The following is a 106,778-nucleotide window of genomic DNA, read 5'->3' as shown; positions in this document are numbered from 1 at the left end:
AAATTTTGAAGGGGAAGGGAGCTGAAGCATCCTGGCATCTGGCACACTAATTTTCAAATGCAAGGGCATAGGATCCACCCAAGTTCAAGGAGAGAGGGAAAAGACCCACAACTCAAAAGGAAGATGGTCAAGGTCACTTTTAAAGAAGAGCTTGTTGGATGAAAGCAATTATTGTGGCCATCTTTGGAAAATACTATCTGCCACTGAGTGATTCTGTCTAGAAAAGCTCTGGGGTATTGCCACTGGAAAAATACTTGATGAGCTAAACTTTGGGATTAGTAGATGATAAGGTGCACAGTTACTCCCTTCCACATATAATTGGATTTATTTTCCTGGGGCCTCACTCAACTCTTGATAATAGAAAGGAAGGAGGCATTGAGTAAACAGGGGTAGGTTTTGAAGTATTTTCCAGAATGGCTTCGATCATTCCACCCAGGATGTTAATCGGGTCCAAGGATCTTCCCTCTTCACCTCAATTCCTGTGCAGTCACTTCACCTGGGACACCTGGTCAGTGCAACTGGCCTCCAGACTCATCTTGCCACTCCTCCATGTAACTAGTCCTGGAGTTTCCCTGCCTGCTAGCTCCGCTCAGAGGTGCCCTGCTGGTCAGCTGGCTTCACCTAGTCTTCATGCCTTCCCTGTACCCACTTCTCTCCCATCACCCCCAAGTCCACCTGAGCATGCACAGGGCCACCCAACCTGGCAGCTTGTGTTGCCCCACCTGCCAGCTAGTGAATCATGCAAAACTGGCCTCAGTTCCTAAAATTATGTGAAAGAGAAAGCCCAAGATCTAGCAAGGGCCATGGTGGTTGTATGAAGGGAGCACACACACACACACACACACACACACACACCACGCCCCACCTTACTTTCCTTCATCCCCAGAGTCCCATCTCAGATCAGAGCAGCTGTGGATGGGGCGGGGCCCGCAGTTCTCCCTTCACAGGGTAACTCTTAGTGACCTCACTTAGACAGTGTTTTGTAGGGCGGCACAGCAGGACCTTTTTGAACAGATCTATTCTGTTCAAATAAATTGATGTTCCCATCCCCAATGACTCACTTGTCAACTAGTGGACTAATTAACCTCCTTTGAGAAAAACTCAAAGTGCTTCTGTGAGAACAATATGTGTGTTAATGGGCATATGGATTGATGCTTTAAAAGTCACACAAGAACAAGTATTGATTGAGGATCAAGTGTGTGCTGGATGCCCTTCAAGACACTAGGAAATCAGCAGTGGACAAAGTAGATGCCCTTCCTTTACAGAGTTTATATTCTAGACAATAAATAAGCAAGTAAGTATAGGCCAGGTGTTTGTAGATTCTATTAAGAAAGATCAGCCGAGTGAAAGACTAGCGAATGCTATGTTGAGGAGAAGGGGTCCATCTTTGGATACGGCGATTAGAGAACACCTTCTGATGAGGTGATCTTGGAACAGAAACCCAATGAAGTAGAGTGAGCCATGCAGTGTCTGGGAAAAGAGCATTCCAGAGACCAGGCGATGGAAAGGCCCTGAAGTGAGAGCATGGCTGGTGTTTATGAGAACTAGAATGGAGGCCAAGGCAGCTGGGTCAAAACAAGAGAGTGAGTTTTGTTTTGTTTGTTTGTTTCTTTCTTTCTTGTTGTATTCCACATATGAGTGACATCATATGCCTTTTGTCCTTTTCTGTCTAACTTATTTTACTTAGCATAACACCCACAAGATCCATCCATGTTATTGCAAATGGCAATTTTTATCATTTTTTATGGCTGAGTAATCTTCCATTGAATATATATACCCCATCTTCTTTGTGCTTTTGTCTATCGATGGACACAGGTTGTTTCCATATCTTGCCTATTGTCAATAATGCTGCGATGAACATAGGAGTTTATATATATCTTTTCAAGTTAGTGTTCTCATATTTTTCAGATAAATACCCAGAAGTGAAATTGCTGAGTCATATGAGAGTTATATTCTTAATTTTTTTTAGGAACCTCCAAATTGTTTCCACAGTGGCTGCACCAATTTGCAATCCCACCAACAATGCACAGGCTTCCCTTTTCTCCACATCCTCGCCAACACTTGTTATTTCTTGTCCTATTGATAATAGCCATTCTAACAGGTGTGAGGTGGTATCCTATTGTGGTTTTGATTTACATTTTCCTAATAATTAGTGATGTTGAGCATCTTTTTACATGCCCGTTGACCATCTGTATGTCTTCCTTGGAAAAATGTCTGTTCAGATTCTCTGCCCATTTTTTTAATTGAGTTGTTTGGGTTTATTTTTTGTTGAGTTATATAAGTTTTTTATATATTTTGGATATTAACTCCTGGACATAAATATTATTTGTAAGTATTTTTTCCATTCAATTGGTTGCCTTTCTGTTTAAAATGAAAATGCAATAGCCCTAACCGCTTTAGTTCAATGGATAGAGCGTCAGCCTGTGGACTGAGGGGTCCCAGGTTTGATTCCAGTCAAGGGCATGTACCTTGGTTGCAGGCACATCACCAGTGGGAGGTGTGCAGGAGGCAGTTGATTGATGTTTCTAACTCTCTATCCCTCTTTCTTCCTCTCTGTAAAAAATCAATAAAATATATTTTAAAAAAATGAAAATGTAACAAACAAAACAACACAAAAACAAACTCATGGATACAGACCACAGAGTGGTGGTTACGAGAAGGGAAGGGGGGAAGGGAAGGGTGAAATGGGTAAAGGTGAAGAATTATAACATTGTACACCTGAAGTTATTTAATGTTATTAGCCAACTAGAGGCCAGATGCATGAAATTCATGCAAGGGGCTCGGCCCTCGCAGCCCTGGCTTCATTCAGAAGGTCGTCCAGAAGGTCATTCGGCTGTCTGGTTTAATTAGCGTATTACGCTTTTATTATTATAGATGTTACCTCAGTTAAAATAAATAAATTAAAAAACAGCCTCAACCAGTTTGGCTCAGTGGATAGAGCGTCGGCCTGCAGACTGAAAGGTCCCAGGTTCGATTCCGGTCAAGGGCATGTACCTTGGTTGCGGGTACATCCCCAGTAGGAGGTGTGTAGGAGGCAGCTGATTGATGTTTCTCTCTCATTGATGTTTCTAATTCTCCTTCGACCTTCCAGTCTATAAAAAAAATCAATAAAATATATTTTAAAAAAAAACAACAAGGGGCTGAGAGTGGAAGGGGAGTATCAGAGTAATGGTGTTGGGTCACAGCACATGGGACCTTGCAGTCTTCAGAATTCCCCTTCCCTAGGGTGAGCATGGCCAGGAGAGCCCTATGGCAACTTTTGTACTATTATTTCCAGTAGGCTCAAGACCAGTCCTCTCCAAATCTGTTTTTGCTTTTACTTGTCTTTGTTATATTTTCCTTGAGCAAGACCCTCTGTATCTGTCCTTCTGTGCAAAGGACAAATACAAGAGCTGCTGGGGCAAAGGTGTCATGTGACATGATGTCAGAGAGAATGGAGAGATGGTTAGAGAAAAGGAAAGGGTTAGAGAGACATTATTTTAATCAATGGAGACAGGAGTACCCAGTGCCTTGTTTAAAAACAATGGCTGCAAACATTCATGACATCTCGCAGATCTTCCTTCCACCATTATTAGAAGTAGCACCTGTTCGGTTCATCAGCACTTGGTAACTTACTGGTCTGCAGAGAAACACCATCTCTCTCCAGCTCTGACTCAGTGGCTCCCTGCATCTGTTCTGCATGCAGCCTGAAAGAGGGCCTCTAACACAGCACATCCCCAGATCCGGCACAGTCTCAGCCGGTGCCTCCCCTCGGATTGTGCACGGCTCACGTGGGTCCCATCTGCCAGGAGGGCCAGACCGAGCACATGAGTGAGTAGTGGGGACACTCCCACTGCACAACTGGCCGTCCAGTTCTGGAAGGCACACTTCACTTCCAGGGAGACACTGGAAAACTTCAATGTCCAGAAGAGAATGACCAAGGTGGTGAAGAGTCTAGAAACCTTATCATTCGAGAAATGATTAAAGAAACCGGTCATGTTTCACCTTGAACAAACAGCTTCAACGGCCACAAGTCCCCAGATAGTTGACAGGCTCTCCTGCAAGCCAGGTTGTGTGGCTGAAGCCAGTGGAACGTGACACTGAAAGGCAGATATTGACTTATGAATAATAGTCTTAAAGCTGGAAGGAGACTTTGTGGTTACTCACTTCATTTTTCATTTCTCAGTGGAAAACTGAAGTCCAAATAGAGTGTTACTCCCTAGGGTTACATAATTAGTCGGTGGCAGAGTCAGAATTAACTTTCTAAATCAGTCCAACCCCTTACCAGGGAAGGACTTAATAACAAATGTAGAAATCCAAATAGCAAGTGAGCTGTTTCAATGAATGTGCTTAAGCAGAAATCACCTCAGAACAATGCTATGTAGACTAGAGACATTTCACAAGTTAGGTGGGAAGTTGTATCCAATAAAGAACCTGCCTTCAAAGGCCATGTTGAACGTAGATAATTAATTGTGGCACACTCTTCCCACTGAGTCCACATGCAGTACATCAAGTAACCCCAACAATTCATTGAAGTGGGGAGCCAAAATGAAACCAATTTTCCATTCCTGCCCTAGACACCCCACCAGATCCTTCTGACATTGAGAATGAATTATAAATTAAAGAATGAATGCATAGACAGTGGAACAAAAGAGGCCAATGAAGGGATCTGGCCCAGGTGTCAGACACAATCTGTGCTTCCTATAAAGTAGAGTTATTCTAGCTTCCTTTGTTCTGCCATTCTCCTCAATATATCATTCAGGAAATAGGTCAGAACTGGGTACACAGGAGAGATTGATGGGGAGTAGTAGTACGAAAGCACAATAGCATAAAAGCAGTCAAATAAATGAATACGATCACAGGGCCATTTAAGAAAGCATGTTCTTTAGAACATTTCAGAATAACGGGACAACACTTGTATCAGAGTTCTTTGGATGCAAGCAAAGAAGACAACTCTGGTTTTAACTAAAGCAAAAGAAGGAATTATTAGAAAGGTGTGGGTAGAGAAGTGTCTTAGTCAGTTTAGGCTGCTGTAAGAGAATACCATAGTCTAGGAGGCTTATAATCAACAGATATTTATTTCTCCCAGTTCTGGAAGCTGGAAGTCCAAGATCAAGGACCAGCAGATTTAGTGTCTGGTGAGAGCCCACTTTTTGGTTCATAGAGAGCCATCTTCTTGCTGTGTCCTCACACGGTACAGGGGGTGAGGGAAGGCTCTTGGGTTTCTCTTCTACGGGCACTAATCCCACTCATGAAGGCTTCACCCTCAAGACCTAGCCCCCCTCCCCCAAAGAGCTCACCTTCAAACACCATCATACCAGGGAGTAGGTTTCAGCATATACATTTTGGGAGCACACAAAAATTCAGCCTATAGCACTCAGAGACCAAAGAAAACTCTGACCAACCAGGCCTCAGAAAGGACACGCCAGGTGGCCTCAGCGATGCAGGCCTCAGGACAACCTCCTCAAGGGCCCCCGTGGAATATTTTCTGTTCCCGTGTTGCTCACTGAAGATTAAAATTCCCAACAAACAGATTGAGCTTGACTGGCCTAGCTGGGGTCAAGAGTTCCCCCCTTAGGGGCATAGGGAGGAGTTGCAAGATAGCTTATCACAAGTGGCAGTTGGTCTAACAAAATAAAATACAAAAAGAAGTTCGCACAGGAATCTGTAGAGCAGGAAATGCATGTGTCTGTTCATTCAGGGAGCATTTACTCATCACCTACTGGCCACCAGTACCAACTTGGGTACAGAGATGTCTAAATAGTGGCATCACCATCCCTGCCCTCAAAGAGGTTACATGCTAATGGAGAAGTGTGTCAATAAGTGATTCCAAGGAGTAAACCATGTCACAGCCCCCGGCCTGTGCTCAGAGCTGTCTCCTGACCTGTGAGACCTCCGGCCCTAAGGAGCACCAGCAGGTCCACAGGGAAGTGGTGAAAGGGACAGAGGCGCTGGCTGGGAGTATAGCTTCAGTTGGCAGGAAGTGAAGAAAGTGTGGCATGGTAGTTCCCTGGGGACATCTTCCCATCAGGGGCTTCTTTGTTGACTGAGTTCCCAAAATACCAAGACATCCCAGGCAGATAGGTTGTCTTCAGAGTTCCCTCTAGGTGGCAGTAAAGAGGGGCAGCAGTCTGCTCAAGGTGGGGCTGGCACCACCCTCCTGGATGCCTGGAGTGAGATTTTTGAAATGCTCAATCCTGCCCTCTGGCCCAGCCTCTTGGCCTCAGGACTGCACCCCTCCCTGGGGCTGTTCAGACCCTCAGGAGTCTTCCAAACTCTTGTTCAGAAATACACTGGGATCCCTCTTGCCCAAACCTGATAATAACCTTCCGGCTCAACTCTCCCAGAAAATCCCTAACAGTTCCCACTCACACTGGGGGCTGTGAACTCCTCCTGAGCATGGAGCCCAGAGCCCAGAGCCCCATGCATGGTGGTGGCTCAGTATGAGTGTTGGGGTCCAGCCCCAGCAGGTCCAGGGGTTCCCAAAGGTGTGGACGGAGTTGGCAAAGAAGGAATGCCATGGAGGCAGTGTTCAGTTGATCAGCAGCCTAGCCAGGTTCTCTAGCCAGGATCTCTAGCCAAGTTCTGTCCAGGATCTCCAGCAAGTTCTGTTTTATTGTCTTGTTACATCTGTATTTATACAAGTTGATCTTAATCCTATCAATTTCTATTCCAAAGGTTAGGGCGTTTCTTATCTCCATTCCAGGGAGTAAAGATTATGTAGCTTAAGGGTGAGTGTTCATAGTTAAAGTGATTAACTACCCGCCTGGCACTTAGTTAAGGGGTTTTATCCCCTCCCTAACTTCAGGGAAAAATCCCTACCTGGGGAAACAACCTTTCTCAGAGAGGTGACCTTGGTTAAAACACATAGCGCCAAGAAGGGGAGCAAACATATTAAGAACAGTATGCCATATACGCCAGGTCCCTTGGAACATAAGCTGTGCAGATGTCTCTTCCCTGCAGCGACTGTGTCAAGCAGCAAGGATGGACCAGCTTCCAGCACATGAGAATGTGAGAGACAAAGATGATAGCAAGCCTGACAGCAGGTCTGGCCACTCCAGGAAGAGGGACAGGAGTGCAGGGATGAGGCTGAGCTCCCGGCTTGCCTGGTACCCTGAGGCCTGAGCACCCAGGAAAAGGAGAAGGTGCGGAGCTGTCTCCCATGCACTCCTGAGGGGGGCTGGGTGCACACCGGAGCCCAGAGGTGCCAGCCAGAGCCTCAGCGAACTCCAGGCAGCAGGTAGTAGAGAGTTTATTCCTCTGGAGACTATGTCCAGAAAGGATGAGTACACAGGATGTCTGTCAGTCCATCCCCTGGCCAGTTACTCCCAGGAGGCCAAAGACAGTACCAGGCTTCCACCAAGGCAAGAGGGCCTCTGCCCCGGGCCTGTAACGCACTAAGAATCCAGAATCATGGAATTCCCTGTCCACACGGGAATCTGGAACAAGCCCCTTTCCAAACTACCTATATGGGCACCCCTAGGTCTGAGCGCAGCTAAAGGGCAGCTTTGGGGGTCTGCATGGAGCGCAAATATGAAGGCCCTTCACAGTACGGGAGAGATTTGTGGGTGAAAGAGAAGGGGTCTGGCCTCAGTCCTGGGGCTGGGGGACAGTTCTTCCTATGCTACCAAGCTCTGGTGTGAAATCCAAAGAGTCCAAGATCTCTGAGTGTAATCTGGCCTTCCGGGCCATTGTGAAGGTATATTCGTCAATGTCAGAGGCCAGGACATGTTTATGTAGCAAACTGTTAGTTTGAGTTATCAGTACCAATGTTAAGGGCAGGGCTGACTATGGGGTCCTCTCCCCTGGCCTTTTTTCTATCATGATTCCCATCTACCTGCTAAACCTGAGATCTTCCCCATTCCCTACAACGCAGAGCAAGCTCCCAGGACCAACAGCCCCTGGTTTCCTGGAGGACTGAGCATCCCCAGCGTTCATCACTCAGCACATCTCTCCCATGTAGCCGATGTGTGCCAGACACACTAGAGCTGCAGCTGTGAGCCACACACGGCACCTAGGAAGCTGGCTGTCTCATTTGGAGAGACTGACAGTAGACAAATACACACAAATGTTTAATTAAAAGTGTGCTAAGCTCTGTAGAGGAAAAGAACTGAAGGTTGTGAGCAAGGATGACCAGGGAGTAAAACACAGCCGGTGCAGGAGCAACACGGGAACCTCTCTGAGAAGGGGCCAGCAGGGCCTGCCATGCTGAGGGTGAGCCCTTCTGGAATGATCCTGGCAAACATGAGCTTCTAAAGGAAGATCCCATGGCCCGAGGGTAGTGAGCAAGGGAGACTCTGGGAAGAGAGAACAGCGGTCAGATCCTGCAGAGTCCAGTAGGATTTAAAGTGGTAAGTTTTAAAATTTATTTACTTATATGTTTTGTTAATCCTCACCCAAGGATATTTTTCCATTGATTTTTAGAGAGAGGGGAAGGGAGGAGGAATGACAGAGAGAGAGAAACATCGATGTGAGAGACACATTGATTCATTGCCTCCCACAGGGCTGGAGATGGGGCCTGCAACCCAGGTACATGCCCTTGACCGGAATTGAACCTGGGACCCTTCAGTCTGCGGGCCAATAATCTATCCACTGAGCAAACCAGCGAGTGCTAACATTTAATTCTAAATGTAAAAGAAGGCCAGTGACGAGTGTTAGGAAGGCAAATGAGCCCTAGCTGGTTTGGCTCAGTGGATAGAGCGTCAGCCTGAGGACTGAAAGATTCTGTGTTTTATTCCTGTCAAGGGCACATGCCTGGATTGTGGGTTTGATCCCCAGTGTGGGGCATGCAGGAGGCAGCTGATCAATGCTTCTCTCTCATCACTGATGTTTCTATCTGTTGCTCCCTCTCCCTTCCTCTCTGAAATTAATAAAAATATATTATAAAAAAAAGAAACATGTACTAATTGATTAACATGTTCAACTTTTTAAAAAGAAGGCGAATGACATGATCCTCCTTGCATTTATAAATGTTCACTCTGGTGGCTGGCTGTGTGGAGAATGGACTGAAGGGGGAGCGAGGGAAAGCAGGAAGATGAAGAAGCAACTGCAGGATCCTAGCCAGATGCGAGGACAGCTTGGAACAGTGAGGATGGGGTGAGAAGTGGGTCCATTCACGAAATATTTAGGAGCTAGAGTAGACAGGTTGTGAGGAGGGGCAGGGGATCATACAGGGCTGTCTGACCTGAGTAACTAGGCAGATGGAGGCGCTGTTTATCAAACTAGAAATACAGAAGGAAGAGCGCGTTTAGGGTGAAGTCAGGAATTGCCTGGCCCTTCGTTATCAGGGAACTGGGCCTTAAAGGAACAAAACATGTTGAGGCTGAACAATGTGTGGGGTTGAATCATATGAAAATGGCTCTTTTTAGAAATAAAAAATGGTCAGAATAAGTAATTTTATATGATGCAACCCAATCATTTAAATCAGTGGTTCTCAATCTTGGCTGCACATTAGAATCACCTGGGAATCTTTTTAAAATCCTGATTTCTGGGCCTCATCCTCCGGAAATTCTGTTTCTTTGTTATGGGGTGGGGCCACAACATTAGTCACAAAGAAACAGAATTTCTGGAGGAGGAGGCCCAGAAATCAGGATTTTAAAAAGATTCCCAGGTGATTCTAATGTGCAGTCAAGGTTGAGAACCACTGATTTAAATAAACTGATTTGAGGAAGAAAACCAGTTTCCTCTGCCCCACTCCACCCTCAGGTCAGCCGGTCCACAGCTGTAACCCGATTCAGAATTACATTCCAGGTCCTTCCATCTGCACCTGAGGGTGGGAGGCTTCAGCCCTCCTCCGCCTGGGAGCCCCCCTGCCTGCAGGCACTGGTCTCCATCCCGGAAACCTGAGTCGGGGCTGCAGGTCCTCCACCGCACCCTCGGCCCAAGCTGCTGCTGCCCATCCTGGCCTGGTGCACTTTTCCCCCGCTGGCCTGACTCCTGTCTGCCCAGCTCCATACAGGGCTCGAGTCTAATGATGGAGCAGAGCGCTGGGGCTGCCTCGGTGGCCATGGGGGCGTGTGTTTGGCCCCAACAGCCTCTGAATGCACCCCACCACATGCCCACTCCGGCAGCATTCAGAGTCCCAGAGTTTGTCTGGGTGGAGCTCTCGATGATGTCTCAGGAGAGACTTTCCAAGCAAAGGAACAGTTTGTGGTCAGACACAGAAGGCCAGCACATCGGCCACTCACAGAGTGATCGTCCCGGAGAGGTAAGTCACAGGAGCCAGGGCAGAGGCCACGGAATCTCTCTAGGGGGCATCCTTTCGTGGTGAGGACCTCAAGAGGAGTTGCTGGAGGGCTGCGTCAGCCGGTCCTTCTGTCCCTTACGCTGACAAGAAGAAAAGTGTTCCCTCACTGCCTGGGTCAAGGTCAGGGTCAAGGGAGGGTGAAGAGAAAGGTAGGGAATGAGGCCTCGCTGGACATTCTTTAGCAGAAGAAATAGGGCCCTCAGCCTGGAACGTGGAGGAAGGAACACCCCCTACACTCTCACCCACACCCCTCACTGGGGACCATTCCAGCCAACACACACACACCTTCACTCCCTTCTCCCCCAGCCCCACCCTCGGGAAGCCTGGTGATGGAGATGACTCGGCAGTTAGCAGCCTATTGTAGCTTTTGTCTGTCCCCTGCACCTGACAAACTCATGCCCTTTGTCCCTTTGTCCAGGCTCTTTCCCTACTTCCCAGCCTAGAACACAGCCCTTTATCCATCTGTTCTCCAGGCCAAGCTTCAAAGCCCAGCCCTAGGGACTCCTCCCGGAAACCTTCCCCTGGGTGATCACAGCATCAGCGCTCCTGCTCGCATGAAGCTGAATCAGCAGTCGCCTGCATCATCCTTTAATTTTTCCAAATGAGGCTAATAGTGTCCTTAGTGCGGCTGGGAGCTCCCGGGCGGGCCAGATTTCATACCCCAGTCTTCCCGCTGGCACACAGGAAGCACCTCTGCAAACAGTGGGCAATGCCCAGGGCCGGGGAGGCACGCAGGTGGACAATAAGCAACCATTCAGATAGCCCTCCCACCGAAGAAGCCAAGAGTCTCAGGCTGGGAGGCTCTATTACCTGGAGACCCCCCACCCCCCCCCCACCCCCCCACACACACACATCTTCCAGCAAAATCAGTTGACTGGGCTTCGACAACCTCCTGGGCCCCGTAGGGACCTCTTGGACACCCACAAGGAAACAGGCCACTCCTCACTAACTTCCTACCGCCTCAGGGGCCCTGGGGAGGAGGTAACTGCTCCTGCTACACTTTGTCTCTTCCCATCGTCTTTCATTCTTTGAGGCAATTTTATTGAGCACCTCCTGTGTGCCTGGTCTGTTTTGGAGCTTAGGTACACGAATGAGTAAAACCAGTTCCCTGCTCTTATAGAGCTCACAGCGCAAGGGTCAGAGGGATAGTTGAGCAAAGACTTGAAAGGGGTAAAGAGCTAAGCCATTTGGAAATCCGAAAGAAAGCTATTCTGGGCAAAGAAAAGAGCCACAGCAAATGTCCGATGAGGTTGAAGAAACAGTGAGGAGCCAGTGTGGCTCAAGTGGGAAGAGCCAGGGGAAGAAGGGCCGTAGCTTAGGTCCCTAAGGTGACATGGAAGGCCTGGAGGGCCAGTGTAAGGACCATGGCCTGGCTCTGAGTACAATGGGAAGCCACTTCAGGGGTTTGAACAGAAGAATGACTTAAGTATCTGGCTTCTCCTTGGATGATAAAGGGTAATGGGGGAAGGAGGGAGGGACAGGAAGATCAGCTGAGACCCCGTTGCTAGAACCCAGGCAAGAGATGATGGTGGCTGGGAGCCGGGAAATAATCATGGGGAAGAGAGGAGAGCCGAACTGCGGTCTTCTCTGAAGGCAGAACCAACAGAACTTGCTGGAGGCTGGAGGTGGTGGGGGACCGGAGAGGAAGAAGGGAACTCAGGAAGAACAGAGTTGCCATCAGCTGAAATGGGGGAGGCGGCGGTCGGAGCAGGTTGAGGGAGGACCAGGGGCCGTGTGCGGGGCTTGCTAAGCCTGAGGTGTCTGTTAATCATAATACGTGACTGCGGGATGTAGGAGCGAGGTCTGGCCTGGGTGCATGAATGTGGGTGTTGTAGACATGCTGATTATAGATTATTAGAGAGGCGAGGGGGGGCGGTGTGTGTGGGGGCGGGGGCGGGCCGGGGGAGGTTAGGGTCAGCTCTCTTCTTCACTTTCTCTGACCCTGTGCTCCCTTCCGGGAAAGGCTGGTGGTGCCGAAGGGAAAAGTCCGGTTTCCCCACAGCAACAATGTTATAATAGCAGCGGAGGCTCCTGACCGAGAACCTGTGGCTCAGTTTTTAGTGGTGGTGACCCCAAAGATGGCGTTCTCTCGTGTCCGTAACAAACTGAATGAGAACCTGCGTGCTGGGCAGAGAAGAGCTCCCAAAGGGCCTGGGGTCAAAGGAACAGGCACGGTGAGCTGTGGAGCAGAGCCCTGCCTGCCGTGGCCATGGCCGTGGCCTTCCTCCCGGGCCAGGGGGCCCAGGGCACTGCCCGACCTTCCCCCGTCCGGCCTGCCTCAGCTCCTCGGCGGGGGGCCCTCGGAGAGGGCAGTTTTCACCAGACTTTTGAGAAGGGGGTGGTGGTCTGTGTGCCTTTTTCATCACGTGCTCCGTAGTAACCACAAGCTTTGGTGATTGTCAGCACCCCGGTTTGGGGAGGAGTCTTACGTACAATCTCTATCTGTCACACTCATGGGAGGGAAAGTCAGCACTGTCTAAGGGAGCGGCTGTTGAGGAAGAAGGTGACCCAGCCCTGCCCACCGTGGGAGTCTAGTCTGCTGGAGGCGGGAGCTCACAGGACATTCCCGGGGCAGGGAAAGGTAACAGTAGCCACCATTCCTCCTTATCCAGGAGCAGGTGGGCACCGGACAGTACACAGGATGTACATGCAAGGCTGCCTTTGTGAAGAACCTGTGCAGCCTGAGGAGGAGGGTGACAGTGGACGAGGGACAGAGACAGAGTTACAGGCAAGGCCAACAGCCTTAGCAAAGGGGCTGGGGCTGGGGCTGGGGCTGGAGCCGGGACTGGAGCTGAACTCCAGCATTTGAAAAGCCATGGAGCCAATCCCGGAGAGTCACTGGCAGGAAGGGCCACCAAGCTTAGGGTAGCATCCAGGCAAGAGAAGGGGAGGGCACAGACCCAGGGTGTCTGTGGGGACTGACAGGAGGAGAAAGGGAGAAGGTGGGGGGTGTATTGAGCTAAAGGAGATCAGTTCCACGACTAGATCATTCTCCCAACGTGTATGTGCCCCCTGCTGGGAGGGGCCCTCCTCAGCGTTGGGAGAGCCGTGTGGAGACCCTTCAGGAGGGACCGTACCCCTGGGAGGTGCTGTCAAGGTCAGGAGCCAGGGGACGCCACAGCGGGCACCGGGCCCAGAGAGAGCCTTGGTGCCAGGAGCTGAGAGCAGGTAGCTGAGAAGGCACGGGAGGCCAAGCCCTGGCTCAGGGAGGTGGCCCTTAGAATTCTGGCAGCCTGTCCCCAGCCAACCCTGATTCAGGGGCCCTGCCAAACTCGTGTTTCAGGTGCGTCCGGTCCTCAATAATATCACTATTAGCAATGAGGATTACTTGGATATAACACATGCGTGCGGAGCCCGGGACTCCACGGCAAGGCCCGGTGCTCCTCCTGCTTCTCCACTTGCTGCTTCCTGGGCTCCGTGTCTCTTCCCCCAGACAGGGAGCCAGCTCCAAGTTCAATCCCAAGGCTTGACTGCTCTTGCTCCATCCCCCTCTCTGTGGACCTCAGTTACCTCAGCCTCCACCCCAGCCTTTGTGCACTAGGTCTTTGCCTCTATGCCTGCCATTCTGTGGGAGATAAAGCTACATTTTTGAGGACTGGAGACTTGGGGATCAAGTATTTATGGAGTCCCTGCCAGGTACCACACTCTATAACAAGCACGTCACAAAAAAACAGTCCTGTTACTATGCCATTTTTCAGATGAAAAAAACTGCGGCTTTGGAGCTTCTGAAATAACTGCAGACTCAGGTCTTTCTGACTCCCAAACTGAGGTCTTTTCCTTTGCGTACGTGATCATGATTAACTCACAAATATTTATTACAAGTCTTCTTCCTCCCTCCTTTCCTCACTTCTCCCCAAGACGCCCGCATGAGCCCACCGTCACCCCAAACTCAGCCTCTGTGAAATGAGCTGGGCAGTTTTGCTCCATCCTCTTGGCTCCGTGGCCTGCCCTGTCAAGGGTTTTGGTCTCTCCCTTGCGCACTCAGTATCCCATCCTTCCCGTCCTTCCAAAATGCACCCAACAAGGTTGCTGAGGCAACGGCTGCAGAGGGGTGGCAGGAGGCCATCTTGTCCACTGCCCCTGGCAGGCCCAGTGGCCACACCCAAGCTCTTCCAGATTTCCCAAAGCAGCCGCTCGCCCACCTTGCCTGCCTGGGGCCTGCCTCTCTCATCGCTCTCTCCCTTCACACTTTCTTCCTAATCTAACTGCAAGGAACCAAATGGAATCAGCTTGGTTTCCATACACCAGGAACCGATGAGATGATTGCTCCTGGTAGGCTGGCTGGATGCAGGGCAAACCCCAGAGCAAGGGTGTCCCAGGCTCTCACCAGGAAAGAAAGCGCAGAGGACAGGGCTGAAGTTCAGAGCCTGCTCCCTGCCCCACACACGCCCTGCCTCCACAGTGACTGGGTAACGCTCAGAACTCCTTTGTTTCCAGCGAGGCAAGAAAAAATAGTCATCCCTCCCCGACTCCTCCCAGCCCGACTGAGCCTAGAGCAGTGATGGCCAACCTATGACACACGTGTCAGAGGTGACACGCGAACTCATTTTTTGGGTTGATTTTTCTTTTGTTAAATGGCATTTAAATATATAAAATAAATATCAAAAATATAAGTCTTTGTTTTACTATGGTTGCAAATATCAAAAATTGCTATATGTGACACGGCACCAGAGTTAAGTTAGGGTTTTTCAAAATGCTGACACGCCGCGCTCAAAAGGTTCGCCATCACTGGCCTAGAGTAACTGCAATGTAATTGGGCAGCGTGCGTGCGTGCCAGTAGTTACTCTAACAGGAGCACAGAGAAGGAAATTCACTGTGACTCCATCCCCGTCATGGTCCTGAGAATTTGGGGCCTAAGAGAAGATGACCGGAGGATGGCTTCCTAAAACCGGGGGAAGAGATCGGGGAAGGAACCGGGTCAGGAAGGACTCGGAACGTCTCTTGAATAGACTTCCCAGGCTGGATGCGAAGCTGGGTTTCCGGTAGCTACCAAGGACACAGACGTTGCCTAAATAACGTTTCAGTGACCAGAGCAACTAGAATTCCGCTCCAGCAAGGCTGAAGAGAGACGCCAAAGGCCACACTGGGAGGCAGAATGGACACAGCTGACTGTGCTGTGTGTGTCTCTGCGGAAAAACAGGAGAATCGGGACCGTGCTGGCGGCCCCCTTCTGAGGCCGCGCGTGTGCAGTCTTCTAGCCTGGTGACAGGATCCACCTAAGTTTTGCAAGCCAGTTGTTAAATGCGGCCATTATTAAAAATCAAATTATAGCCCTGACTGGTTTGGCTCAGTGGATAGAGCGTCGGCCTGCGGACTGAAGGGTCCCAGGTTCGACTCCCGTCAAGGGCATGTGCCTTCGTTGTGGGTACATCCCCAGTGGGGAGTGTGCAGGAGGCAGCTGATCGATGTTCCTCTCTCATTGATGTTTCTGGCTCTCTATCCCTCTCCCTTCCTCTCTGTAAAAAGTCAATAGAATATATTTTTTTAAAAAATCAAAGTATGTAAACTTACAATTAAATCAGTTATATAAAGCAAAGGAGATCGGTACTCACAATGTATCACTTCCTAATTCTTTGACTATGGTTCCCTCCTGTCTCACTGCCTGAGGTTATTGACGCCTATGGTATCTGGACGGTGGAAATACTCTACCGTGGGTGCTACTGCTCATCTTCCCGACTCCACGCCAGGCACATCACGTTGGTAGCCTGAAGTCAGCGGTGGTGGGAGAACTTACACCTCAGAAACGGCAAAAGCTATAAACCAAGGCTTCCCTGCCTCCTGTGCACCCCCACCTGCTCCCAACGTCGCTGTTAAACGTTTTCCACCACAAGTGTTTCTCTCCAGCTCTAATGAGGAGAAACAGCAAACGACCGAGGGGTCCCTGGAGCAATATCCTAGGAGGAGGCTCTTCCTTCGCGGCTCCCAGCAGCAGCGATCCAGTAATAACTGCCCTCCAGCCGGGATGGGGGACCTCCCCTGGCTCCCCTGGTGAGTCACCCTGGCAGGAAGCTGTTTCCAGAGTCTCTACAATCTCTCTTACTGCTCATTAGTGAGCTTTTCTTACCAGAGCCTTGCTGTCCTCACCCTTTAAGTGAAGGCTAAGTCTGAGCATGACTCCCTGGTTCCAGGAACGGGGAAGGTGATGTCATTCGACACAGCCTGTACCTACAGCCAGCTGGCTGCTTCCTTCCCTCACCACCCTGCATGAGGCTGAGCAGGAGGCTCCTCAAAGCCATCCGGAGGGCCCTCCCCAAGCCATCCTGGTCAGTCCTCTGGCTTAGGGGACCAGTGTGCCAAGCCCAGGGCCCTGCCAAAGACCTAACCATCTAACACAGTGGTCAGCAAACTCATTAGTCAAAAGAGCCAAATATCAACGGTACAATGATTGAAATTTCTTTTGAGAGCCACAGTTTTTAAACTTAAACTATATAGGTCAGTACATTGTTATTAACTTAATTAGGGTACTCCTAAGGCTTAGGAAGAGCCACACTCAAGGGGCCAAAGAGTCGCATGTGGCTCTCGAGCCGCAGTTTGCCGACCACGGGTCTAACAAGTCATCTTCTGGGCACTCACAAGTGTGTGCAAATAAACGAAGGGATGGAAGGTTCCTGCAGGTCTCTGTTCCCCTGCTGTTTAACCCCCTCACCCCCTGTACCCCCACCCCTCCCCAAGAACCTCCCACTTCGCACCGCCACCTCAAGACTTTGTCGCTGGCTCCCTCTGTGCCACCCCTGCCTCTCTTTTTTCCTCCACAGGTTTGTCAAGGCCGTGCCAGCTATGCTATCACCCTTTGCAAACACCCAAGCCAACCAGCAGGGCCTCCTCGTTATATATAACTAAGCAGCGCTTCTGGGCTTCCTCAGTTAAGAAATGTGAAGCCCACCTGCCTGGTTTGGCTCAGGGGAGAGAGCATCGGCCTGCGGAATGAAGGGTCCTGGGTTCGATTCCTGTCAAGGACACATGGCTGGGGTTGCAGGCTCAATCCCCAGTAGGGGGCGTGCAGGAGGCAGGCGATCATTGATTCTCTCTCATCATTGATGTTTCTATCTCTCTCTCCCTCTCCCTTCTGCTCTGAAATCAATAAAAATATTTATTATAAAAAACAACCTTGAAACCCAGATATTCTGAGGTCCATCATACCCATACCTCATGGGGCCCCAGGGTAGGAGAAGGAAGAATTAGGAAGCCCAGTTTTGCCTCAAGAGAAAAAGAGGCAAAGAGAGAAGGAAGTGCCAGGGCTCTCAGCAGGCAGGTGGCTGGGCAAAGGCAGGTAGAACTGAGTGACTATGAAACACCATGCTCTTCCAAAGACCCTCAATCCCTAGACCAGACACAGGTGCTGTTGTGGGCGTGGTGCCGCCACCTTGTATGGAGTTCAACCACTGTTCCACTAGAGGCGGTGGAATTGGAGGTGTGATGTTGAGGGCTCCCTAAGCGTAGAACTTGGACCAAGGGATAAAAGCTCTACAGGGACCAAAACTGTGCTCAGTAGCCCTAACTGGTTTGGCTCAGTGGATAGAGCGTCAGCCTGCAGACTGAAAGGTCCCAGGTTCGATTCCAGTCAAGGGCATGTACCTTGGTTGCGGGTACATCCCCAGTGGCGGGGCTGTGCAGGAGGCTGCTGATCGATGTTTCTAACTCTCTATCCCTCTCCCTTCCTCTCTGTAAAAAATCAATAAAATATATTTTTAAAAAACTGTGCTCAGTAGAAGAAACATATCTCTGATAGTCAGAGGCTGAATGGACTGCATTGGGAGACAGTGTGATGACATTAAGCGTATTTAAGAAACGGTTGGAATGGCCTTTGTTAGGAATGCTGTCGAAAGAATTCCAATATGAGAGAAACAGCCTGAGGTCTTGGAGTCAAACATTCCTGAATTATTACCTGTGTGGCCTTGATCTCTCTCAGGGGGTCAATGCCTAATCCCTCTGAGCTCAGTTTCCTCATCTGTGTAATGGGATAATGCACAACCTCGGGACTGAAGTAAGGATTCGATAAGACAAAACATCAGAAAACAACTGGCACATAATGAGTGCCCAGTAAATGTCAGTCCCCTTTCCCTTAAGGGGGTTTGGGGGGGGGGGGCGTTAGGTTAGATGACCTCCAGGGTCGTTCTACCCAGAGTATGAGTGGAACCCTTCCTAGTTGCTGGGAGGGAAAGCTACATCTGGGAGAGATGGGAAAGTCAGGATTGGGCGCATGAGGGCAGGAGGAAGAATGATGCTGATAGAATGAATGGTCTGGGAGCATTCACAGAGGTCATCCCTGCAAGCTCCGCGTCCTCCCGCCCCCTCCTGACCTTCTAGAAAGAAAGAGAAAAGTGGGATTCTGGATTTCAATCCAGCCGCAGGGGTCTCAGTTCCCCATCTGCGCAGTGAAGGAGGAAACGGTGCGGGGACGAAGCAGGACCACACACCGAAGCCAGCCTCCGCCAAGGCCCGGCCCAGCCCTCCGCGAACCACAGCCGCCCGTCGTCCTCGGGTCTTTATTGCGCTAACACTGCCGCTCAGAGCTTGGATCTCACACGGAACAATTCGGGCCAGAACCTACCCGCCCGGCCCGGGGACCTGGGCTTTGGCTGGGGACACCGACCTCTCGGGCACGCCCCCTCCTCCTCCCGGAGCCCCGGGGCCAGGGATGTGAGAGCGTCCGGGGAGCCTTTCCCCCGTCCCCCCTCCCGCTTTGGGGAGCAGGCTCTGCTCCCCACGCATGTCCCGAGAAAAGTGCCTTCGGTCCGCAGCCCCCGGGCGGCTTGGGCGGGCGGGGTCCGCGCAGCCGGTGCGCGCCCGGAGCCGCGGGCGGGGAGCCGGGGCCCCCTCTTCGGCGGAGCGCGGCGCAGCGGGCGGGCGCTCACACCACCAGGCCGTCCTTGCCCAGCCGCGACCCCCGGGCGCCGTCCTCGGACTCGGCGCAGGTGACCTTGACGTAGACCGGGGCGGGGCCCGCCTCGCAGGCGGCGGTGCGGGGCGCCAGGGCCACGTCCTCGGGGCCGCCGCAGGGCGGGGACGCGCACTCGCGGCGCGGGGAGCAGCGGGCGGTCTGCGGCGGGTACCCCAGCAGGTGGGAGACGCGGCTGCCGCGCCCGCGGGCCTTGCACCCGGGCGCCACGGCGTCCTCTCTGTGGAGACAAGGGGGGGCGGTGAGCGGGCTCCGAAGCCTCGTGGGCTGGCCTGGCGGGGCCCGGGCCGGCGCACCTGGGCCCCCGCGCCCCCTCCCGGCGCCTCCCGCGCCCCGTCCCGGCGCCTCCCGGCCCCTGGCTCGCTGGCCCTCCGCCTGCGCTCCCCGCTGCGGGTCCCAGCCCGTCCTCGCCTCCAGCAGGGCTTGTCCACCAGGTCGGGACAGCCCAGGGCAAGCGGCCCATCTGGGCGTTCTCAGTCCCTTTCTGATGTTCCCCCAACCACCGCCTGGAATAGGTGGGAACCGCGGAGACCCAGGAGATGCCGTTCTGGTCCTTCCTCCCTGACGCCCCTGCCCTGCCCTCTCGCCCCCTCTTCTCACCTCCCGCCCACAACCTTCACCTGTCCCTCCCTCCCGTCAGGCACTGCAATCATGAGCACCGCAAGTCTTGTTCTATTTTTATTTCTAGTTTGTTTCAAATATAAGTTAGTAGCACTAGTCTTAAGAACTCTTTTTAAATACACACGACCAGAGTTCTCACCACTCAATAGAGGGCAAACGTGGAAAAACACAGGCCCTGCCCTCCAGGAGCTTACAGTCTAGGCCAGACAGAGGGGCGCACGGAGGGCCCTGGGGGCGGGGGGCGGAGCTGAAGGCGGGCAGGAGGCCAGTGGCTGGGCCTGCCGCGGTCCCAGCGCTCCATGGCAATGGCGGGCCAGGTGGAGCGGCGGGCGGGGGTGAGGAAGGGCGGGGCGCCGTCCCGGTCCACAGCAGCATGCAGCATGCATCAGGTTTTACCTGATCTCATTAGACAGGTCTCCGCAGGCCCCTCCGCGGACCCTGCTGCCGTTGCCATAGCCGAAGGCCCCGCGGGACCCGCCAGCTCCCCCACAGCAGCAGCAGGTGAGCGCCCAGATGGCCAGCAGCAGGCACCCCAACAGGAGCAGAGAGCCCAGCACTGCACCCACGATCACGCCTGCACGCCGGGAGTCTGTGGAGAGAAGGAGAGGCCGGTCAGGTTCTCCCAGGGCCGAGCTCCGTGGGAGAGGGGCTCAGGGCCCTGGGACACTCCGTGAGGAAGATGGGGGGGTGGGGGGATGCCAGTTAACCCCTTAGGTTTGCATATTTCTCCCAGGGCTTCCCACCTGCCCTAGGCAGAGACCTACACAGGATGCAATGGGCAAGCAGAGCCCGCTCAGGCTCCAGCCCAGGTTCCTCCAAGGCCAGGGCACCTACCTGAGACCTTCATCTCCACCACACACACACTGTAGCCCACGTGGTTGGCCACCGTGCACTGGTACAGCCCATTGTCCTCATAGGAGATGTCCTTCAACACCAGATCGCCATTAAACACGCCTGAAACTGAAGTTACGGCAGAGCTACAGTGAGGCGGAGGGGCCTGGTGTCTGAGAGCCTCGCCCCAGCCCTGGCACTGTGGGGTGGAAGGAAGGACAGTATGGGCACACACTCAGGTCCACTCCACACCCCAGGTGAGTTGCCCTCCCCCTGCTGAAACAGAGAAGTTAGGAAGAACCCCTCCACCCTGGCTGGTTTGGCTCAGTGGATGGAGCTTGCGGGCGGAAGGGTCCAGGGTTGGATTCCACATGCCCAGATTGTGGGCTTGATCCCCAGTAGGGGGCATGCAGGAGGCAGCCAATCAAAGATTCTCTTCATCATTAATGTTTCTATCCCTCTCTCCCTCTCTCTTCCTCTCTGAAATCAATAAAAATATATTTAAATTAAAAAAAGAACCCTTCCACCAGCAACAGGACCGAGACATCACTAATTCACTCTGTGGCCTTAGAGACACATGCCCCTTCTCCGAGCCTCAGCCTCCTCCTTTGTGCGGGGAAGCTGGGGTTACAGCAGAGGAATTCTAAGGCTCCCTCCAGCTCTGATGGTCTTGGTTGGATTTGGGGTACTAGCCGGTTTCCCTGTGTGCCGGCAGCTTTGCACACTTCGCCCCATTCAATCCTCACAGGCCCCTGGAAGAAAGATGTTCTTACTCCCTTTTCAGACAGGATGAACCAAGGCACAGAGAGGTTAAGCCACTTGCCTGATTCTTGTAGTCAGCGGTCCAGCCAGCACTCAAGCCCAGCGCGGCTGTCTATCTCAGACTGTGCTCTTGCCAAATTAACCACGCCGCCATGGACTGACCCTTCCCCACCCCTTTGCCTCCTCTTCTCTCAGTAGCAACTTCTGAAACAGGCTCAGAGGAGGCGTCTCCCACAGGGGTTCTAGGTAGGACTTGGTGCCGCTGATGGCTCAGGGAGGCTCCAGCGGGTCCCAGAGTCCTGATCTTCCACTCCTCCCGCCCACCTCCTCCCCGTCCCCCTCACCTTGATTGATGGAGCTGTGGAAGGACTCCTGATAGGACAGCTCAGACTGGAAACTGTGCTGCGAGTGATAGGATCCTGCCCGGTAGGGGTGGGTGTGTCCACTGATCTTGGCCCAATTGTAGGAGAGAGGCGGGGTGCCCCCACTGGCAAAGCATTTCAGCACCACATCGTTGCCATACGCCATGTGGCCCTCAGACCAGCACAGGGGCACTGCGGGCCGAGCTGCAGGAAAGCAGGCCATTGTGAGACAGGTTCAGCCAAGAGGCACAGTTGGGCTCAGAGTGGCCATGCTAGCCTTGGCTCTGAAGTCTAGGGAAGGGGAGCCCAGAGGAGAACGGCCGTACCTTGGACAGTGACGATGACCTTCCGGGTAGCCATCGTGGTCTTCTTCACCCGGCACTCATAGGTGGCTGTGTCGGAGACCTGCAGGTTCATGAGGTTGATGGAGGCATCGTACTGGCTGGGGTCTGAGGCTGCAAAGCGGACCCTCTGCTGCAGGTGGGGGAGGTTGCCATGGTTGATTCTCTTGTCCTGGTAACTAAGGAACTGCGAGGAAGAGAAGAAAACAGGGTGGTGAGACAGGCAGGGCCAAGGAGGGCCTGGTGGGCAAGTCACTCCGCTTTTCTGAGACTCACTTTTCTCAGCTGAAAAGTGGGAGTGATGATGCCTGGTCCACTGACCCCTTACAAAATGGGTGGGACCAAGTAAGAGCAAGTACTTTGGAACGCATAAGGGCGAGTTGGGAACTTCATTTTTTTTCTCACCTAAGGATATGTTTATTGATTTTAAAAAGAGAGGAAGGGAGGGAGGGAGGGAGGGAGGGAGGGAGGGAGAGAGAGAGAGAGAGAGAGAGAGAGAGAGAGAGAGAGAGAGAGAAACATTGATGTGAGAGAGAAATATTGATCCATTGCCTCCTGTACATGCCCCGACTGGGGATGGAACCCACAACCTAGGTATGTGCCCTGAGCAGAATCAAGTCCACAACCTTTTGGTATACAGGACGATGCACCAACCAACTGAGCCACCTGGCCAGGGCATGGGAACTCCTTGAAGGCAGGCACCATGCCTTTGGAGTGGTTGCAGAGCTCTCATCCCTGTTGCCCCATTCCACAAGAGGCCATGGGGGAAGTTCAAGGTCTTGGTTTGCTTATCTGCCCTCCTCTCCCCTCAGAGTGTTGGCTGCCCATCAGGTAGACCATGGAGTGTAGGGTAAGGGGAACCATGTGCCCAGAACTTACCACGTTCTCCCGATGTGAAGGTTCTGAATTGACCTGCATCCACTCGATGTCCAGCCCACTGGGACCATAATCCTCAGGGTCCAGGATGTAGGGGCAGCCCAGTCTTACATTGTCACCTTCTGCCAGGTACAGGATCTCCTGGCCATCCCCGTTGATCCGCACAGCAGACAGAAGTGCTAGTAGAAGAGGAGAACGGGTCAGGTGAGGGGAACTGAACCAGAACTTGGGTGGTCGGCTTCAGCCTCTCCCCCATTCTATCAGCAGCCACCCAGACTCAGTGGGGGTTCCACAGGAAGGAGGGGCTGCTCCGAATGTGTGTCTCTGTGTGTGCATGAAGCAGTATATGCAGGCCTGTGCACACGTGTGTATGCATCATATTCTATGATGTGTAGGACTGCATCTGAATCCTGTTTGTATATACAGTATATATAGCTGTTAGATATGCTTGTATGTATGCATGATTGTGTATGCATGTAAGAGCATGTATACAAGTGTACATGTGTGCTTATGAGTATTTATAGCTGCTTATGTTTACTGTAAGGATACTCATGCCATGGCCAGGTAGGTTGTCTGCTTTTATATTTACACGAGTGACCCGGTGCACAGATTCGTGCACATTGAAAGGAAATTAATTAGAAGGTGGCTGGCGGGGCGGGACTGGGTGAGATGGGCTGGACACGCCCTGGAGCCAACCTCTCATGGTCCCTCCCCGGCCGGCTGCACTTCGGGGACACCGTGGCAGAGTGAGCGGGGTCCCTCTAGCAGGTGGAGTACCTTGGCCTGCGAAGGGATCAGGCCGAAACTAGCTCTCTGACATCCCCTGAGGAGTCCTGGAGTGCGAGAGGGCACCCTGCAAAGTTGCTGTCGTACAGGGTGTGGAACACAAACACAAGTGAGCAGTAAACCAGATTCGGGGCCGACAGTGCCCCAGCAACAACATAACTCACGGCCAAAGGTGGAATCTCACAGCCCCATGAGAAATCGGGCTCTCTCCTCTCTGGTTTTAGGGTGCGTCACCCAAGAACCACCACTGCCAAGTCACTGCAGCTTGGCAGCTCCTGCATTAAGCATCTGCCCCCTGGTGGTCAGTGCGCATCATAACGACTGGTCAGACAGTTGGACACTTAGCATACTAGCCTTTTATATATATACATGAGTGTGTGTGTGTGTGTGTGTGTGTACAGTGTGCACGTGGAGCACACAGAGCTGTAAAATGCTCTGATAGAGGAGCCTGGTCTGGTTAAAAGCTACCTCCGTCTGTGCCACATGAAGTGCTCCTACCTGGAGGCAGGAGGACTGGATAGTATCACCTCTTCCCAACCCAAAGAGAGGAAGACTGGAAATGTCCGTGGGTGTGTCTTGCGTGTGACGGTGCACGTCTGGGGCTGTGTGCCTGTGCGTGACAGCAGGTGCCTGGTTGTGTCAGTGCTCTGAGTGATGGTGCATGCCTGTGCATGACAGTGGGTGGCCATGACTGAGCTGAATTCGTGTGTGACAGTGAATAATGGTGTGTGCCTGGGATTGAGGCCACATGCATCTGTAGGACAGTGAGCCTGGTGTGATGACGTGTAGCAGCGTGGACTGTGTGTCCTGCCCTCTTGTGATTGTGAGGCTCAGGTACAGCTGCCCCCGTATGCTCACTCACTCGGGTCCCCTCCCACTGCTGCCAGCCTGCCCCACTGAGTCCACCTGGGTGGGAACCTGGGGTCTGGAAACCCAGCACTGAGCTCCTCCCCTTTTTATTCTGAAGCCCCAGGCAAGCGCTCGCCCCAACCAGCTGGACCCAGAGAGGAATAGAAGGGGGTGTGCCCAGGGCCCCAACCTCGGCAGGTAGGGTAAGTTGGCTCTGCCTCCCAATCTCCTGCGCCCCTTGCTCCCCAGGTCCCTGGGCCCAGCCTGGATCACCCCCCTTCATTCTTTGTTGAGAGGCAACAAGTCCTTTGGAGTCTCAGCCCCTAGCCTCAGCTACTCACTCTGCTCTGCCCTCCTCTGGCTCTCTCCTGAGACCCACCTCACAGCTAGAAAGCATCGCAGACACACAATTACACTGTCGCAGCCAAACCCATAGACACACTCTGAAAGCCTTCTAAATGCAGGAACACACTTATGGGGTTCCACCTTCCTACACATGAATGCTATCAGATTCATATAGAGACACATCTGCACACCGACAAAGGTCCAGATTAATCCAGAAGACACGCCCACTGCACATGGCATAGTCCACGTGTGCTCATTCAAGACCAAGCCTACCTGCAGAAGCTCACCCAGTTCTCAAGAGCCAGCACACACTCTTGCGACACCCAACAGCTCAGGCATCCCTGAACTTGCCCCTCAGAACCCTGGCTAGACCGTCAGCCCCACTCTAACCCCGCTAGGCTCTAGGGGCACCCAGAGCGGCCAGGCTCCCGGCTGGGCCTCTAACGGGACCTGGTGATGCCTCCTCCAGCCCCAGAAGGAGAACGTCAGCTCATTTCTGAGATAAGGATCCAGATGCCATCTCCCAGGTCCTGGGGCGGCACCAGGCAAGCCAGGGATGAGCCAGAACTCCGCAGAGAGCAGAGCCGCCGCCCTCAGGGCTCCTGGAAGCTACCCACAAAGAGAGGACTCTTCCTTGCACCTGGGGGCCAGCCCACGGGAGGGTAAGTATTCAGGGAAGGGGCCTGGAAGGAGGGCCAAGCTGGAAGAGTGCCTGCGCCCCGCACTAGGCTCCGGCTCCGTGTCTTCCTTTGTTCCAGGCCAGGGAGCCTCACCCTAGCCGTTCCATCTCCCTCAAAGCTTCCTCAATCTCTTCCTAAGGGCTCCGACCTTTCTGCTCGCCTTTACTCTCCTGGGGAAGTTCTTTCTGGTGTCTCACCCTGGTTTCTCTTGCTGTGACACTGGAGGAGTAGGAGAGAAGAGAGAGGCAGGAGAGAGGAAAGAAAGCCAGAGAGGAAGAGAGCCCTGGGCAGGGAGATTCGGGGAGAGGGGAGGAAATTGCAGCGGGCTGCAAGGAAGAGGGCAGTGGTGGCTACTCGTCCCCAGGGGCTGCACACGTCACCTCAACAGTAGTGTCTATTCTCAACTTGAAATCCTTTGTGAATTTCCAAGCTGCTTCCAGAGCTCCTAACCCTCCCGCTGGAGGTGAGGAAGGAGAGGGGAGGGAGGGGAGGAAAGGAGGCCCCACAAGAGGATATCTGTGCATAAATACACGCAGCACACGCCCAGGACATGTGCCACCCACACGGAGATGCCCCAGGTCCCCACAGCACAGCCAGAGCCTCGCTCTCACCAAACGGGGGGAGTTGTAGACGCTCTGCCAGAAACTCATCACACACACACACACACACACACACACACACACACACACACAGGCTGAAAATACTTCCCCCTTCATAAGCTCCTTCTCCCACACTCCCTCGCCCCCAGCCCAGACCCCGGGGTGGGTCTCCGAGCCATTTCCAGCAGCGCCCACACAGAGTGGTCCGTGCTGAGACTTGCCCCAAGCTGGGCAGGGAGCCAGGACATCCAACCTGAGCCCTGTCCTCAACGGGAGCCCCAGTGGAGTTGCTGTCCGCACCCTCCTCCAGCCCCTCCTGGAGGGGAGCACTACCCTGGAACTCTCACAACACAAGGCCCGGAGTGGAGGCCTCCGGTCAGGGCTGTAGCTGGCAGTGCTGGGAGCAGCCACTCAGGCCACATTCGCTGAGGCTCTGCCCTCTGCAGGCAGCTCTCTGCCCTGGCTCTGGCCTGGGGCGGGGGCCCTCCTACTGGATACACACACACACACACACACACACACACACACACACACACACGGGTGAAAAGGCTCCTTCCCAGCTCCTCCTCAGCCCCCACCCAGCTTTGCTGCTCACCTGCCCATCCACCGCACTCCCAGTTTCCACGGCCCCGTGCTCAGCCACAGCAGGTGCGCGCATGTGTGAGCCCCACCGTGAGGGGCCATGAGGGGCCACCCGAGACCTCTGCCCCAAACTCCAGGCCTGCGGCTCTCCTGGGGAGAGGCCCCTGGGCAAGACCCAAACCTGGTGGCAGCAGGGCAAGGGTGGGCCACTTCCTGCCAGGGCATCCCAGAAACTGCCAGGCTCCTCCACACGCCCTTCGGTGCCCCTTTCTCTGCCATCTAGCGTGCGGGCATCCCTGCCTGCTGCCCAGCCCCATACCTGGGCTCAGGCACATGAGCAGAAGGTGGAAGGCTCCTCGAACTCCCATGTCTTAAGGCTCGGTGTCTCCTCCGCCTGGGCTGCGTATCCCTGGGCCGGCGGCAGTGGGGCCGGTGGTAGTGCGTGTGTAGGGATGGGTGGAGGGAGGGGGGGATGAGGGCCCAGACACTGCCCCGGGGTGGTAGGAAGGTGCACTGAGGGCCTGGCTGGGGAGCAGCCGGAGTTATTTCTATGAAGGGAGGGGGCCAGGTCCCCGCCTTGGGGAGGAGTCCCCAAAACCCTAATTATCGGGGTGACAGAGTGGCCTATCCAGGCATTACCCAGCCATCACCCAAGCTCTTCCCTATCCAGAGAGTGGGGCAGGGCTGCCAGTGGGACTTGTAATTAGGCACCTGTTAAACTTCCACTTCCTCCTGGCCCCGTCCTCAGTGGCAATAGTCACCCCCTTTTATGGCATCCGTGGAGCTCCCCTCACCACTCGGGTTTGTTACCTTCTTCCCCAGGGGACAATGGAAGAGGAAGGAAAAGCCAGGCTTGGGGAGGAGGGTGTCCGGGCTTGAAGGATTAGCACTGACCTCAGGGCACTGGGGTCTGACACACCTTCCAAATCCTGCCCCTTCCTATCCCTGATCCTCTGAAGGGGTCTGTGGGGAGGGGCACCGGGGCAGGGGCCACTAGGGCTGGAGGGAAGGCCCAGGCAGGTGAAAGGGACCCAGGGATGTCCAGGCCACCTCCCACCTGAGGCCTCTGGCCCCTCAAAGAAAGTCAGCCCTACTGAGCTCAACGAGAGAGGGAAGAGGTGAGTTTGGGATCAGGGTCTTCCCCTGGCTGCCCCCTCTGTGCCCCCAAACAATACCTGAATGCAAGGTCATCCTCGAATGAAGGGGATCCCTAGAAGCTGGGGGTGTTATAGGGATCCAGCCCAAACTCCCACACAGAACTAAAACCAGTTCGGTGAGGCCCGAGGGGAGAAGGGCCAGGGTGTGTGGAGGGAGCCCAGCAAGAGAACGGGTTAGTGGGGGGACGCTGGGGAGAACAGCACCAAGAGCGCCAGGGAAGGGGCGTGCCTGTGTGTACACTCACCCGCATGTGCCACGTCTCTACTGAGGTCGGCGAAGTCCCCGTGTGCACTTCCTTGGGGGACTGTTTGGTGTTCTTGCTTCTGTGCACAGGGAGGGAGACCAAGGACCCTCATAACCTGGCCTGCTCACCAGGCGACTGAGATGACAAGGTGGACAAGTTAGAGCTGGATGGGAGGGTCCTGGTGGGCTGAGGAAGGGGAGGGGCCACCCTTGCTGGTTGGTCCATGGGAGTCCCAGAACAGGCCTTGGCCTCCCATGGGCGTCAGGAGAGGTGGGTCAGGTCATGAGTGTGCCCATTCAACAGCCCACCCCCATCCCTGCCAGGGCACAAGAAGGAGGGGAGAAGAGTCATGGGGAGAGTGATGAGACAGAGGTACTGCCAGGGCCGACCCCTTCAGGAAAAATGAGACAGAACAATAAGAAAGCACAAGATCTCATACGCTGCTGTGCTCCAAACCCCTCCACCCACACCCCCAACAATAACAGGGTGCTCTGAGACCCACCAGGTATACACAATGAATATCCTCATTTCCTTATTTATTTTGAGGTTTATAGGATTGCCCTGCACACTCTGCAAAGCAGGGATCATTATCCCACTTTAAAAATGTGGAACAGAGGCCTGGAGACACATGAAGATTCAGCCCAGTTGATGCTGCTGGGGCCTGACCAGGTCAGGGACACCCAGGCATCACAATTCTCGATCCAGAGTGGTCCAAGAAGGGGCTTGGTGGCCCCATGGGTTACTAGACTGACCCCTGGAGACAAAGCATGGAAGGTCAGTGATGGGGAGAGGGGAGAGCAGGTGGGGCCAGGAAGAGGGAGGCTGAAAAGAAAGGAGTAAGGCTGTCATTCCATTAAACTGAAGTGCAGGTTTGGAGTTTAATTGGGTTCTGATTTCAGCTAATGTTAGAGTTGGAATGAAGGTTGGATGAAGGTTGGGGTGAAGGTTGGGGTTAATTGGAATTATGAGGCTGAGGTCAGATTTGAGGTTGAGATGGTAATTAAGATTGAGATTAGGGTTAGCATAACAGCCAGAGCGGAGGCTAGGGTTGATGGCTGGGATCCATGTTATGATACAGAACAGGGTTTTCGTTTCATTTACAGCTATGCTTGAAATGCAATCAAAGGGTGGGTGGAGATTGATGTAGAATTGGGATTACAGCTGGATTAGAATTGAGTTTTGAATTTGAATGAGAATAGACTGTGGTTAGGGTTAGAACATGGGTTAAAGTTATATGGGCAGGAAGATGCATTAGGTTTTATTTATAACACAGAAAGACCTCAGCCTCCACCTGCTAAAGCCAAGTTGGGCTACAATTTTTATCCCTGTGCTCTGGGAGAATGCCGATGGCACATGTTGACTGGGGACCAGCGATTTGGGGGAGAATTACAAACATACATGAGCCCATCTGATGGGTATGAAGCAACTTAATCCAATGATTTGTAACCTCTGAAGTCCTGCTCGGCGACCTCAGCTCACCACCTATAAAGCTCCCAGCAGTCATCTGGGGAGGGGATACAGGATGCCATTCTCAATGAGGGGGGCTCTCACGCCACACTGAACCAGCAGATGGGGTCTATCAGAAGTAGGTTTTCTGGGGGGGGGAGGGGGGGCGGGGTCCTGGTTTTGGAGTCTAAGAGACAGGAGTTGGGGAAGACTGAGGGCTGAGGTGCTCCTAGGAGAACTGGCACTTTTGAGGGTACCGTGCAGGGGCCCCTCCAAGCCTCAAAGGGCAAGGCACATTTTTGCTCTCCTCTGACCCACTGAGGGCTAATTGCCACCTCCTTGCAATTTGGGGCCCATCAAAGAAGCTGTCAGCCTTCCTGCCTTGTGCCCTGAGCCCTGCTTGGCTGGGGGCAGGGGGAGGGGGGGAAGTGGTGAAGTGAGGGCACTGGGTATCAGTTTAATTTAGGTCTAGCCCCGTGGTTAGCAAACTGCGGCTCGCGAGCCACATGCGGCTCTTTGGCCCCTTGAGTGCGGCTCTTCCTAAGCCTTAGGAGTGCCCTAATTAAGTTCATAACAATGTACCTACCTATATCGTTTAAGTTTAAAAAATTTGGCTCAAAAGAAATTTCAATCGTTGTACTGTTGATATTTGGCTCTGTTGACTAGAGTTTGCCGACCACTGGTCTAGCCCATGGCCCCCTCCCTCTGGAACCATCCCACAGCCCAGGTTTGTCTCTGAGCTTCGTCTTCAGTAGAGGAAGAGGGCCCGCTCCTGGGAGGACCCCCTACCCCAAGTCCTCTCTCTCCTTTTCCCCAACCTGGTCTCCACCCAAACATCCTATTTCCCCATCACTTCCTTTTCAGGTCCCATAAAGGTCTGAACAGAATCTGGAGACTCCTGGGGGGTTCCCTCTGTGCCCCCAGGAGAGACAGTGATTACTAAGAAGCAGAGGAACACCGGTGGCACCCAATGACTCATCTAGGGTCCTGAGAGAAAGGCAGGAGGCAGAAGGCCAGGCTGTGACCTAGGGCCCAACACACAAATTTCCAAAAAGGGTCCCTTGCTTTTCCCTGAGAAATTTAGAGCTGTCCAGAGGAGAATGGCCCCTCTCTTTTGCATACCCCACGGTTTGGGTGGTATTTGCTTCTATTCTAAGACAGGAACAGAAACTCAAGGACAGAGACTTAGAAAGCAATGAACAGAGACAGAGGAGAAGGGAAGAGGCCGGTAAAGGACCCAGAGAAGCCCAGAGACTGTTTCTGAAATGAGGCACGGCCTGACCGCAGAACATCTGGGGGAAGGACAGGAGGAAGGCTTGGTCCACCTACTCTTCCTCCAAAGTGCCCTTCACAGCAACTTGGCACAACCCCTGTAGGCCCCGCCCCCACCTGCCCAGACTGTCCCTCCAACTCCTCTCCCAGACCCCCTGAGTTTAGGCTCAAGTTCCCATCTCCTCTCTAGCCCTCCTCCCCTCCCTCTGCAATTTGACCCTTTTTTTTTCTTTTCCACATATATTTTCATTGATTTCAGAGAGGAAGGGGGAGAGAGAGAGAGATAGAAACACCAATGATGAGAGAGAATCATTGATCAGCTGCCTCCTGCACGCCCTATGCTGAGTATTGAACCCACAACCCAGGCATGTACCTTTGACCGGAATCGAACCCAGGACCCTTCAGTCCACTGGCCAACACTCTATCCACTGAACCAAACCAGGCAGGGTAATTTGACCCTTTCTAAAGTGCACACACACACACACACACAGTCAGCAGGCTCCCTTGCACCTCTCCCGAGTCCTCATGTAGACCAGGCTCACCCCACAACCCCAAGGAGTGACAGCAGAATCCTGGAATGGCCACACAGAGAAGGCCACTGAGGAAAGGTCTGGGGGCAGGAGTCATGAGAGGTGCAGGATGGATAACATGCTAAGCCTCAGAGAGAGCAGACAAGGCACCTTGTGGGCACAGTCACAGAGAAGCCAGGGAGCTGCTCCAGCTACTTACTGCCCTTTCCCCCCCGCTCCTGGTGAAGGGTTGGGGCTGGAGAACTACCAGTTGAGGCCATGTTGGATGAGAAGAGTGGGGGCTTAGAGGTGGTATAGGTGGTGTGATGGGAGAATGTCAAGTTCAGTTGAAGACGGGTTAGAGCTAATTAGAAATAAAAGTCATGTGTGGGGTTCTGTTTCAGAATTTGGGTTAGGGTTAGGGTCTGAGGTCCAGATGAGGACCAATAGGCAAGAGTTTTGGACACATGTGACCTTGGGAGTCCCTGAGCCCCTCCTCAGGCTTCCCAAGCCTCGGCAGCTCCTGCTGGTCCACCCCAGAATGGGGGATGCCAGGAGGGAGCCTGCTGGATATGCCCACGTCTCCCCCATCGAGTGATATCCTGGAGCTGGCCCAGACTCGTAAGAGCAAACAGTCTGAAATAAACTCTTTATTGCACTAAAAATAAAAATGAAACAGTGAATGGCACTGCAATGGGCCCCATTACTGAAAGGAGTGGCTGTCAGCACTGTGACAAAGGGTGGCTGATTAGATGCTATGAGCTGAACTGTTATCAAGGGAATCGTGGAAGAAAGAAGAATTCGCTTGTGAGGAGTTTGTGAATTCCTGATGACAGACCTGAAGAAGAATTAAGAGACCCTAAAGATAAAAGATTTCCACCTCACCAGGATCAACCATACACTGCCGAACCTTTATCTACTCAGCAAATGGGCTGGGCCTTGCCCTAGGCCCCGGGAGCAGCAATTAATGGAATGCAGCGTCTGTCCTAGAGCATCCAGTCTGTTGAGGGAGACAGACAAGGGTGGGGTGCCAACCCCTTGTCCCAACATGATGAGCTATGGTGACCACAGCAAGGCCCGGGCCTGGTGGGAAGGATGTCTGGTGTGTATCTGATGATGTGCGGGAGGACTGAGAGTGGAGACAGGTGGCTGGAAGAGTACTTGGGTCCTTGGAAACTAAACTCGAACCCTACCAGAGACCACAGAGAAGAGAGTGTGTCAAGAGAGACAGCCCTTGGTGGTTGTATTTGGACTGAGGAGGAAAGATCCTTGAGGACTGAATCCCTGGGGGCCTTCTGCCCAATCTACCAGAGACCTCACTGGGATCAGAGCCAGGTTGGGGGGGGGGGGGGGGCGGGGGGAGAGAGACCTTGCTTGGATGGACTAATCCATATGCCCACTGGGACTCTGACCCCTGAATGTGTAGAAATAAAGTTTGCCTTTGATTCTCTAGTCTGGGTTCCCCCAATAGATATCCGCAGAGGGGAACTGTGGTTCCCTCAGTCCCTAGCAGTCCCAGGCCTGCCTTGCTTTCCCGGCAGGCGACAGAGCTAAGCTGGGTGTGTGCCTACTAAGCCTGTCCTGACCAGCCCTCCCTCCGCTCTCCATGTTTGTTTCCTGTTGCCTGGACACTCACTAGGAAAGGGGAAGGAGTGTGGGGAAGGTGGTGCCAGTGGGGGCAGGGCTCAGAGCACCACACATCACCCAGGGCAGGAGAGCTACATGCCCAGCCAATGGATAAAGTGGAAGGTTCCTGGCTTTCCCTATCTTCCTCCCTCTAACAACCCACTCACCCCCAGCCCCCGCAAAAAAAAAAAAAAAAAAAAGGATTCAGAAAAGCCATGTGTTTCCAGAACTTTGGACACAGGGTCAGGCTGTATAGGACCTGGGACAGGAGATATCGGAAGGGGCATCATGTAAAAAAAATCCTGAACTTGTTTAGTGTGGTCCCAAAGCACTGGGGGTGCACAGGGAGACATATACTGACTCAGTATTAAGAACTTTCTGAGCACCGGGGCTGATCTGAGACGGTTTGGGTTGTTTTATGACTCTTAGGAAGTGCAAACAAGCTCAGACTCTCTGACCGTTTGATTTAGAGATTACAAGGGCGATTCAAGAAGCAGTGGGTCCTTGAGGTCCTTTCCAGCCTTGAGATTCTATGATCTGGTGCTCACACCCATTAGCCCAGGGACAAACAGTTTTCCCCTGGGGCTGTGGGAAAGCTCCTCAGCTCTGGGCAGTTTCTCCTCCCCCCACTCACTCCCACCCCCTTGACTTCTATTTCAAAGAGAAGGGGACTTCTAAAGAAGCCACCCAAAACCTCAACCTTATTCCTGTCCCAGCCAAGTCATCAAAGGGCATTGAGATAATGGTGAGCCCTCTCCCAAGAGGACATGGAGAATGCAAGGAGGAATGCAGAGCTTGCACTGCCAGAACATCCCAGCTGGGAGAGTGGGAGCTAAGACAGAGGAAAGGTCTAAGCCAGCAGTTCTCAACCTGTGGGTCGCGACCCCTTTGGGGTCGAACGACCCTTTCTTTTTATACATATATATATAATTCTTTCGAATGACCCTTTCACAGGGGTCGCCTAAGACCATCATAAAACACATATATAATTACATATTCTTTTTGTGATTAATCACTATGCTTTAATTATGTTCAATTTGTAACAATGAAATTGGGGGTCACCACAAAATGAGGAACTGTATTAAAGGGTCGCGGCATTAGGAAGGTTGAGAACCACTGGTCTAAGCTATTGAAAGCCAGTCAAATCAAGAATAATTTAGCCTTTTCTGGGACTCGAGATTTCTGTGATGTTGGGAATGACCTTCTTCCAGGTAATGTTGGTGTGATTTGCCAGTGTAGATCTCAGAGTATGGAAGGGAGAGAGAATGGGGAGCAGGTCACCTTGACAGCAGCCTAGGCTAAGGGCGAGACCTCTGGTCTGGATGAACCCTCCCCTCCCCCATCTCTCCCCCAGGCTCCTGCTCTGGAGGACAAATCGGGATGGATGTGAGTGAGGAACTCTATGGGCTCCACTCTCAGACTTCTTGTCTGAGACTCCAGCGTCTTCCCTCCACTGTCACCAAAACAGCTGCCACGCTTCTTCACCCCAAAAGCCCTGTCCGGCTTTGAACTCTCTGAGCCCCTTTCATCCTGGCCTAATCAAAGTGCTTTTACTGAGACCAATGAATGCCTGGACCCAAGTCACAGATGTGGATGCTGAGGCTCTCAGAGGTGCTGGAGGACATCCCAGCCCCCTCCTGAGTCAGGGACAGCCTGGCTGGGCCACCAGGGCAGACTGCTGAGTCATGACCAACTGGAGCTGCTGCTTCGGCAGGTGCCAAGGCTCTGAGACAGCCTCCAAGTCACAGCAGAGCATGACACACGCAACAGGCACATGCGGGCAGGTGGGACATGCGGTCCAGCCAGGAGCTGGAGGACCTGTGATCAGGCGGTCATTGCATGAAGACCTGATTCCGTGCTGCATGGCGGGGCCCAGCCACTGGATTTTCCAGGCCATACCATTCCAGGCTGACACTGCAGGGACAGGAATTGTCAGGAGGGGAGGCAGAAGAAAGGGAGCTGAGAAGCAATCGGGGATCCATACAATAAAGTCAGTAGTGTAGACACTTTATTTTCCCCGCAAGCTTCTCACACCTTTATATCAACCAAGGGAACGCACCCAACAGCACTTCCTACTCATCCGTAGATTTCCCCAGCACCCCTCTTCCCTTTTCAATTTCCCAGACACCCCTGAGCCGATTCAGTGGCTTGGAGGGGCATGCAGAGCTCATTTAGTCCCCTGAGAATTAGGACTACAGTTTCCAACCTCCAGCAATGAGACTGAGGCTAGTTGTTCCTGAGCTGGCAGGCCCAGTACCATGCCTGACCCCACCAGCCCCCAGTTAACACCAGGGATCTTTACCCTGTAATTATTCCCACTGCCATTCATGAGTGAGGGCAGTGGAGAGTTTATAAAAGATGCCCGATGTGGCCGGCTGGCCCCAGATGCCAGCTGCTGGCCCAGCTGTCGGGAGTGTCCTACTTTTAGGAACAAGGTTGTGATAAGTCGGGCCAGTCCTGAAGCCCAAGGAAGCCTGTGCAGAGCTTCTCAGGAATCCAGAGGGAAGAAACTGAACCTCTCTGCCACACCACGAGTCAATTCCAGGAATTCCTTGATGGAGAGAAACCCTGAGGGCTGGACTCTGAGCTTCTCTCCCAAACCAGTTCACCCGCTCCGAGGTGACTACCCGCCTCCATCTGAAGCCAGACCTTGATTCATGTAACCCCTGCCGCGTCCAAGCCATGTTTGAGACAGTCTCACTATCAGCCCTTGGGATCTGCCAGGCCCTGCAGACCTGCATTTACACCAGCAGCAGCAGTTCCGGTGAAATGCTAGCCTTGCTTTCAACCTATGAACTTGGCTCTTTTTCTTTTTTTCTCCATGGGCTCAGAAGTTAGCAGTGCGCATGCACCCTCTTTTCTCCTTGCCCTGTACTCCAAGGAGCCCCTCCCTCCCAGCCCTGAGATGGATGGCTTATGTGAGGAGCTGAGCAAACCCCAGGCACCCAAGGCCATGTCTGGCTTTCCTGGCAAGAGGGTCCCCTGAAATGGGTAGAAGCTCACTCCTTGGTCTCTGCGGGTACTAACCGTACAATAGTGACGCTCAGAGAGAGCGTAGGCAAGTAAGCCAGACGCAGGAGGGCCACAATCCTCAGGGTCACGGCCAGGTCCTCTCTCCCACCCGAGGCTGGGTACCACACTTTCCAAGGCCCCTGGGGAGGAAGATGGCAGCTTCCTTAGGGAGGGGGCATGCACTTAGGGGTACTGAGCAGGGAAGGTGAAAGGCCTCTTCCCCAAGCAGCCGGTGGGGCTGCCCCCCTTGCTGGGCAAGGCGACAGTCTTCCCGGGTGAGAAAGGTGGGGAAGGCGCTGGGGGACGCTGCAGCCTCAGAGGAAGAGGAAGCACAGGAAGCAGCTTGCCGGCTCTCCCTGGGCCCCATGAAAAGAGGACTCTTGCCCGAGGCCCTTGTAACCTGGCATTGTAAACACAACTGCCTTCTGCCAGCCACTGTCTCCGCCTCCTCCAGTGCAGGCCCCACAGAGGGAGACAAGACTGGGCTCTGGGTTTGAGACATGAAACACAAGGGCAGAGGGGAGGGGCGCCATTCAGGATGGGAGCTGGGTGGAAGCACTTTCCCCCAAGGCATGCACAAATGGGGCAAGGTGCCACGCCCAGAAGCTAGAACCTCAGCCCCGTGGGAGCCAGATAATCAGGGTCTTCCCCAAAAGCTGGGGCTATTCTAAAGGTACAAGAAATCTGCTGGGAGCAGCTGGGTGGGGGAGGGGGGGAGGGGGGAGGGACACAAATCAAGAACAGACAGGAACAATGAGAAGTTTCTGTGAGGGTGGAGCTAGGTCTGCTGAGCTCACTGAGTGCCTGGACCATCCCTAGCACATCCTTGGGACTCGGGAAGTATGGAATGAGCGAATGAATGGATAGAGCAGTGGTCGGCAAACCACATGCGGCTCTTTGGCCCCTTGAGTGTGGCTCTTCCACAAAATACCACATGCGGGCGCACACGTACAGTGCGATTGAAACTTCGTGGCCCAAGCGCAGAAGTCGGTTTTCGGCCTGGGAGAGTCTATTTTGAAGAAGTGGCGTTAGAAGAAGTGGGGGGTGTCGGTCGGTCGGGCCGCGGGATACGCAGCTCGGGGGAGGCGGCAAATATCAACAGTACTTAAACTATCTAGGTAGGTTAATAACAGTGTACCTACCTATATAGTTTAAGTTTAAACAATTTGGCTCTCAAAAGAAATTTCAATCGTCGTCCTGTTGATATTTGGCCCTGTTGACTGATGAGTTTGCCGACCACGGGGATAGAGTATGAGCACAGGCAGCAGTGGCTTCAGGGAGCGCCACTTGTCAGAGTGATTGCGGTGGACTGAGGATTGCCCAGCCACTTGAGTGACGGGGCAGCTGTGTTTGGGTGAGGGGACTGGGCCACAGGGTGAGCAGGGACCCTGGGTGTGCCCTGCTGAGGGACGGCAGTGTCTGTTGAAAGGCTGTGGCAGGGCAGGGCAGGGCTGAGACAGGTGGGTGAGGCACCACCCGCTTCACAGATGTGGTCTGAGTCATAGGCGTGAGCCCAGAAGAGCTCTGTTTCGAATGGCCGAGGGCTTCCACCCCATCCACCCAGCCCGGCCAGCCCCTCCCTGAGCGCATCTCCAGCTCCTGCCTCACCCCTGGAATTCCCCAGGGCCGGGCCTGCACTAGGCAGAGGCTAGACTGCGCTGAAAGCTGACATGATGGCAGCATCCCAGAGGCTCACCAAAAGGCCAGGAGACGCCAGAATGGAGGGACCGCCGGGCTGAGCAGGACAGTGTGGAGAGCACCCCTGCATCTGGCCCCTGAGCATGGCCACGCACACCTGGGTCTCCTGGAACCTATTTTGCTGCACGTGCAGTCCCCTGGAGCAGCCACATGCCCACAGAGGACACGGAGCTGCTGCTTAGAGTAGAATAGATTTAATCTGTAACTACTAAACGTCTAGGTTAGCGGCAGTCACGGACACCCAGGGCCTGGGCGGAACCTCCCGCTGGAGGCATCCAGAGTAGCTGGGGGCACCCTCAGCTCACAGAGGTGGCGGGCAGGATGTTGGCTTTGCGCTCAGCTTCGATGCAGTATTTCTCAGGGAGGCCGGTGGCCCTGCGGGGGACACGGGGAGGGTGTAAGGGGAGGGGCGCCAGAGAGCAGGCAGCGGGGAGCGGGTGCGCTTTGGGTGGGGTTACAGACCTGGGACCCTGCACACCCCCCCAACCCCACTCCCAGGATTCATCCCCCAAACATGTTCCTGTCAAAGCCCCAGCATCCTGCCCAGTAGGTCCCAGGGAGCCGGGAGGACCCCGGCCCCCATATTCTGCTGGAGCCCCGTGCAGACGGCAACACCCCTGGGCGCCTCTGTCGTGCCCTGCGGTCCCGGAATCCCAGCTGCCGGCCCTTCCCCCGCCCTGGGGCCCGGAAGAGGAGCGGGGACGGGTACCTCAGCTCTTCGATCTTCTTCTTCTTGACGTCATTGATGCGCTCGCTGCGCCGCTGGGCCTCCTCCTTGAGGCGCCGGCCCTCCTCGAAGGTGGCGATGCGGTCCTGCACCAGCTTCTGCTGGTTCTCGCGCACCTGGCGCCGCAGCTCCTGGGCGTGCTGCATGCGCTCCGCCGCCCTCTTCTCCTCCACCAGCCTCTCCTTCTCAATCTGCTCCCTCTGAGCCCTGGCGGGGACACGGGGGTGGCATGGGCTGGCGCTGGGCTGAGCTGCCCCCCATCAGGAGGCGCCTCCTGGGCGGGGGCCTCCAGGGGATGTGCTCCAGCCCTCTCCTGGGGTCACTCACACCCCAACAAAGGTACCAAAAGCACCGCTTCACTTATTCACTTCCCTCTAGCCATCTCCTAGGAGGCCGTGCTTTGGAAATAGGAAATGGTGGCTATGGCAGAGATGCTCCTAGCGCTTGAAGACACCCACCACGGTGGCCACCTGGCCCTGGAGACACTAGATCTAGATACCAACCTGGGACAACGGGTAAAATGAAAGTTTCCAAAGGGTTGGCCTAGCCTTAAAAACTGACTACGAAAGCCCAGCCAGTGTGGCTGGCTCGGTGGTTGAGCGTTGACCTATGAACTAGAAGGTCACAGTTCAATTCCCAGTCAGGGTCAGGGCACATGTCCAGGTTGCAGGCTCTACCCCCAGTAGGGGGCGTGCAGGAGGCAACTGATCAATGATTCTCTCTCATCATTGATGTTTCTATCTCCCTTTCCCTTCCTCTCTGAAATCAATAAAAAAAAAATATTTTTTAAAAAAACTGACTACTATGTATGCTTCAGAAGAACAAACAAATGGGTCAGTGACAGAAGTGGAACTTTCATTTCTTTCCATTAATGTTTAGTGCTTGCTAAAGGCAACACAGCTATCCAAGGGCACAGCGGCTGGGGAGGGCACACAGCTAAGAGGAGACTGGAACCCAGGGGCAGAATCTCTGGGGCCAGTAAGGATGCTGCCTTCTTTACCAGGTACCCAGAGACTGTGAGGGCAGGGAGGCTGCAAACCCGAAGGGATCACAGCCAGCAGGGACAGGCTGGGGGCCCACAGTCCAATAAACGACCAGGAGCCTGGCTCTGCCAAGGACGGAGATTCCTATGGACCTGCTCTAGCTCTGGCCAAGGCTCCGAGCCTGGTCCAGCAGCAACTGACAGGTGTACCAAGAACAAGAACCCAGCCCTGGCTGGTTTGGCTCAGTGGATAGAGCGTCGGCCTGTGGACTGAAGGGTCCCGAGTTCAATTCCAGTAAAAGGCACATGCCCACCAATGGACATAAGACACTGGGTGGTAGGGGAGGCCAGGGGATTGTCAAGGGCGGGGGGAAAAAGGAGACATGTATAATACTCTTTGTAATACTTTAAGCAATAAATAATTTTAAAAAAATAAAAATAGATAAAGCCATACGACTAAGCAAAAAAAAGGCACATGCCCGGGTTGTGGGCTCAATCCCCAGTAGGGGGCGTGCAGGAGGCAGCTGATCAATGATTCCCTCTCATCATTGATGTTTCTATCTCTCCCTCTCCCTTGCTCTCTGAAATCAATAAAAACATATATTTAAAAAAAAACACACACACACACACAAAAACAGGAACCTAGAGCATGTAGACCAAGAAAATCGGGCTGTGCCACTCGCTCTCTACTCATCTGAGCATAATGTCAGTAATTGGTATCGTTACCGCCCCAATTAAAGTCTTGTTTGCTTTGTTTCCTTTGGAAATGTTCTGATCTTATCATCTCACCATCTCATAGAGCAAAAATGGAGTCATTCCCAGTTAGACCCGAAGGGTTAGAGCCGGAGAACCCCAGGGGCCACATCCAGGGGCAGATCTGCCTGATAGAAACCAGAGCAGCTAGGACCGCTGACCGCTTTGAGGCAGGGATCCTGAGAGGTGTGAACGCCTAGCTTTCATTTATGTGTCACAGTTATCACTGGTCCATCAGAGAAAACAAAAAAAGGATAAAGAGCTGGGGAGGCAGAAGACATGGATAAGTATAGGTGAGGTCCATCTCAAGGAGTCTCTCACATCCTTCCTACGTGCATGGGCAGAAACAGTGTTTTGTTCGTCCCTAACATTTCCCGTAGCGCCCAGCACAGAGCCTTGAATTCATGTGCTTAGTACATATCTGTCAACTGAAGGGCAAAGACCTCCCTTAAAGCCCTGCTCCAACAACTCACAACATTAGTGTTTGAAGTTTTCTTCATCTCTCCTCACCTCCCTGCTGCAATTTCATCCCTAACTGGCAGGGGGACATGGAGGGGTGGGGATGGCAGAAGGGACAAGATTCATACCTTTCCTTACACCTTCAACACTCCCAGATAAATAATCCCAATAATCCCCAATTCCTTCAACACTTCCAGGTTTCCAATTCTCTAATCGTAAAATTCTTGGCTCGCCCAGCCAGTGTGGCTCAGTGGTTGAGCCTATGAACCAGGAGGTCACAGTTTGATTCCCAGTCTGGGTTGAGGGCTCAACCCCTGGTGGGGGGCTTGCAGGAAGCAGCCAATCAATGATCCTCTCTCGTCATTGATGTTTCTCTCCCTCTCCTTTCCTTTTTCAAATCAATTTTAAAATATTTAAATAAAATAAAATTCTTGGCTCAAGTGTCTGAAATATTTCAATCATCCATCTGGTTAGAATGACCCTACCCACCCGGGCAAGGTGGATGTGTATCTGTCTGTGGGCATCCCGGCCACAGTGCAAGGAAAGAGAGAGAACTTTCCACCCCTCCTACCGAAGGATCCTGTCGAATTCATCCCGGTCCCGTTGCACCTGAACTGCCAGAGTGTGCTCCTTGAACGCCACCTGCTCCATTCGAGTTTTCCTCAGTTTTGCCTCTGTTTCCATCTTCTTCTGCGCATTTTCCTTTTCCTTTCTGCGCCACTCTCTGTCTGCAACCTCTTGGTTGCGCTTTGCCCGCAAGGTATCCTGGGAAAGGAGAGGGCGAGGATACCAGTGAGGGTGCAAAACAATCTCCCAGGGACCAGGTGCCTGGGGAAGACACCCCTTCACAGACTCCGACACAGCCTGAGAAGTTTTTGAAATTGATCCATGATTCTCAGTGGATGAAACGGCAGCAGGGAGATGAAGACTGACACTAGCACAGCTGCTTTGAGAAGCTGCGTGAATTTCTCTAGTAGCAAGGTTATTCTAGGAAAAGAATAAATGCAATCCTGTCATAGAACTTTCAGGGCAGCCGGCCGGTGTGGCTCAGTGGTTGAGCCTCAACCCATGGACTGGAAGGTCATGGTTTTGATTCCTGGTCAGGGCACATGCCCAGGTTGCAGGCTGCATCCTCAGTAGGGGGCATGCAGGAGGCAGCTGATCAATGATTCTCATCATTGATGTTTCCATCTCTCTCTCTCTCCCTCCCTCCCTCTCTCTGAAATCAGTAAAAATATATTTAAAAGTAAAAGAAGTTTCAGGTCAGAAGGTACCCTGAGGGATCATCTTGTCCTTCCACCTCACTCATCCCAATGCTTTTCCTGGACCTCAGACACCTCCAGGTAGTCCTGCAACTGTTTCTAATTTTAAAAACTGCTAATAATGGAGATGTTATGGTTTCCTCTGGGAACACATTTCAATGATTAGTTAAGCTTGGAATTTCTTTATAAAACAGTCAAAAACTTTCTCTTGGACCTTACGCCCATAATGCATGCTCAGGCCTTGCTGCCTTAGACACCAGAAGCAGGCCGGCCCTTCTCTTTTAGATGACAGGGGTCTCAATAATTTCTTCTAAATCTCCACCCTCCAGGCCCTCTGATAGGCTGCCACAGGAAGAGTTAAGGGAATGGAGGAGTTGGGAGGAAGTAGAAACTAAACAGGTACCTGTTCTGCCAGGTAATCCTGGACCTTTTCTTGCATGACCCTCATGCGGGCGATCTCCTTCTCTTTCTCCCTCCTGATTCTCTCCTGCTCAGCCTCAAACTCTGCTTCTCGAGCCTGCCAACAAGAAAGGCTTTGTAGGGTACCTCCCATTGCCCCAGCCTTGCAGAAAGAAACGGAGCCCCCGCACCAGTCTGTCCAGTATCTCCCCTATCGCCTGACTCCTCCCTGTACAGCGAAATGACTAGCAATGCAAGGACATGAAACCAATTAGCAAATTTGTAAAACACTTTCTCCTGTGTTAGCCCAGAGGGTCCTCGCATCTCACGAGATCGATAATGTAGATGGAGAAACTGATGTTCACAGAGACTAAGGGTCCTGCCCAAGACTGCGTACGGCTAGTCAGCACCCAAACAGGCTTTGAAGGCAGGTTTCCTGAGCACAGCCTTCATGCTCCTTCCAGCTTCACAGCTTCCAAGTTACAAGGCCACTGGGCCAGGTTTCTAAAAGTAACAGCTGTGGCTCCCTGCCTGTCTTGTAAAGTTTAGGGGGTGGAGGTTATCTCATTAGTCCCTGGGCAAACGGCCAACATGCTTTGGGCAGTCCCACAGCGGTTAGCAGATACCTAAGGACTGAACCATCACAATTCACTCCCTTTGCTACTCCTCTGAAAGAACAGATATATCCCTAAAAGCTTACTAAATCCAGTTTCCCAACCACCATTCCAGGGCAGTCATAGATTAATGGCTCAGGTTGGGTGGAAATGTGATCTTCCCATCAAGAACTTCCCTTAGCTCTCATTCTGTCTACCCAGACTTCTGTGCAGCACAATGAGTGCCTGCTTGCAAGCTGTGCACACTGGCCGTAGTATGCCAAGCTGGTCTCTCTGTTCCCCCTTTGCTCTAGATGGCAGGGCAGAGAACTCTAGAGGCTTTCATACCCAATTAGCTCTAACAAGGCAGCACTGGCTGCAAGAACAGACCACTGAGGTCAGGAAAGGGCTTGTGATACACTTGGACACTGACAGTGGGCTGTGCCTATGCCCGGTGTCTGATCCCTTTGTCAGTCATCATCCTCTTGTAGCTCATCCCGTCTATGTTCTCTCCATGTATGAAGGCCAGGCACATTCCTCTCCTGCCCAGAACTCGATGGTGATTTCTCATTGCTCCATGCTCCTAGCTCTGCTCAAGGCCCCAGGCATCCCCAACAACTGCTCTCAGCTCCCTGTCACTCACCACCTCATTTCTTATCATGGCCACCACAGATGCTCTGCTGCAGCCAACAGACCTGTTCACCAACTCCGACTCCACCTTCAAGGAAGTAGCCACTGAGTTCTATTGGTCTAGGTGTGCTCAGCCTCGTCTGACACTGGACACACACTGAAGCATTCAGGACATTTTGAATCAATCAGTGACTAGGTTCACGAGGAGTTTGTAATGATTAAATGAGACAACCCTTGTGAAGCACTTGGCACAGAGCCTGAGCACAGACTAAACTCTCAACAAATGGCAGTTGTGTGATCACTATGATGCAGGAACCACCTATGCCCCTCACCGTGCATTCTCACTCTGTGCCCTGCATATCCCTGCATCCAACAAGAAAGCCAAAGCTAACAGGCCTTGTGAAGCTTCCTTTCTGTGCTTTGCATTTGGAGTATGTAGGTATATCACCTATGCCTTTTCAAATTCTAACCACCTCCTCCCCTTGTCCGTCATTAAAACTCACTACTACAGAGAAGTGTGCTGTGCCCTCTGTCATCATGGAACCCCAAAACCAGAGAAGAGACAGGACCAACACGCTTAGAGTTGAATACATTTTCTGCCACCTTGAGTCCTTCCCTTTCTTTTCACACAAACTCGTGTTCGCTCCATTAAAATGGTGCTTAAAAGCTCTCTTTTGCCCACCATTCCTCACAGAGCCAGTCATCCCACTACCCCATTTTGCCCTAGAATGAGCCTGCACATTCCTAACTTTCATCTCCCAGTAACCATTGCAGGTGTTGCCTTCTGTTCTATGGGTTCCACAGTGAGGGATGGGGAAGACTCTATTTTCTAGTCCAGCACCCAATACAGGATGCCTAATATAGGAGTTTCCACAAGAAATTTATGGAAAGCTGACTCATGATTAATGGGAATATAAGTATCCAGATCACGAGGAATCCACCGGAAACTTTAATTTCACCAATAGTTTTAATTTTCTTTCCTGTCTGCACCTGACCCTCATCCCAACTTCTAATCAAAGGTGTTAACAATGATAATAACACCCTAATTTGGGTGTGTGTTTTTTCCAGGCTATTCTCCGTTAATGAACAAGTGTGCTGGACGGGATGAAGAGAAAAAGAAGCCAAGCCCTTGAACTTAGGACTTAACTTTTAGAAGACAGGGCTGCCTTACATTCGAGTTCCCTCAGTTCTCAGGCCTGCCTCTCCCCATGACAGACCTTCCGTTCCTGGCCACAAGACCTAAGTGTCAGAAAGAAGGCCCCTACCATCTTCTTCTTGGTGAACTCCATCACCATCTGGTCTGCCAGCTTCTCCTGAGCCTGCAGCTCTGCTTTCTGTCTCTGGCTCTCATCGTTGATGCGCTTAATCTCAGCTTGCAACTTCAGCTTCTCCTGGTGCCTTCGTTCCATGTCCTGCCAGCAAAAGGAAGAGAGCCTCAGAGTAGAAGGGACACAACCTAAAGATACTGGCATATAAGGATAAAGTGACACACATAGATGCAGAGACACAAATGCTTCCATAGCTATTCTTTGTTAAAGCTGTCATATATATATCAGAGAGGGAGAGAGAGAGAGAAACATCAATGATGAGAGAGAATTATTGATTGGCTGCCTTCTGCATACTTGGGATCGAGCCTGCAACCCGGGCATGTGCCCTTGACCAGAATCAAACCCAGGACCCTTCAGTCCATGGGCCGACGCTCTATCCACTGAGCCAAACTGGCTAGGGCAACGCTGTTCTTTCAAGGGTTGTCAATGATCTCTTCCAGGCAAATGGCCTCTTTACAGTCTTCATCCAGCTTGACTTTGTGGCAGCCCCTCACACTGTTGATCTATTTATACTCTCAGGAAGTGGAGGATTTTAAAATTCTAATCAGTGTCTTGCACATGTCATGCCAAACCCCATCCTTATGGCTTTGCTCATGATGTGTTTCTCCTGTCTTCAATTTCCTTCTACTTAAACCCAAACTTTTGGTCATCATTAATAGTGATGATTTCAATAATAAGTATTGCCCTAATTGGAAACTTCCTATTCATTGAGCACGTAGCCTATTTCTAGCACTGAAACACATCCCAAACCCCTGAAAGTTAAGCCTTGTTATCTCTCTCGTGCAAATGAAGATGAGGCCCAGAGTTTAAGTAATTTGCCCAGAGCCACATAGCTACTAAACTGCAGAGCCAGAATTTTGAAACCTGAGCTGTCTACATTAAAGTTCCAACCTTCTCTGGAAATCTTGCTTGATTGCCCCAAGCTTCAATTCTCTCTTCCTTGCTTAATGTCTGCACACCTCCTGGGATTTAATAGCATACCCCTGGTAGGTCCCATGCATTTCCTGTGCGTTCATCTGTCACAGCTAGAGAACAGGGGCCATGTGTCACACTTCCTCTCTTTGTCAACAACATGTAGCCCAATTGAAAGAAAAACAGAAAATACTCAACAAACTATTGCTAAATGCGGTAACTATTGATAAAGAAAAACAAAAACAACTTAGACACAGAAACACAGTGAGTGATAGCGATCAGGGAACCGGGTGACACTGAGGGACAAGATGCCCTCTGAGGAAGGAGCCCCTGCCTTTCCCAGTGCCAAGCCTTTGGGAGCTCCTGATCACCAGGCCACTTCTGAGCCCAGCACATCTTCAGGCCCCAGTGCGGAGGGTCACTGGAATTTTGTGCAGCTGCCTCCCTATACCCTCTATCAGACTCCTTGCTTCAAACTCTTCTACCCACTGACTCACCCTATGTCCCACACTGTTTCCAGCTCCCTCCATTCCTTCAAAGGCGAAACCCCTCCCCGGTCTTCCAGCACCTCCACAGCCCAGCTTCTACCCTGACTCATCCAAGCAATTCTACCAGCTCCCTGCAGCCTGACTCACGGCCCAGTTCAGGGTTCCTCCTTCCAGGAGGCCTTCTGAGCCAGCTTAGCCCAGCACATCCGCCTCTAACCAGGTCCATGTGGGGCCCGAGTCATGGCTACCCCACTCTCACCGTACCCACCTCCTCGCACACTCCACGTTTCCCCTTTTGCCACCCTAACTCTTACACTCCTTTTTCCCCTCCTCCCTTTCCTCCTTTCCTCTCTACCTTCTCCTGCACCACCACCCCGCCCACCCCCCCCCCGCAGTTTTAGGCCTCCAGTGTCATTGGTACCCCAGACATTATTTAATCCCATTGACTCTCAAAGCTAAAAAAGCTGCCGACCTCTGATTTAAGACATACAATCATATGTGTATTGATTTATTTCTTTGCCTATTTATTTACTTTTTTAATTTGTTGTCTTTGTTGGTTCATTTCATTTCTAAGATACCAAAGGACCTTCCCTGTTTCTCATCTTTGAAGCCATTCCAAAGCAACCCCAGGGGAACTCCCCTCACTCTTCTCCATCCTGTTAGCAAGGTGGGAAAGCTACCCTTGCACCATCCCAAGATGCTACAGCAAGTCTAAGCTGGAGAGGCACAGGTTTCTGCTTAAAATTGCCTAGCAATACTTCCTGCAGACTCAGTGAGTGCCTATTAGAAAGGCAGCAAGGCCCCACTGGCTTGGCTCAGTGGTTGAGTGTCCTATGAACCAGGAGGTCATGGTTTGATTCCTGGTCAGGCCATATGCCCAGGTTGCAGGCTTGATCCCCAGGGTGGGACATGCAGGAGGCAGCTGATCAATGATCACTGATGTTTCTATTTCTCTCTCCCTCTCCCTTCCACTCTGAAATCAATAAAAATATATTTTTTTAAAAAAGAAGGGCAGCAAAATGACAATGACACAATATCAGTGCAATGGTGTTGACTCAATGACAGCAAGAACTTTCTCAGTGAGCCCACCATTCCCACTCACCACAATCTAATTGGACTTCCCAGCCTTCATTTCTCACCCCTTTCCCTACATTATTTATCCCTTGCCTCTCTTTCCTGGACCTATTCCTCTCTCTCTCCTGAGCCAGGAATGTGATCAGGTCTCTCTGTCTTCGTGGGCCTGTTGACCCCCTTCTCAATTAGTTCACAAGGCTACATGGCCCCTCATCATCCCTAACCATCCAGGTGATCTTTCTCCCACATTGCAGGTGCTCTAAGAAGCCTTCATGATTATAAGGCCATTCGTAAGACCCTTCAGGGGCCTCTGTCACTCATCACCATCAAAGGCACCACCAAATGACAACTCAGTCATCCATGAATATGAGGGAGGAGGAATGAAATAAAAGCATATGTGTCCCACAAGGTAAGTGGAACCATGAGGAAACAATCAGACAAATCAGAATGTGAGACATTCTTCAAGTCAACCAGCCTGAATGCCTCAAAATATTAGTGTTATAAAAATACGTGAATGAAGAAAGGGAGGAAGGAAGGAGGGAAGTCTTCTAGATCAAAACACACTAAAGGGAATTAAGTGAGTGATTCTGGTTTGGAAAAAGAAGACAACGGAAATATATTTTTGGAACAGTTGGTGGAAATTGAATGTGAATTAAATATTAAATTATATAGGATTATTGGATTTGAATTTTTTGGTGGGGGAAGTGCTAATAGTACCGTTGACATGTGAGAGAATGCTTTATTCTTCAGATGCAGATTGAAGCATTTAGTAGTTAAGTGTCAAGACATCTGCAACTTACTTTTAAATAGTTTAACAGTAGCAGAATATGCACATACATCTAAAAGAGACAAGCAACTAAGGCATATTAGCAATCATTAAATCGGTGAAGTATTATGCGTGCAGTACAATTCTTTCCATTTGTGTGTATAAAATTTTTCAAAAGTGAAAAAGTGAGGGGAAAAATAATAAATGCTCCAAATGCTTGCCATGTCCCTGCTGTGCTTTTGTATATTGCAGCAGACCAGATAAGGCAAATACGAGAGAATTTTTTTAAGTCTACTTAGTTTGGTCAGGTATGTCATCATTTCTTATGCAACAAGTAAGCCTACTAATTGTATTTAGGCTAATAGGGAAAAAGGTTTGGCTCATCAACACAATTAATGACACTGGGATGCTATGTTCTTTGAATGAGGTAACAGCAGGAAGCCTGGAACTAAGACACTGCTACATTCATCGACAAAGTGTATAATATCCCTAGGTAATTGAGGGGAGACCATAATGCATCCATCTGTTTATCTGTGTGAAGCAAGCAGCCATATATTTACTTTATGAGTCCACTCGCATGGACATGTCAGTCTAGGACCCCGCGTTCCTGGGAGGCAGGGACAGTCTCTATCCAAATCTTTGCTCATCCTCCGCATGGCGCCATGGCCAAATACATGTTCAATGTGGCAATAAAAAGTTGACGTTGATGTTGATGTTGTGAAATGAGCATGTGCCTGGAATCCCCAAATCTTGGAGGGCTCTGTTGCTGGTGCTGGTGGAACCTGGCACATCTGCCCAACCCTATTACCCTGAGGTCCTCCTCTTGGAGCTGCTCCATGTATTCCAGCATCTGCTCCTTCTCCTGCTCCTGCTGCTCCGCAAACAGCGATCGCTCCTCCTGCTTCTTTTGCATCTGTTGCATAATGTGCCGTTTTCCTCTGGAGGAAACAGAGCCACAGTGTCTTAGAAATCAAGGGTCTGTTCCTCTAGGCTCCAAACTTCACCCAAGTGACTCCCAGAATGGGAGGCATGGCAGGAAGAATTTGAGATGTGCTCTAGCCATCACTATGGTTCCTGAGCCCAGACCAAAGTCCTCCCCAGTGTCTCAAGGGGTCAGTCCTCTCTCTTCCGAGCTCCTGATTCTGGGGCTCATACTTCTTGGTATTCCCTTTCTTCATTTGTTTCAAAGAGTGCACCCCACATAATGAACCATCTCCCTTTCAGCGTGTAAAGAGCTTCTGAAATCCTATCACCTCCCAAGCCTTCCCAGAGTAATCACAGGGAGCTAGCTTTGCATACTAGTTCCACAGAGCTTCAAGAGTTGAACATCGACATGGGTCATTCATCTGTCTATCCTATATAATAAAAGCGTAGTATGCAAATTGAAGAAAAAAAAAGTTGACCATCGACCTATGAACCAGGAGGTCATGGTTCGATTCCCAGTTAGGGCACATGCCCGGGTTATGGGCTCAATCCCCAGTGTGGGATGTGAAAGAGCCGATCAATAGTTCTCTCTCATCATTGATATTTCTATCTCTCTCTCTCTTCTTTCTTCTCTGAAATATATATATATTTTAAAGCCCATGACTTCCCCTTCCTCCAGTTCCCCTGCTATCACCCCGGGTCTTGTCATCCCACCTTATTTCCTATGCCTAGTTTGCTAACTCTCTTTCTTATACCCTCTCTTACATTTTGAGATTGTCAAATGCTAGTGAACAGGGCTGAGTCTGACAAACCAGATTCTACAACCAATGTGGCATGGCTCCCTGTGTGTTATTGGGATGTCAATAGACTTGGAAGCACCCAGACTTCGTGCTATACAAGTAAAGACTGGGAGAGTGAGAGATGACACTAATCAGAATAAGAATCCAGGAGAAAGAGTACAAAAGTCACTTCCAGGTAGAGAACTTGATGGCTTCATGACTCCAAATGAAATAAACAGGAGTAATGAGTAAGAGTTGCATGAAAGCAGGTTTAAACTCAGTACAAGGACCAGCTCAAATCATTAGAGCTGCCTAATGAGGCAGAGATATTTCCTTGATTGGAGTTATTTATGCAGAAGATGAAGAGCCATTTTGCCATTAAATAAACTTTTATTGGAAGCCTACTATAGTCTACCAGGTGCCTACTAGAAGTCTAGAGATGAATGGTGCAAGAGAACAGAATACAGATGGGGAAAGAGAACTGCCGTTCAGTGTAGTACAAGCACTGTTTATGGAAGTGATTTTTGTAGTATATGGTTGGTGTACTAAATCTAGGACACTATGATTTTATAATTTACCTGTCCTGGGTCTTATCCTTTTCTGTAAAATGAAGAAAACTAAATTCATTCATTCAAACATGTATTAAGAACCTACTACAGGCCACACACTCTGCTAGGCCCAGGAGCTACAGAAATAAATGAGGCAGGGACCCTGTCCTCCATGAGTATGCAGTGTAGTGAGGGTCAGAGACAACAATGCAAGAAATGGTGTGCTAGATATCAACACAGTGTGATGGGACACAGAGGACAGAGCCACTGAGCCTCCTGGGAAGTGAGGGAGGTGTCTCGGGGGAGGTGACAGCAAACTACATACTAAGGGAAGAGGCAGTGTTTTCCAGGGAAAAGTGAAGAGAAGGGTATTCAAAGCAGTGGGAGCAACAAAAGTCATGAACTTGTGACAAGACCTGGCATGGTGGTGGACGGGGGAAACATAGAGTAGATGGCAGGAAATGGTGACCAATGAGGCTGGATGGGGGCCAGATGGTGAAGCACCGGTTATGATCTTGGAAACAAGCTTTAGGACGTTCTGTGGTTCCATAATCACTTTATAAAGGTTTTGAGATAATAATAGATGATGACAATGGCCGTTTCTCATCTCTTCCCTCTGTGGAAGTCTCCCTGGACCTAAAGATTCAAGAAAATGGCAGAAAGAAAGATGCCAAAACCACCTCTTTACCGGATTCTTTCCTCTCTCCTCTTCTTGAAAAGATCCTCCTGCCTTTGAAGGGATTTCTGCCGTTCCGTCTCCATCATCTGATCCAACCGCTTCTCCTCCGCATCCAGTTCTTTCTGAATCAGCCTTTTCTCCAGGATCTGGGCATCCCGGACGGCATGGCACTTGGCATTAAGGATGATCTGTGGAGTAGAAGTGAGATTGTGGTACTAGGTCTGGGGGTAAGGTTAGGGAGAGATGCACCATGGGGGTGTGGAAGTTGGAGGGAAGAGAAATGGGAGTGGAATGTTATCAATGTGCTAGAAATGCACATGGCTGCTCACAAGCCCAGAAAAGCAAGAGCATTCTTATATTTGACCTTCCCTTTAATATTATTCAAACATAATACCCACTGGGCTCCTGCTAAATGCTTCTTTCAGGAAACTGACTCTTAATGTTGGGGGCCATGGATCACACTTTTGTGAAAGCTATGGGGCCCCCGGGTAGACACACAAAATCTCCATGAAACTTCAGAGCTACATGGTCCCCCTTAGGGACCCATGAACCGCAGTTAAGACCCTTGCTCTACTCCTCAGGGAAACTAAAACACTCATGCAGAGTCCAAGTCACCAAACTGTTAAGCTGGAAGAGCCCAACGTGATACAGAAGGGGATTTAAACCCAGGACCATCAATAAGAACCATAAAGTAAAAGCTTTGGAAAATAAAAGGAGGTATAGGTAGAGAGACAGGGCGTAGATGTAGGGATTGGGGGGTCAGCATTGTTCATTTGGTTGGGAAGAGTGAACCACATGCCAATGAGGAATTCAAATGAGCCTCTGGTCTTTATGCTCTCGGATAAAGTGCCTCAAAAAGAACTCAATTGCCTGGACCACCCTCTGTGGCCAGAATTGCACTAGCAGGATAAAAATAAAAGCAAACTCCTCCCATGTATTTATCAATCCGCGGTATGCAAAGCCTGTCCCATATATTAGTTCATTTAATCCTTCCAATAGTTCTGCCCAGTAGTTTTACCACCCTTACTTTACAAAAGAAGCAAGCAAGGTTCAGGAGGGGCAAGAGACGTGCTGAAGGTCACACCACAAGCTCAAGGCGAAGCCAGAGCTCTCTTCGATCACAGCAACCACATGACAGATACAGCACTCCCGCCACCTTCCTTCCCGAAACCCCCAGCAACCCCTCACCTCGCCCCCTCCTTGCCCCACCTCCAGCTGAAGCCAATGCTGTCCAGTGTGTGGATAAGAGGAGGGGAAAATGCAGAGCCCCGACCTTGCTCATGTCCCTGAGCTCCTCCTCCTGCTCTATCCGCAGCTTGTTGGCTCTCTGCAGAAGGTTCTGGGCCCTCTCCTTGGCCTCCTCCTCTAGGTCATAGAGCTTCTTGTTCTTCATCCAAATCATTTCCTTCTGTTTCATGACCTTCTTGCGTGTGGTGACTGCATCCTACAAAAGACCGTCTGTGTCAGTGTGGGATGGTTCCCTGTGCTGTGTCCTGGGCACTAGACTGGCTACCACGCGTGACCCAATATTATGCTCGCTCCACCCCACCATGCTATCAGAATCCAGAAGTTTCTCAGCCTGGTTTTATCCTCGCCCCTCCCCATCCTCACCCCCTCCACCCCCGTTGCTACCACAACTGATCTTCATTCCATAGCATATCTCCATCCATGCCTTGTTCCAGGGTCCCCTAACAAGAGCTCCCCATCTCAAGGGAAGCTGGCCCCTCCCCAGGACATCTCTCTTCTGCCCCCCATCCGTAGGGACCAGGGCTCGAGGGGTAGCTACCAAGGCGGCTTCCTTCTCCTTCTTGAAGGCCTGCGCCCTGCCCTCGAGTTCTTCTTTGGTCAGCACTTGGGATGCCCATTTAATCCGCTCAAACTCTTCGGGACTCATGATAAGGGACTCCCCAGAGGGATCCTCTGTGGGAATGCTGACACAAGGAACGAGCAAAGTTAGGGAGGGTGGTGAGGGCAGGCTCTGCTCCCTTCCTCCCTCATCACTGCCATCCCTCCCTCTGGCACACACATGGCCAGCGGGAGGAGAGACTGCCAATTGCTCTGCGGATCCCCTGGGGAAAAACACCCCAGGAGACGGTGACATAACATCCTAGGCTATAGGGACATTTTAAGAACTTTTTCTAAAAGGCCCAGCTTATGTGTTGCCATCTCTGTGTAGCCATTCATGGCCTTCCCCGCAATGTACACATATGCAGACCCCCCCCTCCCCACCAGCAGACCACCTGCTGCTCCGAGCCCACCATGATCTGCTCGCACTGCCCTGTCGCAGCCGCGGGGCAGGGCCTGTTTCCTTGCTGGATTACAAACTCCGTCAAGGACACGGTCTGTGTCTTAACCACATCGGCAGCCTAGTCGCCAGCCCAGCGTTGGGAACAGAGTGAGAACTCAAAACAAAGCTGCTGAATTCAACTTTAAAAATAGATTATTCCTCAAGGATGACATAAAAAGGGCAAGGGGACGCCAGACAGGTTGAAATGAATACCAGTGAGAAAGCTAAACACCCTGTCCATTCAGCCCAGAGAGAAGCTTTGAACTCTAAATATTAATTAAAATGTCTGATCAACACAGTTGGAGACAGGTCTATAGACCTCTCCTCTCCAGCCGCCCAACCATTCAACAAACCAATAGGTAATTATAATGATTACAAACAAATGACATACATTAAAGATGGGGGTGGGGGAGGGAGGGGGTGGGAATAAAGCCGCTTCTGGGCGAGGCCCTTTAACAGGCACCAGGCAAGGAGATGCACGGCTGGGGCAGGAAGTGAAACCTCACCTAATAAAACTAATGTCGGGGGAGGTCCAGGAGGTGGAGCTAATGAGTGAGTGGATTCGGGGCTCAGCCAAGATCTCCTGGTTCACTGAGTGGTGGGCCCAACACAGCCCAGAACCTGAAATGACCAGGAATAACCTGAATCCGAGGCGGCATCTCCTGGGCTTTCAGCAGCCCCTGACCGGGAACCGGCAACTTCCTCTCCGATGTGTTTTCAGAACTAGACCCCTCCAGAAAAAGGCCATTTGTGGCGGAGTCACCGGGCTGCTGACCACGTCTGGCCGTGTGATGCCAGGCTGACCAGACATTGCTCCTGGAACTGTGTCCCAGGTTGTGACACAGGCAGCATTTTCTAGAAATTCGAGCTTTTAGCCGATGGGGCCAGAGCAGAAAGAATGGTTTCAGAGAACCCCCGAGCAACACACTGGCTCCTGTCGCACTGCTGAGTGAGGCCTAAGCCCCGCAGGAGGGGCCAGGCCCGGGGGCAGCTCCGGCCGGGAAGCTGTGCTGACCTAATCCCAAAAGAACCCAAGAGCCTGTGGGAATTTCCTCTTTTGGCCTCAGAGCCTGGGAAGATGCCAAGGGCCTAATTAGGCATCTGGTCAGTTTCCCTTTGCTTCGGATTCCTGATGCGCCAAAAGGAAGTGATTCATCTGGACCATTCCCTCTACCAAGTGCCCTCATGGGGGCCCAGCGAGGACCCACTAAGCCCCTCCCCGCTACCAGCCTCTTAGTTCCACAGCAGGGAGAAGAGAGGGCAGAGAAAGAAGCTGGAAATCCAGGGTAAAGGGAATAACAGATACAAGAGGGGAGCTAAGAGGTCAAGACGAAGAAGGAAAGAAGGAGAACCCTAAAACACACAGGGGCAATGACCACGAATGAAGTGGAGGCTTGACCATGAAACCAGGTGGGTTCCCCATTTCCCGGCGCAGGTTCTCAGCCCCCGTGCAGTTGGGACGAGGGGGCAGGGCCTGGGCCCTGGATACTCACATGAGTTCTCGGATCAGGTCCCGGGTGATGTGCCGGATGGTCTTGGGCTTGTGCTCCAAGGCCAGAGCAGAGAAAGTTTTCTCAATGGCATGCTTATCTCGGAGCAGCACGATGGGGCTGTCGCTGTGGGCCGCGGGCTGTGGGTGCAGAAGGACAGCTTAGAAGCTAGTCACCTCACTTCCTGCTGGTCAGTCCTAAACTTCAAGTGTGGCCCTCCCCTCTCCTGGGGCTTCCACCCTATCCAGTGGCAGGGGAGGCTGGCTGGGGCCCCAGTGCAGGCCCACGAGAGCAGCCAGGGCGCCGAGGAAGTAGGTGGCGCTCTGCACTTGAACATGGCCAGATGTGCTCTCTGCTGACCGGCTCTTCTGAGAACAAGGCCTCTATAACTTGTGCAGATACTCCTGGACGGATAGGAAGTGGGGGTTGCTAGGGTGTGTCCATACCCAACCTAAAACCATCAGGAATAAAAACTCCAGATTCTCATCTTTCCATGGCTTATAAAAGAAGAAGTAATCCTCTCACTGTGGACCCAAAGCAATACAATTTGTTACAGACTCATTCAATCTATGATATTCATATTTTTAAATCCTTTCTAATGATTAGTTTGCTTTGATCCCCAAAGAAAGCTATATGGGAGGGGTGGGGGGAGAAGTTAGAAATGGCTAAATGGCCTGGTGGAGACCTGCCCTTAAATCTAACATGAGAAAGTCAGAGAGTTAGAATTCAGCAGAAATACAAATTAGATATATGATTTTTTTCAAAATATTCTTGATCGTGAAGGAGTTAATAAGAAAATGAAATCGCTTATTTCAGGAAGTGTTTGAACACCGGAGAAATTGTCATTCATCATTAACGCAGTGACTGTGGCCCTGAGTGGAGGCAGGGGGACCCCTCCGTGGAGGTCCTTCCTGGCCCGAGGACCTCACACGGCATAGAGGTCCCTCCCGACTGGTGCTGCCACCTGGTGCCCATCTCTGCTTCCGAGTGGGCATGTCAGTCATGCCACAGGTCCCTTCTGCCCCCTGCTGCTGGTGGAGAGACTTCCTGGACTCTCACCCAGCAAGAGGGCCCAAGAAGCAGTGCCAGGACAGGCGTATTTCTGGCTGCCCCTTCTGCTGGGCAGCAGCACTACTCAGCGAACTCAGCCACTTCCAAATCTGTCTTGGCTTTGACTGGAAGAGTCCCCATGCACCCCAAACAAACAAACAAAAAACATGTAAATAAAATTGCATTCCTTGATTCTCTCCAGGGAAACTGCTACACAATGGGGGTTCTCTAAATGCAGAAAGATGCCTGTCCTGATCCGTCTGAAAAGTCCCTTCACGGTGAAGCTGGTGAGAAGCAAGGATAGATGTCACCTCTCCTCTCCCCAGCCCTCCCGCTGCCAGAGGTAGTCACACCAGTATTCAGTCTTCTGCCCCTCTTTTCTCTCTCTCTCACTGCCCTTCTCGCCGTGCCTCGTTCTCTTTCTAGACTTGCCTCTCTTCCTTCTCGCCTACTGAGCTCCACGTGTACCAAAGTATTCCAAGTAACATCCAGCTCTCCTCAGACTGAAGGAGTTGTCAACCTCTTAGCCAGGGCAACATTTGCAAATAAAGACCTGCCTGTGTCCCAAAGCTGAGAAATGGTTTTCGTTGAGCACCTGCGAAAGGAGGAGGACTTTGTGTTTTCTGATGCTGTTCTTGGATGGAGGGGGGATGTGTCGCTCTGTGTCTTCATCCAGTGGCCCTACCATGTTCTCCTCAAGGAGGTTCACTGAGCAACTCCCCAGCTTTCTGCAGCCGAGCGTCCCCTCCAGGATTACAACAGATTTTCAATGCTGTGCAGGCACGAGAACAGAATGGGTGGGGGAAGCCAGGTGTCCTGTTTATGTGGGCCCCACTACCTGTCAGAGCCCCCCTGCTGGCTCTCAGAACACCCCTCTGTCCTCATCTGAGAGGTACGAGGGAGAGGGATGACCCGCACGGTGCTAGCTTTGTCCTGAGTAACGCGAGTCCAGGTTACCGCCGGCAGATGGCAGCTACCTGGAGGGGCTGGGTTAGGGTTACCTTGTTACCTCCGAAGAGGCTCTCGTCTACCTCGCAGCTCACAGCTTTGGTCCGATAACGAGACCGATTCCTTGACCTGTTGGAAGTGGTGGAAGAGGAGCTCGTGACGCCAGTTGTGCTTAACGGCTGCAGGGAGAGGCAAAAGGGTTCCGCCGTCAGGACTGAGTACCATCTGGGCCCTTGGCAAGGTAAGCGCTTCACCAGCCCATGCCAAGGTGGGTAGAGGTGCATGTGGAAAAGCCACAGGGGGAAAGTGCCTGGATAGACCCGGAAATGTTGGGGACACCCCCAAAGAAGAGAGGGTTCTCTGAGTAGGGACCAAGCTCAGTGAGAAGGGCATTTCTGCATTCCCTGGGCTGAAGGCCAAGTCGCCATGCCGCATGGAAGAAAGAGGGGAGGAAAGGAGGGTGGCAGGAGGGTGACCTCGTTGCTGTCCCAGTTCCCATTTCCCACAGGGGCACTCCCTGGTGAGGCCCCTTTGGCTTGTCTCCCCAGGAATGTATAGTGTCCACTTCACCTCCAGTAGTCTCGGCATGAGCTCCAAGCTCCCCACTCTGCTACCTGAACTCTCCAAATCGCCACAATCTCCCAATGGGGACCAGAGGGCTTCAAGGATCGGAAACCACCTTGCCCGCCACTTGGCACACGGTTGGTGCCTGATAAACTTCAGTCGATGAGTGATGCTACCCTCAGACAAAGCCATGCGTAACGTCCACCACCTGCGTTCACTCCCAGGGCCCCTTCCATGTGTGTTTGTCCATGTTAACCATCCCGTGTCCTCCTATGTTTGGGACGCTCCCATCAACAGGGTGTGGGAGACGAGGCTCATCTCTGACTAGCAAAGCTGAAGACACCAGATATTTGCCCTCCGAGCCTGGGCAAAGCCCATCAGATCACCAAAGCCTGACAAGGGTTAGGGAACTAGTGATGTAAAAAGGAGAACGAGGAAAACATTTGTGGCAAAAGAGGAAGTTGCAGCCATACCCAGTGTCTGGGGCAATGCTGATGAGGACACCGGCAGCAGCACCCCGCTGCCAGAGCTGCCAGCGTTGGGGTACAACCCAGCATCAGGGTCCCCGCCAGACCAGTGCTGGGTTGTGATTTTGGCCCCTGTTCTGGCTGCAACTTCTCCTTTTATTCCCATTTTCCAAGCCTGGTTTCCCAGCCTTGGTGTAAAGTCCATGAGCTTCCCAAAATCCTTAAATTAGAGCTTTGGCTCTGCTGCTTCTAACCAGGAGCCCTGACTAACACCAACTCGTTCCCAGAGTTCATCCAGCTTCAGCTCAGGCCCCAGAAAAGTCTCTCCAAAAAGGTGGCTTCTGTGAGGACGGAGGGACCATCCCAGGCTTAACCCACAGCTGATTCAAGTCTCACTTTGGAGGAGCCCACATCTCCCCCAGGCCTCTAAGCTGGGATGTCTCTGGGGAAGGGGCTACACACACTGTGTCTCCCAAGCCTGGGAATCAGCAGCTGTCAAGGGGGCAGGGTGGACAGGGAAACGGACTGTGCATTCCAGGGCTCCAAACCCTGGACGGTGTGTTTTGAAAGCTCTCTCTCACCCTCCATGACCAACCAGACACCCCAGCACTAGCCGCCCGTATCAGGTTTCCACACCATGTGGGCCATGACTCTCCAGCCGGCTCTGTTCTGTGCGAGCAGCACTGCTGTATGTCCTGTCCGGCACTGCCCGGCCCTGCTAGCAACAGGCTTTCGAAGGGACCTGCCCCGGGAAGACTCAGTCAGCCCCCATAGAGCAGAGCAGAAAAGCTGGGTTTATTGAAAGGCAAATACCGCAGCCCGAAGAGGCTCATAACAGACTCAAGGTGAGTCGAGAGCAACTGCCCCCCTTTCCACCGAAAACAGAATCAGGGGAAATGAACAGACACTGCAATAGGTGGGATTGAGGCTAAGCAATGGGAATAACTGGAAAAGGTAGAGGAGACTGGATCGTGAGGAATGGTGTGAGTTCTGTACATAATCAAGGAAGAGGATGTGGTCCTGACACACAGTAGGAGCTCAATATACATTTGATGGAGAATGAATGAATGAATGAATGAATGAATGAAACCAAGCAAGATGGCCTCTCCAGGGCTGAGGCCAGATGGAGATGGAAGCCTTTCTGAAATAGGCCGCTGGACTCCGGGTCACTCGGCCACTCCGCACTTTCCACATCGCCTATGGCCTGCACTGTGGAAAGGAAGGTCTGTGAAAAGGTTAGAGGTCAGATGGGAAGTATCATTATTGTTTTGTGTTTGTTTTCCTGTTGTTGGTTTGTTTGTTTGTATTTTCAAGAATTCCTGCCCTGGACGGTTTGGCTCAGTGGTTACAGTGTTGACCTGCGAACTGAAGGTATGTGCCCTTGATCGATTCCCGATCGAGGGCATGTACCTCTGTTGCAGGTTCAATTCCCAGGCCTGGTCAGGGCGCAAGTGGCAGGCAACCAATTGATATGTCTCTAACACATTGATATTCCCTGTTTCTCTCTCACACTCTCCCCCCCCCCCCCCCCGCTCCCCACTCCTCTGCCCCTTCCACTCTCTCAAAAAATCAATGGGAAAAATATCCTCACTCTTTGGGTAAGGATTTAAAAAAGAAAGAACTCCTGCAGGTTCTCCCTTGTGCTCAGATGGGTCCTCGGGACTGATGCTCCATCGCCTCTTTCCTACACCCGTGGTACCCAGGTCATGAGGAAGTCACACCAGAGATACTCAACTGCCTGAGCCTAGAAGTCAAAACAGAAGGAGGAAAACAAATGACCACAGAGAAGTAGCCGCTGAGCAGAGCCGAGGGAAGCGCTGCGCTCCAGGGCTGGGTGGCTGAGGAAACCTCACTTGGGAAATGCTGACTGTGAAGCCACAAGCCGCACATTAGGGTTAGAATCACCAGTTTTGCCAAGAGTAGCAAGAAGGATTGGAGAGGTCACTGTGTAAAAATGCTAGAAAAAAAAAGAACCAAGCAGAAATGGAAAGTTAGACCCCTCTGGGCCAGAGGCAGGAACCAAAAGGTGCTTTCAGGTGGAGACGGGCTGGTTTTATTTCTCTCATGACCAAGTAAGCGCCCCCACGAAGTTGAACAGTGCCTGTCCAGGCCCTGGGGGAGGCAGGTTTTGAAGAAAAGGAAGAGAGACAGATAAAAACTGGTAGTAATAGCTGAGGAGGCAAGGGGGGTTGGGGAAGATGAGGCCTGGGGACAGATAAAGATGCCAGACCTGCTTTAAAATGTTCATCTTGGTGACTTAGCTCCCACCCAGCAGCACAAAAAGTGGGCCACCGCTTGGAACTCCGGGGGAGACTCTGATGCGTAATATTTGTCAGTCAACTGCATGGTGATTTTGACTTTGTCATTAGTATAGGATGATCTACACAACCTACTGTTTTAAAGAAAGCAAATTATAAAAAACATGCATGTAACCCTATAAAAATATTTGTATGAGGGTATGCACCCAGAATGTGCTACTTAAAGAATATTCGTGAAAAAGGTTTAATTTCAGGTGCACATTATCATCTTAAGATGTTTCTTGTATTGAATAATTTTCTGCAGTGAATAGATAACTCTTTTTATGATCAGGAAAAAAAACTATTTTTATTTAAAAACAGAATCACAGCAATGGGCCTGATGCCCCAACTCTGAACACAGGTGAATCTAGCCCTTTAAAAACTGTAGCATTGCCCTAACCAGTTTGGCTCAGTGGATAGAGTGTCGGCCTGTGGACTCAAGGGTCCCAGGTTTGATTCCGGTCAAGGGCATGTACCTTGGCTGCAGGCACATCCCCAGTAGGGGGTGTGCAGGAGGCAGCTGATCAATGTTTCTCTCTCATTGATGTTTCTAACTATCCCTCTCCCTTCTTCTCTGTAAAATCAGTAAAAATATATTGGGGGAAAAAATCTAAACTCTAGGAAACCATTTAGAAACATTTAAAAAAATAAAATAAAATAAAAATTAAAACTGCAGCATTTTATGTCCCCGGATGTTCCACTCAATTCCAGCAACGCAGAGCTGGGGCGGGGCTGAAACAGGTCAGCGTGGAGTTTGCCCAACAGAACTGTAACGCCTGTCAGCAGAACAGAGATGAAGTCATGTTCTTTCCTGGCTGTCCCCTCCACCCAGGATCTGGTTCCTCTTTTGCATTAGGTTCGCTGCAGGCTAGCACATTCAGGCTTCAAGCTCTGGGCCCGATTCTACTTATTTTTTCTGTAGGCTTTGGTTACTGAGAAGAAGGGGATGCCCAGGCAGCAGGCACCTTGCCTTTTACTAAGCGATTCACTCAGCTCATCTCTATCCTCAAATGGAACCAGATTGGCCACCTGTGAGATGACATCTGAAGGTGACATCCTAGTCCCGTGATGGCGAACCTATGACACGCGTGTCAGAGGGGACACGCGAACTCATTTTTTTGGTTGATCTTTCTTTGTTAAATGGCATTTAAATATATAAAATAAATATCAAAAATGTAAGTCTTTGTTTTACTATGGTTGCAAAGATAAAAAAATTTCTATATGTGACACAGCACCAGAGTTAAGTTAGGGTTTTTCAAAATACTGGCACGCCGAGCTCAAAGGTTCGCCATCACTGGCCTAGTCACTACTGGGGCCCGTCCCTCCTCCTACAGGATGTTGTTTCTCTTGTTTTTGTAAAAGTCCTGAAGATCTGCCCAGTAGTGAGCCTCACCCCACCACCACTGCCTTTCCCCAACCCCCCCAAACACTCTCAAAACCACTGGGAAGCACCATACACACACACACACACATACACACACATTCACACACATACACACACGCACACACACTCACACACACATACACACACTCACACACACACATACACACATTCACACACATACACACACGCACACACACACTCACACACACATTCACACACATACACACACATTCACACACACATATTCACACACATACACACACACTCACACACACACACATTCACACACACATTCACACACACACACTCACACATACACACACACACTCACACACACATACACACACATTCACACACACACACATTCACACACATACACACGCACCCTCGCTCACACACACCTGGCCTACCAGAAGAGCAGAGGTCCCTACCTTGGGCCACTGCTTCTCAAAGGTGCCTTTATGCCCAGTCCTGTCCAAGGGATTTCAGAAGGGCTCCGTCAGCAGGCCAAACCTCTGCCCTGAGTGGCCCTTGGATGGGGAATCCCTGATCTGGGTGCACAGAAGCCTGCAAGTCTAGCCCAGGCTCAACTTACTGATTAATTTGGGCTTGGATATATAAAATTTTTAAAACAGGAGAAAAAAAGAACTAACATTCACTGTATGCCCTTATATGCCAGGCATGGTGCTAGGCCAGGGGTGGGCAAACTTTTTGACTCAAGGGCCACAATGAGTTCTTAAACTGGACCGGAGGGCCGGAACAAAAGCATGGATGGAGTGTTTGTGTGAACTAATATAAATTCAATGTAAACATCATTACATAAAAGGGTATGGTCTTTTTTTTTTTTTTAGTTTTATTCATTTCAAACGGGCCGGGCCGTAGTTTGCCCACGGCTGTGCTAGGCTCTCACAGACAGACATGCACCCCACACCACTGTGCCTGGAAGGCACTGACAGCTGAGAGTGACAGGCATAAGGAATGCTAAGGGAACCCTGCAGGGAGTCCTCAGAAGCAGGAACCTTTGCTGAAGACGTGTTCATTTTATAACAAAGCTCTTCCGAAATCTCTGCACCTGACCCACTGAGCCCCAGAAAAGCAGCGTCACCTCTGAGCATGAGTATGTCCACCAGTTCACCCAAGGAGCCACCTTTCCCACCCGATATGTCCCCAGAAATTCTAGGGTTATTTCCAATACCCCAAGGCTGCATGCAGCACCTGTTCTCAGCCCTTCTTCCTTCTCCCTCGGGGACCTGCACACTCCTCACTGGAGCCCAGGCATCCCCTGCTAGGTCCTCCCAGGCCTGCTGCCCTGCTCAGCCCTCATGACCCTGGCCGTCCTTCTGCCCCAGGAAACCCCGGGCTGGCCAGATCTGTCCCCATCGCCCTCCGGCGCCTTTCAGACCTGGTACCTTCCTCATGTGTTCATTCTTTTGCAAATGTTTGTTGAATATATACTGAGGGACCCAAGCCCCAGTAACAAGAGAAAGCTGAGCATATTAGGTGACTTACGTGTTGTCACTCTGCTAGTTCGTGGCAGAACAGGTCTGTGTCACCTGTCATCCGGCCTCCTCACCAGGGGGTTTTCCCCATCGCATCTCTCAGTCTCCAGCCCAGCGGAGGCGAAGAAGGCCGAGGCAGCCCTTTCTCCCCAACTCCCAGGCTCAGCAGCAGGACGCATGATCGATCCCTATCGACCCCGCCCTCGGAGGAAGAAGTTACTCAGGAATTCCCTAGTTTCTTCTAGAGGTGTCTACCCCGCTCCAGGGCCTTCCTGATACCCAGACCGTGACCCAACTTCTGTGCTCCCCCAGTTCTCCGCTTCTCGGGCTCAGAAAGCGACCCGAGGTCTCCTCCACCGCGGGGCCCTCACCATCTCAGCCGCGCCTCTGCCGCCGCCGCCGCCGCTGGCACTGCCGAGAAGGCGCCGGGTGTTGACGCGTTGCCATAGCAACCAAGAGCCCGCGTTCCTGGCCCAGGCCCCGCCCCTGCTCCCGGCTCCCGCGGGCGGGGGCGACGTGCTGGTGGCCCCAGAAACCCAAGCCTCCCTCAGTCTAAGGACTCTAACCAGTCGGGCCGGCGCTGGAGCTGGAGCCTGGCTCTGAAAGGCTGGCCCGCCCTGGCGCGCGTCCCGCTCCTCGCTTTGGCCTTGGCTGAATTCTTGAGGCAGGACCTGAACCCTCAAGGGAATAGCATGGGCCCTCAGGGTCCAACTGCCAGCAGCCCCTCCAAGAGCCAGGCCCAGGGTCACGGTTTTCCCCAGACACCCCACTAAGTTTACCGTGGTTACCATGGTTGCCCCAGGGAGGTGCCAAGCCAAACCCTGATGAGAGTTTAGTCTGCAAGAAGCAAGCAGGATCAGAAGGAACCAATTTCCCAGCAGGAGAATCTGGGTTAGGCCAAAGCCAGGAGGATGTGTATGTCACTACAGAGTAGCTCCTTAAAATGTGAGCTCAGCCCTGGCCGGTTTGGCTCAGTGGATAGAGCTTCTGCCGGTAGACTGAAGGGTCCCGGTTCAATTCTGGTCGAGAATTGCAGTCTCAGCTGCAGTCTTGACCCCCTGCCCGGGGCGCATGCAGGAGGCAACCAATCCGTTCCACTCCCTCTAAAAATCAATGGGAAAAAATATATATATCCTCAGGTGAGGATTAACAACAACAAAATGTGGACCTCAGACCTCCAGCTCAGAACCACCTGGGAGAGCTTATTAATAGACTATCATCAGTGATGGCGAACCTTTTGAGCTCAGCGTGTCAGCATTTTGAAAAACCCTAACTTAACTCTGGTGCTGTGTCGCATATAGAAATGTTTTGATATTTGCAACCATAGTAAAACAAAGACTTACATTTTTGATATTTATTTTATATATTTAAATGCCATTTAACAAAGAAAACTCAACCAAAAAAATGAGTTCACGTGTCAGAGGTGTCATAGGTTCGCCATCACTGGACTATCTGAATCGAAATCTGTGGAACGGGCTTTAGGGAGTCTGCCCTTTAACATTTCCCAGTTTGTATAGACTCTTCTGGAGTGGTTTTTGGGAGTTTTATGAGTTTACCAGTTTGGATGAGCCCCTCTGCCTCCCAACCTGCAGGGACAAAATGGAACTGACCCCCACAGCCTGCTGGCCACAACCCTCAGCAAAGTGTTCCTACTGGAGCCAGGACATTTTTCCCTCCCGTGCTGATTGGCTTGAACTCTTAGGCCAAAAAGAAGTGGTGACCGGGATTCTGTGAGCTGCTTCCTCACCCTGATGAGGAAGCAAACCTCACAGCTGACCTTTCTGAAGCTTACTTCAACTTGACTTTTCAAAGCCAATCACTGCATCCTTATCATTAGCTGCAGAGCCAGGGGCATTGAGGGCCCTTCACCAGCCCCAGGGGAATGGAGGAAGGGAGATATGGGGTCACCTTCAGCTGCTTTTAAAAGGACTTACTCCAACAGGCTTTACATTCCTTCCCTAGACTTCTCAGCCTTATCTCGTTGGGGAACCTTCAAAGGGACAAGATAGAGGGGGTTGGAGAACAGCAAGTGTTGGAGGAGGGATCAGAGGGAGGGGGAGGCAAAAGTAGCTACTCCACAGGGCGGAACCGAAAAGAGGGAGCACAGCCCTCAGGGCTTGGGGGTGAGGGAAGGGCTTTTCTGTTCCTGGCACCCTTCCCTTCCCAGCCTTGGCAGCATCACCCCCTTTTCTCTGCAGCCCAGAGAGGCAGGAAGAGGAAGCAACCAGCCTACCGCGGACTGGATGCTTCTCCTGAGTTTTCCACCGTCTTTTCACAGCCACATCTCTATGGGGTAGTTATTATCCCCACCGCCAAAAAGGTAAACTGAGGCCGAGGGAGATAGCTGTCTAAGCTAAAAGCTGGTGTTCTTTTCTCAACCCAGGCTGCGTCTCTGAAGGAGAGGTGTTGAGGCAGGAAGGAGGGGATGACAAAGTGCAGTGTAAGGAAATCACCTACCAGGGCTTTGTTTGCATTTATTTAAAGCTGTCCTTGCTTAAGCTTAGGCCTCTCGTGTGCATGAACCCCTTGCAAAGCTAATATGAGGGCTCTTAGCCATGTGTCTCCTTGGCCATGTATTTTTGTAAATTTGAAAAGGTAAGTTGGGGGTACATTTATTTTGGATTCAGTGAAACATGTTTGTGTGGTTCTCCATCACTCACATGTGTTGCGACATCACTGCCCGCTGTCCTGGGGTAGGAATGGCTGCCGGGGGCACTCCTCCTGCTCCACTTCATCTGATGTCAGGACACAAAAGTGCTGGCCACATTCCCCATGGAACATGTGCTCCAGCGCTCAACACCAAAAGTACTTGCAGAGTGAAGGAAAAACAAGATTGAAATAAGCAAAACCAGAAGCCAGTTTGTGAAAAAACAAAACAAAAAAACTCTAGCCCTCCATTGTGCCAAATCAGAAGTGGGGATTCTGTTCTAATAATGCTGGGTCATAACCGAAGTTCTCTCTGGCCAGGAAGAAGACCTGTAAATATATAATGATAAACATATTACACCTCTCAGCAGAGAAAACAATGCCTTTGAGGACCTAAACTTGTTGACTAGTTCTGTTTTTCCAACAGCATTCCTTTCATAGGTCGAGTATTTTAAACACTTGAGTATTTTAAACACTTAGAATATTTTTAAAACTTGAATTTTTCTATATATAATGAGATGATCTTTCCACTTAAAAACTATCCCAGCTTTGTGTATTAGTTTTTGCTGCTGTAACAAATCACACACATGTAGTAGCTTAAAACAACACAGATTTATTATCTTATGGTTCTGGAGGTGGACACAGGTCTCACTGGGATAAAGTGAGGTGTCAGTAGGTTTGCATTCCTTCCAGAGGCTCGAGAGTCAATCCTTTCACAGTCTAAAGCAGTGGTTCTCAACCTTCCTAATGCCTCGACCCTTTAATACAGTTCCTCATGTTGTGGTGACCCCCAATCATAAAATTATTTTCGTTGCTACTTCATAACTGTAATTTTGCTACTGTTATGAATCATAATGTAAATATCTGATATGCAGGATGTATTTTCATTGTTACAAATTGAACATAATTAAAGCATAGTGATTAATCACAAAAACAATATGTAATTATATGTGTGTTTTCCGATGGTCTTAGGCGACCCCTGTAAAAGGGTCGTTCGACCCCCAAAGGGGTCGCGACCCACAGGTTGAGAACCGCTGGTCTAAAGGCCTCGTATATTCCTTGACTCATGATCCCCTTCCTCCATTTTTATTTTATCATATATATACACACTGAGTAGCAGATTATTATGACCACCTGACGTTTGTAGGCAAAGTAGCTATAATTTTGAGCTGAAGTTGCTAGAGGGCCAGATCATAATAAATAGGGAAGCAGGTTGTTTACCATGACAGTAGAAATGGTTTTTTCCTGAAGATATGGGCAAACAACGCGATTTGGCAGCCTTTGAACATGGGACTTATATAACACTGAGTGGACAGATTTTTATGACCACCTGACGTTTTAGGCATATTAGCCATACACTGCATCATATGGGATATGGGAGCCGAAGGCCTGTTCGAACACCTTTGCTGTCTGCAGTTACCAAGATAAAACGTCTCCAATTCACACAGGAACACAAGGATTGGACAGTCGAGCATTGGAAAAAAGTCATGTGGTCCGATGAATCACACTTCCAGTTGCATCATGCAGATGGCAGAGTGAGAATTTGGTGAAAACAGCATGAAAGCATGCACCCCACATGCATGAGTACAACCCTTCAAGCTGGTGGGGGCAGTGTTATGGTTTGGGGCATGTTTTTCTGGCATGATTTGGGCCCTTTAATTCGTGTGGAACAACGTCTGAATAGCACAACATACCTAAGTATCGCTGCTGACCAAGTTCATCCTATCATGTTGATGGCGTATCCCAATGGAGACGGCTTCTTCCAACAAGACAATGCGCCATGCCACGGTGCTCGTATTGTGCAGGAGTGGTTTCAAGAGCATGAGGGAGACTTTACCTTGCTCAGGTGGCCCCCCCAATCACCAGATCTCACTCCAATTGAGCATTTGTGGGACGAAGTTAAAAGAGCCATCAGGCAGCTGGTTCCACAACCATCAAACCTCACAGAACTGGACAGTGCTATTCATCAGGCATGGTGTCCGATTCCTCGCATCACCTTTCAACATCTCGTGGAGTCAATGCCAGGAAGAATCGCCCCAGTATTGAAGGCAAACAGTGACCCAACGCAGTACTGATGGGGTGGCCATAATAATCTGGCCACTCGGTGTAAGTCCTCAGGATATAGTGTACAGACGCTGACTCTAGTTAACAATACTGGGATGTCATCTGAAAAGTGCCGAGAGTAACTGTGTATGGTGACAGATGTTAACTAGACTTATTGTGGTGATTACTTTGCGATATACATAAAAATATCAAATAATTGAGAAACTAAGATGGCGGCATAGATAAACACCGGGAAATAGTCGCCCCACACAACAATTGAAAATTAGCCCAAAGGACGGAGCAAACATCGTCCAAAACAACAGGAAGGCTGGCTGAGTGTAATTTCTACAACTAGAAGAAAAGAAAAGCACGCTCAGAGCCAGAGGAGCTGCGGAGGCTGAGTGCAGAGGTACGCTGCGGCTCGCGCGCGCGGAAAGGGGGTGGCACCTGAGGACGCGGCTGTCTTTTTGAATCACAAGCTCCCGACTGCTCTGAACTCCGGCTCCGGGAAGTCTCTGGGGACCCAGGTCTCATACGGGGAGAGGCTGCTCTCTCAGGCGGCAGCGGGCGAACTTGGGGGCAGATTTCCCTCGGAGGTGCTTGCAGCCATTGCTGGGACACTGAGACGCGCGACTCCGGGCGCGGAGAATCAGCCATTGCTTCTTTCTACGCCCTTTGACTCCCTGAGACCCCGCCCCACCCGGGGTGCGGCAGAGGCTTTTGCATGTGAATGCCCCAGAACTTTGCAACCTGATAATTACCTAACTGCAGCCGGGCCAGCCAGACCCGGAACTTCCAAGAGAAGGCCCAAGGCCCCGCAGCTTGCATTGCTTCACAGCTGAGCCTCTTCGTAGTTCCTGCTGTGTGGCCTCAGGCAGGGGCTGAATTAGCACCTCCTTAGATCCAGGAGCCACTGTACCCAGTGGTCAGAGGGGGACCATTCTCCCACTTCAGACACAGCTGCTTCCCACAGCCAATTGGCCTGGAGGTCAATTCCTCCCAGTGATCCTACAACAAGCGAGGCACCAAGAGTGCACCAAGAGTGTCCACCCCAGGTAACTGGGGAGGCTGAGCCACTGGGCCCTACAGGACACCTGGCGAGCAGGGATACTCTATCAACACAGGGAAGCAGCCAAAATGCGGAGACAAAGAAACAGGTCACAATTGGCAGAAACGGAGGAGGCCAGACGACTGGATATAGAGTTCAAGGCCACGTTTATAAGGTTTGTCAAGAATTTTATGGAAACCGCCGATAAATTTAATGAATCCCTCAAGGAGTATGGTGAGACCATGGAGGTCATGAAAAAGGACCAATTAGAAATTATGCATACACTGACTGAAATAAAGAATACTTTACAGAGCTCCAACAGCAGATAAGAGGATCCCAAGAATCAAGTCAAAGATTTGAAATGCAAAGAAACAAAAAATACCCAACTGAAAAAGAAAAAAGAAAAGAGATTCAAAAAATATGAAGCTAGTGTAAGGAACCTCTGGGACAACTTCAAGCGTACCAACATCAGAATTATAGGGGTACCAGAAGGAGAGAGAGGGCAAGATATTGAAAACCTTTTTGAAGAAATAATGACAGAAAACTTCCCCCACCTGGTGAAAGAAATGGACTTACAAGTCCAGGAAGCGCAGAGAACCCCAAACAAAAGGAATCCAAAGAGGACCACACCAAGACACATCATAATTAAAATGCCAAGAGCAAAAGATAAAGAGAGAATCTTAAAAGCAGCAAGAGAAAGACAGTCAGTTACCTACAAGGGAGTACCCATACGACTGTCAGCTGATTTCTCAACAGAAACCATGCAGGCCAGAAGAGAGTGGCAAGAAATATTCAAAGAGATGAATAGCAAGAACCTGCAACCAAGATTACTTTATCCAGCAAAGCTATCATTCAGAATGGAAGGTCAGATAAAGAGCTTCACGGATAAGAAAAAGCTAAAGGAGTTCATCACCACCAAACCAGCATTATATGAAATGCTGAAAGGTATTCTTTAAGAAGAGGAAGAAGAAAAAGGAACTCTTACCATTTGCCACAGCATGGATGGAACTGGAGAGCGGATAAATACCACAAGATCTCACTTATTTGTGGAATATAATGAACATAAACTGATGAACAAGGACTGATCCAGAGACGGAGAGGCATTAATTGGACTGTCGGGCCTTGGAGGGAAGGTAGGGGAGGGTGGGGGCAAGGGGGAAAGATCAACCAAAGGACTTATATGCAAGCATATAGGCCTAACCAATGGACACGGACAACGGGGGGGTGAGGGGGTGAGCGGGGAGAGGGGGGGTAGAGGGTACACATATGTAATATCTTAATCAATAAAAAATATTAAAAAAAATATATCAAATAATTATGCTGTACACCTGAAACTAATATGATATTGTTCATTATAATCTCAATTTAAAAAACAATGGATTTATTCCTGGCTGCTGTGGCTCTATTGGTTGAGCATCACCCTGGGCACCTTTCACCAGTTAAATTTCCAGTCAGGGCACATACCCAGGTTGAGGGTTCGATCCCCAGTCAGGCACGTGCAGGAGGTAGCAATAGATGTTTCTCTCTCACATTGATGTGTTTTTTTCTCTCTCCCTCTCCCTTCCTCTCTTTCTCTAAAATCAATTTTTAAAAATTATGGATTTATGAAACAAGTGATAAAAAATAAACCATGAAATCGGTAGAAATTATTTTTAAATTGAGAAGCACATTGTAAAAAAAAATTCAGATTCTATCAAAAGAGGCAAGAGGAATATACAAATTTTAAATATAATAAGCACGTGGATTGTTTGACAACCCAATTAACAAGGAGAAGGAAATAATATGAACACATAGGGAAAATATTAAATTTCTCCATTTGACATAAAAATTCGACATTGATGAATATTGCATAAAACTCATATTATTACACAAAAGTGAGGGAAATCTGGTTAATGAGTGTCACCAATTCAAAGAACATTTAAGACTAATTACTGAACAATGCCTTGAAATCCTACAACTCATATAAGAAAGAAATTTAGCACAGATGTTCCCAATTTGGCATCATAAAAACTGATATGATTTTACCAACCACAAGCTATAAAATGCAACATTCAAATGCATCATCATAATAAAGGTATTGATCCATCCGCACCAGAGGAAAGACTGAATTATCATTCTGTTCTTTCTAAATAAAGTAATATTTTAAAGCCATTGTCACTTGAAGAGACAAAGAATAAACAGCCAAAAAAGGTAAGGGTGAACTATTTGAGAGCAAATTCATACAACTCTATCTCTTCTAGATATTATGTCTATCGTATTTTCCAGGTTTTTAAATTTTTATAATTCGTTGTGATTTAGTACTCTAAATAAATGTTTACTCCTGTCATCAATTTAATATCAATGATTTTGTATTGTTTTTCTTAAATGGGGCTTCCAAAATTGGATAAATAAGTAAAAAAGCAGCCTGTCCCTTCTCAGCAAATCTTGGTTCAAAATTGTGAGGATGGGAGGGTGCCCATTCCTCCCCTCACTGCCTCTCCCAACTTCTCCCCTGAGCCCTTCCCTTCTTCCTCTCTACCTGATGGCATCTTTGGGGTCTTCCTTCTATACCAGTGGTTCTCAACCTTGGCTGCACATTAGAATCGCCTGGGAATCTTTTTAAAATCCTGATTTCTGGGCCTCATCCTCCGGAAAGTCTGTTTCTTTGTTACTCATGTTGTGACCCCACCCCATAACAAAGAAACAGACTTTCCGGAGGATGAGGCCCAGAAATCAGGATTTTAAAAAGATTCCCAGTCGATTCTAATGTGAAGCCACGGTTGAGAACCACTGTTCTATACCATCCCCGATCTCTCACTTCACTCTCATCTGCTCGGGCTCACTGCCCCACAGGTGAGAGCAATGGAGGAGGTTTAAGAAGCTGAAGGTGCCTGAGGAATAGCAGGTATCTAGATTATCAGCCCAATCCTAACCCCACCTCTGGCTGCGTGACTCTTCCTACTGGGTTGCCACTCCCAGAGACGCCTCAGAATGAACCATGGATTGCTGGTTAGGGGCCAGGAGCCTGGAGCCAGGAGCTCCGCGCCAGGAGAGGAGCTGGGAGCCGAGCCCAGCAACCCTGGGTTGGCCTGGGTCCCGCGCTCCTCCTCACCCCACTGGGCCGCGGAGCCTTCCTGGGGGCTGGTCAGGCAGGCCCCACTCTGCTGGCCGCCTGACGTGCTCCACACTCTGGCTGAGGCGGGAGGGGCTGGAATTTTGACTCTTTGATGAATAAGCACATTTAGACGGGATGAGTCTGGGAGACAAGACCCAGAGGAGCCATTTGGTTAAAATGAAAAGGCTGGACTCACTTGAGCATGTCTCCTGTGTGAGAAGAAAGACTGACTCCTGACTCTCCTCTCCCTCCCTCCCTCCCCCACTCCCTCCCTCCCTCCTTCCATCCTTCCCTCCCTCCCTCTTTTCCTCCCTCTCTCCCTTCCTCCCTCCTTCCTTCCCTCCCTCCCTCCCTTCTTCCCTCCCTCCTTGAATGCATTTAGGAACCTGCCCTACTGAACACAGGAATCAGAGATGCTGAGAGTGTAGTGGGATGCGGGTAGGAGGGCCACACATGTGGAATGAACAAAAGTGATGGGGCTGCCACACTGCTGCAGAAGAGTTTGTGTTGTGTACATGATTTTTTGTTGGTGATGGTTTATTTTGCTCATGTTTTTTCTGAACTCCATGCTACACACATCCTGGGAATTCTTCAGGACAGGGGCCCCCACCTCCTTCCTCTGGGCCTGCCTCCTTTGCCCTGTGCAGCTTCTGCTCCTATTTTAGGGGTACCAATGGCCTGTGACGAGAATTCTGGGATGCCCGCTCAGTTCTCAGAAAAGCGCGGATTCCCAGTGGTCGGCAAACTCATTAGTCAACAGAGCCAAATATCAACAGTACAACGATTGAAATTTCTTTTGAAGGCCAAATTTTTTAAACTGAAACTATATAGGTAGGTACATTGTTATTAACTTAATTAGGGTACTCCTGAGGCTTAGGAAGAGCCACACTCAAGGGGCCAAAGAGCCACATGTGGCTCGCGAGCCGCAGTTTGCCGACCACGGTTCTAGGCTGTTCACAGCCAGTAATTCCGTCTAGGACAGCCTACAAGCTCCCCCATGGGTGGCCTGCCTGGGCAACACAGTGAGGAAGGAAAGCAGGGGCTGATCCTGGAGCCAGACCAGCAGGGTTTGCGCCCTGGCTCCGCCGCGTACAGCTGAGAGACCTTGGGCAACCTGCCCACCCACTTGGGCCTTGTTTCCTTATCTGGGAGATGGGGTGAGAGCCCGAAAGAGAGGCTCTGTGAAGAGAAGACCGGGCTCAACAGTCAACTGACACGGTGCCTGCTGCTTTTCTCCCCTTTTCCTTCCTCCAGAGCCGAGGACATTGGGTGGGGGGTGGGCGTGGGGAAATGGCTTTGTCCTCAGTGCAGTCTAAACACAACAGGAATCAGACTGTAAATATTCAGTTGCAAGGGCGCGGGGAAGGTTACTTTTCTCCCCTCTTTTTCTGGAACACTTGAACTCTCAAACACCACCTTCACGTCCTTCTAAAATAAAGGAGGGCTTACCACACAAACATTTACATGCATAAATTATTTCACTCGAAGTATTTGCTGCCTTCCCTCTTTCTTCAAACCCTCTCTCATCCTTACAGCCTGAGAGACCAGGCACGGGGCAGAAGCAGGGAGAGAGTACGAGGAACGAAGAAATTCAGGACCAAGGAGAAAGATTGTGGGCACCAGGGAGACAGTAGGGGTGTGGGGAAGGGATAGGGGGGTGGGAGCAGAAGTGGGGACTACGGGAGGATGCCTGCAGCTGGAGACCCTGGATCCAGAGTGAAGAGGAAGGAAGGAGGAGAGGACACCGGCCAGAAGAGCAACATCGCCTGATAGAGGTGCCCTCCACCCAAGGAAAGAGGAACTGAATCTCCAGAGAAGGGACAGAGAGAGCCCCATGGCTGGTCACGTACACCCCCACCCTCCACCCCTCCCCCAACCTGGCCACATTCCCACTGGATAGATATCCCCCGGGCCAAGGAAAAAGACATTAAGGAATCTACAGGCCCCCCCCCCCCCCCCCGCTCCCTTCAAAACCTCATCCCCACCTCCGGCCCATCCCAGGTCCTCGGGCCAGCACTGCGGTGCCTGGACTCACCTCCACTTGGCTGACACCAGCTTCCCACCTACGCGTGAGACCAGCATGGGCCCTGGACTGGGTGTCAGATGCTGAGATAAGGCCAAGGAGAGGAAAACCGCCAACGCCAGGAAGTTACACGTTCCCCTGGCAACCCAGCTACAGTCACCAAACAGTGCAAGGTCAGGGGTAGGACAACCCCCATTCAGGGCCTCCGGCCAGGACCCTCCATTTTCATGTTGGAGAAACTTCTCTCCGGGCTCCTGAGACAGTGCCTGGGAAGTATGGGGGACAGGGTTTTAAATGCCACGTAAGGCACCACCCCCAGGCCTCCCTGGACTCTCGGCCTAGGACCACCGGAAGCTGCACGTCTAACCAGCACCCCAGGCGACTCCAGTGCCGGCGGAGGACATCACTTAGAGAGCAGCATACGTCTCATGAAGCTGGGACTCCTTGCGGCAGGGCTGGGGGAAGATATAGGACAGAAGGGGGCAGCCCCAGCACCCTGTGTCTGCTAAGGTCTACAGCCAGCCTCATGCCCAGGAGTGCTTGACTTTGGGTCTTTTCAATTCCCAGTTGAGTAGCCAGGAGTCCAGACACCTGGGTCCCAGTGTACACAGAACCAATTCCAAACCACAAACGTCAATGGAGTTCCTTCTGAGCCAAGCAGAGAGAAGAGGAAGGAATATGAAGAGACACAGGTATGCTTTCTTTTTCAAAAAAATACTTTTGTTGATTTCAGAAAGGAAGGGAGAAGGAGAGAGAGAGAGAGAAACATCAATGATGAGAATCATTGATTGGCTGCCTCCTGCACGCCCCCTATGTGCTCTGACCTGGAATCGAACGGTGACCTCCTGGTTCATAGGTCAAAGCTCAACCACTGAGCCACACTGGCCAGGCAAGGTATGCTTTCTACTCTCAAGAACCCTGGGACCTGCACATCACTTACAGTCTCTAGGTTTCGGTTTCTTCCTTCTCTCCAAAGAGTATGCAAATACTGACACCTCCCCAAGAAGTGATGAGGCCCCCTGGAATTACGTGCCCTGAAAGAAACACTCTCAGAATTGTCCTGGTGGTTGCGGTGGCTTTTATTGCTGGAGGGAGAAGTTGGGTTGTCAGGGGGCTCCAAAAGGTCAGGGAGCCTTGAGGACAGAAACCCTAAATTGCAGGATCCAGGGGCTGGCCTTGGGCTCCCTCCATTCGTTCCTTTCCTAAGCGGCCAGATCTTCAATTGCCTTAAAGGGGCGGCTCCTGCAAAACTGAACTTCCTGCACCTCTTCCCAGGCTTGACCTCTCCCTTCCTCACGGTGGCCCGGCCTCCACCCACAGAAAAACTCCAGTTCATGCTGGCTGCAGACCAAACCCTTCCCCAAGGCCAGCCCCCTCACAGGGGAGCCCTCTGATAGGAAGAACAATTAGCTTGGACTTGCTTTGTCGTAGGTTTAAATCCCAGGTCAGCACTACCTGGGTTCTACAAGTTACTTTTGCTCCCTTAGTCTCAGTTTTCTTGTCTGTAAAATGGGAGAGGATAATACCGGTGTGGCAAAAGTAGGTTTACAGTTATGCATACTCGAAACACAGTTTACTTATTAATTATTGCATTATTTTCCATATAGACAACTGTAAACCTACTCTTGCCCCCACTTTAGCCCCACTCTGTAATTTGTGGTGAACTCAAGCCCCTTCTCCTGGATTTCCCGTCCCAGCAACAGACAACACAATTTGCTTAGTTGCTGAAACCCGTAGCCTGTCTTTCTAGACCCTTCTCCCCCATCTTCACGCTCCACAGCCAAGCCGAGAGCACTACACAATTTTGAAATCCATCCCCCTGGCCCTCCCCTTAACCCAGGCCACTCCCACTCCAGCCTGGCTGCTGCAGTAACCCCCTGGAGCCTGCATGCCTCATCGTCCTCCCCACCACTAGACTGTTCTCTGCCCTGCAGCCTGAGGAAACCTTCTAAATAGAGCACAGCTCTTATCTCTTCATCCCCCTTCATTTTAATCCTCCCGTGGCTCCCCATGCCCGAATGAAGTGTCCAAAATTATTCATTTGACTTTGAGGTTCCTTGGATGATCCGGCCCTGCTCCCCTTTTCCATTACATTCCTCAGCACCTTACACCTGTAAACACAGACATTCTGCAGCCCAGTGCTGCCCAAGCTCACCCCCAGCCCGTGCACATGCGCACACAGCCTGGGACACTCCTCACCACCATTGGCCTCTCCTTCATTTTGGCTTCTAATTGTCCTTAAATCCTCAGCTCAGACATCGGCCTCCTCCAGAAATCTTCCAGCCATCGCTCCTGTGTGAAGTTCTCAGTACCTGACTCTCGTCACACCACATATCACGTTATATGACAACTGGCTCTTTGCTTTTCCAGCTCCTCCCAGGAGGCAGAGACTGTATGTGTCTTGTTTACTGCTCTCTCCCCCAGCACCCAGCCGAGGTCTTGCCCTGCATAGGTGCTCAAGAAATATTTTTTGAAACAATGAAGGAAGAAATATAGCTAAAGCTCCTAGCACATTGACTAGCACAAAAGTGGTAATGCGTAGCATCAGCACGTCATGGTTCATTCCCACACTGAGCACATCTCTCCAATGGAAACACAATTCAAAAGTCAGGTCCTGCCAGCAGGGGGTGAAATGGTGTGACAGCCCAGGTGTGGAGATGTTTGTATGACCCTCCCTTCCCCCTGCCCAGTGATGTTGATTGATCTGTCCCTACCCAACCCCTGGCCCTCACCCGGACTCAGGCCTCTGTGCCCACCCCCACTGCAGGCAGGAAAGGAATGTCCCCTCACCCTCTCCTGACACTTGGTCTCTAACCACAGCCAGTGACTGCTCCTGGTTCTGGAGGAGTCCCTCTAACCTGCAGCACCATTGCCCAGGGCAGGTTGGGAAAAGGGCCCCTGAGAGGTGCCCTCAACTTGCCGTCCCACCACCAGCAGCCTCCCCTCTGGAGATGGCCCAGGACTGGAAGGTCGGGGGCTGGTCCTTAGGGAAGAGCCCCATTTGCATTCCTCCAGAGATGCCTATCACTGGCCTTCTGGGTTATGAGAACTGCTATCTGCCTTTCATCCCCACAGGGCTGGGCAATTTGAGCAAAAAGCATATAAGAATCTTCACACACCCCCTAAGGCCTGACAGAGTAGAACCCCAGAAACGGTTGAATGGATGAATACGTGAATTAAGAAATGGGTGTGTACGAGCATTCCCAGGCAGAACTTTCCATTTTCCACCTTAAAAAGATGGGATTTGTCCTCTTATTAAAGCTCCTCCTCCTGACCCTTAAGAGATTCCAGAGGCTAGGAACCTTCAGAGTCAAGAGGATAATTTTTCTTTGTCTAATCTCGTTTCTCCAGAGGTAACTTCAGTGCATTTTCTTTTCAGCGACCTCCCTCCAGTAGCCACTGGGACTGAAATGTATTTCTTTGTGAGGAGACAATTACTAATTTACCCTTTAGCCTTCTCAGCAACAAATTTGATCCCCGGGGCCTTTATTGTTCCCGCCCTGGGGCCCAGCCCTTTCCCTGTTCCACTGCTCCTCCGGCTGTTTGCCAAGCTCTCAAAGGCCTCCTGGGCTGTAGAGGTGGCTGTGGAGGTAGGAATGGGACATACTGTTCTCCCCGGAGCCACGTGCAAACACACAGATGCTTACACACCCACCACAGGACACACACCTCCCTGCACCCACAATCCCCAGTCCTCGGTGAACACATGCTCACAGGCAGCTCCCATTCACCGCCCTAGACTCTTCTCCTCACCTGAGCCCTAGTCCCGGGGATTCTCACACCTGGACACAGGCTCACAGGTGCAGGAACAAACCGCACAGACAGACCTGCCGGGAGCCAAACTGGGTGGAGCTGCCGAAGCCCTCCCTCGTCCTCCCCCTCCAACTCTCCTTTCGCTTGGCCACAAAGGGCCGGGCCCACTTTCTCTCCACCTCCACAGTGATTTTCCACTTCCAGGCTGAAGGCAAGGAGTCAATGAGCCAAAGTCGGCTCCTCTCTCTTCCTCCCGCCCTCCTCCCTCCGACTCCAAATCCTCAATGCACCTTGCATGTGCCCAGAGCAACACCCCACTCTCCATCCCCTTCCCAGCCTCCCCTCCTCTGGCTGAAGGGAGCACTGGCTTCTGGGGTTCTTACCTTTTGGAAATGAGCATGGGGCAGCACTGGAAGATGACAGACAGGAGGGCTGCTGGGACCCTATCCTGGCAGAGCAGTGTGTCACCAGCCCAGGGGACTCAGGCACAGAGCAGTGTGTGATACTCATTCAACACCTTTTGTCACCCTCATCCCTCGAAGCCCCTCTTCTTGCTGAGCCTAGAACGGCACAGATTTGGCCAGGTTGACCGGGCTCAGATCCCTGTCCCCCCACTTCAGGTGTCCTTGGGCAAATGTCTTGCCCTAAGACCCAGTGTGCTCATCTGGAAACATAAGGAGGAAATACAGTAACATCCACCTCCTATTGTCAGAATCCACTGGTAGAAGACTGGTTCTCTCTCGCCTCTGTACCATGCTGTGTCTCATGAACTTGTGAGGCAGGTGGCCAATAATTCAGCTATAACTGAATCAGGGAAGGGTGCAAATAGGTTGCTTTTTTAGTATCAATATCCGTGAACCCAATGCTTTTTCTGTAATGACATCACTCTCCTTCAGTGGCATTTCACAAAACCTTCCCTGAATGGGAGATAAAGGGGGTGGAGGGAGGGCCAACCCCTGGGAACCTGCGCCTATCTTATCTTTGCCGTGGCCCAAGGAGAAGATATTTGCAGTCAGCAAGCAAATCCCATCTTCCTGCTGGTGTCAGATCAGGCTGGCACTGGGCTGGCCACGTCTGCACAGCCCTGGCAAGGGCTTGGCACATAGTAGGTGCTTCTTGGCAGAGGGAGCCACAGTGGGGCAGGGGAATGGTGGGAGAAAGGCACAATGCGGAGAGGGGGGCTTCCCCTCCTAAGGAAACAGATCCGTGGAAGTAGAAAGGGGGGGGGAAGAGACAATGCAGACCAGGCCCCTGAGCTGGCTGATTGGGGTGGCACCTGATGTGGGAGGCTGGCCCAGGGTCTCTCAACACAGGGTCTGACGGGAAGGCCATGGAGTAGAAACACCAGGGGTTAGAAACTCAGGGTGCAACATTCATGCCCGGGGAAGGGCTAGGAGCTCCGAACAGCCTGACCCCAAACCTTACCATCTTGGTCCACGGCTCCGCGTCTAGAAGGGAAGCTTGCTGCCAGTCTCGCCCAGCATGCAGCTCACAAGTTCATGGGATCGACCAACAAGGCTTCCTCCTTCCAGCTACCACCACCAACTCCCTGCTCACCAGCTCACCAGTGCTTCACCATGGAAACCCTGCCTGGGGCCTCAAGCTAGTCTGGCCACCTGGCCCCAGGCCTACAAGTGGCCTCCCCCTTAGACTTGCCAGTACCCAGGGCTGTACCAGCCACCAGCCCCACCCTCCTGCAGTGCCTGAGAAGTTGCTGGCTGGCAGGACTGCCCAATTCCTTGGGTATGTCAAGGCCCCGCTCTGTGGACACTGCCCACATACCCTGCATGATGGCTCCCAGCCCAAGAGGAGATGAGAGGGCCTGTCCCTTCTCAACCCCAACCTCCCTCATCTAAACCGAAAGGAAAAGATGAAAGAAATCAAAGATGAGGGTGAGGACTGCAAACTTTCACTCAAAACCTCCCCATATTCTTCAGTCTTGCGCTTCCCCCCACAGTCCCTCTCCAACAGTGGGCTCAGTGGCCCCAGACACAGCCAGCCAGAGTCCATCCAAAAAAAGGGAGATTCTTTATTCAAAATCAGCACTCGGATTCTTCAAGCCCCAGCCCAGAGGGGGCAGCCCTCCCTCCCCTCTCCCCTCACCCCACCCCTGAGCCAAAGCGAGGGGAATGGAAAATGAGAAGCCAAGAGGGCCTCTGCCAGGGCAGGCTGCCTCCAGTGTGTGGTGAGCCCAGTCCAGCTGCCACCGACCCCTCCCTATAAATTAAGTCTCTGCAGCCACAGCTGTGCGGAGGCATATTTGTGGAAGGAAGGCCCAAAGGCAGCGTTGCTGACCCCAGCCGTGGAATGGATTGAGAGATCAGGGGAGGAGAGGTATGAAGGAGGAGGAAGACGCCCTAAATTTTGGTCCCGGGGGAAAAGAGGAGGCCAGTTGGTCCAGTTTCCGTGTGTTTGGAGAAGGGAATGCATTAGTAAGCACAGGGGGAGAGGCCGCCATTGGGCACCCCCAGAGGAGATGCGCCAGGCCCTCCCCCTGGCAGAGAGGAGCCTGAGGGCTCCAGGGGCTCTTGGGAATGTCACTGCTAAAATATATATTCATATATATTAACCATCCAAGGAGGGGCAGGAGCGGGGCGGGGAGCGGATCAGAGGATCTGGCGTGGCATCCCATAGCCGGTCATGCCCGCCTGAGAGGCCCCACGGTTGGTGCCCATCTGTAACCCAATCACGTTCTTGCCCTCTTGCAGCTGGTTGTCTGAGAAGTTCCGGGGGTTCTCCTTGGACTTCCTGGGTGGAGAAGGAGGGTTGGTTAGGAGGAGGTTGAGGCTGCCCCAGTCATGTCCTCCCTTTGCCAGCTCTGCCCTTGAGCCTTGAGCTCTCTGAAGCCACCTCCTCACTCTCCAATGGGAGTCCCGGGCGGAGGATGAAGTAAATGAAGGTGGAAGTACTTTGTAAACGGCCAGCTGCGAGAATGGGACAGGAATGGGCAGGGTGACCACACCTGCCCAGGCCTGGGCAGCCCCAGCCATACTCACTTAGGAAACCAGTTGGGATCCCCAGAGAAAAGGCCATCATCCCGGGCTACTGCCAGCCCACCCAGGTTCATCAGCGTCCGCTGCACGCAGGCCATGTTCTTTCCTGGGAAGGAGAAGGGGGTGTTGGCCTCAGCAGAGCTGGGGTCCTGGATGCCAGGGTTCCACCTCTATCCCTAAGTCAGCAGGCCCAGCTTCCAAATTCTTTTCCTCTTCACCCCACCTTTTCCCATCCCAGCCCCCAACATGGTCAGCTCCCCATAAGACGCACACACGTGCGAGGGCACACACATGCGAGGGCAAACACGTGCAAGGACAGACACGTGCGAGTGCATACACGTGTGAGCGCGCACACGTGCGAGCACATGCATGTGCAAGCTCATACACGTGCGAGGGCACACACGTGCAAGCTCATACACGTGTGAGGGCATGCATGTGCAAGCACACACGTGCAAGCGCATACATGTGCTAGGGCACACATGTGTGAGGGCACACACGTGCGAGCACATACACGTGCGAGCTCACACACGCCTACGCCACCACACCCCTCTTTGTCCTCAGAGTGCCAGAAACCTGCCCCTTCCCCCTGGTCCAGACGGCCCAGCCCGGTCTCTGGTCCCCTGGGTGACAGCGCTGCGGCCCTGGCCCACCTTCCCAGAGGTCCACCGTCTGGAAGATGTCGGTGGTGTTGATGCCGTAGCGCTCGGCTGCTTGCAGGAACTGAGAGATCTGCTCCATCTGCTTGAAGGCCATGGTGGAGGCCTGGATCTTCTTCACTGGGCCCTGCCCCTCTGGGTACAGCCCGTTAATGAGCTCACACAGCACCTGGGGAGGGGCGGCAGGTGTGCAGAGGTGAGGTCACGCCCACTGAAGATCAGAACGCTCCACCCTCAGGCCAGAGACAGTGACCCACAGGTCTCTCTCCCTCTGAACACACCTGTCAGCCTCGGCTCCTGCCAGGCCAGGCCTCTGAGGCCAGAGTGAAAACCTCGATATTTTAATATCAACGGTTCTTTCCTTTGAGTACCTGGTGTCATCTAGGGCCTCCACGGCAGCGGCCCATACACACACACACACACACACACACACACACACACACCCCTTCACTCAGCGCGAGGGAGGGAAGCGTGCACCCTCTCCAGGCTCAGGAAGAAGTCGGGTCGGGTAAGCCCTCCTTCAGGTGAAACAATCGCAGTCCCCAGACCCGGCCCTGCTCTCCCCCTCCCAGCACCTCCGGTCCGAGGGGCCCAGGTCTCACCGTGCCATCCTTGAGCCAGTTCTGGAAGTTCTCCCGCCCGGGCTGGGGCCGGCCCACGTCCTTGCGGCACTGGGTGGTGATCCACTGGATCAGGATCTGCTCCAGGTCTGCATCGTACTGTTTCTCAATCTTCTGCTGCACCTCGCGGCTCAGGCCGTAGGCGGGTCCCCTGTTGGCCATTCTGAAGGGTGGTGGTGGCTGTGGGGAGCTGGGAAGGGGACACACCCAAGCCTTCGGTCAGCACTCTGCAGGCTGTGGGGGGGGTGGGGGGGCGGCTCTGCCTGCAAGGACACACATCATACCCCCATGGAGGCCCCCAGAGGTGAGAACAGCTGCCAAATGAGGGAACCCTCATCTTGAGCCCTGAACATGGGCTAGGACAGCACTGCTCAGAACCCTGGCCACACAGGACACCTTGGGTTCCCACCCCCGTGACATGCAGTCTGTTTATCATTAAGGCTTCCACTGAGTTTCATTTAAACAGCTCCATTATTGCCCTGGCCAGCTTGGCTCAGTGGATAGGGCGTCAGCCTGTAGACCAAAGGGTCGCGGGTTTGATTCCGGTCAAGGGCACATGCCTGGGTTGCGAGCTCGATCCCCAGTAGGGGACATGCAGGAGGCAGCCAATCAATGACTCTCTCTCATCATTGATGTTTCTCTCTCCCTCTCCCTTCCTCTCTGAAATCAATAAAAATATATTTTCTAAAAAAATAAAAATAAATGAATGGCTCCACTACTAAAATGAAATGTAAAGCCCACTGGGATAGGATAAGGGATAAATAAGGTCAAGATAGGGAGGTTAGCCCCTGGTTTGGGGTGGTGACTTTTAACAAAGGCAAACTGGCCCTGACTGGTTTGGCTCAGTGGATAGAGCATCGGCCTGCGGACTGAAGGGTCCCAGGTTCGATTCCTGGTCAAGGGCATGTACCTTGGTTGCGGGCACATCCCCAGTAGGGAGTGTGCAGGAAGCAGCTGAATCAATGTTTCTCTCTCATCGATGTTTCTAACTCTCTATCCCTCTCCTTCTCCCTTCCTCTCTGTAAAAAATCAATAAAAATATATTTAAAAAAACAAAGGCAAACTGATCATTCTAACCCCAACCCTGCTTTTTCAGCCCTGGGAAGGAGAAGGATTTGGGGAAGGAGGAAGAATAGAGAGTAGCTTGGGAAGCCTAACTGAGCACCCACTCTTTGTGCTAGAAACTGTAGCAGATAGAAGTCGCTTCTCCTGAAGTTGCCCACGGTACCACCAAGGGACACAGTGAACACATATTAAAGGGCAAGGGTTGAACACGACAAATACCAGACTACACGGTCAGACCACATGTTGTAGGAATTCAGAAAAGTGTCTGGGCAGGAGGAGCTTGGAGGGCTTCCTGGAAGAGGCAGGTCTGAGTACACCCTTCACAGATTTCAGCAGGCAAAAGGAACTCCCCACGAGAAGCCAGGCAACGAAAACAAATTTGAGCCCTGGCCCATTGCTCAGTGGTTAGAGCAGTAGACCTCGGACCAAAGGATCTCAGGTTCGATCCCCAGCCAGGTCAAGGACACATACCTTGGTTGCAGGTTCCCCAGCCCCCATCAGGGTGTGGGCAAGAGGCAACCAATGGATGTGTCTCTCTAGCACTGACGTTTCTCTCTCCCCCTCCTCCCTCCCTTCCACTCTCTCTAGAAACTAATGAACAAATTCTCCTCGGGTGAGGATTAAAAAAAAAAATTCTACAAGGCAAAATAATGGTGCCCCCACAGATGTCTATGTCCTAACTGCCACAACCTGTGAACGTTGCCTCACACGGTAAAAATCGATTTTGCAGGTGTGACTGAGTTAAGAATCTTGAGATAAGGAGAGGACCCTGCACCATCCAGGTGGGCTCAGGGCACTCGAAACAAGGGTCCTCATGAGCAAAAGAGGGAGGCAGCTGAGCCAGAGTGCGGACAGTGAGAAGGAAGCAGAGGTGGGACTGTGGCAAGGCCAGGAGCCAAACAATGCAGGTGACCTCGAAAGGGTGGAAAGGTAAAGCAATGGGCTCTCTCCCCTAGACCCCCCATGAGGAATGCGGCCCTGCCCACACCTGATGTCAGCCAGGGAGGCCTTGGGTGGGACCGTTAGAACTGTACGAGAGTAAATGGATCTTGCTTGAAGTCACTAAGTTTGTAGTAATTTGTTTCATCAGGGAACGAGTACAGGAGCCTGGATGGTATTTTTAGAGAAAACGGGGAAAGTGGGAGGAACGGAGAGCTACGCAGGAACTTCGTCTGAGGTTGGGAAGAACTGGGTGGTTTCCTGATCTGTGGCCTGAGTTGGCAGCACCTTGCTCTGTGTGGGCAGTGTGTTCCCATACCTCCTCACTGCCTGGGCCCCACACCCAGGGGCCCCGGCGGCAATGCCACCGATGCCAGGACCCCGTCCCCTCCCTGGGTGGGCAACTTGCTGTGTGAAACAGAGCTAGCTGTCTGGGTGCTCAGAAGAGGGGGTCCCCAGGATAGGCACCTGTGCTCCAGGAGAGGAGAAGGAGCCACTCCTCCTGCCCACATCTGGCTCCAGGCCAGGGCAGATTTCAGGGATGAAGTCATCTGGCTCCCTCCCTCCCATGCACCCCACGTTGAACAATCCGTGAACAATCCGCCACCCCCTCAGTGGGCCTGAAGGCTCGGCCTCGGGACACGTCATCAGGCCGCAGGGGCCGCAGCTGCCCCAGCCCTCTCACACCTCTCAGCCCCATGGTCCTGTCTCAGGCCAGTCCCCTCCCCCACTCCCACATGGCTGCTCCTTATCCAGCTGCACATTTCCGGCAGAGATCCTCCCCATAAATCAGTTATTTTTAAACCTCATTCAGAGCAACCCACGCCACCCCACTTCCCCCGGCCTGAACGCTGGGCCAGATGAATGTCAGTCTGGGCCTTGACCCCACACAACCAGCCACACTCACGCACTCAGCTGGGGGAGGGCAGGCAGTCGAGTGGCCGAGGCCTGTAGAGAGGAGACTAGATTTCCCCCAGGCCAGACCCAACTGCTCAGCCACCACTCAGTCGAGACCTGTGACCCCTGTCACACAGGGGCACGGCTGGACGCTTGGGAGGAAGGGAGGGGGCTGGAGGCTATTGTTCTTTCCCAGCCCAATGTCCAGACCTCTCTTCTGGGGGCAGCTTCACTATTACCACTTGGGTCACTCAAGGCTGTGTCTCCATGGGCCCACGTGGCCTCAAGCCCAGGGGTCACAGTGGCCCAGAGAGAAAAAGCACAGAAGAATGATCAACCCACACCCCAGAGTTAGGAGAAGAGAGCAGGCCCAGAGCCTGACCCTTCCAGTGGCCCCCATGGGCAGACAGACAGCCTTGCAGACCCACTTCTGGACACGGGGTGGACTGAGGGCCCCTCCCCCACCTCGGCGCCTGGACACAGCTGGCAGGGTCACAGCCTCCAGCTGCCGTGTCCAGGCTCCACTCCGGGCCACTGCCCTAGAGCCCTGAGGTGCCAGTCACAGGGCAGAGCTCCAGGAAGGGGCAGACCCAGCCGGGCCAGCCTGTGACAGCTGGCTCTCCTCCCCACCCCACCCCACCCCAGCAGGCGAGGGCTGATGGGCTGTGGCTGCTGGGGCACGAGTGGCCCACCCTAGTGACACCCACAGGACCTACTGCTGCCCTCCCTCAAAGGAAGGGAAGGCAGCCAGTTGCCTGCTGGGCTGCGGAGAAGCTGTGGGGGAGATGCCCAAGGGCCCAAGCACAGGACCCAATGGAAAGACAGCAGCTGAACGACTTGGGGGGGTGGTGGCTGTGAGAAACCTAAACTGGAGATCTGCCTACATCTGTGGGAACAGCCCTGCACCCCCACAGAGAAGGGCACGCTGGTTGGGAAAGGAGCAGCGGCCACAGGCCCTCAGCCCTGCCCAGACCCTGGGCTGGAAGCTTACCTCACCTCCCAGGCCAATGCCAAGGAAAAGGCGGATGCGGCGTGGGGGTGGGGAGACGCAGGGTTCCTGGAGGTTTCACTGGAGACAAAGGGACTCTCCATTCATTGTGCAGATAACCCCGGGGAACTTCCCAGCTCAGAACTGGGACAAAGAGTATTCTAAAGGGCAGAGTGGGAGTCCCTGTCCCCAATGCCAAGTGCCACACGGGACAGGCAGAAGCAAGGACGGTGGAGAACCCAGGACTGGGGTAAGCCCCTCACCAAGAGCCAGCCAGCAAAAGCGAAAACAAGCCATACAAACAGGAAGCCGCAAGGCCTGCGGGAGGAGGGGTGAGGTGGGGATGTTGCCATAGCTTCTGTGTACCAAACAGGCACGGGTCAGGGTGGGGGCACTCAGCACGGGGGAGTGGTGACAGGCTCCGAGCGGGCAGAGGTGGGTCCTTGGGAAAGGGGCCGCCTCCCAGCACTTCTGGGGAGCAGCAGGTGCAAGACGCGCCTGCAGGAGGCCGCGTGGAGGTGCAGAGCGCACCTGGAGGACAAGGAAGTTCTGCGTTTGGGGCAGAGAAGTAACTCAAGAAAATGGTTCCGGAGAGGCCGCCGTGCCACCTGGGAACAGAGCTGGACTCTGAGCTAAAGCCCCACACCTGACACTCCTGTGGGCAGGAGGGAGGGGAGAAGGGATCAGGGGCCAATCCCCGGGGCAGCCAGGCAGTGGGAATGAAGAGGGGCTGCAGTCCGACTACTTCTCGGTTCCGGAGCGCGAGGGCCCCGCCAGGCCCACCCCACCGTGGGCTCCCCTGCAGTTTTAGGTCATCCGCGAGGACCAGGGGGAGGAAGGGGAGGGGGCTGAGCCAGGCGGGGGCCCTCCGTCTGGTGCCCTGGGGTTAGAGGGAGAACTAGGGAGCCCCCCGAGTCCCCTCCTGCACGGCCTCCGCCGCGGCTCCCCCCCACCCACCCCCGCTGCCTCCTGGAAGCCCCCCGATACCAAGTCCCCCCAGGACTCCCCCCGGCCGGGGCGCCGGGGGCCTGCAGGGCGGGAAGGCTGCCGGCCGCTTCCGGCCCTCGGGTCCGGCCCCCTCCTGGCCACACCCTGGGCCGTAGCGACCGCGGTGAGTCACGCCGCCGGCGCTGGGGTGACGCAGCGGTCTGGGCAGCCCGCCGGCCGCCTGCCCGCAGCCGCCGCCCGCTTTCTAAGCAGCGGGGTGAGGGCCTCGGCTCACGTTGGGGCGGGAAGCGGCCACCCCTCCCGCCACCGCCTCGCGCTGGCCGGGCACCGGGCGGGCGCGGTCAGGGCTGCAGCCTCCCAGTGCCTGCGCTAGGGGGCTCCCCCGAAGGAGATGCGGCTGCAATCCCGCCGGGACCCGGGGGGCAGAGGCCATCGTGGGGCCGCGGGAGCGCAAGCCCGTGACCCCGAACCCCCAGGAGGCACAGACGGGCCGTCCCGGGGCGCAGAGAGCGGGCAGCGCCGCACGTGTCCGGGAACCAGGAAGTGCGGGGCGCCGAGCTGCCCAGGGACCCCGGGCGCGCCGTCGCTGGGCCGACTAGCCAACCCAGACGCCCCCCTTCCGCACCCGAGGGGACCCGAGCTGCAGCTGCGCGCGGGGTGCAGACCCCGAGTCCCTGCTCAGGGCCGATGCCCGTCTGTGCACCGCAACAGGCCTGACCTCATGGCCCAGCAATGCCGCCAGGGCTGGGGCAGACCCTGACGGCGCGGGGCGACGCGGCCATCGGACCTGGCCTCCCAGCCTCTGCTCGGTCCCCAACCTCAGTGCAGCTGGTCGCCGACGGAGCTTCTCGCTTCCTAGAGAGCCCCCCCTTCCCCGCCCCCCGACACACACGCCATTAAAAAACCCTCCTTACCGTCGGGCGGGCAGGAGAGCGCGCACTGCGGACGGGGCTGCAGGGCGAATGGATCGCAGCGGCTGGGCTGGGGGTTTTCAGCGGCTCCCGCCTGGGACGGGGCGGACCGGGGGCGGGGCGAGGACTGGGAGGGTTTAAAGGCGCCGTAGCGGGAGCCTTGACCGAGGTTAGAAGGGAAGGGCTGTGGATGGGACCTTGGTTACAGGATCTGGGGGTCAGGGCCTCCTAGGGCAGCGGCAGTGGCCTTCACCCAGGACCACCTCTACCCCAACCCTAGAGCCAGGGGAGGCGTGCCCCAGTGGGGACTTTCAAGACTTCGGCCAGTTTATGTGGGGAAAATCCTCTTGGTTTGAAAAGGGTGGTTAGGTCCTGACCTAACCGGTTTGGCTCAGTGGACAGAGCGTCAGCCTGCGGACTGAAGGGTCCCAGGTTGGATCCCAGTCAAGGGCACATGTCCGGGTTGTGGGCTGGATTCCCCAGTTGGGGGCATGCAGGAGGCTGCCGATCAGTGATTCTCTCTCATCATTGATGTTTCTACCTCTCTCTTCCTCTCTGAAATCAATAAAGAATAAAAAGGGTGGTTAGGGCCTGGCTGGCATGGCTCAGTGGTTGAGCCCATGAACCAGGAAGTCACGGTTGGATTCCCAATCAGGGCACATGCCCAGGTTGCAGGCTCGATCCCCAGTGTGGGATGTGCAGGAGGCAGCTGATCAATGATTCTCTCTCATCATTGATGTTTCTATCTCTCTAGCCCTCTCCCTTCCTCTCTGATATAAACATATAAAAGGGTGGTTAGGTAAACGGAGGCACAGGAAAATGCACCTCCCCCCTAGCTGACTAGGGTGTGACAGGACTGGGGCTGGCAGGCCAGGACAGCACCCGCACCTACTTCAAGCCGAGGCAGGAAAACTCAATGAGGTCATTGCTTGTGGTGCCCAACTCGAGTGATCAATCAGCGCTGGGACCCAGGGTTCAGACCTGACTGCTCCCCCCTCCGCCGCCTCCCCAGTGGAGGAGGTGACCAGTGCTCCTGGGAGTGGAGGAGAGCAGTTTGGGGGCTAAAGGTGTGCTCCCCCCTTTCAGGCAGAATCCCCGCTTATATCCGCGTGTGGTAGAAGCCAGTTTCACCTGGTTTTCAAGGACACCCACCATTGTCCTTCCACCTTTCTGTTCTCTCTTGCCCAGTCCTACTCAGTCCTACATTCCAGGGCCTCGGGCCGTTCCCTAGAAGCCAGTCAACGTGCCTTCACTCAGGCCGTCCCCTCTGCCTGGGGTGCTTTTCGGCCCTTGACTCATCCTCACCTGTTCCCCCCCCCCCCCCGACACTCCCTGTCCATTTCAGTTCCCTGGTCTAATAGTACTACCACCCCACCTAGAGAATGTACGGCTTGGAGAGCAGTGCCTACAGGTCAGAGTGCTCGGCTGTTTACTATCTTTGTTCCCACTCGGAAAGCTCCGAGGATCCCCCACATGAAGCGTTGGTCCCAGCACAGGCTGTAAGCGTTCCCTGCTGACTCCTTCCTTTGTGCTACCACAATAACGAAGGCATTGCCTTCTCATAGAACTGATCGCATCATGCTGCAGCTATTTCTCCTGTCTGCTGACTGGAAAGAACCCCCAAGGGCAGGGCTTGACTTAGTGAACTCTGTATTTTCTCAGCATCTAGCTTGGTGGCTGGTCTTTGGTCCCTGACTGTTGGGGTCCAGCCCCAGCAGGTCCAGGGGTTCCCATAGGTGTGGACGGAGTCAGCGAAGAAGGAATGACACGGAGGTAGCGTTCAGTTGATCAGCATGGTTGGGTTCTCTCTTTATTGTTCTATTACATCTGTATTTATACCATTTGATCCTATAAGCATGCCTCTATAATCACATCATGGTATGTTTTGGGTAACTTCTACAGTTCCTTGTTTATCTGACCTTTGCCAAAAATCCTGTCTCTAACTAGTTCTGTTGATTTTAATCCTGTCTAGGTTAATCTCTGTGTTCCATTACAAGGGCTATTCCAAGGTCACTGCTCTACTGATAGGCTACAAAGAAGTGACTGAAGGAGTTTATCCTACCCAGTAAAGGTTATGTCCTCCCAGCCTCGCTGCTTGCCTTCCCTGGGACTGTCCTGTGTAGGTGGGTCTCCAGGGGTATAGGCTTTGGTGCTTTCCCTGGTGGGCGGACCCCTGGGGATATGGGCCCCACAAGTCCCAAATGTATTGCCAACAGTCTTAGTCCAAGTTCTTCATAAGCAGTACATGGTATTTCTGTAACACTAGGGGGATTTACTGATTTATCCTCTTCCTTAGTCCTGTTAACCCCTAACCTGGGGAAACAACCTTTCTCGGGGAGGTGGTCCTGGTTAAAACACATAGCGCTAAGAGGGGGAGCAAACATATGCCATATACGCCAGGTCCCTTGAAACATAAACTGTGCAGATGTTTCTTCCCTGCAGCAACTGTGTCAAGCAGCAAGGGTGGACTGGCTCCAGGCACCTGACTTCAGTAGGCGCTCAATACATGCTTTTTGCATGGATGTTGAATGCTCCTCCATTCATTTAGGAAGAATGCCCGCCTTTCACGGGTTCGAGATCCCTCCCCCACCTCCCTCTCAGATTCAAAGTCAGACAACATAGAAACATTTTCCAGACTTTCTTTATTCACCTGTATAAAACCTCACCCACACCACAAACACCGCCGCACACACACACACACACACACACACACACACACACACGCGCGCGCGCACACACACCCTCCAGCAGAACTAGGACCCCGCCCTAGTGCCCAGGCTCAGCACATCCATCTCACACCACGCCCACCCCAGCCCACCATCAGGGTCTGTGCCTGGGCCTCCAAGGGGCAGGGGCAGCTGCCCAGGCGGAGCTAGGTCTGGTTGGGGCCTCCTTCACAGGGTCCCTGTGCCTTCACGCTGCCTCACATGAGGGTGCTCACAGCAGAGTGGCCTGTTCAGGATGGGGGGCCGGCTGTCGATAGGCGGGGAGCCAGGTCCTAGCAGCATCTCGGCGGCGGCGGAAGGCCAGGAATTCCTCCCTCAGGGCAGCGCAGCGGGCCTCGGGGCCAGGAGCCGGGGCGGCGCTCAGGGGGCAGCCCACCTCTGGAGTCTTGGCACCTGCCAGCGGAGGGCAGAACAAGGAGAGGAAAGAGTCTTGAGGTTCACTGGCACCATGAAGCTCCCCAGGGCTGGCAGGTCACATGACCCCAGGGGGAAACCGGGAACAGGTTGGGTCCTGAGGCTGTGGGTGGTGGGACAGCAAGGCCAGGGGCACCTGCCTTTCTGGAGGCTCACACACCTAGCTCTGGCTCAGCGTCAGGTCCGGGTCGAGGGCCAGCCAAGCCCAGGTACAGGGTCTCTAGCAATTCCACGTCCCCAGGGAATTCTGAGTCCCATTCATAGTTCTCGTCCACAGATGTGTCCCTCCTGTAAAAAGAGACACAGGTGAGGGGTGGGTGGGTGGGGGATGGAGGGTGGCCAGAAAAGCCTGAACCTGAACTTCCCGAATTCAGGCCACAGTGGGAGCGGAGCAGAGAAGGCAGGAGGTGTCAGGAGAGGGCTGGGGAGACAGTCCGAGGTGACGGGGCAGGGATGGGCAGGGACTGCCCTCACCTCTTGCTGACTGTCACCACATGCTCCCTCCGGGGCCACCTCTCCGGGCCACTGGCCCAGCTGCTGGTGTCTCCTGGAGCCGGGCTGAGGTAGCTGCCTCCGGCGGAGGGGGCCGTGGAGGGGGGCCGCAAGAAAGAGGCGCTGCCCCGCCCGCTGCTCTGGCTGGTGAGGCTGCCCCGAGGGGCGGCAGGGAGGAGGCCCGACAGCAGCCGTTCCCTCAGTGTCCAGTCGGCCAGCGCTGTGTACGGGCCCTCCGGGGCAGCCCCAGCCCTGCCCACAGCCCCGGGAAGCACTGCCCGCGGGGAGGCAGGAGGGGAGTCCAGGGGCTGAAGGAGAGAGGAGGGCGGGCAGGGCCGGATGTCCCTGTAATCTGGGGGTGGAGCAGAAGCAGGCTCCTCCAAAGGGGGCCAGTCACCGTCCACATTCATCTCCCTGAAGAAGGGCAGGCTCAGGTACTGGAGCAGGGGTCCGGTTCCTGGCAGGGGACTGGGCGGGGCGGCGGGAGAGGGCCCCACAGGACTGATGTCTGTAATGCAGAGGGGCTGGGGCAGCCCTGTAGGGCTGCTGCTGCTGCAGTCATAGGACCTGGCCTGGTGCCGGGCTGGGGTCCGAGGTTCAGCCTGCTCAGGGCCTGACCTTTCTTGGGGGGTCCCCACGTTGGGTCCCAACACAAAGCGCCCGTCTGGTCCCCGGCAAATGGGCTCCAGGGGCAAGGGCCCCTGGCTCGGTGGAGGGTCTGGAGGGGAGCTGGGGGTTCTAGCAGGCTCCCCGCAGAGTAGGCTCTGGCGCAGGCTGGGGGCTGGGGAACCCCGGAGCTTCAGCTTGGCCACACTGTCAGGACTGCCCGAGCCTGGAGCAGAGCTGGGGAAGGACAGATCAGGGCCTGTGGTAAGGGCCAGTCCCCGTCCCAGGAACCATGGTTGGGCCTGGAGCGGTTTGGTACACAGCAGAGCAGAGCTAGGAGAGCAAGTGAGCAAGGACCCACATGGAGGTGGAGGGAGGCAGAGGCAACCCTGGGCCACCCCCAGGCTGGGCTCTGCATCCCATCCTCACCTCCCTCCCATTTCTGCTCCGCCTCTCACAACTCCTGCCCCGGGTACAGGAAAGGAGCAGAGGATAGGGGCACACTGGAGGGGGGGGGGGGGAGGGGGAGGAAGGAAGGGGGAGGGGGGGTGCAGAAGGAGGCCCAGAGGAGGAAGGACTTACACTGGAGATGACAACCGTGGTGGAGAGAAGAGAAGAGGTGGATCTGTAAGGGCAGGAGAACCAGAGGTGACACAGGCAAACCAGGGCTCTCCAGGGCCCAGGCACAGACCTCACCCCATCCGGCTGGGAACAGTGTAGGCCAGGCTGGGTGCAGGAAGGGTGCTGGGGGCGGGCTTTCCTCCAAGTAAGAGGCGCTGACTGAGGGGGGCTGGCCCGACCTTGGAGGAGGGTGCTGAGGGGGGGCTGGCCCGACCTTGGAGGGGGATCCTGAGGGGGGGGCTGGCCCTACCTTGGAGGGGGGTGCTGAGGGGGGCTGGCCCTACCTTGGAGGGGGGTGCTGAGGGGGGCTGGCCCTACCTTGGAGGGGGGTGCTGAGGGGGGCTGGCCCGTCCTTGGAGGGGGGTGCTGAGGGGGGCTGGCCCGACCTTGGAGGGGGGTGCTGAGGGGGAGCTGGCCCGACCTTGGAGGGGGGTGCTGAGGGGGGCTGGCCCTACCTTGGAGGGGGGTCCTGAGGGGGGGCTGGCCCTACCTTGGCGGAGGCGCTTGCAGTGGTGGCGGCGGCGGGCAGCCCTGCGGCGGCTGGTGAGGCAGGCAGCCAGGATGCTCACAAGGATGGCCACCCCCAGGAAGCAGAGCCCCCCCAGCACGCCAGCCAGCACGGGCTGCGGCAGGAGGCCTGGCAGCTGGGTGCGGGAAGGGTAGACCTCCAGGCCTGCGCAAGGAGCCATGAGGGAGGGCCAGTGTCCAGACTGAGTGGGCTCAGAGCCCCCGGGCCCCGGCCCCGGCCCGCCCTCCAGGTTCTCACCAGAGGTGGAGACGTTGGCCGAGTTGCTGGGACGGCTGACATAGCCACCGGCCAAGGCCACAAGGCGAAACTCGTAGAGAACATCCTGGGGTGGGAGTTCAAGGAGGTCAGGGCTCGGCCGGACCTCCCACACCAGCCCCATTGAGAAGACAGAGCCGTGGGAGGGGAGGGGGGGTAGGAAGCCGGGAAGATGGTCCAATCTGGGTTTGGGGACTGGAGCTGGGGCCCAGAGAACCGCAGAACCCCCCCCCTCCCCCCCGTGCCTGCTTCCCACACTAACCTTGATGAGGCCAGGCACCAGCAGCTGCACTTCCGCGCCCCCCACGGCCCCATCCAGCACCTCCCAGCTCTGGGAGCCTTGGCGGCCCTCTAGGATGTAGCCATCCAGCCTCTGAGGGACCATTTCCGGGGGATCCCAGTGTAGTAGTACCCCCCGGGGGGTCCTCACTGCCACCAGACCTCGGGGTGGGGACAGAGGAGGCGGCATCTCTGTGACAGGAAGTGTGGGGGCAGCTGGTGTGGTAGGAAGCCCTGAATGGGACAGATAGGCCGGGCAGAAATAGAATTTCCAGTGCTTCCCCTCTTCCCCGGCCTCCCACGGCCTCCCCAACCATTCTCCCAGCGCCCCTAAGACAAGCCTGGATCATGCCCCACTAATGCCTCTGGACACCAAGCTGCCAGCACCTTCGCATCCTCCCCGCCAGGCCCCGCCCCCATATCCAGCTTCTCCTGCCAGCCCCTCCCTATCCTCATCCACTGCTTTGGGGTGAGAGGTCTCTCACCTTCAGGGACAGACAGGACAATCTCGCTGAAGGGCCCACTGCCCAGCTTGTTCTGAGCCAGGACACTGAACTGGTACTGGGTGTGCGGCTTCAGCCCCGGCACAAGGAGGTGAGCCGCCCCCACGGGCACCGCCAGGGACAGCCAGTCGTGGTGGGCTCGGTCGGAACGCTTGGCCCTAGAACATGAGGAAACGGTGCCTCATCAACCAGGGTCACCTAGGATTCTCTGGAAGTCACGCAGCGGAGTTAGGGCAGGGCTGGGGTGGGGCAGGGGGAGGTGGGGGAGGGGAAAGAAGAGGGCCAGAGAGAACCAGGGTGGGGAAGAGAGGAGTGGCCTGCAGGGCACTCACAATGGGGTGTACCAGACGCTGAATCTCTGCAGATAGCCACCATCGAAGCCAGGCTCCCAGGAGACATTGGCACCCTTGGGCAAGGGCACCACGGACACGTTGGTGACAACGTGGGGGCTGGTGCCTGGGTAGAGGGGTGGGGGAAGGATTATGGTCGGGGCCCTGAAGGGATGTGAAGAACTAAGAGGAACCCAGAGCCTCTGCCCTCCACCCATCACCCCAGGGGTTCCCCACCCACCATCCTATCTGAGCCTTCAAGACCGGTTCCCTGTCTCCTGCCCCACACGGTTTCTGGCAGCCCCAGCCGGCTATGCGGCCACTGACCCAGCACGTAGACGTTCGTGGAGGTGGCCACGCGGGCGACGGCATTGCTGGCGGTGCACTCCCAGCGCCCATGGGCCTCCTTGGTCAGCGGTCGCAGGATGAGGCTACTGTTGCTGTCCACCTGGGCCTGGCCCTGCAGCCCCCGGCCCACCTACAGAACCACTGGTCAGCCCTGAGGACACACGCAGCCACCCCTCACCACGGGTGCCCCTATCTCTGCGGGCGGCTCCAGCTTCCTCCCCACCCTGCGTCTGAGAGCCCTTCCCTTCCCACGTCCTCCTTCCCACACGATGGCCAGGGGCAGGGAGAGCAGGGGTGCGCCAGGCAGAGGATAGGCACGCAGCTCCGGAGCCTTACCTTGGCCCAAGAGACGGCAGGAGGAGGGTCTCCTCGCGCAGAGCAGGGGATGAGTAGGTCCCGCCCTACTTCTTGGAAATATTCTTCTTTGGGCCGTTCTAGAAAAGCTGGGGGGGCCTGCAAGCCAGAGCTGGCATTGGGAAGGGCCTCTCTCACACGGTGTCCCCGTTCTGGGGCTCCACCGCACCTCAGGCTCATCTCTCACTCTCTCTCTAACTGTGTCTCTGTTCTCCTGATGGGACAGGGCAGACTGGGGCGCTGGGAGGCCTCTCTGAGGTGTACTGGTCAAGGTCAGTTGGTGGGGGGGGGGGGGGGGTGGAACGAGTATCTGACTGTGGATGTGCTGTGTGACTGATGGCCCATCTCCCTAGCACCACCTCTGCCAAAAGACTCTGGGATGGCATCTGACCGCTGCTGCTGTGGCCACACAAGAAACAGAGTATTGGAAGCCCACCCCCCAACACACACACACACACACACACCACACACACCACACACACCACACACACCACACACACACACACACACACCTCTACCAGCCAGGTATCCACACCACACACACACCACACAGACACACACACACACACACACCACACACACCACACACACCACACACACACACACACACACACACACACACACACCTCTACCAGCCAGGTATCCACACCACACACACACACACACACCTCTACCAGCCAGGTATCCACACCACACACACACCACACACACACACACACACACCACACACACACCACACACACCACACACACCACACACACACACACACACACACACACACACACACACACCACACACCACACACACACCACACACACACACCACACACCACACACACACCACACACACACACACACACACCACACACACACACACACACCACACACACACACCACACACACACACCACACACACCACACACACACCACACACACACACACACCACACACACACACACACCACACACACACACCACACACACACACCACACACACACACACACACACACACACCTCTACCAGCCAGGTGTCCACACAGGGGGCATCTCCAGCCACCTGCCCCACCGCTGCTGGCTAACCCTGGGCCTCACCTTGAGCAGCACCCGGGTCACCGGGGAGGGCCCTGCCGTGCCAAGGCTGTTGTAAGGGGTGCAGGCGTATTCTCCCAGAGCGTCCTCATTCCCCAGGGCAATGACCAGCGAGCCTTCTGGGCCCTGGGACCAGCCGGGGAACTGGAGGGGAGAGGAGAGGACAACGAGGAAAACAGTCAGCAGAAGCCAAACCGAGAGGGAGAGAGGCCGTGCCAGGGAGGAGGAAGCCACGGCCATGCAGAGGACACCACAGCTCAACCTCCAGGCCTGACCTCCCCGCACCCAGTCCTCTCTCTCCCTTTCCCAGAGTGGGCCACCCCCGCGGGCAGTGAAGGCCAGCACTGCACAACTCCAGGGACTACAGTGTGGGTGGCGCCCCCTGCAGGTGAGCTGTGTGGGCGCTCCCAGCTGCTGGGACCTCATCCATTTGTCTTCCCAGCGCTCCATGACTAAATTCAGCATCTTCCATCCCAAATCAGACCTTCTCCTGGCTTCCCTAATTCTGTGAAAGGCCCCACTGTTCTTGCTAACCTCTAACTCCTCATTCTCCCTCACTCCCCCGTCTGCATACCCACCAGGTCTGTCCTCCTGGGACGGCCTCTTGTCTCGACGTGAGGCCCACCCATCTTCATGTCCTCCTCTCTACCTCAAGCTACACAACTCCCACCTGGAACACTTCAACAGCCCCTGAACCCCTCTCCCTGCCCACTCTCTCCCCCTCCGTTCCATCCAACAAATGCAACTCCTGCTACCACACCATCGCTCAAGCAACCTCACTGCCTCCAACTGCCTTTAGACTTTTCCCCCCAACATTCAACAAAAACGTATTGAGTACTATTACGGCCGTAACCCTGGGGACACTAGGATTAAAAGATGCAGTACTAGCCCACAGGAATTTATAGTCTTTGCCGACAAACAAAAGATCCCAATCTGCTTGGGATGAGGTCATATTACCCTGCATCCAGAGTTCTTCCTTTTGGCACCAGCCTGCCTTCCCAGCCTCCTGTGCACACGCACATCCACACGGGCTCCCCCCACGCTGGGTGGCTCATTGTGTCAGAGATGCACTCTGGTGTTTTTTGCCTTTGGGCCCTGGTTTCTGCATGGCATGTCTGTCCACCCTCCAAGGCCCACCACAAAAGTCCCAGCCGGTAGCTGATCGATCCTCGACCAGTGCCTAACAGGAAGGTACTTCCTCCGTCCCTGGCCTTCCAGCACAGTGTCCCTGTGGCTGTCCCTCCGGCTTCTAGGCTGTGCCCTCCTTAAGCACGGATGTCTCTCTGCTCGGCTCCCCACGCAGCACCCTGCACAGTACCCGGCAGCACATGTATGTTCTAGTCCAGTGATGGCGAACCTATGACACGCGTGTCAGAGGTGACACGCAAACTCATTTTTTTGGTTGATTTTTCTTTGTTAAATGGCATTTAAATATATAAAATAAATATCAAAAATATAAATCTTTGTTTTACTATGGTTGCAAATATCTAAAAATTTCTATATGTGACACGGCACCAGAGTTAAGTTAGGGTTTTTCAAAATGCTGACATGCCGAGCTCAAAAGGTTCGCCATCATAGTCAGTGAATTAAATTAGACTGAACTAACTCCGCCCCTGCTGTCCTGACTGGAAAAACAAGCCGAGGCCTCCCTCCCCTGCCCCAAGCCTGGAAGCCTGTACCTTGTCCAGCTGCAGGGCCTGCCCATCCTTGGTCCAGCTGACGAAGAGCAGCGGGGGATTGGCACGAACTGGGCACCGGATCACCCCTCGCATGCCGATGGGCAGGGGTGTCTCAGGAGGCATCGCTGTCACCTGGGCTGGGTCTGGGGGAAACAGTGGCAAATGATGCCGGAGGCGCTGGGCCTGGCCCAGGGGAGGGAGCAGGCTGTGAGGGGAGCGGGGCCAGGCTTACAGAGCACAGTGAGGTAGGCTGAGGCTGAAGGCGGGTGCGGGAGGCCGTTGCTGGGCACACAGGTGTAGTGGCCAGCATCATCAGGCTGGGCAGCCTGCAGCCACAGGCTCCCATCCACCAGGATCCGCACGCGCGACTGCAGGCGGCTGCAATGGGGCATGTGTGGGGAGGAGTCTAGGCCTGGCTCAGCCAAGAGGCTCCCCAAAACCTGCGCCCCCGTCCCCGCCCCATCCCTCAGAGCCCCACCTAATGTGGAAGACGTTGACGCTGTCCTGGAACCAGCTGTAGGTGAGGTTGGCAGGGTACGCCTCGGCCCGGCAGGCCAAGGAGATATCCTGGGAGGCATTGACCGTGCTGTTCTTGGGGGGTGCCGCGATGACTGGGGGTCCTGTGGGGAGCACAGGGGAGGGAGGGGCCTCAGCCCACAGTCTTCCCAGACACCTGAGTTCACTTTTACTGCTCTTCCTGGAGCTGCCCTCTAGAACACTCCTTCACCCAGCTCCTCCTGCCTGAAACCGTGTGCGTGTGTGTGTGTGTGTGTGTGTGTGTGTGTGTGTGTGTGTGTTGGGGAGGGGGACCAGGTTTAACTCTCCACTCATTCACCCTCCAGACCAGTGATGGCGAACCTTTTGAGCTCGGCGTGTCAACATTTTGAAAAACCCTTACTTAACTCTGGTGCCGTGTCGCATATAGAAATTTTTTGATATTTGCAACCATAGTAAAACAAAGATTTACATTTTTGATATTTATTTTATATATTTAAATGCCATTTAACAAAGAAAAATCAACCCAAAAAATGAGTTCGCGTGTCATAGGTTTGCCATCACTGCGCTAGACCCCTCGTCTACCACACCTTAAATCATCTGTGTCTCCTCCCCTAATCCAGGTACGGAGTACCTTACCCCCAGATGCCCCAGGGATCCTGGGCCCAGGCTCCTCACCTCTCCCCCTCTGATGGCCATCCATGCACCGAAAGGCCATTTATTTATTCTTTGGCCACAGAACACATCTACTCAAGACCCCAGAGCAGCTGCTGTCTCCTACCGTGTGCAGCTCACACGTCCTGACTCCGCCCTCCCGATCCCAGCCCTCCCCGCCTGGCCAGCCCTCTCTTCACACGTCAGCGCCTATGGACGCTCTGTTAGGTACGTGCGGGCAGCGCTGCGCCTCCTGCCAGGTCACTCCTGTCCCAGGCCTTTGCTTTCTGAACCCCCATCCCGGGTGCGCTTCCTGAGAGCCTGGCCAAGCCACAGAGCACTGCCCCAGCAGCTGCCGCTGCTCTGCCCGCTCCCCTCTCCGCTCCCAGGGGCTCTGCCAAGCACTGCTCATTGCCCTTCACCCTCGGAAGAGCCTGTGTGGTCGGAAGACGTGAAGAAACGAAGGCTCAGAGGCAGAGAGGCTGTGAGCGGCTTCCCAAGGTCAGCAGGGAAGGTGAGATTCAGTCAGGCTTCCCAACACCAAAGACTTCACCCTCAGCCATTCCCGACACGGCCTTTCAGGGGCTCGATGGAGGCAGGGTCCAGGCCTTCTGCTGCTCAGCTTTCATTCTACAGGGGAGGTCCTGGCCAGGAACTACTAGGTGCTGATCACTAATTAAATTCTTGTCACCGCCCTAGAATTTGTGGGAGTAGATACGAACCTCTTTATATAGATGGGGAGACCGGGGGCCACGGGGGCCACAGGGCGCATGAGTGAACACCAGCACCCGTGCCTTCGCCTCTACACTGCAGCACTTTGCACTAAACGTCTATTTGTCTGCTTACGGACCCTTTTAAAACGTAAGATGCCGATTTTAGAAGAACAGCCTGTGTTGGGAGCTCCCTCACTCTCCACGGGCCCCTGTCCTCATTCTCAGGTGTAAGTCTCCTCCAAATTCCAGACGTGCACCCCCCTTCCCCCCCCTCACCCCCCATCCCCCGCCACAAAACAGGCCTCCCACATCGGTGTCCCAGCTCCCGGCCTTCCCCAAGGATGGCACCTAGCACAAGCAGCTGCGTGGCGTGGGTGGTGCTGCCCTCGGAATTGGAGGCCTGGCAGGTGTAGATCCCAGCGCTGCCTCGCTCCACCCGCGGGATCCACAGCGTCCCGTTCTGCACCTAGGGTAGGAGTGGAGGGGGAAGGCCCCCTCCAGCAGGCCTCAGACCCTGCATTTCCCAGGTTGGCCAGCAGAGGGAGGCAGCACCCCAGGCTCCTCTGGCTTTGGCCAGCTCTGTCCCACGGCCCGTCCCCACGCCCCCACCTGCCCCTCACACCAGCCAGCAACAGGATTCACCTGCATCGGGCCCTGGCCCTGGCTGAGGTCCTGTCCTCGGAGCTTCCAAGTCACATGAGGCTGGGGGCTGCCAAGGGCCACACAATGCAAGGTCAAGGGCTCCAGTTCCTTAACTTCCAGCACCTGAGGAGGTGTCTCCAGGAATTGAGGGGGTGCTGCAAAGAGAGAGGCATCAGGGGCTGCCAGAGGAGCTCCCGGCCTGCAGGCAGGGAGACAGATCAGGGCTGCAGCCTCAGCCTAGGGCCACCCTGTCTGCTGCTCTCGGGGATGAATGAGGATTGCACCAGCCCAGCCCGAAACTGGTTTGCAGAGTTGGCAATGGGGTCTGAGCACAGGCAGGGTGCTCACAGCCAGGTGCCCCCTAGAAGAGCACTGTTCTGGGCATCAGGAGGCCAGGGTTCTAGACTCCACTCTGCCCCTAATCAGTGGCATGACCCTGAGCCCCTGTCTACTCATCTATAAAATGGAAATAATTATGACCTCCTTCCTTCTCAGGGTTGAGAAAGAATTCATGTGGTATTGGGTTCAAAGCTATTTTTGAAAAATATGCTGTATATATATGTGATCTGTGTTTCACTCAGGGCCCAAAGAGCCCCCACCCCCTTACCCATTACTCTCTCCTGGCCAGGGAGGCAGGAGCAGGGAAGAGAGGGGAAGAGAAAGTTCCTAACAGAGAGCCTAGACCCTAGACTGGATTCCGAAGACCGGAAAGTGCAGGAGTGGGCGTGGGAGGGACAGAATACAAACAATGAGAGCAAATAAGGGTGTCAGCAAGGGTGGGGCTGAGAATCTGCCACTCCTCCCCCAACACACCCTCCCCCCTCACCAGCCAGGGGCCCCATCACCCTGCTCCCAGCTTCATACAATTGACTGTGAGGTGCACCCAGGAGCCGTTAGCAGAATCGTCTTCGGGGCTGTGCCTGTCCAGGAAGAGCACGCGGCATTCGTACCAGCCCTGGTCTTCCACCCGGAGCCCCTCGATCTGGAGAGATGCCCCCTTCTGCAGGCGGACTCGCCCTGGAGGAGGAGCCCTGAATCAGGGTGCTGCAGGGACCCAAGGGAGCCCCAAACCCTAGTCTCAGAGGTCAACACTGGGCCCAGTCTCTCCCAGTTACCCTGATGGAGTGGGGTCTGGAGAGGCACAGAGGGTACTGAGGGCAGGTCCTCGTCAGCCCCTCTCATGCTCCTGCATCAGCAGTGGGGACCGGTCTCGACAAAGGGAGCCCAGAACTAAAGAGGCAGACAGCTTCCAGGACAGTTGGGGGAGCGGGTGGAAGAGCCAGCACTGAGTATCCTTGGATTCTTCCAGGATCTGCCCCTCCCATGAGTCCTCCTCCTGCCGCGGGACTCTGTCCCCGGAAGCCAGCAGTGCCTGGGGCCTAAGCAGAGACCCAGACCTACTCTCCCAAAGGCCCTAATCCCTCAGGGCTATTATCAGCGGCCTAAGCGCCTTTGGGTGGCCAGAGTCCAGCCCAGCCAGGCAGCAAGATCAGCAGCCTCCTCACCCCACCCCCTCACACCCCGGGGCACCCAGGCCCCAGCTGACTGACATAGAGCTCCCCAAGGCCACACAGCCCAGCACAGGCAGGCACTGCATCCCCGCCTCACTCAGCATCTACATCGCCCCACCAGGGATGGAGGGTGCCCCCAAATCCCTCAGCAGCTCCCGACAGCCCTGCATCCCAGACAGCTGCCTGGCAGTGCAATGCAGAAAGAATGGCAGCTCTGCTATATACCCTAATCGAGGGGTCCTCAAACTACGGCCCGCGGGCCACATGCAAATACAAATATTGTATTTGTTCCCATTTTGTTTTTTTACTTCAAAATAAGATATGTGCAGTGTGCATAGGAATTTGTTCATAGTTTTTTTTAAAACTATAATCCGGCCCTCCAACGGTCTGAGGGACAGTGAACTGGCCCCCTGTTTAAAAAGTTTGAGGACCCCTGCCCTAACCTCTCTCAACTTCAGTGTCCCCATCTGTAAAAGGAGAGAGAACTCCGGGTGGAGGGGAGGGGAGAGATCATGTAGGGAAGGCAGGCAGCATGGCGTCCGGCATCAGCCTGTGCTCACATAAAGATTGGTGAGCAAATAAATGAGCTCAAGCTTTGAAATCAGCAACCTGCATTCAATCCGGGCCCCGGCCCACACCTCATAACACATCCTCTCCCTTCCCTTACCCTGTAGCGGCGAACAGCACCACCGTGCACCAAGCCCCCCTCCCAGAAACCCAGCATCACCTATTCCTCTCGCCGTGACCGCTCCAGTAAATCTTTCCTATTCTACCTGCACCACTGTTCTTTCTCTACCTCCTTCACCTTAGTTAGTCCTGGGTATCTCTCACCTGCATGACTGACAGCCTATGAGAGGTCTCCCTCCTCCGGCTGAGCCCTCTGCATTCATCCGCTGCCCACCCCACCTGGACCTTCCATGTGGTTAAAAGACACAAGTCCCTTAGCATTGTGCCCACTCCCACCAGACTGTGCCCCTTCCAAATTAGCCCTTCCTAATACTAGGAATCCTACAGCTGTCTGTGCACTCACCCACCCCATCTGCTCCCACTCTAACCTCTCTCCCCTAGAGAGGTGACCTTTCTGAACTACCGTCTGGCCCCGTGGCGCCCCCACTGCCATCTGGGAAGAGAATGACTAAGTGGAGGCCGCCTTTGTGATTGTGCACGGGGACTTCTTCCCCCCAGGAATGAAGTCCAGGGGTGTGGATTCTCTAGGAAGGGTGAGCCTGTTTCAAGGGCTTGGTGTTTACATCTCCACCTAGGAGATAAGCCAAGGACCTGCAGGTAAATATTTAACATAATCACACCTTCCCACCCACCATAACATTCCTCAGTAACCCTAATCTACCTGGAGGTGCAACCCCACAGACCGCAGGCTGCCACCTCCTCTAACTGCCATGTGATAAACTTTTCATTGTGGTCTTCATCTCGACGAAGAAGGCAGAAGAGGAAGGGAAATTGAATGTTGAATACGGACTGTGCGATATGAGGCCCTGTCACCGTATTTCATCCTCCCAAAAATTCCATGACAGAGGAAGGAACTGATAGTAAGTTTCTTTCCCAAGTCACATGACTAGTGAGTGTGAAGCCAGGCCTTCTTTCTCAGCGGGTCATGCTTTCACCGCACACGGGTGTCCGGAGCATGCAATGCTCCAGGCACCAGCACGGAGCACTCCCAGTGCTCACTCTGGTGTTAGTAGCCAGTGGTAACAGTTCCTCGTGTGCTGACCAGAACATCCGTGAAGATACTGCATGCCCTAACTTTGCCGTGCGATGTGGACCGCTAGACCCATTAGAGAACAGGAAGATGGCCAGGGCGGGCAGTCCTGAGTCCACCTGAGTCCTCGGTCCACCTCCTGGAGGCCCACCCTCCACCCATGGGGCCAGAGCCTGAAGGACTTGAGTCCTCCCTGCAGGCAGGGATGTATAAAGGAAGCAGGAGACGCATCGCCGCTCTCACAAGCTCCCAGCAGGCAGGGAACCTGCACTCACGTTCACGTACACACAGTCCCAAACAATGGTGCTAACTGTGCCCAGATATTCCAAGGGACTATGAAGCGAGAGGCGTACGGAAGGTCTCCAGGAAGCTGTGACCATGCAGAGGGTTTTGGAGGACAAAAGGCAGTAAGGGGAGATGGCTGGAGGGATCTAAAGCAGAATAAGATAACTGATTTGTATCAAACAAGTCAGGACAGAGGAAAAAACTCATGTCCCTTCTGCTGTTTGGTGCACCTTCAAACTACCAAGAAATACAACAGAAAAGTCAAAAACCAAAAGCAGGTCCCATGGAATAGAAGGACTGGCCTAAGACCCACCCCGGGAAAGGCGAAGTCGATAAGGCACGCTTCTGTCCTCTCATGCCAGCCACGTTCCCACCCCCAGGCGCTCTATGCCAGCACTTCACACTGTGTCGGACTTAATCCTAGTAGTTAGCACTAGCTGGCTTTATACGGCCTTTTACTACCTACAACCTAGTCTATAAACCCAGTCTCTTCCACTAGATTGATTTTGGATCCTCCATGGCTGGAAGCTTTCCCTTCATTCCAGGCCCTAAAGCTCCCGTCTCTCTCATGGTTCTTCCCACATTGGAGGCAGCAGCCCCACACAGTCCCAGGCCATGGCCCCTTCACTTGCCCAGAGGGTTTATGACAGGGCAGAGGAGTCATTAGCAACCTCTACCTCCCATTGCCTAGCAACGGCAGTTCAGAGTCCCCTACACAAAGGATGAGAGGCCCCTTCCACACTGGGAGGCAGGAAAGAGTTAATGGGCACAGGGACCATCCCCCAACCTCCACCCTGGGGCCAGACTCAGGACTAGCCCTGGCCCAACCAGGAGCTCCAGCCTGGGGCCGGGTGGACACAAAGGGCAGGGGTAGGAAGAAAGCCGCAGAGGTGACAGCCCTGACAGACAGAAATCCCACAGGTAGCCCAGTTGCTGGTCAGACCTCAAAACAGGATGGGGTTGGGGACAGGGGGGGGGGGAGGTAGTGGGGGGGGGGCAGAGGGAAGAAGAGTTGCACATCTGCCTGGTGGAGTCTCAGGAAAAGCCCTTCTCCCTCTTTTCCTCCCTCTGCCTTAGTCAGGCATCCTCTGCATCTGCCAGCCTCAGCCAGGCAGCCCCCACCCCTCCCAGCCTGGGGCGGGGGGGAGTGGGGGTGAGGGGGCAGAGGCAGGGAGGGAGGGTGGGTGGGCACTGCCGCTTTCTCTCCACTTGTCCTAACCAGAGCCCGCTTTCATCAGTTCCCAGGGGGCTTGTGGAGACACATATGCTCCCACTAGGCTGTTTGCCAACAGCTGCCCCCAGTTTGAAAATAAACTCTTCCCTTGGGCAGCACCTGCCTGAGCGGCCTCCCCTTTGTCAGCCAGCCCCTCGGAGAGAGCTCAGCCAATCCTATGGCTTCTCCGGGATTCAAATTAAAACGGGGAAGGGGGAGCCCCCTAGAGCCAGCAAGGACCTCCCAGGTGGCCTTTCCTGGGCTTCCTCCTTAGTTCACAGGGGACCCCACCTTGGGCCTCCCACACACTGCCCTCTGAGACCTGCACTACACCTTTCAGATTAAGGCTCCAGCCAGGATTAGGGGCGAGCTGAGCCTTCTGAGGGGCCCAGGGAGGCCTACACACTCCTTTAGAGTCCATACAGGAGCCCCTTGGAGCAGTAACCCAGCCCTAGGCCCTTCCATTCGCTGATCTTTTGGGAGCCCGGCCCTCCCCAGCTCACCTCTGTGCACAGCTGAGCTCCCACTGGACAAGCAGACAGGCTGTAGACCCACCCACCTGCTGCTCTATCAGTCCAGGCCCTGTGGGCCTAGGAGCCCCAAACTAGCATTCGAGGCAGTGGAGGAGGGAGAGGGCAGGGGACTGAGCTGATAGCAGAGCCAGGGACCAGGACAGGGCCACGTGGGGAGACCAGGGAAGATCAGGGTGGAGTCTGAGAAGCTTTGTGATGAGATCTAGAAAAGCGGTTAGAGAATTAAGTTGGATACTTGAAACAGGGCTGTAGGGTCTCCCTGGGAACAGACCACATGGAGTTCTAAACGGCGTGTGCGTGTGCTTGTGCGTGTGTGCGTGCGTGTGTGTTCGCATGCGTGCACACATGTGTAAATGCAGCTTGGAGCATTTGCTTATTAAGCAGAATCAAAGCAGTGGAGCTGAGGTAAGGTCAGGGCAGGGACAGAGCAGGTAAGGAGACACCCCCTGGTCCCCCCGGTCTCCCCATCCCGCCCCCCACCTGCCACCCAGCTCAGCCCTTCTCTGTTGGCGATCCCTCTGACCTGTGGCCAAGTCTTACCCACGTAATCAGGGTCCACGCGGGGAGAGTAGAGGCCAAACTGGATGAAGATGGGAAGCAGGAACCCAAAGCGCAGCCACTCAATGACGTGCAGCGGGGGCTGGCCAGCTGCGGGCAGCAAGTCACAGCCCAGCACGGCGCTCTCCCCAGCCCGGCCCACCACCGACACCACCTCAGGCTTCCCGTGACCTGCATGGCGGGCGGCACGAGACACAGCAGGGCCCAGGTCAGGGCTGAGAGGGGGCTCCCTAGGACTCTGAGTAGTTGAGGGAACCCTCACATGCTCACAGAGAAACCCTGGGGAGCGCCCCCACCCCGAAGCTCACAGGGAGTTCCGGAGTCCAGCTCACCGTCAGCCCTCTGGCTGATGATCAGGCTGAGGATGGCCAGACTGAGGCACCAAACCATAGCCCGGCTGCCTGCTCACCCGGCCCCGCCCTGTCCACAGGGGCCCGGGTGGAGGGGCCTGGGATGTCCACCGCCAAGCGAGCCCGGTCAATCCTTCTGATCAGGTAACAGGCTTCAGCTCCCACTCTGCTGGACAGTGAGGACGTGGCTCACGAAACACCTGAAGAAGCTGTTCTCTGGAGCACGGCCAGATCGAAATGCCAACTGCA

The 106,778-nt window shown here is 53.4% G+C and overlaps 4 protein-coding genes across 8 annotated transcripts; all 4 read right to left on the bottom strand.

Moving 5' to 3' along the window:
• Window positions 1-19,054: 19,054 nt before the first annotated feature.
• On the bottom strand, window positions 19,055-26,834 carry VSIG8 (V-set and immunoglobulin domain containing 8; the record flags this gene model as incomplete). The annotated part of the gene is given in 9 exon segments (XM_081113303.1): window positions 19,055-19,344; window positions 20,142-20,334; window positions 20,580-20,705; window positions 21,683-21,904; window positions 22,027-22,228; window positions 22,921-23,096; window positions 25,348-25,385; window positions 25,387-25,427; window positions 26,772-26,834. Coding segments are annotated over 9 exon segments (1,329 nt in total). The 3' UTR covers window positions 19,055-19,076.
• An 11,069-nt stretch (window positions 26,835-37,903) lies between these two features.
• CFAP45 (cilia and flagella associated protein 45) lies at window positions 37,904-63,433 on the bottom strand (the record flags this gene model as incomplete). 3 transcript variants are annotated; one of them, XM_081112967.1, is made up of 12 exons in its annotated part: window positions 37,904-38,098; window positions 38,433-38,657; window positions 41,216-41,409; window positions 42,310-42,423; window positions 44,794-44,940; window positions 48,905-49,034; window positions 51,036-51,214; window positions 52,300-52,470; window positions 52,813-52,957; window positions 54,807-54,943; window positions 56,855-56,980; window positions 63,384-63,433. In XM_081112967.1, the coding sequence occupies 12 exons, from the start codon at window positions 63,384-63,386 to the stop codon at window positions 38,020-38,022; spliced, it is 1,650 nt and encodes a 549-aa protein (XP_080969093.1). In that variant the 3' UTR covers window positions 37,904-38,019. The 3 variants fall into 3 exon arrangements, with proteins under 3 accessions (XP_080969093.1, XP_080969092.1, XP_080969094.1); XM_081112966.1 differs by lacking the exon at window positions 63,384-63,433 and having other exon boundaries at window positions 56,855-57,085; XM_081112968.1 differs by lacking the exons at window positions 54,807-54,943; window positions 56,855-56,980; window positions 63,384-63,433 and adding an exon at window positions 53,955-54,746.
• Window positions 63,434-79,623: 16,190 nt separating this feature from the next.
• On the bottom strand, window positions 79,624-87,732 carry TAGLN2 (transgelin 2). 2 transcript variants are annotated; one of them, XM_081111929.1, is made up of 5 exons: window positions 87,640-87,732; window positions 81,871-82,078; window positions 81,263-81,437; window positions 80,616-80,718; window positions 79,624-80,367 (listed from the first exon to the last, which is right to left on the bottom strand). In XM_081111929.1, exons 2-5 carry the CDS (start codon window positions 82,048-82,050, stop codon window positions 80,226-80,228), a joined length of 600 nt encoding a protein of 199 aa, XP_080968055.1. In that variant the 5' UTR covers window positions 82,051-82,078; window positions 87,640-87,732; the 3' UTR covers window positions 79,624-80,225. The 2 variants fall into 2 exon arrangements, with proteins under 2 accessions (XP_080968055.1, XP_080968054.1); XM_081111928.1 differs by lacking the exon at window positions 87,640-87,732 and adding an exon at window positions 85,781-86,393.
• Window positions 87,733-90,358: 2,626 nt separating this feature from the next.
• IGSF9 (immunoglobulin superfamily member 9) lies at window positions 90,359-106,569 on the bottom strand (the record flags this gene model as incomplete). 2 transcript variants are annotated; one of them, XM_081112685.1, is made up of 20 exons in its annotated part: window positions 90,359-90,755; window positions 90,937-91,064; window positions 91,251-92,111; window positions 92,457-92,499; window positions 92,986-93,168; window positions 93,262-93,346; window positions 93,542-93,792; window positions 94,044-94,219; window positions 94,394-94,517; window positions 94,718-94,868; window positions 95,075-95,191; window positions 96,183-96,323; window positions 97,859-98,001; window positions 98,091-98,236; window positions 98,337-98,478; window positions 100,069-100,186; window positions 100,363-100,517; window positions 101,227-101,379; window positions 106,162-106,350; window positions 106,512-106,569. In XM_081112685.1, the coding sequence occupies 20 exons, from the start codon at window positions 106,567-106,569 to the stop codon at window positions 90,574-90,576; spliced, it is 3,546 nt and encodes a 1,181-aa protein (XP_080968811.1). In that variant the 3' UTR covers window positions 90,359-90,573. The 2 variants fall into 2 exon arrangements, with proteins under 2 accessions (XP_080968811.1, XP_080968812.1); XM_081112686.1 differs by lacking the exon at window positions 92,457-92,499 and having other exon boundaries at window positions 91,251-92,133.
• Between the last annotated feature and the right edge of the window lie 209 nt (window positions 106,570-106,778).

Source organism: Myotis nattereri, assembly GCF_964212035.1.
Source record: "Myotis nattereri genome assembly, chromosome: 18".
NCBI classification, from domain to species: Eukaryota; Metazoa; Chordata; class Mammalia; order Chiroptera; family Vespertilionidae; genus Myotis; species Myotis nattereri.
The sequence above is the reverse complement of the archived record's forward strand: the minus strand, read 5'-3'. Positions and strand labels throughout refer to the sequence as shown.

What these genes read in the sequence shown, in the direction of transcription:
- TAGLN2 (XM_081111928.1), bottom strand. Translation starts at nt 85,881, where the DNA reads ATGGAGAGTCCCTTTGTCTCCAGTGAAACCTCCAGGAACCCTGCGTCT. An exon ending in ACTGGCTCAAGGATGGCACG is followed by an intron (nt 81,438 to 81,870) that starts GTGAGACCTGGG and finishes GCCCCTCCCCAG; the next exon opens with GTGCTGTGTGAGCTCATTAA. An exon ending in GACGGTGGACCTCTGGGAAG is followed by an intron (nt 80,719 to 81,262) that starts GTGGGCCAGGGC and finishes TCTCCTTCCCAG; the next exon opens with GAAAGAACATGGCCTGCGTG.